Source organism: Phocoena sinus, chromosome 3 (genome assembly GCF_008692025.1).
Source record: "Phocoena sinus isolate mPhoSin1 chromosome 3, mPhoSin1.pri, whole genome shotgun sequence".
Classification (NCBI taxonomy): Eukaryota; Metazoa; Chordata; class Mammalia; order Artiodactyla; family Phocoenidae; genus Phocoena; species Phocoena sinus.
The window spans coordinates 165339583-165483761 of NC_045765.1; the positions used below are offsets into that span (position 1 = coordinate 165339583).

The 144179-nt window shown below is 42.5% G+C and overlaps 3 protein-coding genes and 1 pseudogene across 6 annotated transcripts in view; 2 read left to right on the forward strand and 2 right to left on the reverse strand.

Annotated features, from left to right (window-relative positions):
* Positions 1-1513: 1513 nt before the first annotated feature.
* ROPN1L (rhophilin associated tail protein 1 like) lies at positions 1514-22587 on the reverse strand. The gene is given in 7 exon segments (XM_032628933.1): positions 1514-1659; positions 1661-1697; positions 5532-5707; positions 16146-16307; positions 17492-17615; positions 21683-21857; positions 22167-22587. Coding segments are annotated over 6 exon segments (657 nt in total). The 5' UTR covers positions 21814-21857; positions 22167-22587; the 3' UTR covers positions 1514-1632.
* Positions 22588-26872: 4285 nt separating this feature from the next.
* Positions 26873-103155, reverse strand: MARCHF6 (membrane associated ring-CH-type finger 6). 3 transcript variants are annotated; one of them, XM_032625688.1, is made up of 27 exons: positions 102897-103133; positions 102041-102158; positions 84270-84366; positions 83374-83447; positions 80238-80381; positions 75823-75895; positions 71679-71847; positions 69980-70169; positions 68313-68374; positions 67661-67693; positions 64702-64753; positions 60210-60268; positions 58843-58923; positions 58319-58387; positions 58166-58240; positions 56738-56872; positions 54644-54763; positions 53781-53881; positions 51213-51350; positions 49677-49881; positions 47451-47520; positions 43938-44119; positions 42306-42440; positions 36672-36761; positions 34597-34729; positions 33479-33614; positions 29734-30697 (listed from the first exon to the last, which is right to left on the reverse strand). In XM_032625688.1, the coding sequence occupies exons 5-27, from the start codon at positions 80365-80367 to the stop codon at positions 30607-30609; spliced, it is 2529 nt and encodes an 842-aa protein (XP_032481579.1). In that variant the 5' UTR covers positions 80368-80381; positions 83374-83447; positions 84270-84366; positions 102041-102158; positions 102897-103133; the 3' UTR covers positions 29734-30606. The 3 variants fall into 3 exon arrangements, with proteins under 3 accessions (XP_032481577.1, XP_032481578.1, XP_032481579.1); XM_032625686.1 differs by lacking the exons at positions 102041-102158; positions 102897-103133 and adding an exon at positions 94263-94398 and having other exon boundaries at positions 26873-30697; XM_032625687.1 differs by lacking the exon at positions 102041-102158 and having other exon boundaries at positions 29016-30697; positions 102897-103155.
* LOC116750712 lies at positions 92856-93220 on the forward strand (annotated as a pseudogene).
* A 39028-nt stretch (positions 103156-142183) lies between the features above and the next one.
* Positions 142184-144179, forward strand: part of CMBL (carboxymethylenebutenolidase homolog) — a 23067-nt gene continuing 21071 nt past the window's right edge. The window contains exon 1 of one of the 2 annotated variants that reach the window (XM_032628562.1): positions 142184-142402. The gene's annotated coding sequence lies outside the window, so the exon portion shown is untranslated. Of the gene's footprint in view, positions 142403-142422; positions 142505-144179 lie in introns of those variants that run through there. The other variant, XM_032628564.1, reaches the window with a different exon arrangement.

Here is a 144179-nt window from a genome sequence, read left to right on the forward strand (position 1 = left end):
CAGAAAGGGTTCATTGGAACAATATTCCCTGAGGATGCTACTTTGTGGCCTTTATACCTCAATGTTCCTTGTCAGTTCCACACCCAACTTGGACGGCAGTCTAGCAGTTTGTTCACCCAGGTACCCTGCCGACCTCCAGTGGGTCCAGTGACACTCCAGGCAGCTCAGTCCCTGCAAACCCCGCAGGCAGGTCACTCTCCAGAGCTGACCCCCGCCCCCAGTTCGGGTGGGGAGCCTCTCCCAAGTCCTCCATCCGTTCGTGGTGCCCTCTGAAGAGCGGTTATGAATCCATCATATTAAGTTGTCCCTTTTCTGTCCCGATAGCAGGCCAACATCTCTTCTCTTTGTCACATGCAAGCGTCCTGTGCTCTCTGCCTCACGTGTGCCTCCTGAGGTGGCTGATCGTCTGGCTAAAAAAAACACAAAACCCTCTGCGCCTTTGTCAGGTCTGTGTCAGGTGCACGGGATGTCCAAGCACCATTTCTGTGTCTTCCTTTGCACACCCCTTCCTTTGCATGCCCCTTCCTGCTGCAGTGCTTCCCCTGCACACATCTGGTCACTCCACACGACTTACCACTGCACTCATACAAAAGCTAAGGTGTCTTTCCACTTATCCCCGTGCATGGAGGCTTTATGATTAGAAGGAGAAAAATACTTAAATTCTTTGGGGAAATCAAACTTTGAGAAGGTTTAAAGCAACTCAAAAATTGCAAAAGCTCTTAAAACTCCAACTCTGAAAAGTTTCTTGTAATTTTATGAATAGTCTCTCTATATCGTCTGTTCACTGCAAGGGTGACTGTAAGTCCAGGAAAACGATCATCTCATATACAGTAGCTTAGTGTCCAGATGAAAAATATACTTCACACCTTTCAGTGCAAAAAATGACACACTTCTTTAGATAACAACTGCATCTCCTAACTTTGGGTTTTCACAAGTCTTTGAACACCGATAAAATTTACTAGCATGGTAACAAATCTGCGGAGAGACAACAAGCCAAACCATTCCCAAGTTCTCAGAAAAATAACCTGAGATGTATTCATTGACACTGTCATTTTGAGGACTTTATATCAAGAGAGCAAATAAAGGATCTCAATGCTTATCTCTGTCCAGTGGACCAAGTGCTGGTCCAAGTTGATGGTCCAGTTTGCTTCCCAGCCATGGATGCTCTTCCAGCCAGTGAGCCCTTCAGGCCCTCCTGTCACAGAGAAGACCCAGCTTCAGCGGAAGGCTCTTCTCCCAGGGAGCCTTAGGTGTGGCTGCCGGGGAGCAGAGGGCATCTGCCTTCCTGATGCTCAGGAGTTTTGAAAGAAGAAGAGATACAGCTGATTTTAAACTGCCCATTCCCCTTCCTACTCTGCAGCATCCAGACATGGTTTTACTCAGATCATTTCACTGCTGTGAATGTTTTGCATTTAAGGTTCTTAGGAGAACACAGTGAAGAATAATCATTAAATAGGGCCCCATCATGCACTGGCCGCATTCCATTAAAAGGAAAACTCACACTACATATGCGTGTGGTTAATGACAAGTTGTATTTGATGCCAAGATTTTAAAAAGCACTGTTTTGACATTAAAATGTGTTCTTCTCTGTATTAACGGCCTATGTCTTCTATGTTTTCTTTTCCAGGTTTTCTAAATTTTCCTCTTTAGAATGAAGAAAATCTGAAAGTCCTATCATGCCATTCTTTCTAGAGTCTCTAAATTGGAGACAGATAAAGACGCTTATTAGTAATTTCTTACTGCACACAATACAATTTTTATGGAATACAGTATAATTTATAAGTTTTACCTTAAAAAATGGATCATTTATGGTCTCAAACCAGTAATTCTTACCTCTAAAAATAAAGCACTCTATTCTCTTTTACAAAAAAACGCACATATCTTTCTAGGTGAAAAACTCAGTACTGTGTTTGCAGTTTTTTCTTTATTGACAACTCAAATTTTAGTCACTGGTATAACAAAAGTATCTTTCTATTTTAAGCGTTGGTCCAGTAAAACTCAAAGGACTGTCTTAAGTCTATGAAACTTTGGCACTGATAAGAGTATATCTTTTGATTTTTTTATCTATAGATAAAAGATGGTGAACATTGGTAAATTTCTACCAGCAACTTAGTAGATGTAAAAACACTGAACCGTAACAATGCTGATTTCCCACATCAGTGGGAAGATTAGAGCTGTCTTGAGGGCTCATATTTTAAAGTAAAAGGAACACAAGTTAGCGGTTCTAAAATATATTTTACCGTAAAAAGGAACCACCTCTTACGGGCCCAGGGGAACCACACCTGTGGGAGAGCCTCCCACTGTGGCCGCTTGGCAACGGGCCCGGGAGGATGCGGATTGGACCATCCTCTGCTCCGGAGCAGGGGAATCCCGTTACTGTCTGTATTTTCAAACACCAGGTTATAGACCCCGACCTCCCAGCCGGCAGTTAAATGCCCTTCTTTTTACCTTCAGCCCCTCCCTGTGGAGGTCAAGCCTACCTCCCCGTTCCTGGGAGTGTGAGCTGTACCCACATGGGTAGCTGGAGGCCACACTTCAGCTCCTCTGTCCCCATCACTCCTCGGAAATCACCGGTGCCAGGGGCACAGTGACCTCTTTTGCCAGCGTAAGGGACAGCTTTGGGGTCTGCCGCTCTGGACAAGGCCCCTCACTGCCCGCCCCCTCCCCCAAGCCTTTCCTGGCGTCACTTCCCCCGCTTCACTCTTCCTGCTTCAGATCCTCCTTACTCACTGACCCCGCCTCAAAAAGGCTGGACTCCCGCTGCCGCACCCTTGGTGCTCTCCTCATACTGGGACGCCCGGCGTCCCCCTGGGAGGATCCCAGCCCGGGTCTGAGCTCCCTGACACGCCCTGCAGCACCCCCCGCCCCGACCCCGCCACAGGCCCATCAACTCACAAGTCCTGCCGCCCCCAGGTCCTTCCTGGGAGAGACACAAACATCCACCCGGGCGGGAGCCACTTGGGCATCCTGGAAGGCTCTCTCCCCTCACTCCTCACCTCCAGTCAGCCACCCAAATCCAAGCAGCACTAAAAAGCCTCTCCCTTCTTTGTCAGCTCTTTTCCAGACCTTCGCAGAAACCTCCTAGCTAGTCCCCTTACATCTGCTGCTCAAGGGGTCTTCTAACCAAAATTCACCACCACGCTCCCTAAGACCTTCTATGGCTCCCTAGTGCCACCAGACATAACCCGAACTCCTTAGAGGCTCCCGTGTCCCGCCATCTCCACCACCCGTGGGGTGCATTCACCGATGTCCACCCAGCACCGCTCCGCGTGCAGACGCCACCCCAGACTGCTGAACCCGCCGCATGGCTGTGCTCCACGCACAGCACGGAGGACGGCTTCACGGTGGGACCCAGGGCGGAAGGTGCTGCCTCATGGGCAGAGCCCCTTAGGGGAGGCCTTGCTGAGCTGAGGACCCTCGGCAGCCGTGCAGATGGGCGGGGTGTCTGAGGCCAGGGCAGAGGCCTGGAGTCGGGGCAAGCTTTGTCTTCTCCAAACCCAGGGCGGCGTGTGGCTGAAGTGCCGCGGGCGGGAGAGACGCACTGGCAGCGCTCACCAGGCAAACGGTGGCGGGTAGGAATCAGCCCCTGGGCGCGAGAGGCAGGGAAGGCGTGGCGGGGACGTGACTCGAGTCATCATTCCCGGGGACGGTGGCCGCCGTGTGGGGAACGGCCGAGCTGGGGAGGTGCAGGCGGGAGAGCCGGTGGGGCCAGAACCAGGGGCAGCAGCGGGTCCCGGGGGGAGGGGGAGGGGGGAAGGGGCTTCCGTCGAGAGTCACCCACGTCTTGTCCTGACCTAGTGGGGCGGACGGGGACGCGGTCCACAAGCGGGGGAGCAGAACTGCGGAGGGGAAGGTCCGGGGGATATGGAGTTCTGTTGGGACGTGTTAATAAGCCTGACGTGTGCAGCGGACCCACCTACACGGCCGAGGAGAGGGTGAGGGGGCGCTGTGACATCCGAGTGTGGAGGTCAGCGGCCAGACAGGGGCCGCGTGCCAGGAGGGGCTGGGGTCCCCGCGGGAGGGGACAGGAGAGGGGAACGGAGGGCCGGGCTCGGAGGCTGGCCACAGGGAGGGGGACAGGAGGGCTCTGGTCAGTGCGTGAGTGTGAGCCGCTCTGGGGCCTGGTCGGGGACGGCAGCAGGGGCAGGGGTCGGTCCCCAGGTCAGACGGCTTTAGGAGGACGCCAGGCCCCCCCCTCGGGCTCGTCCTCGGTGAGCGGGCGGCACGAGCGGGCGGCACGGGGCGGCGGGGCTCAGGAAAGAGGAGGATCAGGGAGGGGCGACCGCTGGCAGCGGGCAGATTCCCCTGCGACGGGCGAGGAGAGGGCCAGGGAGTCGTGGTGTCTGGGGAGACGGGGAGGCCCAGGAGGATGAAGGAACCGCGGCCGCCAGACGGAGGTCCGAGAGGTCAGAGTGCGGGGCCGGCCGCAGGTGTGTGGAGAGGCAGAGAGAGACCGAGGCGCGCAGCTTCGAGGGGGAGGGGAGAGGTTGCCACGTCGGTGGATGACGAACCAGAGGGAAGAAAAATGGGAGGACGGGGTCTGGAGGCCCAGTCCGGTGGCGGGTCCTCAAGGGGGTGCGCTTCTGAAGGGAGGAGGGGAGGAAGGGACAGGGAGGGCTGAGAGGTCGGCTCCGGGGCACCCCAGACGTGGGCGGTTGGGGACGGTGGAGAGGACCGAGCCTGGGAGGTTGTGATGGGCCTGGCGGGCGTGGGCTCTCAGGGGCCAGGCGGCAGAGCTGTCACCGTCACCGTCACCAGCTCCCAGCGCTGGCTCTCTCGTGATCTGAACCCCCGACTACATCCCGGCACAGAGGCGGCACTGGGAGGCCTGGCGGCACTGGGAGGCCTGGCAGCCTGGGGCGCTGCCCTTTCATCACAGGGCCTCCTCCTCCCGCTTGGCTTGCCTGAAGCAGCACCGTCACCACCCTTAGAGGGGCGGCCCTCCCCCCGCGTCCCCCCCTCCTTAGAGGGGCGGCTCTTCCCCCGCGTCCCCCCGCCCAGAGGGGCGGCCCTCCCCCCGCGTCTCCCCCATTAGAGGGGCGGCCCTTTCCCCTGCGTCGCCCCCCTTAGAGGGGAGGCCCTCCCCCCGCGTCCCCCCCCACACACAGGCAGCACAGCACGAGGGCGGGGGAGGGCAGGGGGCACGGGGTCTCTCCTCACTCACGCCCTCCACCTGCAGGGACCCATTCGGTGTTTCATTGTTGAGAAATGAATTCTTACTTTTGAACATGACCCGGTTTTAAACCATGTGACATCCCGTGTTTAAGAATCAAGATGCGTTTTGGATACATGTTTCTTAAGGACGGGATAAGTTGTCTCCCTCTGAAGTCTGCAGAGACCGGCACAGCCTCCCGAGGCCCGGGTATCCTCAGCATCACTAAGTGACACATCGGGGCACAGCGTGTGCCGCCTTCCCTTCTACAAAAGGCCGGATTCGCGGGTACCACGTTATCTGAGAGCAGAGAAGAATGGGAAGAAGGAAGTCGTCCTGCCACCGAGACACCTGCGTTCCTGGGCCCTCGAGCACTTACACGCTGTCCTTCAGAGAGGAGAGGTAGGACTCCGTGTCTGATGCAGGTATATCCCAGTCGAGTCCCGACAGGTAACGGTAGACGTAGGAGAAAGTCTCAAAGGGAATGCGCGCAGGCCCCCCCTCGGGGTCAGCAGTCAGGATCTCACACAGGTGCTTCATCGCAGTGTTCAATGACTAGAAACACCACAAACCAGGTGGAGAAACGGTTACTACCGGGATTCACTAAACTGAAAGGAAAGACAGCAGCAGAATAAACACCTGAGTACATTTTACAGAAGTTCTCTCAAAAGTACATTCTCGGTGTGAATTAAGAACTAGGGGAATTTATAATTGCCTTAAGAAAGAAAATGAGAAGGGTTGATCGAGATGTATTGTAATTGGCCTGAAAAAAATTTGATTCCCAGATTTTATTTTATTTATTTATTTTTTAAATAGAGTTAATTATTTTATTTATTTATTTTTGGCTGCGTTGGGTCTTCGTTGCTGCACGCAGGCCTTCTCTAGTTGCGGCGAGCGGGGGCTACTCTTCATTGCAGTGTGCGGGCTTCTCATTGCAGTGGTTTCTCTCACTGCGGAGCATGGGCTCTTGGCATGTGGGCTTCAGTAGTTGTGGCACATGGGCTCAGTAGTTGTGGCTCACGGGCTCTAGAGCGCAGGCTCAGTACTTGTGGTGCACGGGCTTAGTTGCTCCGCGGCATGTGGGATCTTCTTGGACCAAGGATTGAACCCGTGTCTCCTGCATTGGCAGGCGGATTCTCAACCACTGTGCCACCAGGGAAGCCCCCAGACTTTATCTTATGTTAAATGGGAATGACTCTTACAGCAGAAATTAACACAACACTGTAAATCAACTATACCTTAATAGAAAAAAATCTAATGGGGAAAAAAATAAAAGAATTAAAAAAAAATTTTTTTTAAATGGGAATGACTTGGGACATCCCTGGTGGCACGAATATCGAGCAGCTGCCACTGTAGGGAGGACAGAGCTCAGACAGCAAGCCTAGGAGACAGACTAGAACCCTCCAGAGAAGCTCCCGTGGGAATGAATCTGGGCTGCACTCACAAGGAGAAACAGCAAGAAAAAACCAGTGGGATGGCTACAGAGGACAGTCCCCAGGGGAAAGGTGCAGGTTTAGGGAAAGTCACACGCAGACCTGCTTGACCAGAACAGTGACTGTGGGGGAGATACATCCCATGGACTCAGGGACACGCAAAGGGCTGGAGCCAGCTCTGTGTAAATTTTAAACAACACATTCATTCTCTCTCAGTTTCTGCGGGTCAGGAGCCTCGGCACTGCTTTGCCGGGCCCTCTGTGAGGCTCCAATCAGGTGGCAGCAAGGATTTGGTTCTCATCCAGAGGCTCGACTGGTGAGGGATCCACTTGCAGCCGCCCTTAGGGAAGGGCAGAACTCACTCCCTGGGGCTGTAGGACTGGAAGGGGGCTGGACCCTTGCTGGCTGTTGGCCGGAGACCCCCCTGAGCTCTGAAAGGCTGCCTGCAGTTCCCGACACGGGGGTCTCCCTGAGGTCCTCTTACAACACGGCAGCTTGCTTCTTCGAGTGCCAGGAGCTGGACCAGGTTCTCATGGTCAGTATCAGAGAAAAACCACCTGTGCTTCCGGCAGAAGGAGAGGAAAGGCAGGGGGACTGAAACGAGGTTCTTGCACAGAAGTTGCGAATGGCTGGCACCCTCCACGTCCCAGGGACCCTCTGAGAGCCTGACTTGGCATCTCATTTACTCGTTACGGTAACCTCATGAGATGAGGCCAAGGGGGCCCAGAGAGGCTGAGTAACTTGTCCCAGGTAAGCCAGCTGGGACGGGACGCAGGCAGCCAACCTCCTGAGCTTGGCCGTGACCACCACATTCCACCACAGCCAACAGTCCCTGGGCTGGCTCGGGGAGCGAGTGACAGGGCTTACACATGCCTGGGTTCCAGGCATTCGGCTGGACCATAGGAGCACATCTCCCCCATCGCCATCAGCTAGGACTCGGGGCGTCTGCAAAGCTACCAGCCATGCCCCACCCCGACCGACAGCCCTGCTGAGACAGAATGCACTGGAGCAGGGTTGGGGCAATGGCACAGTCCTGACAGTAGCCCAACTTTGCGGGCAGAACGATGCTCTAGTTAGAAAAATGACGGCATTCATTTCTCCAAGGAAAACTGCCCACGCCGGGCCCCCGACAGGCTGTCCTGAGGGAGGACTTGGTGAAAACAAAATTGTGTATTTTACTGGCTCCTTGCTTGAAACGTCTCAGGGACGCACTGCTACGTTAGATGCTGCTGTTTTAGCCCACACAGCGGAGGGCAGTCGTCGCGAGGGCGGGGCCTGGGGCGGTGCGGGGAGGTAGCCGGTGAGGAGCCTGCACAGGAGCGCTGGGTGACTGACGTTCCAGCGCTTCCGAGGAAGAGCTATTTAAGGAAAAAACACATCAAAGTGTTCTGGCATCACTTCCCTCTGCAAGGGCGAGATGACATTACCAGTGTTGACGTTTCTGACAAAAAGATTTGCAGCAATTTCTACACCCAAAAGGATTCATGAGGCACCTTGCCTGGTTTGGAGACTTTGTTTCCTACAACAGATTTCTCACTTCCAAGGGTTGTGGGCTGTCAGGCTACTTGCTCACCAGCCACAGGGACGGACCCCTCCCTGGCCAGCGCCCCCTTCTCCAACCGCCTGCCCATTATTCCCTGGTTGGAAATTCGTCCAGGAGGAGGTGGCTGCACTTGTCAGCAGCCCGGCGTGCACGCCTGAGCCGGATCCCAAATCCAAGCGGAGACACGCGAGAAACACGGGCGCTGCGGCCTCCTGAGCATCTCCAGCGCCAGTTCCGTGGGTTTTTCCAGTTTCAGAATTACAGCTGCTCTCGTGACGACACCATGAGCCACCTCACAGCTCCCATCACGTCCCTTTTAGCTGCAGGAAAATAGCAATGTGGACAATATCCTGACTGACCCTTTGAACAGAGTCAGGACCATGGGGGGTCTCTCTCCTGCCCTGTGGCCTGAGCTCAGGGTCACACAGCAGCACTGATTCCAAATCTCAGTTTTTAAAAGCCTACAACACAGAATTAAAATGAAAAAGGGGAAGTAACAACTGACGCTGCAGAAATACAAAGGATCATGAGAGGTTACCACAAGCAACTCTATGCCAATAAAATGGACAACCTGGAAGAAATGGACAAATTCTTAGAAAAGCACAACCTTCCGAGACTGAACCAGGAAGAAATAGAAAATATAAACAAACTAATCACAAGCATTGAAATTGAAACTGTGATTAAAAATCTTCCAACAAACAAAAGCCCAGGACCAGATGGCTTCACAGGAGAATTCTATCAAACATTTAGAGAAGAGCTAACACCTATCCTTCTCAAAATCTTCCAAAATATAGCAGAGGGAGAGACACTCCCAAACTCATTCTACGAGGCCACCATCACCCTGATACCAAAACCAGACAAAGATGTTACAAAAAAAGAAAACTACAGGCCAATATCACTGATGAACATAGATGCAAAAATCCTCAATAAAATACTAGCAAACAGAATCCAGCAGCACATTAAAAGGATCGTACACCATGATCAAGTGGGGTTTATCCCAGCAATGCAAGCGTTCTTCAGTATATGCAAATCAATCAACGTGATACACCATATTAACAAATTGAAGGAGAAAAACCATATGATCATCTCAATAGATGCAAAAAAGCTTTCAACACCCATTTATGATAAAAACTCTCCAAAAAGGAGACATAGAGGCAACTTACCTCAACATAATAAAGGCCTTTTATGACAAACCCAGGGCCAACATCGTTCTCAATGGTGAAAAACTGAAACCATTTCCACTAAGATCGGGAACAAGACAAGGTTGCCCACTCTCACCACCCTTATTCAACATAGTTTTGGAAGTTTTAGCCACGGCAATCAGAGAAGAAAAAGAAATAAAAGGAATCCAAATTGGAAAAGAAGAAGTAAAGCTGTCACTGTTTGCAGATGACATGATACTATACATAGAGAACCCTAAAGATACTACCAGAAAACGACTAGAGCTAATCAGTGAATTTGGTAAAGTTGCAGGATACAAGATTAATGGACAGAAATCTCCTGCATTCCTATACACTAATGATGAAAAATCTGAAAGCGAAATTAAGGAAACACTCCCATTTACCACTGCAACAGAAAGAATAAAATACCTAGGAAGACAAAAGACCTGATGCAGAAAACTATAAGTCACTGATGAAAGAAATTAAAGATGATACAAACAGATGGAGAGATATACCACGTTCTTGGATTGGAAGAATCAACATTGTGAAAATGACTCTACTACCAAAAGCAATCTACAGATTCAATGCAATCCCTATCAAACTACCACTGGCATTTTTCACAGAACTAGAACAAAAAATTTCACAACTTGTATGGAAACGCAAAAGACCCCAAATAGCCAAAGCAATCGTGAGAAAGAAAAACAGAGCTGGAGGAATCAGGCTCCCTGACTTCAAACTATGCTACAAAGCTACAGTAATCAAGACAGTATGGTACTGGCACAGAAACAGAAATATAGATGGATGGAACAGGATAGAAAGCCCAGAGGTAAACCCACACACATATGGTCACCTTACCTTTGATAAAGGAGGCAAGAATATACAATGGAGAAAAGACAGCCTCTTCAATAAGTGGTGCTGGGAAAACTGGACAGCTACATGTAAAAGAATGAAATTAGAACACTCCCTAACACCATACACAAAAATAAACTCAAAATGGATTAAACACCTAAATGTAAGGCCAGACACTATAAAGCTCTCAGAGGAAAACATAGGCAGAACAATATGACATAAATCACAGCAAGATCCTTTTTGACCCACCTCCTAGAGAAATGGAAATAAAAACAAAAATAAACAAATGGGACCTAATGAAACTTAAAAGCTTTTGCACAGCAAAGGAAACCATAAACAAGATGAAAAGACAGCCCTCAGAATGGGAGAAAATATTTGCAAATGAAGCAACTGACAAAGGATTAATCTCCAAAATATACAAGCAGCTCATGAGCTCAATATCAAAAAAAAAAAAAAAAAACCCAATCCAAAAATGGGTAGAAGACCTAAATAGACATTTTTCTAAAGAAGATATACAGATTGCCAAGAAACACATGAAAGGACACTCAACATCACTAATCATTAGAGAAATGCAAACCAAGACTACCTCACACCAATCAGAAAGGCCATCATCAAAAAATCTACAAACAATAAATGCTGGAGAGGGTGTGGAGAAAAGGGAACCCTCTTGCACTGTCGGTGGGAATGTGAATTGGTACAGCCACTATGGAGAACAGTATGGAGGTTCCTTAAAAACACAAAAATAGAACTACCATATGACCCAGCAATCCCACTATTGGGCATATACCCTGAGAAAACCATAATTCAAAAAGAGTCATGTACCAAAATGTTCACTGCTGCTCTATTTACAATAGCCAGGACATGGAAGCAGCCTAAGTGTCCATCATCAGATGAATGGATAAAGAAGATGTGGCACATATATACAATGGAATACTACTCAGCCATAAAAGAAACGAAATTGAGTTATTTGTAGCGAGGTGGATGGACCTAGAGTCTGTCATACAGAGTGAAGTAAGTCAGAAAGAGAAAACAAATACCATATGCTAACACATATATATGGAATCTAAAAAACAAACAAACAAAAAGGTTCTGAAGAACCCAGGGGCAAAATGGGAAAAAAGATGTAGACTTACTAGAGAATGGACTTGAGGGTATGGGGAGGGGGAAGGTAAACTGGGACGAAGTGAGAGAGTGGCATGGACATATACACGCTACCAAATGTAAAATAGATAGCTAGTGGGAAGCAGCCCCATAGCACAGGGAGATCACCTCGGTGCTTTGTGACCACCTAGAGGGGTGGGATAGGGAGGGTGGGAGGGAGACGTAAGATGAAGGATATATGGTGATACATGTATACGTATAGCTGATTCACTTTGTTATACAGCAGAAACTAACACAAAAATGTAAAGCAATTATACTCCAATCAAGATGTTAAAAACAAAAACTAAAAAGCCTGCGACCCTTTGTTTCCTTATCCTCACAGCTTTCCTAATTTACAACGTGGTCCTGGGGCTTATGGCCGGTGCCGCAGGGAGACACACATTCTCCAGTTGGCCGGACATGGTGCTGGAGTGAAGCCAGGCCATCAGGCTGAAGGGACGGAGGGGCTACCAGGCCCAGCATCCGCCAACCCCACCCCCCTTCCCCACAGAGGAGACGCTCAGCCTGTGGGGCAGTGAGCCCGGGGGCCCACGATCAGCTGCTTGGCCAGCAGAGGCAGTTCCTAAACGTGCCTGCGGCTGGACGCCTGCACTCACGTCAGGGCCACATCTCTGCACTGGCCGCAGGGGTGGGCGTCTCAGAATGGACTCGAGAGGCCCAGCGGGACCCTGAACGGGGGGCCCCGGGGAGAGCGGCCGGGAGCGAGCCAGGCGCTGCCTGCAGCGCACAGGGCATCTCGACGAGTCACAGACAGCGGACCCAACAGGCGGAGTGGACGCCGTGGAGTGGATGGGGCAGCAGGAGTCTCTGTGGCGCGTGCGGGCAGAGCGACCAGACTGCAGCTGGTCCAGAGCCAGAGCTGTTGGGAGGCTGACACAAAGATTTCTGGGGTGCGGATCACGTGAGGATATAAAACGGTATCAGTGGGAAGGCCTAGGAGATGTTACTCTCTGACACGGTGTCCCAACCTGAGGGCGGCGCACTCCCTGGGCTACAGGGGTATCCTCAGGGGCCCCTCCACCCCCCGCGTCTACCGGTGGCGGCATCTCCAGAGCCCGTGGTCTGAGTCCGAATCCTGCCCGACCACCTCCACCTGCGGCGCCGAGCCTCTGCCCACAGCTCGCCACCCTGCGATTCGGAGAACAGGACTCTCCTCCAAGGGCTGCTGGGAGGACTAAAGAGAAAACAGACAAAGGGCTCCGAACATTCCCGCACCTGGTAAGAACCCTAGAAATGCTGGCCGTTCGTAAGCAGTACGTTCTGATGGGAAATTACGTGACACACGCATATGTTGGCAGCTGTACACACGGAGGGATGCTCTCGTGAATGACGTGCAAAGGCTTTTCAAACCCGAACCAGAGGCAGGTGGGTAGTTTGTCATTACGGGGTTTGTCAGTCGTGTGTGGGTGCAATGGGGACTTGGGCCACAAGTTTTTACATTACAAAAAAGATGTCCATACTTAAAAAAACAGATGACAAATGTTGATCCACCTCTTAAATGCTTAGGATCCCTGATGGGGCTGCAGAAACCTAAGGTGAAGATCACAACACAGACTTGTTTTCGCTTCGCCCGGCAAGGGAGAGGTGCCCACAGACACGGCCAGCCCCCGACGCTCCCCCACCCCGTCTGAAGCTTCGATGTGAAAACCAGAGCAGCGCTCAGGGCTTCGATGACGTACCAGACATCCCTCCACGGGCAGGGGGTGTCGGGATGCTCGGCACTCGGTGAGGCCCACAAAAAGCCACACTGACAGACATCCGTGGGAGGAACAAAGGGTGAACGACGCATGTGGTTCAGACATCTGAGGTTCCAATCTTTGCAGAGAACTTGGTTCATCTGACTAGAGTGGCTCCGAAGAGCAACTGAAGAGCCACAAGCCGTGAGACGCCGTGGAGTGGGCGGGGCAGCAGGAGTCGCTACGACACGTCCAGGCAGAGCGACCAGCGTCCAATTTCACAGCAGTCCTGTGTGTGACGAGGTGGACAGCAGTGACCCACGAAAGATTCCTCCTCACCTCCCTTCTTCATCTGCTCCTTTTTGAAGGTTTTCTTTTTGAAGCATAAAGACAAATGCTAAGATGCCAAACTAGATGAAGCAGCGTCTCCCAGAGGTCACAGCACCGTGCTCCGGAGGCATCTCCAAGCTACCCCGCCAATGCGGGCACTCGGTGCATCAACAAAACAAGTGTCGCCTTGGGCCTGGCTCCTCCTGGCCCCCGGGGACCCAGAGCATGGCTGTTAGCCCTGCACTTGGGGTACGGGGGGTGGGCAGGCCAGGGCAGAGCTGGCACCTCAGGCTGCGAACTTCACCTGGATATGAAAGTATGAAAGGTTCCCCGCTTTCCACAGTGAGAAGGGGGCCACTGGCACCAGGAGAGAGTCAAAGGCCAACAGCAAAGACTCCTGGCAGAGGTGGCTTCCTCAGGGGACAGGGCAGGGTCCCACGCTGGCTGACGGGGATAAGTGACACGTTATAGGAAGAATAGAGGAGCCTGTGTGTGCTGTTTCCCTGTCCCTTCCTCAGTAGTCACTTCAGAAAGGAAGCTCCATCCTTAACAAATGTCTCCATCTAGTGTCACACCTCACACACAGTAAGAGGTCTTATCTTACAAAACAGGCTTGGTTTGGTTTGAAATCTAATGGCTGATTCTCCTGATTAGGGAGGTAGAAATTACAAAGATGGATCCCCAAATATGAAATAGTGTAATTTCTCATCATTATAAAAATCTAAATTTCGGGGCTTCCCTGGTGGCGCAGTGGTTGGGAGTCCGCCTGCCGATGCAGGGGACGTGGGTTCACGCCCCGGTCCGGGAAGATCCCGCATGCCGCGGAGCGGCTGGGCCCGTGAGCCATGGCCACTGGACCTGCGCGTCCGGAGCCTGTGCTCCGCAATGGGAGAGGCCCAGGTACAGAAAAAAAAAAATCTAAATTTCACAACTAAGTTTAGAGGAGCAAACCATAAAATCAAATATTAGTTATTAATTTTATATTATTAAAATCTTGCTTCCAGAGTTCCAGATGAACAAAGCAACAAAAAATTTCCTCCAATAGGGCTTCCCTGGTGGCACAGTGGTTGAGAATCTGCCTGCCAGTGCAGGGGACACGGGTTCAAGCCCTGGTCCGGGAACGTCCCACATGCTGCAGAGCAACTAAGCCCGTGCGTCACAACTACTGAGCCCGTGAGCCATAACTACTGAGTCTGCGTGCCACAACTACTGAAGCCCGCGCACCTAGAGCCCATGCTCTGCAACAAGAGGAGCCACCGCCATGAGAAGCCCGTGCACCACAACGAAGAGTAGCCCCCGATCGCTGCAACTAGAGAAAGCCCGCGCGCAGCAACGAAGACCCAATGCAGCCAAAAATAAATAAATATATTTATTTTTTTAAAAAATTTCCTCCAATGAAACCCCGCTGGGATTCTCCCTGGTGGCCTCTGAGCCTAGAGGAGGGAACTTGGTCTGAGGTGTCCAGCCCAGGGCTGACCGCTCTCTCTATGGCTGACCGGAAACACCGCCTGTGGGCAGGTACACAGCAAAAGGGAGCGACCAGCCTAACACCCGGCTTCACTGGGGTTTCAGAGGTTCTCACTGGGACCACTAACAGAACCAGTAAATTTCACTATATTTACAGAGTGCAGAGGAGATGAATGAACCACGGCGTCTGTAATGATACAGATGAATAAAGAGAAATCTACTTGGGAATGAAAAAAAGTTCCAGAAGATTAGTAACAACATAAAGTTAAAACCAACTAAAATTAAATGATGTATTTCTTGGGGTCCATATGGGATCAATGGGAAGCGTGAGATCAGGGGAGCTGATGCTTCAGGTGTGGGCGGCAGGGGGATGGGGTGGAGGTTAGTTGCAGGCAGTTAGTTGTGTTAGTGGTCACGCGAGGTAGTGTTACATAAAGTAATTCTTAAAAGTTAAAACAGAATTAAGGAGGCTGATGCGTGGACCCGAGATGAGGGCACCCCATGAAGTGAGGACTAAGAGTTAGCCAGTTACGTGCTCTGGGGTCCAAAGACTGAAGGGAGAGGGTAGCAAACTTTGCTCGTCTCTGCAGTAAAGGGAGCTAGCTCTCTTTTCTCAACCCCTTTCTTCACAAACTTAAAGTGGTAACTTTCCCTGCACTTGACCCCTGTGTCTCACAGGGTGACTCAAATACTAAGGCTAAAGAGAGATTCTAGACTTCCACCCCCTCCCTACCACACCCACCTCCCTTAAGGAACATCTGTGTCTTCATTCCTTTTTCTTCTTCGTCGTCTTTTTTTTTTTTTTTTGGCCGAGCCACCTGGCTTGTGGGATGATCATAGCTCCCCAACCAGGGATCAAACCCATGCACCCTGCAGTGGAAGCACGGAGTCTTAACCACTGGACCACCAGGGAATTCCCTGTGTCTTCATTCCTAAGTTGTATGAGTTATACTTTTTAACATCAGCAAGGTATCTACAGTATTAGTTACTAATAACAGATTTTAACTAAAATAGAAAATAATTTTATGCCTCTTTGCACAGATGAGGGCAACATATTATCATTTACCAAGTGACATGTAGTTTAATAAAAGTCACTGATGCATTCTCTTCTAAAAACTAAACACATTTTAACAGTATCTATATGGTTTGTCTACTGTTAACATGTTTTAAATTGAGGCATTCATAAGTACTTAACTTCTGTAAACTAAAGTAACTATAAGCCTAAAATTCAATAAACATCTGAAAAAAAATGGCTAAGACAAGAGATTACTAAAGTAATGAAAGTGTTCCTTCAGTTACTGAAACACCTAAATTATTTTTAAGCCAGGCCTATGATCACACAGAATTATTAATATGCTATTTATAGGTACGTACCCCACCAAGCATGCTGCATCCAAGTGCTAAAAATTTTATCTCCTCGATTTTGTTTTCGCAAGGATCCAACTGCAAAAGAGCTCTGAATTTTTCTACTGGCAGGCACAGATTTTTCCATTTCTGCTCAAGATCTGCTAATTCCACATATTCCTTGTGGCTACACTGTTTAGAAAACACAGCATGACACAATCTACGTTAAGTTTAAAAGCCCCAAGAAGTAATACAACTCTCTTGAGGACTTAAACAGAGCACCCATCCCCTTTCAAAGATGAACTCTGAATTCACTGCACCATTAGCCCTGGGGAGGGGAGGGGGGGATGTGTGTGTCTGGGGACAGGGGATGCACAGGCAGAGAAGGGGGCTGGGAACTAGAGACTGGCAACAAGTTACTTCTCAAGAGAAAAAAGGACTGGGAAACAAACATGGCATAAAGTTATGACTTAATAAAATGGGCACACAGACATGGCGTACATGATTCTCTACTGTCTGCCTGAAATACTTCACAATACAAATAAAACTCCAATAAATCAAATAAAATCCAACCCTGAAACATGCTAACAGTTAAATGGGATAAATCTCAACACTGAAAATAAATTTATTCCTTCTACTCTTTTAGACAACTTCATGAAAATTGGTAACTCCTGTGATCTGCTAGCAATATTCTGTATGAAAGAGGTTTGAGCAACTTTAGCATGTCTTTTCCCAAACTACCCCTTGCAGTGGTTATTCGTTTTCCCTTAAACTAGACATGGGAAAATCTAGAAAAACTAGAAATGGGAAAATCTCGTTTCCAGAGGTCACTGCACCCCGAAAAGGAACACAGGACTTCGAGATGTATAATGGGGACGAGTCGCTTTAAAACTCAGGGTTATACCACTGATGTTGTTTTTAGAACACAGCCCAATCATTCAGATAAAATACACTTTCTATGAACTTTCCAAGTGAGATGGTGGGTCTCGAGGGCTCTCAGGAGGGCTGGAAGCCAGATGCCCGAGGGCAATCTGTCTTTCAGATGAAGAAGGTGGCGTATTATCATGTTAGCATAGTTTTTATAAACACGTATTTCAAGAAGGATCTTGCAACTCCCATGTCTAAAATTTCATATTTTCAGATATTTTTCTTAGTCTAGCAGCCTCTTGCATCTTAATTCGGTATTTGAAAGAATTTATATTTCTATATAATCATGAATAGCTATCTTGGGTTCTTTAAACCAGAGAAAGGCCCTGAATCCAAGATTCCTTCTTTGAATAAACCTTGAAGGTTTACGGCAGGGAAGGCAGGGCTTGCATGGAGCTTTCTGCGGCGTTTTATCTCAAGTTCAGCTGACTGATAGCAAACTCTTATACCTGCTTGTGCAAAACTTTAAGGAGTCCTTGAGTCAGGCCTGTGTCTGTTTTCTGAGTGGCCATGGGCATTTCGATTCTGTCTTTTACAGGAAGTGGATCTCCTCTTGACAAAGCTGAAAAATATCTATAACAACGACAGACATCTCTGAAGGCTCACCAGCACACAACCAGCCCCTGAATTCATGTACTTCTGTCAATGAACCCAGAGGGCGACAGTGACGAGGGAGGACAGTGCTGGGTGCCCTGGCCCAGCTCCTGTCCCGGCTCCTCCACTCAGCTCTCCGACTTCACCTCCACCCGTGCCTCAGTTTCTCTGTCTGCACCGCATGGACAATGGCAGCCCCGATCTCAGGACCCCGGTAACAGGTGCTACACTTATCCAGCGAACGCCATCAGAGTCCTGAGACTGCCAGGGGATGTGGAGGTCGGGGCCCCGCATGACCCGAGTGCAAGGTCATGGTCCGTCATGCCACTTTGACAGTTGGGGGGCTTGGCCTTGCTTTTTGAGGGGCTTGATTTCAAGCACCTCTGCACCTATTCAGCTCTAAGGCACCCGGAGCAGGGAAATCACTGTTTGGCTAAGTCAGGTGCGGACCTCCCCCTACCCTTCACTTTTCCTGCCTGGTTTTTTTTGGGTTTTTTTAGTATTTTTTTTCCTTAATTGTTCCCTTCTGGGACACAAATATTACTGCTTAAATTGGGAATACGCTGGGGCACAGAGACAGTTTGGGGCAACAAGTCAGGAGAGGGTGTACACCTGGGCTCTGGCTGGAGGGGGGCAGGGTGCCAGGCAGGGTCCTTCTGTGAAACTTACTCCCCTTGGGCACGTGTCAGCCGGGGCTGGCGGCTGAAGCCACATCATCTGCTGCCCCCATGACTTTACCTCCATCAAAGAAATGACATATCCAGGAAAACAAAACACTAAATCATCCAGGGCCACAGGTAATAACTTAAAAGATATGAGTAGGGCTTCCCTGGTGGCGCAGTGGTTGAGAGTCCGCCTGCCGATGCAGGGGACACGGGTTCATGCCCCGGTCCGGGAAGATCCCACATGCCGCGGAGCCGCTGAACCTGCGCGTCTGGAGCCTGTGCTCCGCAACGGGAGAGGCCACAACAGTGAGAGGCCCGCGTACCGAAAAGAAAATAAAAATAAAAATAAAAGATATGAGTAATGATGGTTACCAAAGGGGAAATGGCGGGTGGGGAGATAAACTAGGAGCTTGGGATTAACATACACACTGCTCTATGTAAAACAGATAACCAACAAGGACCTACTGTAGAGCACAGGGAACTCGGCTCAATATTCTGTAATAACCTATATGGGTAAAGAATCTGAAAAAGAATGGATAGAATCACTTTGCTGTACAGCCGAAACTAACGCAACACTGTAAATCAGTTCTACTCCAATAAAATTTTTAAAAAAGATATGAGTAAATAGAGACATCTCTGATGTAACAAAATGTAGATAAATAGGTATTTGTTAGGCTAACAGAAATGTTATATCTCATCCCCTTCTTCTCTCTCCACCCCTCAAATTCGACTTTGTTTTCACGCTTTTAGGACAAGTCCAGTCATATTTTGTGAATTTAATAGTCTGAGAGAAAGCTAAAAGGCAGGCAGTTAGACAAACGTGGACCTCAAGACCTACAGGGCCAGGTTGAGGGGGTGCTTCACTATGCCATGTTCCAAATTAGGGTTTTCAACGATTTCGCGGACTTTACTCCTCACCACGCGTCAAACCAGTCACCAGGCTCGGCCCAGCCTCTAGCGCAGCGCCCCTTCCCCCAGGAAGGCACTGGCAGCGTCTGGAGACACTTCTGGTTGCCACAACTTGGGGTGGATGGTGCTTCTGGCACCTGGTGGGGGCAGGTCAGCAGGCCGCCAAGGACCCTCTAATCCACAGGACAGCCCCACGCCCCCCAAAGAGATGTCACTCCAAAGCAGCCATAGAGCCGAGGTGGAGGAAGCCTGCCTGAGTGGCCAGGCCAACTTGTGTCACATGCCCTCCAGTATAAGGCGCACGTGAGCACAAGCCTTCAGGACTCAATGACAGCATCATGTACAGCCAATTAGCCGCTGCGTCGTGGCAGAGGCTGGGGGTGAGGCTCGTCTGAGAAGAACCCTCCCCTGAATGCGTGCTGGAACCTTCCACAGCAGTCTCTTCCAGACGCACCCTGGCTTTCTGCTTTGCTTTCCGCTGCTTTTCCCTTCCTGTCGTGGCCCTCGTGTTATACGCTGTTTCCTCTTCTGCCTTGTCTTAACCCCAATCGCTACAAAATCTTTCAAAGACCAATTCACCCTCTTCTGGATGACATCTCTCCCTAACAGATTCTGTTCTGAGAGAGTTGGGATACATGACTAATGCTTGCTTTTTCTCCTAAACTCCAAAACTGCTCTTAAGAGTAATTAGCTGCATGGAACATTCAGAAACTTCTCGATTAAGCCTTTTAAATTAAAATGAAGCTTAAAATAGTTGTCTCTAAAGTGTTACCAAATATAATGTTCCAAGAAAAAAAAAAGATTAAATCTTGGAATGTTTGGTAGAGAACAAATAAACTCTTATGAATCAGTTGTATCTCTTATTTAGGCTTGAATAATGGTTAATACTAGAGGCCACAATTTTGGGCAAGAACCTTGAGAGAGTCTTTCAGAAGCAATAGACAGAAGCATTTGTCAGAAGGCAAAGTGCTGGATTAACCAGTAGCCTCTGGTGGCAGGTGCAGTAAGGGCCCCAAAGATATCCTCATCCTAATCCTGGAAGCTGTGGATCTTCTTTTACAAGGTAACAGGGAGTTTGCAGATATTGAGTGAGGAATTTTTTTTTTTTTTTTTTTTGCGGTACGCGGGCCTCTCACTGTTGTGGCCTCTCCCGTTGCGGAGCACAGGCTCCGGACACGCAGGCTCAGCGGCCATGGCTCACGGGCCCAGCCGCTCCCTGGCATGTGGGATCTTCCCGGACCGGGACACGAACCCATGTCCCCTGCATCGGCAGGCGGACTCTCAACCACTGCGCCACCAGGGAAGCCCGAGTGAGGATTTTGAGATGGGAAAATCATCCTGGATTATCAGGATGGTTCCTAAATGCAATTACAAGTGTCCCTAGAAGAGGGAGGCAGAGGTAGGTGTGAGGATGCCACAGTATTGACGATGGAGGTATGCCAGGAGCCAAACAAGGCAAGGAATGCAGCTCTAGAAGCTGGAAAAGGCAAGGGGAGGGATCAGACTCTCCCTAGAACCTCCAGAGAGAGCAAAGTCCCACCAATATCTTGACTGTAGCCTGGGGAAACTGATTTTGGACTTTTGGCTTCCAGAACTGTAAGAGAATAAACGTTTCTTGTTTTAAGCCAACATGTTTGGTGGTTATCTGTTAACAGCAGTCATAGGAAACTAATTCACTTTGGTCACACGGTTTAGGGAAGGTCAGCAAAATTTGACAGGCTAGTTACTAAAAAATATTAAGTTAAATTTATACTGATTCTTGGGACCACAAAATTGAGTTTCCGAGTCTGAATTTGTTTACTGAAAAAGGACAAAGAGCCTTCCTATAAAATCAACAGGGTTTATTTTAATGGTTGTAATGTCGGTTGAGTTGTGACTTTTAAAGTATTAACGTCTGTTCCTGGAAATGGTTAGAATGTTTGCTGCAAGAAACTGCAAAGATTCATGTGTTGTGAACTAAGCTGGGCAGTTTGACCTTATAGCAGCCTTGGGATGGTTACCCCAACGTGAACCAGCCCTTCTGGTTCCAATAAACTCAACAGGTACCTAATCCTGAAGGGTTCTCTGAAGACAAGGAACATCATCATAAGATTCCTCCTTGTAAAAATCATTTCACAAATAAAGAAACTGTGATAGTTTGACTTTGTAACACAATGCAGAAACTTTTTACTCAGTGTAACTGCTTTATAAATTTTAGTCTACCTGCATAAATACCACTCTCCAACAATGGAGCTGTCATTGCTTTGTAGATAAATGAGCATTTTGCAGTAATTTCTGGTCTCGTGGTCAATAAACCAGGATGTTTCCTAGATGATACTTCGGTGTAGATACCACCAATGCTAAAGTGAAAGTTTTGCCGGTACCCTAAGTGTCCCGAGCGTTGGACCACTGGTCCAGGAAGGAGGATTCACTAGGCACGACTGGGCACGGGGACGGGCCAGCTCTCCCAGGCGCTGGCCCTGGGGCGCTTACCCCGCGGACCACTGCAGCACGTCGGCGGGCTGGGTGCGGATCGCAGCCTTGGTGAACTGCTTCAGGATGTCCGGCAGTTCCGGGGGAATGTGGATCTGCTGCGCGCAGAACATGGTGTCGGGAAGAGGCATCGCTCTCCGCAGACCAGGACCAAGCTGGGAAGAATCAAGGTGTGCTGCGGAGCGAGAAAGGGAGGGTTGGTCAGCCTGGGGCGCGGGGGAGACACGACGGCCACGGGGCTCAGGGGCCGGGGTCCCGGGTCCGGAGTTTGGAGCCTGGGGGAGGACGGGAGTTTGGGGCGGGACCGAGGTCCGGGATTTTGAACCAGGTCGGGGTTCCGGGTTTAAACCGGGCCAGGCCTGGCCTCCCGCCTTTCCCCGGGTTTGGGGTGGGGCCGGGGCCAGGGCCCGGCCGGAATCCTAGGTTTGGGGGCGGGCCGAGAGGCCGGCTTCGTGAGGCGCGGACGGCCGACGAGGGCTCTTACCCGTTCCTCCTCGGGCTCCTTGTAAAATGAGGACCGACCGCCAGTTCTAGCAACAAACGCGACGCGGCAACTAGAGCGCAAGCTGCAGCTACTGCTTCGCAGCGGTATCCAGGCAACCGAGACACGCGCGGGCCCTGCCCCTCTGGCGTCGCGCACGCGCACAGGCCCCGAGCCGAAGCCGGCCTCAGGCCGGTGCTGGAGGCGGGGGCGGAACGCGCCTGACCAGTGTGGCTTCGGCGCCCCCTCTGCTTTAACAGATAGCTCACAGCTGCACGAGCGGAACATTTCTCTTAGGAAAGGGCCTTTTGATAGGTTTCCCACTGCCAAATGTGAGCGGCGAATTCACAAAGGACCCCCCCCCTTTCCTTGGCAAGGCCTCCGTGAAGCTCTGGAGCGAGATACCTCGTAGACTGCAAGGTAGGAAGCCATTAAAGTCCTGGAGGCTGGTGTGTGCGCGCAGCACGGGCCTCCCAGAAGGAATCTGGCCCCTGCCTTCCCAGACTGACGTGTCTGTCCTAGACGTGTCTGACCTCGACACCTTCGCAAGTGCTGTTCCCGTGGCCCAATCGGCACCACTTAGTGAACTCATTGGCAGTTCAAAAGCCACTTAAGAGTTTAGACAGTGGGCAGTTTCCAGCTAAAAGAAGATTCTATTTAACTTGTTTTCCTAAGTAAGATAGGACGGTTGAGCCAATCTAATCGGGTCTAGGAGAAAATAAGCTACCTTTTCCGATACAATAGTTTTGGGTCCAGGGGTAGGAGAAACTGTTCCCTTCTGGTGGATGCTGACCAGGGCAGCGTACAAGGTGTGAATCCTACCTAGTTTAGGGGTCTCCTGGCTGGCTGCTGCAGCTGCCCTTAACACCCACACTGAATGAAACAGGCCCTGAGACCCACCTCCCCTTGCTCACCTCTCGACACGAAGGTGAAGAACTAGAATGAGCTGTCTTCAGGAGGGGCCAGTGACAAGCCCTCCTTCCTTCCCTAGAGGTATCAATCCCCAAACACAACAACTCTACTGGGCAACTTACCTACCAAATGAAGACACACACGTTTCCAAGTTAACAGCATTAGCAAAACTGAAAATAGGCACTATTTAATGTTGATGACGATATGGGAAAACGAGGAATCTCATACACTGATGAGAGGAGTGTTAATTATTACATTTGGGGGCAATTTGGCACTTTAAATATGTTTGATGATTTAGCAGTCTTACTTCTAGGAATTTATCCTACAGAAATACTAGTAAAGTAATATGGACAAAAATGTTTACTATAGCATGTAATAAAATGGGTTAACCAATTGCCTTTCAGAAAACTTAAATCATAATCTTATCCACACAATGGAATACAATACAGCTAAAAGTTTAAAATGGGATAGCTACTTATGTACTGACATAAAAAGATGCTCAGAAATATAAAGTGAAAGAAGCCACCTGCAGAGCAGCCCAGGGCACGTACCACCCGTGTTGATAAGAGCATCAGTGAACGAATGCTTATGCAGAGCACAGTCTGGAAGCAAACACCAAGCTACTGACAGTGCTAACCTCTGGAGGATGGCTTTCAGGTTTTATTTTAACCATATATACATTATTCTGATTCATTCATTTATTTACTTACCCAACAATATTCATAGAACACCCAATATGTCCCAGGACTGTCCTGGAATACAGTAGTAATCCCCAAATAGTTTTTTTTTTTTTTTCAATCTCTGGAGCTTACATTCAAGTGAGGGAAAAACATGCAAATACAAACAAGATAGGTAAACTGTACAGTACGTTAATATGAAAGAGAAAAATATAGCAGGAGACAGGAATGCCCAAGTAGCTACAATCTCAGATAAGCCTCCCTAAGGAAGACATTTTAGTATAGAAACAAGGAGGTTGGGGAGAGCTTGGAGGAAGAATATTAAGGCATGGCAAACAGCAAATGCAAAGGCCCTGAGGTTTGACCTGTTGTGGAAAAGGGGAGGCTGCCTGGAGCACAATAAACACAGGGGGTGATGGGGCAGAGGGTGTGAACTTGTGAAAAGTTCTGTTCTGATTGCTTCTATCTTCTAAGTGAAATAGGAATAAAAATCATCAGCCAAAAGTCAGGAAGGTAGAGAAGGTGGCACTTTGAGGAAGAGGAAGGTGTGAAATGGTCAAAGACAATGTATGAACATAATACTTTTTAAAATTGAGGTGTAATTAACATTCAGTAAATTGCACCAATTTAAACTGCAGTTTGGCACACCCTGACATGTCAAACCAGAACTCCATCAAGATAGTGAACACATCTGTCACACACATGCGTCCTCTCCACCCCGTCTCTTCACATGCCTGTGAAATCCCCCCACGTCCCTACCCGCAATGATCTGCTTTCTAGATTGCTGTAGGTTACTCGGTATTTTCTAGAATTCTATATAAATGAAAAGTACACAGTACACTTTTTGTCTACTTCCACTCAGCATCATTTTGAGATCTGCCCAAGCTGTATATACGGATAGTGAATTGCTTTCTGTTGCTGAGCAGTATCTCATTATATAGATAATCATTTATCCATTCATCAGTTGATGGGCACGAGGATTGCTTCCAGCTTTGGGTTAGTACAAATAAAGCTACTATGAACACGCACGTGTTTAAGTCTTCATACGGACTTACATGTTTTCTTTTGGTGAAGACCTAGGAGTGGTAAGTAAACAGATTTTAACCTTTTAAGAACTGCCCAGCTATTTCCCAAAGCAGCTGTACCATTTTACATTCCCTCCAGCGGGGCGAGTTCCTGGTTCCTCCACATCCTCCCCACCACGTGGTATGGTATTTTTAGTGTTAGCCATTCTCATGGGTATGAACGGGCATCTCATTGTGGTTTTAATTTGCATTTTACTTATGGCTAATTCTGTTGAACATCTTCGCATGTAATTTGCCATATATATATATATATATCCATATCCTCTTCAGTGAAGTGTGTTAAATATTTTGCCCATTTTTAAAATGGGCAAATAGGTTTTCTTACTACTGAGTTTAGAGACTTCTTTATTCCGAATGCATTTTATCAGAAATGTTCTGTAAATATTTTCTGCCACTCCATGTCTTGTCTTTTTTGTTTCTCTAAACATTGTATTTCAAAGAGCAGACGGTCTCAATTTTGATAAAGCCCAATTCATCAAATTTTTCTTCTATGGATTGTGCTTTTGGGGTTACAACCCAAGGTTGAATATTTTCCCCTTGGTCTTCTTCTAGAAGTTATATAGTTTGGGGTTTTAACATTTAGCACTGTAATCCATGAGTTATTTTTTACAACTGTTGAGATACGGATCAGGTTTTAATCTTGTATCTGGACGTCCAATTACTCCAGCACTATTTGTTTGACTTCTGCACCTCTGTCAAAAAGCAGCTATCTGTATACGTGTAGGTCTATTTCTGGACTCTTTCTGCTCCATCACACCTTTGGATTTGTGCAGCTAGCAGAAGGGATTGCTCCATTTAAGCAAAGAAAGGAGTGAATGAGTGGGGTTCTCGGGTATGAAGCTTCTTGTCCTAAAGAAAAGTTACTGAACAAACATGGAGAAGCAGAAAGACATGGCACTGTTACATATGTAAAGGAAGAAATTTCAAAATGACCATTAGACAACGTAAAGTGGGTTACTGCTGTTGACATACAGACAGTTGTAGTGCCATGTGGGACTGAGCAGAAGTAGACTGCAAGAGGGTGAAAGAGGAACTGTGGTGTGGGTGTGTGGGAGGGGTGCCTGTATACACAGAACAGGACCTGAGCGCCACCAGGTCATCACAGCCTCGCCCAAGGTGAGTCCTTTCTGTGTTCCTTGTGGCATTTGACTCATACCTACAATGGAAACTTTTGCTCATTTTTTTGTTCTTTTCCATTCTAACTGGGCTCCTTGAAGGCAGACCCCATACCTCATTCTACTACAGTACTAAGTACAGTGCTGGAAACAAAAGAGACACCAAAAAAAATGAGAGTGGGGCTGGGGAGAATTCACCTCCTCAGACCCTCATTTCACTCGTGATGTTGGCTCTGTTCGCAACAAGAGTGGCTGCAAACTGCACAGTGGGAGGAGGGAATTCATGGCCACTTTCTGAGATTTCACTATACAATTTCCTTTGCAATAAAGTTCAACTTCACAGATTACACATGCCCTATGGATCAAATAGCATTTCACCTACCACCACTGCATTTGAAATAAATAAAAATGCATAAATGATTTTTCAAAATCATAGAAAAAGTTTTGAACCTAGAAACAAAAAATAGAAACAAAAGGATCTCTTCACAAAGAGCACTTTAAAAACCTCAAGCAACCCTTTCCTTTTTCTCTGATACATATGATCAGTACGTGAAGTGGACTTTTACTCTATCCAAATCTCCACCTAAAAGACAACCTGGTGAAACTTTACACTCAGATCTTGTAGTGGAGGCGCAGAGCTGGGTGGCATCCTGCCTGTGGCACAAGAAGGGCTTCGCTCTTCCCAGTGAGGATGGGCTGTAACCACAGTGGAGGGAGAGAGGGGGAAGGTGTGTCTTCTGCAACTATACTTTCAAGTTCCTACTTAGAACGGAGTAGCTATAATCATATGTAACTTGAGTTTTTTCTTCCATAATTATTATACTTTTAACAATCTGGATTATCTGCCTGTGCCAACTAATAAGGCACATTTCATAATTCTGAAGCAATCTTGCAACAAAGCAAAAATAAACCAAAAAAACTAGGCTACAACTAACGTTTTTATTCAATTTTTCTCTCAACTCAGAAGGCAACAAACAACCACATAAAAAAGGGAGCACTTTAGAATATATACACATAAAGTTGGTCTGGGTATCTAAGGTATTTAATAGAAAACTAACATCCCAACTAAGTAAATGTTCTATTCATTGAGCTTCTACAACAGTCATTTCTAGGCCTTATGGTCATTACATTTTCATTTAAGGTACTATATTAATTTCATGACTACAAAATGAGGCACTCATACAAAATAGATGGGAATGAAAACAGATGTATCCTGTCTTATCTTTATGTTGTATTAAATGCCAAAGATATTGTTGGGGATTACCTGAAAGAAGCCCTTACTCGTGATGGCTGTTTTATTGATTAAAAAAATGACACAGGGCAGTAATGGACTGAAAGGAAAACATCTGATTGAGGGGCACGTTAATTAAGTAGATACAAGGAAGTTAGAGAATCTCCACAAGTGAGGCTTCAGTAATACCTTTATAGTAAGACAGTCGTTTTCTTCTTGATGGCAACTGAATAGGTAACATTCTAAAGGAGTATTTTAAACATAATCATTTAATTTTACAATATAAAAAACTTACCACAGTAAGTAGAGAGCTTTAAAATACTCAATCCTGAAAATGAGAGTAAGTAGCTCACTTGCAACGTTTAAAAAAGTGCCAGTGTTCTTATACTGGTGCAACATGCTTCAGAGTGAGTGAGTGGGTGAGTGTATGAGTGTGTGTGTGTGTGTGTTTGCAAATGCAATCCAATGTAGCAATGTCCAGTGCTTCACTGTTTTGTTTTAAAAAGTCATCAATTCAACCTAAATTCAAGAATTACACTTTAATAGTAGCATTTTGCCAATACAGAAAGGACATATCATCTAAGATCAAATCATTTGAGAAAAAGTTCTTCTCTATTACTTGAATAAGGGAAAGAAAAAACACAAGACAAGAATCCACAGTAATAACAGTTATATTAAATGTTGAAATAAAAATTACTTTTCATTTACATCTGGAATTGAGATGTCCAATCTCCACTGTTTCTCCAGAGAACAGGAAAAAAAATCACCGAAAAACATGGAGCTTTTTTAAGGCTAGCTATACACAAACTTCACATTGGCATTTTTCTTCAGTGTTCATCTCAACTATTAGTACTTAATAGTTTAAAAATCAAACAGAATTTGCTAATAATGAACAACTGCATACTTCGTACTATGACCATTTGATAACTGGTCATGTAAAACTAACCCCAAATGTTGATTTGTCTTCAATTTATAAGTAGTAAAAATAAAGCAAAAAGGTCTTCTTTCCTAATTAAATTCCTTGAAGACAGTCTTAGCCCAATGTAAAATGAAGCAAAACTACACTTATTTTTTTTTAATTCTACATGAAGAAGGGCAGCAATACTAGCACTTTCTGAACTAGAAGTTTTAAATATTTATAAGACTATTGGTTAATAATAAAATCTTGATGCTACCCAAGTAAATAGTATGCCAGCAAATGCTTTCCTTATGAAAGTATTCACCTTATTGAAAAAAACAGGACAAAGCACAACTGAAAAACCAGGGGAAATCCTTAAGTAAGACAAGATAAAGTTATCTGCCAGTGAAATGGAGGGCAACTTTTTGGCCATTCATATATATATATATATATATATATATATATATATACACATATATATATATACACACACATACACACACACACACATATGTATATATGTTTTTTGGTGTTTTTTTTTTTTTTACAAAATATCTGATAAGATTCACTTAAAATTTTGTAGAATAACAATTTTTAATCTTTTGTAATATCTGCCTAGATCTCTTTCTGGTAAAACAGATAAGTGTGTTCCAATAACTTTATATCAAGATCTACAAATTCTCTGAAAAATTAAAAAAGAAACTTAAATTAACACGATCAAGTTATATGCCCAATTTGATAATATTTTTCTCCCAAAGAGAACAACTGATATAGACATACACCATGACAGGTGGCATTATGTTTAAAATGCTCCTAATTTTTACAGTAGGACTAAATTTCTAAGTAAAGGTAGGGCTAGCAAAGACCTTATTTCAAATATGAGAAAGGGCTACTACAAAGTGCCAAAAACTGTAACACTGAATCCTATGTCGAGTTTTTTTTTTTTTTTTTTTTTTTTTTGATACTGATGTTTTAAAGTAATCACTTACCACTTCAGGAAAAATTGTTGAAATATAAAACAACCAGAACGTGTTGCTTTTGATTTTGGTAACTTATGTTTGGCTGACTCTCATATTTTAAAAATTCTCAGATTTAAGCCTATGGGTTTTAATACTATATGGAAATTCTTTTATGGTTTCTTAAGATCTATGCTGTCCATTTTCTCTGAGAACTAAGTTATCATTCAAAAACAAACACTACCCTTACAATATACCATCACCATTAAAAACCTGGATCACATGCCCAACCATTCTATTTCTCTAAACTTCTAACTTGAAGCTTTGGTTATAAAGGAAAACCAAGTTTCTAAGTGTTCTGCTTTCTGAGATTTTTACAGCATGTTTCCAATGAAATACATTCTGTACTCCTATGTTAAAAGGCCAGCTCAGTCAGCTTCCTTCTGGTCAAATAAAATCAAGTTGGTTTTATTTATAGTTTTATTCTGTAAACAAAAAGCTCTGGAAACTTTGGAGAAATGCACTGCCCCTAATCCTCACCCAATGATGCACTAACCAGCAGGACCAGGGGTTCTAACCCGTCTTCTCTAACGCTGTCAATCTAAGACCACAAACCCCATCTACGTTTGACAAAACATTTCAGTATGTCCTTATTCCAGGAAGATGCAGTATCACTGGTGATGTTATCCTATGAGATTTATGATCTTCCATGACTTTGGCCACTGCTGACGAAAAGACAGCTGTGTGTGGGAAAAGGGGGCTGGAGGATCTAAGGAAAAACCTTCTTTTGGACTTCTTCTTTTCTCTAAGTATAGACACGCCCCTAACAAACACAAAACCCAACTCCTGATGCTGATCACTAGGAATATTAAATTATCAAAATTAAAAATAATTTCCTCACCTAGCACAAGATACTATACAATATTACAAACACAGACACATGAAAAAAAATCAGGCAGTAGAAAATGTACAACAGCTTTGGTGTTATACAAAATAACTTCCAAAAACGATTGACAGTGAAGCACAAGTTCATGTTTTCTTACCACAGACACTCCACTGTTGATTTCTACTTGCTTCCTTTTACGTTCTTGGTAAGGTCTGAACAGCCAAGACAGAATGTACAGTTCACTTAATAAGAACTGCTAGGAACACCAGGACACTGCATTCCAAAAGACGTCATTAAGAAGTCTTGCCTCTGCACTATGGCTCTGTGGCACATTTCCTGTCAAGATCACAGCAGGTCCAAAATAAAGTGACAACTAGATTTAATAAATTAATATACATTTTGTTTAAAGATGTACAATGCACATTCTGTTTAATCCAATGTTTTAGGGTATCCAGGAACTTCTATTTACACATATACAGACCTCAGACAGCAATGATGTCAGAAGATGCAGGAAGGGCAGCAGAGCCTCGCACTGCTGCTTGCTGAATGCTGAAAACCCAAGTCAAATACCCTTAACTTAAAAACAATGCTGAGAGATCACTGGGGAAAATCTCCAAAGAGAGAAGTCCACAAAAAAGGACACGTAAAGGCGGGGGAAGGTCAACGTAGTTGAGACAACCACTTTATTCTTGGGACGACTGTGGAGGCGGCGGAGATGTGCCTTGTTTGCCAGATTTCCGTTCATAGTTCACGAGGCGTTGGCCCACAAGGTACCTAGGTTTTTAAAAACAGGGTGGTTACTCTCTTATGTGATCTTACTTACTAAAACATTCTTCCTTAGAGCAGCCAGTGATACATTTTTTAAAATGTAAATCAGATCACTTCACTCCCACTTAAAACCCTTCAATAGTTAGGTAGGTAGAAGGGGAGTCTAGAATGAATACCGGCAAACAGCACAAAAGCAGGCATCTCATAGCAAAGGTATGGATTTATGGGAGATATGAGAGCAGCACATGTCAGAAGGCCTCAGATGCTGTGCAGTGGAGTACAGGCTCTGGTCCATAGGTGAGGGGCCCTCATAAACTGACTCTTGGAGGCCAGAGGTAGGTAAGGTAGAATAAACTTATTCAGGGGATTTATCTGTTATGGATCATATTTTACAAAACAGGTAAGTGGACAGATCTGAAGAAATGGACTGGAAATATGATAATCAGAAAGCTGGGTAGGGAGGAGAGTAAAACCTGAAAAGCTCTAGTTCTAAAGAAAAGGAGAAATCAAAGGACAAAGATTTCAAGGAGGTCAAAGGAAGAGGGCACAGAAATGACTGTATGCAAGTGACTGACAGAAGGTAGGAGGTTATGGTCCAAGAAAGAGTATTAAGTGCTCCTAACCTATGAGAGGTGATGGCAAAGGGAGCAGGACTGCAGAAACGGAGACAGAAGTGCCTATGGATGGGATGACAGGGCTGGAGGTCCTCCACCAGGACACAGCGTCCCCATGATGCCAGCAGGAGCTGGGGGGAGCAGTAGTGGTGGGCTGCAGTGACCATGGGCGAAGGGCCTGGAGGCTGACCCGGGAGAACAGTGGGTGACAACGCTGACAGCAACAAGCTGCGGGGGTGGGGGCGGTGTGGGTGATGGTTTCAAGCGGGCACGGGGACCCACTTGGAGGCAACAGTGCAGACCAAGACGTGCCCGGTAGGACTTTACACATCTGTGTAAGAGGAGGAGAGTGAGGCCAGCACGTGACAGGGCTGCCAGGGAGCTGGGGTCTCTGAGGCTCAGTTTGCTCTTCAATAAAATGAGAACAATAGTCCTATGGTTGCTGTAAGAAACAGAAAGCAGGCAAAAGCCTCAGTAACAGGCCTGGCATGTGTGGAGGGCTCCGTGTGGCACCTTTTATTTTCCCCGTGACTTCCTTCACCCTGACTTTCATCTATCCCTTTTCTGTTGGCAAACAGGTCTCATGAGGTACTCTGGCAATTTACGCCAAGAAGCCTAACATTTCACTTTTTAAAACGTTCCACTAACCCTACTTCTTCTTCATCACGAGTTCACTGTTTCACCCCTTTTCTTTTTGTCTTCTTGATTCTCTTCCTGAAGTTAATCATTCCTTATCCCACTGTCCCCCAACCAACCGGTGTTTTTTCAACTTGTGAGGAATTTGTAAACGCTTTGAACAGTGACAACTGAGCAATATCTGACATGATAATACACATGGCACTACCTGACACACATGTAATCACAAACCACATCAAGATAGCAAGCACAGAGAGAAAAGCAAGGTAAACTTGCCCCAGACCGAAAAGTAACTCAGGGGCAGAAAAACGAGACTCTGAACCCATAGCCAGTTCTATTACCCCAGCAGCCTCTCGTGCCCCTAGCGCACACGCACACACGCACACTTGGCACCTCCTCGGGATCAAGCCCTGTGGCAGATACACTGTGGATGTATGATGGTGAACAAGACACGCCCTCTGTCGAGTCCGAGTTCAACGGTTTTCTGCACGAAGCAACGGTGGGGAAAGATAATAGAGTGCACTGGGCTGCAGGCAGCTCCCGAGGGTGTGTCTCTTTTGCACTGGTGCCGGACTGACTGTGCCGCCAAAATAAGTGAAGTGAGGAAAAAGGGCTTTCATCGCTGAAAGCTCCTCCCCATTCTTTCGTGGTTGACAGAACTTAATACTCAGCCTGCCTAAGTGTTCTAGTGTTTATTACCATCAGTAAGTGCTTTGGAGAAGCCCTGAACACTCTCTAAATTTCATTAAACATATTACTCTTAAAGAGCCCTCAGAGTAAACGAGGTGACCATATAATCTGTCGCCCAAAGCCGGCACTCACGAGTAAAAGGGGGCGCTGTTAGTAATGACACGCAGGCAGCCTGTGTAAACTGGGACTCTCCCGGGCAAACCAGGATGGGTAGTTACAAACTTACTTCCTCTGTGAGGCGCCATTAAAGCAGAAGAGGACTCAGCCTTCCATTAGGACATGGAGGGTCAAATGGCTGCTACCCCAGAAGGTGTTTTCCTTGGCTGTTCTCAATTTCTCAGAGGTCAGGTCGCAGAGTTTCCTCAAAACAGAGGGCACCACAACGCTTCTGCAGTAACCTCACAGCTTCTCTCAGCAATGGTCAGAGTAACCCAATGGCCCTTGGCTGCAAGAAGGGCTTAGGCAGGCACTGCTAATTCCTAAAGCAGGCTTCTTATTTTTATCTAAAACTATTTAATATATTGTCAGACCAAAACATTTGAAAACAGACTGAAAATTATTTCAAATGGACATTAAGAACTCTTCCTCCCCAAACCGGTTTCTCCCAGTCTTTTTCATCTCCGTAGATGACAACTCCGTATTTCCAGTTGCTTGACCCAACCAAGTCCTGATAGCCCCCTTTTTCACATTCTACATCCAATCTGTTAGCAAATCCTGTCAATTCTACCTCAAAATACGTCCAGAATCTGAGCACTTTTCCCTCCTGTGATTTATCACAATAGACACAATAATTAAGAAATGAGACATCTTAACAAAAAGCAGCTAGACAAATGAAGTCTAGACTTACTTGTCATTTTTAATATGTTCATAAAGGCGCTTAAACTGGCGGACCTGGAAGGACAAGATTCCCATCAACACCACGACCATCAGTAAAAATGGATAAATCCGCCGGTGGACCAAATTTTGCATTTCCGCAGTAACACCTGGAAAACCAAAAAAGAAAAACTCTAAGTGTATAAAGGCTGACAGTGAAATGAAAGTATGTCCTTTTCCTAAGAAGAGGGGAGGGACGCTTAACTGAAACTCATCCTGTATGAAATGGAGTGAGGCAAGGAGTGCCGTCAAGCTGGAGCCAGCCCCAGCTAGAGGAGGAGCCTCGTGAACTACCCCGAGGAGCTGGACTGTGTTCTAAAGGCACAGAGGAACCAACAAAAGGATGTTCACCAAAAAGGTATGAACGAGATTTATTCTTCTGAAAGGTCATCGTGGCCGCAGTGTGGAGAATGAATTAGCAATGGAGAGTTCAAAACAAGGCAACCAGATGAGAGGCTGCTGAGAGGTTGAGGTTAAGGTGAGAGCTGATGTTCATCTCAACGTGAGCTGCAGGTAAGGGCTCCAAAGATGAGAGAATGGGTTCCAGAGGTCAGATCAGAGGCACTTGGACACCAGCTGAGTATGAAGAGCAGAGAGCCTCAGGTGACACGGATGACCTTCAAGGTTTCTGACTTATACACCTTGTTGGATGATAATGCTAGTAACTGACAGAGGGAATTCAACAGAAGCAAAAGTTCTGGAGGGGAAAACTTGGTGCTTATAATTCTGAACATATTGCTGGCTTTAAGGTCGTGTGAGGATTCTTCAGTACATAGCTGATAATATCTAGATGTTAAAGTGTCACAAATTAGCATCTCCTCTTTGGTTTTTCTTTTACGCTAAAGGACATTTTTAAAATGTCAATACTTTCTCACCTGCCTAGAGAATAAACTGTACCAAAGCGTTTTATGATCCTCATCTTGCCCTAACCAGTGAAATCTAAGAAAAACAGTCTTTTAAAATCATTGTTTTAGCTGGATTTATATTTACAATAAAGCATTTGGAGCCAGGCAACCTTTGATACCATAAGTGACAAGAATGTAATGATGTGAATAAAGGTGCTCTCTGAAGCTCTCAGCCAGCATTACCCACCAAGTAAAGGAACGACGCCGGACGCGATGACATAAGGTACACACAGGGAAAGCAAGAGCACAGAGATCACTGGCGCTGCCAGTTTCCGAATGATATACTGAAGGTCAATGTTCCGGATGCCATTTGCGTAAACCTGAAACATAGGGGTAAAAAATGAGAATAAGGATACAAGACAAATTCCTCCAGGTTAACAGAGCAATCTCTGCTGAATTCAAGCACAGGGAGCTGGATCTACCAGCCCAAAAGATTCAAACTTGTTATTTTTTCAGAAGTCAAGGCAAATTCTGGAACACAAACATAAGTATGGTGTCCATAAGTTTTTAAAGAAATGCATTTACTTCCTTACACTTTGCAGTTAACTCTGCTAAGAGATAAAATAATAAGATGCTAATCTAGAATAATAATTACACTAGCCTTGTACTATACGATACCAGATGGCATCCAATAACATTAGTTGAAGACTACACAACTTGAAGTAACTTCATACATAATTTGTGTAAGAGTGACCTGTGTTACTACTCAAGATTTCATTCATTTTATCTGAGTATAAGAAAACATTATAAACAGGAAGCATGTTTCTAAAAAGCCTGTATACATCAAATTTCAACAAATCGCAAGGTATTTTATGGAACAATTTAGTATGAAAGAATTCTACAGTGAATTTTTTTTTAATTCAAGAATTTCTAAAATATTTCATCTCATCTAGAAAGTTCTACAGGATAGTACTGCAGAGGAAAGAATGGATGGCAGTGGGGAAATCTTGGGAATAATGGAAAATAAAGATGGTATACAGAAGGGGAAAAAAGAGCAGAGCGTTGTTTGTGTTCTTCCCCCAGCACTTCAACCTCTCCTGGCCCACAGTCACACAGTGTGGTGCAACTCCAATCCCCAGGTCCCTCGGAAGTGGGCCAGAGCATTTCAAGGTGAATGACAACAGGCTTACTGCTCCACAGGTCCCCTCTGGCCCACCAAAATCCTTTTAACCCAAATGCATTTAAATTAATGCAGCAAGGCATCCCGGTGTTTCTCAATCATTTTACTTAAACTTAGACACGTGTATGAGAAAGAATGCATCAGAGAGCAAAATATTATAGAGATCAACAGTGTTTCACAGCCCCCAGGTGTAACTTCATGCTTATTCTCCACAAGGGTCAGAGTCTCATCTGGAAACTCTAGAGTAGACTGGTCTGTACTCCTATCGTGAATGGACATGTTGCCACACAGCCCGCAATCCATCTCACTTCAGAATCAGCCCGCACTTGAGAGATGCATGCAAACACACACCAACTCCCTGGCTCTCCCCACCCTCACAAATCTCCAGGTACAGAAATTGTTGGGTGAGTTTCTTGTGCATACTGGGCTGAGAACTACTGTATTTCCTATACATCAAAAGGAGGTATACCTTCAGTGCTACAAAACCGTAACACCTTATTAATTTGATGCTGCCCTAAGGACAAAAGGGTTGTCCGTAAGTCCATTCTTTAGGTAACTAAAACTTAAAAGAAATAAGTACCAAAATCTACTATGTTGGTTACTTTGGAAGAAATCTTCCTAAAATGAATTATCCTACTTCCTAGCCTTATTATCAAAGTACAGAAGTACGATCTATTTTTTTCAAGGTGATCACCTCAATGACCAAATTATATGATAGCTCCATAACACAAAACTGTCTTAGGTGTTACGTAGCTAAAATATTCTCAAAGAGCTCTGCTTTTTTAAATCTATTTTTTTCCTGCCATTTTCTTTATTTATTGCCTTGAACCATAACCTCTTTTCCTTACTACAGGCTTACAAAACTGACTACCAAGCCTTCATCAGAACTCCTGCTCTAAAAAAAAGCACATATGCTAAATTTTGCCTTTACTTTAGTCAGGGTTCTAGGCACTTTACGCTACTGGTTAACTTTCAGATAAGGGAAGTGTTAAGAGTAGTTGATAAAAATTCATGGTGTAAGAGTAAACTGCCTTTCTCCTTAAAAAAAAAAAAAAGTTACATATGCTCATTAAAGAAAATGTATAAAACTTAGAAAAGTGGGAACGTGGAAAATAAGAGTCCCATAAGCCGAACTTGCTTACCTGCTCAATTACAGTTTTCAGCCACCACTGAGGACCCATCAATGTTATAGCTGCAATGATTTTGGCATGCAGGACTCCAAGTGCCCAATCCTAGGATAATAAAAATCATTTAACAGATTTTTGTTTGTTTTTAGCAATAAACCCAGCACAGAGGCTATTTCTTGCATTATTAACTTCAAAACAAAAATTCTGTTGGATTAGTAACAATTTCACAGAAGAATAAATACGCTGGAAAATCCAGGGAATTTTTCCCCCAACAGCTCAAGTTCAATGTTTCTATCAAAACTCATTCTTGTGTCTTAAAAAAAAAAAAAAAAAAAAAAAAACTACATTATTTTCCCAAGAGAACTAAGAAAAGTGTTTAATGGAGATCTGAACAAGCAAATAAATAAAACAGTGTCCTGATTTTATTTCAGCAAACCATCCTTGGGCTGTTTTTCCAGTTGGGCTCCTGAAGGCTCAGAGCACTTCCAGCCGGGTGCGCTCGCAGTTCTGCTGAGCTGTTACTAGGACCTCCCCAGTCACGCCAAGCTCCCTGCTGTGCCTCTGGCCTGCCCACCTCACTATCCACCAGGCAGCCAAAGGGATCACCACTCCCACTGCCCAAGTGATCTCTTAAAGTGCAAGTCAGATCATTTAAGAAGACCTCCGTGCTTACAACCCTGAACACAGCACACAACGTCCTTCATAACCTGTTCTGTTTATCTTAAAAATATATATATACATGTATGTTTTAAAAGTATCAAGTAACATTTAAATCTATTCTTACATTAAACTGAAACCTTTCCAGAGAAGGCTGGAGTCCTCTGTGACCACCAGCCCAAATCCTGATCCCTCCCCAGCAATAACCACTGCTAACATTTGGTATGTACCTTCCACGTTTGTTTCCTTATGCACCGATCTATGTCTATACATGTATGTCCCACAGGAAATGTGTGTATCAGTTTCCTATGGATTTTGCTCATACTGTTCTGTTCCGATTTTCTGGTTTGGTTGGTTGGTCTTCCAAAACATCTTCAAATAGGGTGGGAGGCTGATACATGCACTGAATTCTCGCATAACCTCAAATATCACTCTTCATCCTGACAGACGAATGGGGGAATGACATTTTTTCTAGGTATAGGAAGGTTGGGTTTTGTCCCTTTTATCTCAATGGTCTCCAAATGCCCTTCTACCTTATGGTTTCAGTGCTGCAAAGTCCACTGCCAGTATGCTTTTTTTTTGAAGCTTGTGATTTAATTCAGAAATTTTACCAAGATGTGCCCAAATATGTGTTTTTCTCATCAATTTTCTTTTCACCAAACCTGATGAGGTCCTTCAACCTACAGATCAGTTCTTTCTTCAATTCAGTTAAAAATGTCTATTTTTGTTTCAATGCTGTCTCCTATTTTTGTTTCAATGCTGTCTCCTATTTTTGTTTCAATGTTGCGTCACATTTTTGCATTGTAGAACCCTTATTATGGCTATATTAAGTCTCCTGGGTGTATCCTCCAAGACTCTTCCTCTCCCCTCAATTTCCTATTCTTCAGTTTTGCTCTGCATCAGTCTTCCAGGCCTCCAATCTGACTAGCCACATCTTTAATTCATTTACTGAATTTGTTTGAAATCCATGCTATGTAACATCATGACGATTTCACTCTGTTTTATGGCTGCTATTGTGTGTGCATGCCCAAATACCCCTGTGTTTTTTTTATTCTATTTGGATGCTCATGGCTCTGCAAGCAGTTCTCCATCACCGGGCATATGTTCTGATGGCTCTGCCTGGCCTTCCTTTCTGTGGCTGCTGGGCCCCCCTTACATAAAACATGTGTTATTTTTCTCTGTTGACTCAATGTAGTTCAGAGGCTCGGATTGAGAATATCCTTAAGGGCTGCAAAAGGATCTTTAGCCTGTTAGACCTCTGGGATAGCAAGCCAACAATTCCCAAATAAGAACATGGAGAAGTCCTCCTTGCTTTTTCTCTATCCTTCCAGGCTCACAAGCAGGGAAGATTCAACCACCAACTCAGCTTTCTTTTGGCCTTTGGGAGTCCAGAAGGCACCCAAGTGAGGTTAATGTTCACCTGAGGAGGTCCACAGATCACTGAGGTTCCAGCTCTTTCAAGATCCACTGCTTTCCAGTCCTTTCCCACAAAAAAAGACATACCACACTAGCTCCTCTGCTAGAATTAAGAGTCCAGCCTCCCATAGGTCTGTAGTCACTTGACGCAGGAAAGGCAAGCAGCTTAGAGTCAGGGATGGACAAAAAGCAAGCTGTTCTCTCAAACTTTGGGATTTTATCCAGAATATTAAGGATACCATGCTGCACACTCTGTTTGCAACTTGTGTTTTTCCCCTACTCAAAAACACGTGAGGGCTCCCCTGGTGGCGCAGTGGTTGAGAGTCTGCCTGCTGATGCAGGGGACACGGGTTCGTGCCCCGGTCCGGGAAGATCCCACATGCCACAGAGCAGCTGGGCCCGTGAGCCATGGCCGCTGAGCCTGTGCGTCCGGAGCCTGTGCTCTGCAACGGGAGAGGCCACAGCAGTGAGAGGCCCGCGTACCGCAAAAAAAAAAAAAAACACGTCTGAGAGCTATCTATATCAAAACATATAGCAAAACAAAAATACAAACAAGCAAAGAAACACACAGCTCTACTTCCTTCTTTTTAACTGCGGCACTGGATTCAAAAGCAAAGATATATCACATTTTATTTAGTCATTCTCTATTGATGGACATCTGGGTTGCTTCTAATTTTTTTGACATGGTAAAAAATTATATAATAGCAGAACAATCCTGTTCATGTCTCCTGCACACATGTAAATGTTTCTTTGCAGGATATTCTGAAAAGTGATGAGTCATAACATATAAGCATTCTTAAAATTGAATAATTTCAAATAATTCTCCAAGGTCACAATGTCGGGCACTGTCAAGACCACCAGGAACACAGGCATAAGTGAACAAGCTGCATCACTACTCAACGCAGTGAGGGAGAACACACAGTATGGGGAAGTTGGAGCCCTTAGTAAGAGTGTTAGAAAAGGCTTATTACAGTTTCCTGGCTTGTGTGAGGTGATTTGGGGAGGATTTCAGGAAGCAGGGCTTTGCTCTATTCCAGATGCTAAGTAGAAAGTACAGGTAATCTATAATTGGGTATCTTAATAAATCTTATCCAGAAGAAGGGACAGGCTGAAGCTAATCAAACTGTAGTAGCAAACAAAGGAGCAGCCAATCATGTCAGCCAGGGTACTGGCATGTTGGGGCATTTTTGTGGTTTGAACAGTACTCATGTCTTGCCTGCGTTCAGACACGATTATGGAGGGGTCCTGAGTCTGTCTTGATCCATCACGGTCACGGAGTGGCCTTGTGTGATGCTGCTGTTCTGTCAATTGTTCACATTCAGCAGGAGGCCTAACTCCTGGCCCCCAGGGGCTGTTTTGCTCGTTTTCAGTGCCGTGTACTGCACAACCTCAGGAGGCGTATACCATCTGTTTGCCACATGTGCAGTGATCTCTTGGGTTACGGTAGCATCTGCCTGACCCCTCCCCTATAAAGTTGTGTTTCCCTCTGAGGTAGCAAGTAATCTGTAAGGTGACACTTTGTCACCATGCAAACAACCACTTCTGCACTGTAGTGGCATCAAAACATGACTGCAAATCCTTCTCCCGTGGCGTGGTAGGGGTATATATCCCCTTCCCTTAAATCCAGGCCAGCCTGTGACTTGCTCATACCCAGCAGAATGTAGTGAAGAGCAACGCTGCAGGACTTCTGAGAAGAGGTCATAAAACGTGATGCAGGTCTGCCTTGTTTGTAGAAGCCCAAGTGCCTTGAGGCTACCAAGCTGTAAAAAAGCTCAAGTACATCCAGGGGCTCCAGCCAATAGCCCAGATACGGTGCAACCAATAACCAGCACCAACTCTCACACATGAGTGATGACGTCTCCAAATGATGCCAGCTAATAAGGCTGTCAGATCACACTCAGCCACTGAGCCTTCCCAGATGAGACTCCAGATACCATGAAACAGACACAAGCCAGTATACCCTGTCTTAATATCTGATCCACAGATTCTGTGGACAAAATAAATGGTTGTTTTATGCCAGGAAGCTGGAGCTGCAAGGTAACTTGCTATTGCAGCACAGTAGCTAAAGAACATCGACTTTCACCTGATAGGTTCAGAATCCATTGACAATCCTCAGAATCAATTATTTTGTTAATTATTGCAAAACAGTAACTTTCCTAATTAATTGTTAATTCTTCTAACTTTATTGCTGGCATTATTCTGTGAAAAACAGCCTTACTTCAATCACTGATGCTATCAGACTACACTGCAATGCAGCTCCTACAGAACGGTGTCATATATGCTTAACGATTCCCCCTTCTTGCTCCCTTTCACTCTGATTCTAATCTATGAGCACACCGGATGAGAGGAGGTCCCCTATGTCGTATGCTCTGTCTCACTTCAAGGTCTGCCCACTCGCTCCCTCCTGGAATACACTTCTTCCTTTCTCACCCACTCCTCCGCACTCTATCGTGCTGTCCTAGACATTATCTACTGCAGAAGACTGCACCTGAAGCCCCCAAGTTGGGTAGATGCCTCTCCCACACGATGCTGCGCTTCTTGTGCTTGCCCCAATCACAGCACAGTAACCATCTTTCCCACCAACCTTTAAGGTCCCCGAGAAGTTCCTGCATTAGCCTCATTTCCATCTCAGTTATACAGTACAGGGTTTGGGTGTACATTAAAGCATTCAAGTAAATATTTGCTGTTAGATGAAGTTTATGGGGGTTCTTCATCTGGAAAGTAGAGGACAATTTTCATTTCTGAAAAATTCACCATAATCTACTAAAAGGAGATTTTTAAAACAAGGCTGAAAAGCCTTTGAATGACTGAAGTCAATACCTAGCTCTTTCCCCTAACATCTCTTAAAAACTTGAGGTCTATGACGTTAACTTCAGGCTCTAAGTATGACAGAAAAGTTAAATTTCTTTTTCCGTGAGCATTTTAAGGCCTTTGCTGTGACCTGCATAGGTTCCCTCAGAATGCTCTTTTCTTTTTTTTTTTTTTTTTTTCGGTACGTGGGCCTCTCACTGCTGTGGCCTCTCCCGTTGCGGAGCACAGGCTCCGGACGCACAGGCCCAGCAGCCATGGCTCACGGGCCCAGCCGCTCCGCGGCATGTGGGATCCTCCCGGACCAGGGCACGAACCCGTGTCCCCTGCATTGGCAGGCGGACTCTCAACCACTGCGCCACCAGGGAAGCCCAGAATGCTCTTTTTAATAAGCCTGTGACTTTGTGGGAAAAAATGCTGCAATTTTTCCAAAGGGTAAGTTATTACTTCGAGTCTCAAAGCCAAAAGGAGCAAGATATCTCACCCTAACTAAAAGTGAAAAGTTCAACACATTAGCTTGTATCTTTAAACACTGGTGAAGCCTATCGTGACATTTTAAACCTATAAAGTAAGGTATTTTAAAGGTGTTGCATGACCTGCATATTTCAAAAGCTAAAATGCATTATCTAATCGATTTTATGAGTTCCTACAATAGAAAAAATTAAGGAATCTTCCTAAACAAACTGCTTAAAATCACTTTAAACAATTAAGAATTTTTCTGATTCCAAATACATAAAGAAATATCATGAGCAAAAGACACACATTTACCTGCCATGGGTAAAAAAGAGGAGTCTGATCCAAAGGAACCCTCAGGGGGGCAACAATAACCAGCTCAAACAGAAGCCCCAGAAGAAGCGGGACGACTCCAGCCAGCAGCACTGCAACTATCACGGTCTTCATTATCTATCAGGGAATGAAAAGCCTTGTTATTAGAGACTCTATGACTTTTAAGCCAAGCTCTTTATCTCATGTGGATATTTACTCTTCTTTGACCTGATGCCTAACAGAACGAATATATACCTTAAACAACTTACATTTTATGTTATATGTTTAAATGAAATCTGAATGTGTAACTATAAAAACTCAAGCTATAACAAAAACATGAAATTACTATGCATTATTGCTATAAAATTATAGGAAATTCATTTTATTACATATATTAATCAGGTGGCTTTGCTGCTTTTCTCAATCTCAGTCTCAGAAGTAGGCTTTTGTTTGCCCATGAAAAGCTACTGGTTGTCCCAGGCCCCTGATCCAGTGGTGGTCCACCCACAGGCTGACCTGTGACCCCTGAGATGGACTGGTATAGTTGAAGGGCTCTGCATAACCCCAGTTAAGGTAATTACCAAGTTGATCAAATTAGCTCCCCTGAGAACAGTACAGTCCAACAGAACTTACTATGATGACAGAAATGTCCTGTATCTGTGTTGTGCAATATGGTAGCCATTAGCCACAGGGCTATTCTATTAACACAGCTCTAGAATTTGGACAAAGTGGCAAAATGAAAATAAAGTAGACACAAAGAGAAGAGATAACATGCAAGAGCCACTATGAAATCCTGACAAAGAAATCAATTTTTAAAGTGGCCTTGATGTCCCTTTTTCTTCAGGTAGCCTCAGTAAGTACATCCATTTCAACAGCAAGAGATTAAAAATGGTGTGCATTGAGGCAGTACCTACTTCTTCACATGGCAACATGATATGGAAGAATATCAAATGAAAAGTGGTACTAGCTAGTTTCTGTATTTTAAATATAGGTAAGTGTCTCATCTTATGGATTACACAGCAATCAACTCCCTCCATTCTTAATATACAATGAATCTCCTATGTTTTTCTTTCAACACTAGCATTAAACAGCTATTAAACTTTCAGTGAAATCAAGATATAAATTCAGATACAAAACCAGAGTTGATTATACAAATGAAAAGGCATAAAGCAGTGACCTAAACATATTTACCAGTCATAGCCAACATTATGATCAATCAGTAAATTACCACACAATTTCCCATTTATGTGAAAAACACTGACTTAATCCTGAAGTCAAGATTTTATGTATTAAAAAATCTTTTTTCAATCAGATTTTAGAAAAAATATCATTAAAGGAAATTTCTACTTAAACAAATTGATTTTAAATTCTACAGAATATCTTATTACTCAAGGGCCTTACCAGATCATTTAATAGCATGATTTTCTTTTAACCCTCAAATACATCTGACTATATTTCTCAGAATGAACCAGAAAACTACTGTCTTAAAGGAACACTCTTTCTAATTCAAAAAAATCAACTCTCTTGACTCTATCAACACAGTGAAGAAACAAAAGTGAAAAGATTAAAAGAAATTACTGGAAAAATATTCACTACTCCTGTCAGACAAGATCAGTCTGTATTAGGAAAACCTACCATAAGGGACCACTCCTTAACCTTCTGGAAGATCACTCTGCGTCCCTGTGGCATCCATGCCACCAGCACTGTCACCGCCCTGATGGTTAGCCAACAAACATAGAGACCACAAGCAGCTGTGTAGAGCTCATGGATTTTGGCAGTCCCCGTCCAAAATGACATTAACCAACGGCCAGCAAATACTGAAAATAGAAAAGCTGATATATTAGACATGTAGTCATGTAAAGAGAACTCTAATCTTGATGTCAATGTTGTACTACTAGTATTTTCAAAAGTTTCAGTCATTTTAAGTCATTATTAAAAAGACATCACATTTTGATATATCAGTGTCTTTGTTAAAAGCAAACAAACAAAATAAAAACAAAACCCCCCAAATTCAAAAGAATGTAATTATTTGACTAAGATACAACCAGACCACAGTAAGTCACTGGGGATGAGCTCTCCTGTGACATGCATTCTGACTTGCCAGGCCAATTACTTGTTCTTTGGGGACTGAAACGACTTGAGGGGGGTGTTATTTTTATTGTCTGTATTATCAAATGAAATCATTATGCACATAACAGGCCAAAAATGGAAAATTTACTTTCTATTATTTGTGTTGTCAATACTTTTAACATTTAGGAACATTACAAATAATTTAGAGTAACTTTCTTTCAATTGGGTCATTCATTAAGATAGAAAACTAAGCTTATTTTAATCAGAAGTGGGCACATTAACAAAGAATACCACACTAGCTTTTCTTAGGAAAAAAATTAAGATCTAAATATTAGGAAACATGTGAAAGTTGTCTAAGGGACTGCCTCACACAAAGAGTTATTACAAATAAACTCCACAATGTACCCACAAAAATCTAACTATCAGTCAAGATCATTTATATAGTAACTTTCTTTACATGGTTACTTATCTTAATAAGGCTGGAGAAAAAAGGAAGACCCCATTTCCAGTGTCTTTTTCTCCTTAATACAGTACTTACCTGTTACCTTTCAATGTCTAAAAGGAGCTTGTGGCTGTGCTGAACATGTTCCATACATTTTCTCATTAATCCTCCCAACAACCCTGCAAGCAGCAATGGCCTCCACTCTGAAGACTAAGAAACCGAGGCTCAGCAACAGAACCTTGCCCAAGCAAGGTCACACAAGGGCGGAGACTGAATGTGAACTCCTGTCTACAGGACAGAGCTCATGCTCTTGACCGCAGACCCACACTGCCTCCAGTCAAGCTAAACCACCCCAACAGTCAGGTTTACAAGCCACAGTGCCAATAACGTTACACACTTCTTTGCAATCTCACAGACAGCTTGGATATGAAGATAACTCATTTTTTGAAGACAAATACATGTTAAGTATTTATCTACATGAAACAAACACACGTGCACGTTAAAGATATAAAAATACCACTGATAATTCGGTAAAAATGTCTAGCATTCTATATATACATATTTCTACTCCAAGATTCTTTGTTGTTCTTTTTCGGTTGGTTTTTTAAAATTTAAGGCTTCCCTGGTGGCGCAGTGGTTGGGAATCCGCCTGCCAATGCAGGGGACACAGGTTCGAGCCCTGGTCCGGGAAGATCCCACATGCCACGGAGCAACGAAGCCCATGCACCACAACTACTGAGCCTGTGCTCTAGAGCCCATGTGCCACAACTACTGGAACCCGTGCTCTGCAACAAGAGAGGCCACCACAATGAGAAGCCTGCGCACTGCAACGAAGAGTAGCTCCCCCTCGCCACAACCAGAGAAAAGCCTGTGCGTAACAATGAAGACGCAACGCAGCCAAAAATAAAATAGAAAAAAAAAATTTAAAGGCTGCTTTTCATTCCATACTTCACATAGTTCTAAAGTGTTTTTGAGAGGTCAGGGCTAGTTTCTAGTTTGCAGTAACTTGACATTAGCTAAAATGCAGCTACAAGAAAACAACCTATGGGGAAAACAGCATCCTCACCACCTTAAACGTGTACTATGACAAAAGCATTTCTATGATTAAACATAACTGCATTCCTTCCACTAGATGGTGGGACTGGATTAACAGGGAAATATTTACTTAACAATCTTTAATGAAATTAATGTACCTGTATTGCCAAATTCAAGCACTAAAACTAGGTTTCCTTCTTTTGTTAACTTTTTAATATTTCTGATAAAAACATGAAAATGGAACATAAAAATCACAAATGTAAAGCTGTCCAAAGTTCAGAAACTGAGTTTTCTCAACAATGTTTACTACACTGCACCCAATAGTTAACTAGACTTTGTCTTTTTAACAGCTGAGGTCTGAGTAGTGAACTTAAGAGCAAAGTTCTCACGGTCAAAAATCATTGTGCAGAAACAGTGAAAAACAAAACAACTTTATTTTTACCAGTTTAAGGTGAATCACAACTCTTACCAATTAGAAACTATTCTTTTTTTTTTTAAGAAACCTCACTTGAAATTAACTAGCTGCTCTTCCCCAGCCTTAGCCCTCATGGGAAAACTCAAGTATTTAATACAAATTTGATTTATAAAGTTATACTGAGTTAGTGCTATAATCAAGACACTAACTCAATAACATGTACAGGCTTGATAAGACCTGAAAATTATCTTCACTTGATTATTTAAGTGGCTAACACATATCAGTATGATTCAGAATCTTCTGGCTTGCTATAACACTAACTAGGAGGCGGGGGGGGGCGGGCAGCAAGTTGTTTCTGACACTTTGTCACTGGCTTTGGACTCCCCCCCCCATCTACCCCTGACCTCTGCAGAAGATGACAGACTACTATATTCATCGACAGCTTCTTACTTGTTAGATGAAGAAACCCTGTTTAGCTGAAATTTAGCGATTAGTATTTATGATTACCAGGTGATAAAGGGAAATAGCCTGGCTTCATAAAGGTCTCTAGCAATAGCATGCAGTGGACTGGAAAGATAATTACATAATGAAGGCAAACATAATTAACATCAAAACACTGGCTTGAAAAAAATGACTTAAGCCACACAGATGACTTTTTTTTAATGCATACATTTTTATTTTAAAATGCTAAAAAAATTTTTATAAAAAAAAGTTCATGAAAAATTTCAACATATACCCAAGCAGAGAAAATCCTATAATAAAATCCTTTGTACTCAATCACCCAGTTTCAAAAATTATCAATTCACAGCCAATCTTAACATCTTCTATAGTTTTGCCTACTTCCCCACCCCCAGAACGCTTTGAAGCAAATCCCAGACAACAGATGACTTTTTGAGAACCCATACTGCAATAAGAAAATGTCTATATAAAATGAGTGACCACAAGTACTTTACTTCCAAAAATTAATCATAAATTGTATACTGACTCTGTCCCCCTCTGCTCCGATACAAATGAGTCCAATGAAACGTAGAGCCCTATAGAGAACAGTATCCCATATTCAATAAAAATGGGGATAACTACTTCAAGTTTATATGTGATAAAAGATCACATGTCAGCAAGACATACCCTTTTAAAACAAAGCATCTTTTCATGATGTCATTAGCGGAGAGCTAGGATAACCTCATACCTGGTAGAGTAAGGCAGATGAGGCTGGCGATCAGTAAGGTTATACACATGAAGACAATCAACAAAAATATCTGCAAGGCAAAACACAGCAGTGCATAAACAGAATTCATCTGTGCTCAATGCATTTTATGACACTCCTCAAAGAATCAACACAATTCTCCCAGTAAAAACGATCTGCCTATATTTGTATCTCCAGGATTCCTTCCATTTCACATAAAAAGGAAATTTTCATTTTAGGTAATATTAACTATAATTTTGGCCGAAAGGAAACTGTGCCCACTTTCATATAATCAGATACATCAGCAAGTACCAATATATTTTGAATCAGAGAGCACAAAAATAAAACATAATCAGCTTAGGGCTTCCCTGGTGGCACAGTGGTTGAGAGTCCGCCTGCTAATGCAGGGGACACGGGTTCGTGCCCCGGTCCGGGAAGATCCCACATGCCACAGAGCGGCTGGGCCCGTGAGCCATGGCCGCTGAGCCTGCGCGTCCGGAGCCTGTGCTCCGCAATGGGAGAGGCCACAACAGTGAGAGGCCCGCGTACCGCAAAAAAAAAACAAAACAAACAAAAAAACATAATCAGCTTAAATTTTCCCTCACTATTAATTAAAACTAACAATATTTGCTTATTTTTATCAAATTCTCAAAAACAACTTCTCATGAAAGGAAAGCTTATTCCCTAACAGTGCTATCCAATTAGAACTTTCTGTGATAATGGACATGTCTACTCCTGCACTGCCCGACACAGGAACCACTGGCACAGGTGGCCATTAAGCACTTGACATGGGGTCACAATGAATGAGTAAAGGAATTTAAAATTCTATTTACTTTGAGTGTGTGTGTTGTCTACAAGAAGTGTACCTTCTTTTGTTTTTTCAGTTTCATTGAGGTATAAATGACAAATAAAACTGTAATATATTTAAAGTGTTCAATGTGATTTGATATATGTATACACCGTGAAGGGATTCCCACCATCAAGGTAATTAACACATCCATCACACCACATATTTACAAACTGTATTTATTTTTAATTAAGTTTAAAAGTAAACAGCCGTTGTAGCTATAGCTGGTGGCTCTCAGCTACTGAGAAGTGCAGATAAAAAGGAAATACACTGAGACAAGAGGGAAGTGGCTACCCTGGACAGAGAGGGTGCTGCTTGCCTTGACCTGACTAAGCCCAAAGGGCAGAGCTCCAGCAGGAAGACTGGAAAGCACTGATGATGATAACACTCCGAGAGGGGGCTGGAGCCTTGGTCAGCTTTCGCTGCCAGAGAAATCCCTTAGTGATTCTCTCTCTAATCTAGGCCAGAAGTACCTTCTGCTTAGAAAATACCTTTTGTCAATCCGAAAGCCTCAAGTCTCACAGCTCCACCCCCATCTCTGAGAGCTCCCTCCCTAGCTCTTGCAGCTCGCCTGCACCTCCCACCCCCTACTCCACACATTCACCTCCCTGCAGGTTCCATACCTACCATGGCTAACCTGCCTCTTGTCCTGACACAGGGCTGGAATGCCCTTCCCACTTCCCATTTTTTAATCTGCCTGACCCCAAACTTTAAAGACTTAAAGGTATCAACTCCTCCACGAAGCTTCCTGAACAACTTTCAAAAAAGTGTTTTGCGGAGCAAGTGAGCAATCATATGACACGCTACTAATATAGCAGGTGACGTGAGGACTAACACCTGGCCATTGAATCTAACCCCCATGAAGGTCACTAGGGACCCTTGACAGGAAGAGTTTTGGTGGAGTTTGGGGCTAAGTCTTGCTGAGCCAAGTACTTCCTTAACCAATCTGGTCTTCAGTTTTATCAGATGTAAACAAGAGATTACTACTCATACCTTGCAGCATTGGGATTAATACTACAAGGATTAAAGAGAGGAAAACACTAAAATACCCCCTCCAGTTCCTGACACACAGGTGAAATGAATCAGGAATGGCAACTTCTTATTTGATCTAGGGTCTTCTATCTTGTTCCTTTCCAACAGCAGGGACCAACAGCACATGGACTCCCAACTCCACGGCTTACATCTAAAATTCCATCAGCTTATCCGACATTTACATATATTATGTGTTGCAGAATGAGAGGCCTGAAATGTGGGTTCTTGTCAGGAAGACTGCAAGCTGCGTCTACACAGAGGACCATATACTAACAGCACCGATAACAGCAGAAAAACTCCTCAACAGAAGCTGGAAAGCTCAATCCCTGCTAAGTCGGGGCAGCACCTACCCTGAGTGGGAAATGCGGGGGCCGGCGGTAAGGCTGGAAGCCAACAGGCCCGCCCTGCTGGAGGATGGCTTGGTGGGCTGCATGCAGGCCCTCCCCCACCACGGGGAGGGCGTTGTTATTTCGAGCGTGCTGGTTATTGTTAGCTTGTTGGTTTGCACTGTTCTCATTTTCTTCCTGGTCTCCCAACAAATAGGAATGAAGATCCCTGTGTAAAAATTGCATCAGTGAAAATGCTCACCTCAGATCAGAATAAACAGAAGACACGAGACGCGAGACTTACTTTCTTGATAATTATTACTTAGGGGAGAAAATGTATGAGTAGAATCTATGCACAGCACTGCTATTATCTCAATCAGCTCTAAATGTTGCTGCGTGCTTTAAATTAGACCTTCCCAAACATAAAGTTAATTAACATACAAAATACCCATTCAATCTATTTTATGTTTTCTCCAGCCAGTATCTGAGAAGAATCAGTAACTGAAAAAAAAAAAAAAAAAAAAAAATGTTCAATGCCCAAGATACTCTATGTGAAGAATTTTAGGGAAAAAAACTATCAACTTCTTTTTTTCTCTGTAGATGACTACTGTGTCTGCTGTGACACGCAGCTCAACTAAAACATCAAGCCACAAATCAGTTAAGGCACAAATGAGATGGGGGGAAGGAGGGGGCTCACGGTAGGGCACTGAGCTGTTAGACAAGGATAAATGTTCAAATACAACCAAATGCATATAGGCATCCGTTGGAGATACTGTGGGTCTAGTTGCAGACCACTGCAATAAAGCAAGTATTGCGTTGCAATCAAGTTTTGTGGTTTCCGAGCGCATACAAAAGTTATGTTTATACTACACTGTCATCTGTTAAGTGTGCAGTAGCATTATGTCTTTAAAAACAATGTATATGCCTTAATTTAAAAATACTTTATTGCTAAAAAAATGCTAACAATTATCTGACAATACAAGGTTGCCACAAACCTTCAATTTGTAAAAAATACAGTATCTGTGAAGCACAATAAAAGCAAGTATGCCTATATTTCACATTAAGGTATCTACAGGATGCCACATATTTTCTGAAAAAATGTTTAAACTACCGAGATTAAACTTCTAAATAAGTATATAATATATGAAGCTTGAAAAAACATAAATGCATCATGCTGACTAAATGACTAAGAAACCAAATCTGAGAAGAGCTAGCTCACTTATCAGGTTAGGACTTCTAAAATAAGGGTAACTTGGTTTGTTTTTAATGCACTGAAAAGTATTTTATTTTTACCCTGTGTAATGAAATGAAAGAACCTGGGCCAGCAGCAACCCTCTGTGAGAGGGTAAAAACATGTACACATTTCTCCATAAAAGGATACACAATGATTAGAAAAATAAGAAAAATTTAAAACTTTAATAAGCTTTAAACAATACACCTGCAGAATACACTAAATTGTCTCTTATTAAAACTAACTTTTCCAGAGTGGGGCATACTTTTTCAGAAAGGTTATTAAACTGACACAAATGACACACGTACGAGTCACCTGCCTATACTTACAGCAAGTATCCAGCAGTAACAGTCCACGCTCGCACCAGTCCCTTCAGCCACTGCCGCGTGTGTCCCTGTTCAAGTAACGCTGGTAAGACAACTTGAAGCAGAAGCAACTCAAGGGACAGTTCACTCACTGGAGCATCACTGAGAGTTACGAAAAGCCATATTTTACCATGTGAATTCGATTTTCCCTTATAACTGTATCATATTAGACGTTTAATGGAAGACAGCAAAACTCCTTGAAGAGTCAAATGAACTCACTGTCTTTATCACCTCATATCCATTCTTCCTTGAAGAACAAGGAACATCCCTCAACCAAAAACTGCTCCCGACAAGGGTTGCAGTGACCTTCGTGTTGTTAAAGTGGCGGTCAGGTCTTGGTCCTCACCTCATGTGCCGGCTTAGTAGCGTATTACACAACTGGTCGCTCACTGCTCCTTAGAACACTTTCTCCATGAACACCTTTCCAAGACACGCTGAATGCGACCTCCTGTGGCTTCGAATAGCACCTTTCTGTAAATTTCTACATACTGCTCAGACATCTTCCCTAATTCCTAACTTATACATCCAAAGTGCCAACTCAACGTTTCACAGTACACACGAGACATCTTAAGTTGATCATGTTCAATATCAAATTCCCACTCTTCCCCTTAAATCCTGCTCTTCCGCAATCTTCCTCATCCTAGTAAATGGCAACTCCATCCTTCCAGGTGCTCAGGACAGATACTTAGATCCCTGACTGCCTTTCTTCACCCGACATTCAAACAAGCCAGAGAATCCTACTGACTGTACCCTGATACCCTGAATCTAACCACTTCTCATGACTCCACTGCCACTTCCTCCCTCTCAGCCACCGTCGCCTCCCACGGGGATCACGGCATTACCCCTAGCTGCCCTCCTGCTCCGGCCCTGGCCATCCCAACCCTGGCTCTTGTCACAGCCTCCAGAGTGATTCCTGTGAAACCTCTGTCAGACCACTCTTCTGCTCAACCTTTCCAAGAACCCCCTAAATCACTCAAGTTAAAGCCAAAATGCTTACTTACAATGGCTTACAGGCTCTCTAGGACCTGGCTTTCCATGACCTCTCTGACCTCACAGCCAACTACTTTTCTCCTCCTTTTACTGCAGCCAAACTGGTCTCCCTGCTGCTCCTCAAACAGACCTCAGGCCACTGCATGTGCCCGCCTCCCCTGCAAGGACATTCTGCCTTCAGGGGTTCACATGGCTCCCTCCCTCATCCCCTCCTCCTTCAGGGCCTTCCTCACCTGTCACCTCCTCAGGTCCTCACTAGTCACTTCCTTGCTTCGTTTTTTCCCATAGCACTTACGACCCTTTGACATATTATGTATTTTATCTATTTTATTGGCTGTCTCCCCAAGTGAAATATAAGCTCCACAAGGGCACAGATTTTTCTTGATTCTGTTTTGTTCACTGTTACACCCCTTGTACATAGAAAAGAACCTGTTATATAATGGGCCCTCAATTTTGCTGAATGGAAGAACAGACTAAACACTGTTACAAAAACTTAGCTAAAATTCTAGGTATAAAGAACTACCAAAAAATGGGTCTACGCCAACAATATATAAAGCCAGAAACCGTGCTTCCTGGTTCTCACTGTGACGACCCAAATACATAAGGAGGGAGAACCGACTTTCTCTAGGTAGGGAAAAACTCAGAATAAAACCTCGATTTGGATTTTGACGAAAAGACAGCAGAAGCATGCCAGGCAAACATGGGGAAGAAGGTCATTCCAAACAGAGAGGGAAAGACCAGGAGCAGCTAGGCATTTATGGGGAGACTCAATGGAGGCTGAGCGTGGCTGGAGAGGAGAATTCAAGTCAGACAATGCTGGACAAGATGCTCGAAAGGCAGTGTGAGATGCTGAGCCTTGGATGTCATTCTAAATGACCCAGATATTATCGTGTATGTTATGGAGGAAGAGGCAGGTGTGTTAAGGATGGATTATAAATGGGAAAAAAACAGGAAGGACTAAACTAAGGTATTAAGTGGTAAATCACATTGAATTAGATAAGAGACTGTAAAAAGAATTAGAACTGACAAGATTTAAAGACTAATTACAAGTAAATTTGAGGAAGAAATCCAATTTGCCTGGCATATTTAGGTGACGGAAGGGATGAGGCAAATCACTGAAAAAGGGATTGTAGGAGGAATGGTGGAGACTAGGTTTCCAGGTTACTTAAGTCTTTAAGTCAAAAAAAGATTTTCCATTTATAAGCCATACAGCCTATTTTAATCTACAATTAAATGTATATCTATGGCTACATTACTTATGATGTGCTTTTCATACAAAGATGATGCTACTAGGTATCTCTCATTAGGAATGTTAAACATTTGAATGCTAATCAAAGGCACACTTCATTTGCAGAAAAGTCAGTCCTTCTTTGGAACATGTAACTGCTAAACTAACAATTATGTGATTTAGAACATGGCAAAATTTAGTTATCAGATGATTTCTAATATCTGTAAGAAATGAATGTTTTAAATAAATGTACTCTGAATATCAAATCCCTACCAGAGTTAAATTAGTAAAGCTTCCGAATTTCAACAACTTACCTATAGAGCATGACATTGTACGGAAGAAAATTAGGCAGCAGACTCTTAATTATCCGTATAGGTAGCCAAAGCATCAGGAGTACAATGGAGCCAAAGACAATCTGCAGCAAGAAAAAGGGCAGGGGACCACTGTAATCACTGTAAATCTGAGAGACAAGGCAGACTTCTGAACGTACACATCCAACACACCATCCAAGTCTATACGCGCCCAGGCCACTGAGTGTTCTCATTCAGCACACTATACTTGGCTCACTCTATGTGGAGACTGCATACCTGGGACAGCTGCTCCTCTCTCTCTCTAGGACACGAAGGCTCAAACAGGAGCCACAAAGGATAATCACTGCATGGTATGTGAAAAGAGAGCTAGAAACTCATAATGAAGGATCAAAATTGCCTGCATCTTAATAAACCATCTGTAACAATAAGACATGACCCATACTAATGGCTACAGAAGTTTCCAAAAAACACACATCATTGCTTTTAGAATTTTATCTTGGAAAAACTTAGATTTAACTAGGTAATTTCTTCTTCGAGGCAGGGAAGAAACTTTGAGTTGCTTCTGTTAAGAGTTTAATTTAGAAGCTATTAACAAGTCTCCATTGCTTCAATGCAAATTAAATGTAATTCAGAGACCCATAATTTGGCAATCAATTATACTACTAAAGAACCAAAAGGCATTTTTGTTTACTTACATTTTATTTTTATCAAAGTAACCAATAAAACAGCTATTTGATAACCAACTTCCACAGGCTTAGATAAACTTAATTCAATCTACTCTACCAGTCCTCCTGACCAAAAAAAAAAAAAAAAAAAATCTAAAGGGTAGCCCATTTTACTTCAAAAACAAAAAAAAGTATGCTTACCACTGACAAAATAAATCTTCGGAGATGCCTATAAATAGGCAAGTGAATCATTTCTTGTACTGGATTAAAATCTGGATCATTCAAATTCCTTAGAAACCATAAGACACCAGGTCGAAGTACCTGCAAATATATTTTAAATGCTATAAATACTTACCAATGTCTTTAGGCTCTGTATATGAGCTAAAACATTAATAGAGAAATAAGCTCTTAAAATTATTTTGGCATCTTATAAAATGGGCCCTAGAAAACCCATATAGTTTTCCTGAGAAAAGAAGTTCCTAAATCAGAATCTTTATTAAAACTATCCTGTGTTTGATGTCCTTTGATGCTTTTAATCATTCAGTGGAAAAATTTAAGTACAATTTGTCAAGAAATCTAGATCTCCAAGATGAAAAATAAGTTTTGTTTGTTTGGTTTTTTGGCCTCGCCACGTGGCAAGAGGGATCTTAGTTCCCTCATCAGGGATAGAATCTATGCCTCCTGCAGTGGCGGCACAGAGTCTTAACCACTGGACCACCAGGGAAGTCTCGAAAAATAAGTATTTTTATAAAAATTATCACTATATTGTATAATCTGGAAAGGATTAGGTTACAATTTATAAGTGTCCTAAACGGAAGATGTGATTTCAGTCTCACACTTCCCAAAAAGAGTTACATTAATTAAAAAACCTTCAGTTTCTCAGTATCTTCATTTTACCATCTACATCTTTTCCCCTTGCTCAGTAGGAATCATCAACCCTAAAGGCTATGGGCGATGGGCAATGAATGGGTCTAGGGATTAGTTCTGGGTGGCTCACACTCACTGAGCTACCCTGTATAAAAAGCATCTTATCTGCTCAAATTCTATTTCTCCACCTTCCAAACAAAGGGGTTATGATATGTGAGCTTTAAGGTTCAATCTAACTCTAAAATACTAGGATTCTGTATCAACAAAAAACCACCACATTGATAAAATGAAAAAATTCAGTATAAAATACTTAATCACTGAACGCAATTTAAAAGTCAGGTATAATAACAATTTAAAAAACACATTATTAATGTAGTCTCAATCACTAGTTTCAAAACAAGGATACAAGCTTTGCTTGCAAACAGAATTTACTGAACTTATACTATATGATTCAGGAGAATATTTTGGCCCCCAGGTTCATCCCCAACTCCTCAAATCTCTCAAAGAGCAAAGTAACCAAGAACTGCATTAAGCCTTTGTGCTTCTGTGTTCCATTCACACTGGATTAGTCGTCAGCCTGCTCCTTTGGGCCCTGCATATCTCCATCAGCACTCTCAATGGAGTAAGCTGACTTGTTCCATGGCTGTATCCCTTCCCAGGATGCAAAAATCAAGGAGAGTGGAGACTGTGTCTCTGTTTCTCACTATTACCCCAGCATACATCACAGTGTCTGGCACAGAGTGAGCATGCAGTACTATTTGGGGAAAGAATGCACAGAGGAAAGTACACTTATCAGAATTACTCAAGTTTTATACTTCATTTTGTAGCAGATGACTAAGCATGAGATGTATACTAGTCAAATACTGACCCTATTTTCACTGCCCCCAAATCAGTAAGGACTGTATTCTGAAAACAGGATTAGTAAAAGTACCCATCTGGTGAGTGAACCAGAATCATAAAGGACCCTCACTACAATTCTATACTTTAGGTGTCTGCTTCAAGACCACTTTACATATTTGATCCTGCAAAACCATACCTTTTGGGTATTTCCAGCATTAAATGTCCCTGGATGAAGTCCAAGACAGGCTCACATCACATAAAGTTCCAAGAATATGTATTTGAGGATGGTTAAAATACCAAGTAAAACAAGTGTTTTAATTTAATTTTTATCCCTCAGTCTATTCATCTTTCAAACTCAAAATTAATTAGACAGAAATAATAAAACTTGTCAATTTTTGAGACAAGTTACTAAAAAACAGTTCAAAGCAACTGAGCCAAACTAGGCTATTAGCTGTTCCCTCTTAGAATAAAATAACAGAGCAAATGATTTAGCTAGGAAACCATCATAGCCTTTAAGGCATGACTTATGGTTAAGGCAAAAGTCCTTTTCGTAAATGTACAGTGTTGGAACTTCCCTGTAGAACTTACCTCTCTCAGTAACAGAATGAAGGAGGCAAAGTAGAACACATATACCATTCCCACCAGCCAATGCAGAAACATGGTAGTACCTGGAGCCGACTGAAAGCTCAGTTCTCGATCTTTCAGAGTAGCATCAAACATTTCCTAAATCAAAACAGTACACGTGAGAGAGATTTGTACTGCTTACATCTGCTGAATTAATATCTTCATATTCTAGGAAGTGAATGAATCACTATGCATGTAGGTTCTGATGTTTCTAGAATTACAGTTCTCTTAAAGCTATTTCATCGTATCACAGAAATACAAATGATATAGGTTGGATACCATTTCAAAGACGTATATGACACTTCAGAAATTTTACAGAGGCAATACTGATAAACCAGTTGGTGAATAAGAACTTTACCAATATTGCTATTATGAAAGAACCATTTTTGGTTAACATAATACTTTCCTTTCTTGGTTACACGTATGAATTCATGACAAGTTTTAATAGTAAGGTATGGGAGAAAGTGTTATTTCAGAACCAAAGGCAGCTTTTCTACATTTAATTTTTTTTGAAAAGTGGACTTCCCTGGTGGCACAGTGGTTAAGAATCCGCCTGCCAATGCAGGGGACATGGGTTCGATCCCTGGCCCGGGAAGATCCCACATGCCACAGAGTAACTAAACCCGTGCGCCACAACTATGGACGGAGACTGCGCTCTGCAACTACTGAGCCCACGTGCCACAACTACTGAAGCCCACCCTCTTGTGCTGCGCAACAAGAGAAGCCACCGCAATGAGAACCCCACACACCACAACCAAGAGTAGCACTGCTCTCTGCAACTAGAGAAAGCCCACGTGCAGCAACGAAGACCCAATGCAGCCAAAAATAAATTAATTAATTAAAAAAGAAAAGAAAAAACTGATGATCACTGACAGTCATTAAAGATTTTAATCAAGACTAAACACTTTAGTTAAAACAAATGGTATGGTTGATTACTACAGAGGCAGTCTTCTTTTCAGATTACTCTTTTTCGGTTTTTTTTTTTTTTGCACCGCATGGTGCTGCCTGCGGGAGTTCCCCAACCAAGGACTGAACTCAGGCCACAGCAGTGAAAGCACCCAGTCCTAACCAATAGACCACCAGGACCTCCCTCGAATTACTCTTTTTATACACAACGTCTTGGCATCTTCATAGAGTTAAACGAGGAAGAGAACTCTCCACTGGTTATCAGGAAGGTTCCAGTCAAAATACTCTAACATCAGAAACGTGCACAGAGCCTCACAAAAATCAGGTAGGAAAAATTAGCAACATTAAGACTCTACAATGATACATTCTCAGAAAAAACAAACTATTATCAAATACTGACTTTACATTAAAGGAACACACCCTAAAGACCACTTTTTAAAAAGCCTTTAAATTATTAGATTGTATGACAATGAATAATAAACTCACCAGGGAACAAATATCCAGCCACCAGCCACAAATGAGAGGGAACACTCCAATTTCTACCACCACTAGCAAAGAGACCTTAAGTAAAAACAAAGGTCATCAACATCACTCAAATGGGAGAAATCATTTCCAGTCTTAAGTTATAACAGGAATTACCTTCACAACAATATAGCAGACTCCCAGCAAGCGACGAGACCTATGAAATTTAACAAGAGTTGCCAAGCCCTACAGCATGTAGTCAAGGAAAACCTGAACATTTAAAGAAAGATACAGAAAAACAACAAGGTCCTACTGTATATAGCACAGAGAAACATATTCAATATCCTATGATAAATTATAATGGAAAAGAATATTTAAAAAAAGAATGTATACATATGTATAACTGAATCACTCTGCTGTACAGCAGAAATGAACACACTGTAAATCAACTATACTTCAATAAAGAATTTTTTTTAATTAAAAAAAGGATACAGTGAAACAGGTAACTATTTAGGTAACAGTTAATATTATTTGACAGACAGAATTTATTCCATATTTTTTCTGCTCTCATCCTCACTACAAATACCTACAACTTCTACTAAAAGGACAAGTAGAGAGAAATAGTTTTGTCATTAATAAGAACAACCCTTGGGTAAGCACAATAACATTACTGAACACTAAGCTGGTTCATTAAAGGATACATGACAAATTATCAGTGTTATTGCTAGAAGTATATACCCAACTATGGTCGTGATTAGGCCTTCAAAATGGGATGCTTGGACCTAGAAATAAGAAAATAAATAAACAAAATGTAATTTCACCACATGGCCTACACCCCAGTTTAACAATGTTTATTAAACAATCCAAGTAGACTAAATGTGAACTATCTCAGGAATTTGTAACTAAAAAACAACTACAAAATCCCCTCTGGATGACACCTCTGCAAACCAGATTCTCCCATGGACTGCTATTTATTACGAAAAGATGAGGTAAAATGAAAGAATAACACTTTACTCAAGCACACAAAATAATAAGAGTAGAGTGAATTAAATTTTACAAAAATAAGAAAGAAGTTGTAACCATCTGCACTTCAGTCCATTCTGAAGCGGACCTGCTAAAGGCTGAGCACTGAAAAGAGCAGCACAGAGTCCAAGCCGTCCTCTGGCCAAGGTACATCTTAGCCACCCTATCTCCTAACCACAATGTTTCAATTTCCCTTGCTCGCCAAATCTGTTTCATTATCAACTTACAAAGAGTTAAGAGTTTGGATAGTGACATATACTGCCCAAGATACCATCACCTTTTGGTTCCTGAATTTCAGGTAGCAAGTGATGATAGTTTATAAAGTCAAAATTTATCAAAGCATTTATCTGAACTTTCCAAGTTCTTGCATTTAACTAGTGAGAATTTGGAGATCTCTATTAAATATCAGAACATGTCTCTTTGCCACTTCAGAAACTTCAGAATGTGATCTCTCAGGATTCACATATACAAATTGACCAGAATATTCCAGCTATGTCAGCTTTTCTTAAAAGACTAAATATTTCTGGGGACCCCCCAAAATAGTAGTAGTTGTCCATCCAAATATTTATCTAATTCTGAAAACCCACAATAAAATGTCAAAATTAAAGCAAATTTCTTTAGAAAACACCACAGTTCATCATTCCAACACAGATCAACATTTTAAAAAATTAATATATCATTACCTTTCTGAATTCACTATGGGGCAACTAGGGAAAAGAGAGAAAGGAGCACATAGGCTAACAGAGCAGGTCAAAAATCAGCCTGTAAGAAAACTTTCCCACAGTATGTCTCTGGCCTGCCCAACGGGAAGGAAGACAGTGCATCATGGGGCTTAGAGAACATCTTCCACAGCTGGCACCATGTCCTACTACGTCTTAGACCACTTCTGGCTTAGAAGAGGTGAACGAGATGGTGCTGGATAACTATTCCTTTGTATAAGGCAGACTGAGAAATGAAGTAACTCTTTACAATATTATTACTTAGTCAACATATATCAAATTTGGGGTAATTAATAAAATTAAGTTTGCAAAAGTATCATACTCACGTGTTCTTCAAATCCCAAACCAACAAGGGAGAAGTGGCCAATGTGGTACGGGCAAAATGCTAAAAGGGGGGGAAAACTCAATGAAAACTTCAAAATCAAAACAACGAACACTCCCAGTACCAACCCCACTAAAAGGAACAAAGGCTTCTTGGAGAAATGGAAGATCTCAGAACCAAAAATGTACTGTCGGGCTTCCCTGGTGGCGCAGTGGTTGGGAGTCCGCCTGACAATGCAGGGGACGCGGGTTCGTGCCCCGGTCTGGGAGGATACCACATGCCACGGAGCGGCTGGGCCCGTGAGCCATGGCCGCTGAGCCTGCACGTCCGGAGCCTGTGCTCCGCAACGGGAGAGGCCGCAGCAGTGAGAGGCCCGCGTACCGCTAAAAAAAAAAAAAAAAAAAAAAAAAATGTACTGTCTGTGACATCCTCTACAACCAGAGAACAAAAAAGTTACCAAGCTCCTAATAAACTCATGGTGAAAGGACACAAGAACTATTGTGAAAACAGTCTCACAGGCCTGTGGGAAGAGATGATGATATGAGCATCCAAAAAAAAAACCCCAAAACTGATGTAAACACACTGAGTACATACAGTGAAGAAGATATGAGCATCCAAAAAACAAACAAAAAAACTGATGAAAACACACTGAATACATACAAATTCATGAGTTCATAATACTCAAAAAAGGGAAAGCCAAAAACAAAAACCACAAAAGGAAAAAAGCAACATAACAGAAAACACTTTTATCACTAAGGAAAGTTGTTAGAACATCAATTCCTTATCCTGAAAACTAATAATTTAAGGAAAAAAACTGCACATCTGTCCTGCTTCTTCCAAACAAACAAATTCAGGTTAACTAAATAGTTCTAGCTGATAAGATCAAGCTCTTCTTTACAGAAAAGCTAGCCAATAAATGCATAAAAATGACAGAATTTGAAAATCACCATTTTGTAATGCCTAATAAAAATAAATTAATTCAGGCAAGTATCAATGGATAATAAACATATTCAGTAAAATGTTGATGGAACACTAGATATTTGCATGATACTAAAACACCACCTCCCACAGATTACTTTCTGATGTTTAAAGGGAAAAATGAAACCTAACAATAGAGGCTTCAAGATACTATCACCTGAACCACAGACAAAGGTGGATAACCAGACATCATGTACCTCCTGATATGTCATAATAATAGGCAAAGCATGACCAGTGAAAATTCTGTCCCAGAAGTACTGAACCTGAATCTAATCAGGCCTCAGATTTAACTTCCAGTTTAAAAGAAATATGGAGACAAAGGAACAAGGTAACAGAATCAACAGGAAGTCATCGGAAGAAAGTAGAAAGTGAGACACGTAGAAGACAGCTGACCTAGTGTCACCAACAAATCAATGGCAAAATAGGGTAGGAGTAGATGAGGGGAGCAAATAAAAAATATTCTAGATCAGAAAAACTTAAGATTTAACAACCAAAAGTAACAGTAAACTACCAGGTGTAAGATAGGCTCAAGGATGTACTACTGTACAACAAGGGGAATACAGCCAATATTTTATAGTAACTGTAAATGGAAAGTAACCTTTAAAAATTGTAAAACAATAAAAAAAAATTTTTTTAATTACTGTAGGTTTAAAACAATTTCAATATCTGGGTAAGGTAAACCTCCCTCAATATACTTCTTTCAAAATGTCCTTGACGATTCTCAGCTCTGTTTTAAAAACAGATGAACTTTAGTGCAATTTAATGAATTTTTTTGGTCCAAAACTGAAATAAAAAGGTAACAGGTAGACCTTATTTGAATTCTCATTCAAACAAAGCAACTATAAAATGATATTTAAGGAGACAATCTAGAATTTTTAATATGATCTATTATTAGGTAGTATTAAATTCTGGTAATTTTGTAAAGTGTCATGATATTCTGGTTAAATAAGAAAATAGCCTTAAGACAGGAATAAAGACACAGATGTAGAGAATAGACTTGAGGACACGGGGAGGGAGAAGGGTAAGCTGGGATGAAGTGAGAGAGTGGCATGGATATATACACTACCAAATGTAAAATAGCTAGTTGGGAAGCAGCCACATAGCACAGGGAGATCAGCTCACTGCTTTGTGTCCACCTAGAGGGGTGGGATAGGGAGGGTGGGAGGGAGATGCAAGAGGGAGGAGATATGGGGATATATGTATATGTATAGCTGATTCACTTTGTTATAAAGCAGAAACTAACACAACAATGTAAACCAATTACATTCCAATAAAGATGTTTAAAAGAAAATAGCCTTAAAATTTTCATATTAAGAATTTTGATAGTCTCTTTTCCTCAAGTCTTTCTTTCCATGTTAATATAACTGTAATTCATTCTCAGTTAATAAAATTTAATTACCTTTTTTATGGCAAAAATAACAGAACAGTATAGATTATTAGGAAAGGGGAGAGGGAGACTCAATCATAAAGACAAAAGTCAGAGTGAATCTACAGGGATCTGGCTGCCAAACCTTTTTAACCAAGTAGACATTTTTTTTAACAGGTATTCCCAATACACTTGAATTTCTTTATAAATTATACACATATACTATTTTATTAATATATTATGTGTATTATGAAGCACAGGCAAATTTTAAAGCGTGCGAAATAACAAATGCAGAATTTTTCCTATTTTATTCTCACACCCAACTCTGAGGACGACTCAAGCAGGCCCTTGGGAAAGGCAAACTTTCAAATTTCAACTCTATATATACAAATATTAACCTAAAGCACAAATTTTAACAATCAGTTTCTATCCCATTACACAGAAACTACTAGACAGGTACCCTGAAATTAAGATCAGTTTCTTAGGACTGTTCCCTTCCACTGAGACAGCAGCACGCTAAGGTTTTATTTCTGCAAAGCATAATACACGACCACAAAGGTCCAAGAATGCCAGTGGAAACTGCAGGACAGCAACCCAAGCAGGAAAGAAACATGAGTGTTGCTTAATCCCAATGACTATGTTCATCTAAAAGGAAAAGTATATTCCTAAAAAAAAGAGGAAGTTTTCCTAAAAAGAGGAAAACTTCTTGTTTCATTTCAAAAGATCCTAAGTATAATGTGCATACTAAGACAAGAAACATTGTTTTCATAGTATAAGCTTAGGAAGTTGGATTAGAAAAATTTACTTAGTTGAGATTTGCTTTACATAAACAAGAGTTCTTATTTCTATAATTCATGCTTTAAAGGTGACTTATTCCTTTAAACATTAATTTAGCACTAAGCTTTTCTTGCAAGAACAAAGACTAAAGTCTACTTAGATCATTTTTTCCTCTCAAAGAAAATTTGGTCAAGATCAAAAGAGTTTCACACTCTATACAGCAATTATTTTACATAATGAGAAACAAATGCAGAATAATCTGCAGACACATTTTCACCCCCATATGCAAGGGAAAACAACAAAGAATGGGCTTCCTGTTAATTTGCACCATCTTAAATATCTACTAAAAATTAAGAATGAATGGAACTTTTAAAAGACATTGTGTTTCAACAAGATACAGATAAATTTCTTTTGCTCTTTTATAGATAATATTCAGAAAACAATTTTTTTGTCTCATCCTTGATCTATTTATTCAGTGTCTTCTTTGACCATATGGCTTCCTATTGAAGACAACTGTTTCCTGATGAAAACACTGCTTTCTAGTCCCTAACACAGAGCAAATAACTTGGAATTTAATGGAAGAAACTTGGAAAATATTCCTCCTTCTTAGGAGTAATTCATATGCACTAAGGAAGGAATTTCTCAAAGATATTCCCTATACAGAGATCTGCAGCCTGAGATCTCTCTATGAGACACCAATAGTACAGTCTAACAATAACCCAATTCTGTCAGACTACACCTTGAGGAAATGAATTCTAAAACCTTGGTTTACTCAACTGTTTCCCTTACCTTTCCCCAAAGCAGGAAAACCTGTCAGCTACATCTCAACCCTGCCTTCCTTACTCTCATGACTCTCAATGGGAGGGACTCTTAGTGTTGTCACTGAATCCGCATAGCTACAGTTGTTGAAGTGTTTGGAAGTAAACTTTGCTGGAATCTGGTTCTGAGGGGAATTACACTTTCCTCAAGCCTATATCCATCTCTGCGACAGATCTCAAGCCAAGGTCTCCGGTAGGCCTTGGTCAGGATTTTAACAGATGAAAACAAGATCTCCTGCCATAGGGAAGAACACACAGATAATCAGCACGAAATTAATTCCAGATGTAGAATATTATATATTCTCAAGTCAGTCTAAAATTGGCTTCTACAAAGAGAGACAGAAGTGCGCAACAGAAGCAAAGTTGGTAAATAACCGCAGTCAATGTTGCTTAGGAAAGAAAGTAACTGTATACCTGGGGTCTTCCTATACCAGATGACTGTCTAAAACTGTTTCATATATTCCTAAGTTTAAAAACAAAACAAAACCTGTAACAAGACTCCTAGAAAACTAAACTCCTACTGTAATACCATAAATAAAAGCATAAACGCCACTTACCAAAAACAAGAATGAACAGTGTGTTTAAAGACACCACCCAGAAGACATGTTCCTAAAGGAAAAGAGCATTAATAAAACATATTCATCTCCTATTTGATTTATGTTTAATCCATTTATTTAGTTATAAGACTGATATTTTTACTATAATTTTGAGATTTTGCTCAGAAATTATGTGTAACTTCATTTTTCATTAGACAGCTCATAAAACTAAACCTAATGAAACTTAAAGTTCATAATGTCCACAAGAAAAAAAAATCAAAGAAATCAATCCATAAACATTTCCTCTTCAGAAATTAATAATCTACCACAAACTACACAGATTCTCATAAATAATCGCCAGGTTTAAGTCATATGACACTAAAAAATTCTAAGTAAAGAAAAATTTGAAAACCACATTATTTCTGAACAACAGATCAATGTAAACTGCACAGCACTTCTTTCAGTGTCCAGTGTGTTCTCATGCCTTCTTTAAGGTCACCTGATCTTCTCTGGTCCCTTCTGTCCCCATGGCTTTCTTTGTTCAAGTCTCAGAATATGCGCTTTCACCTGGCCACTGACACACTCCACGCTTATGTACTACCGCCTCCAACATGAGGCCCACCCATCTATTCCTCCGCGTGTGCTCAGTCATGCTCCACGCTGACTATCGGGACACCCAAGCCTGTTTGCCCAGGCCCACTACCTCCCCCCACAATCAAGTTAAATGATCCTTCCAAGGGGGCCATGGAGAAATATTTCCATGAATCTTAACATGGTAAGATTTTCTTTTTAGAAAGATTATTCTAATCAGGTTCCCAATTTGCCATAAATCCAAGTGGCAAGAGGATGATAAGTCTGTTTAAGAGAGGACTACTACTATACATTCCTACTTAGCATGTGGGCTCATAACACTTGAATTTTTCAGCTTCTCTGCCTTAAGGGCTCCCAAACTGTCCTTATCCTCAATATCTTTTGTGCCTCAACCTCTAGTTATCTTCTATAAAAATTCCCTGCTGACAACTCCCCTCTGCTAAGAAAGGCCTGACTAAGCCCTCTTCTATGCCTCTCGTGTCCTATACACACTGTTTGTCAGAGTCTTTACCTAAAGTTCCTTGTTTACATGTTCATTTCTCTCTACTAAACTATAAAGAGTCTTTGAGAACAGGTACCCTATTTCATTCATTTCTGAATCATCCAGTAACTATCACAGCTGGCACATGGTACATATTAAATAATTTGTAACAAATGCATGAAGTCATCCTGTGGTTTTTTTCTAAAAATTAGAATGGATTTGAATTAACACCACTGCCTCAATGACTTCTATCACTCATCTATGAGGGACTGATAAAGTACAGAAATGAGTATACAGCCAAATAATACCTTCTATACTGACCATACTCAAGCCTTGAATAGGAGCTCACTAATATCACATTCTTACTAATCTGTGAATTATCATCAGATACATTCCTCAAAATCCTCACACTACTAACCTCAACTTCCTATTCTGGCCTGAGGAGCCAGCCTGAAGAGGAAGCCAACACTGTGGAAAGCAGAGGAGACAGATGGAAATTATCTGACTCTTCAATGACATTGCTGAGCCCCTGGATCAAGCACACCTGAAGCCCATCCTTCCTCTGGACTTCCTCCTGTATTACTGGTTTGGTCAGCTGGGGTTTGGCTACCTGCAGCCAAAGTCATCTTGATACTTAAAGCTATTTAAAAATCCCAAATGGCAAGTGATTTTGTATTACAGAACCTGAAAAGAGCATCATTTCTCCTTAAAGAACAAGTTAATTAAAGAACTGTTCTTCACCTTACAGTTGTACTCTTTACTATTAAGGTAAAGATAAGAGAGGCGCAACAAACAGGGGGTTCTCTCTGTGAATAGTGTAAAACTGCGCTGTTTTCACCAATTCTGGCATTAAACATTGCAAGGTGGGACTTTTTTTTTTTAATCATTAAAAAAATTTTATTATTATTATTATTTTTTTTAATTTATTTTATTTATTTATTTTTGGCTGCACTGGGTCTTCGTTGCTGTGTGAGGGCTTTCTCTAGTTGTGGTGAGCGGGGGCTACTCTTCATTGTGGTGCGCGGGCTTCTCTTGTTGCAGAGCATGGGCTCTAGGCGTGCAGGCTTCAGTAGTTGTGGCACACGGGCTCCGTAGTTGTGGCTCATGGACTCTAGAGCACAGGCTCAGTAGTTGTGGCGCACGGGCTTAGTTGCTCCACGGCACATGGGATCTTCCCGGACCAGGGATTGAACCTGTGTCCCCTGCAATGGCAGGTGGATTCTTAACCACGGCGCCACCAGGGAAGTCCCACAAGGTGGAACTTTAAAAGAAAGCCAAGTATTCTTAACTACCATCAACTCTGAATTTCATTTTCTAAAAATCAAATATGTTTGATAATTTCCTTTGTAAATAATATTACCTTTATGCTTTGCCAGTTATTTTCAATGCACAAAACAGACTTTCTTCAACATATTAAGTAATCAAAAATCACAGGGCATTTTGACCTTTAATATAAAAAGCCAGAACATACTGTAAATCTGAAATCACTGAATCACTAAGACAAATAATTAAGTCGCAATTCTGTTATTAAAAAAGATTAGCCTGGACTTCCCTGGTGGCGCAGTGGTTAAGAATCTGCCTGCCAATGCAGGGGACACAGGTTCGAGCCCTGGTCCGGGAAGATCCCACATGCCGCAGAGCAACTAAACCCGTGCGCCACAACTACTGAGCCTGCGCTCTAGAGCCCATGAGCCACAACTACTGAGCCCGTGTGCCACAACTACAGAAGCCCTCATGCCTAGAGCCCATGCTCCGCAACCAGAGAAGCCACCACAGTGAGAAGTCCACGCACCGCAATGAAGAGCAGCCCCTGCCGCCGCAACTAGAAAAAGCCCACGCGCAGCAATGAAGATCCAACGCAGCAAAAAATAAATTAATTTAAAAAAAAAAAAGATTAGCTTTACTTACCAGAAAAACGAGTGATCCATCAAGTCCTAGCATCTAAAATAAATAATATGCATTAATTTAAGATGCAACAGGATTTTTTATTCTATTTTTGAAAAAAGCTCATTTTCCTTTTAATATTTTTAAACATAATATTTACACACTACTTTCCAATACAGCCTATCACTTTCAGAGAGTGAAAAACTTCTGTTCATGGGAGTTTTATATTTTGTATCTTCTTTTAATCCAAATTATATGATTATAAAGTTAAAATTTTCTATCTTGGGTTTCAACTCATTAGATATGGAGCCAGTCAAGATTTCATGATACAACAGTATTACTTTGTCAACTGAAGCATCAGAATAATACTTAAATTTAAATTGTTACTTCATTTTCAAAAGTCCACAATTTCAAGTTAAAGATTTTGTAAGTGGAGCAAGGTTTGTATTAAAGGCCAGAAGATAGAAAAAGGTATCAATAGACCTTTATCATAATATTTTTAATATTTTCATCACAAATAATACATTACTTAATTTTCCCTAGAAATTAAAGTTCTGGTAATTGTTTTCATTAAATGTAACTGGAAAATTAGTGTATACATCTAAATATGGTCAACTTTAAGATATACGTTAGGATTAAAACACTAGGATACTTGATAGAAAGAAGTCTTACGCACTCTTTCCCATGTAAGCTCTTCTGCAGCTCGGTCCCACTCTAAAGCATTCCAGTTCATGTCGTCTGGAAATATAATTGTAGTTTAGAGATTACTGATAGAACTTGAATTATAAATAAATATACTCTTTTAATTTGGTGTTTTATAACTGTTGTTGAGAAGGTAAACCACACTTAAAATATTTCCAAACTGAGTATTTGCTTGTTAGGCAATTTTTTAAAAACATAAATAAATACAACATATAAATTAAGATGATTCTAGATTGTGATAAGTGCAAGAAAGAAAATAAGCAGGGTTATGTGAAACAGAGGAATTCAACAGCTCTAAATCAAGAATGAATATGGTGGATTTGAGAAAAGTGAAGAAGCCAGGGGACTAGAATTCTCTGGGTGAGGAGGAGAGGGTGGCAGAAGATGCAGTATGACAGACAGACAGGGATCAGATCATATAAGAGGAATGTGAAGGCTGAATTCTGTTTCGTTCTTTAACATAATGGGGAGATCACTGACAGATTTTAAGGGCAGGGAGCAGTACAAACACTATGTGGAGCGAGAATGGAAGAAGGAAGACCAGGCAGGACCTACTGCATCAGACAAACAGAAGGAAACAAAGGCCAGCACTAGGGTACAGGAGCCGCAGTCTCAGAGCCTTTGAACATATACCCACCTCTCCCTGCAAAGGCCCCCTGCTCCCATTACACAACTGCCTTCTTCTCATCCTTCACGTCTCAGCTCCAATATCACTTACTCTGAGCTACCTGGGGAACCTTATTTAAAATAGGTCTCTCCTCAGTAGCATCCTCAGAGCAACGTGCACATTTACCACAATGTGTAATAACAAACTTGTTCACTTGGATATTTCTACTTGGTCACTAGACCAGAAACTCCATGAAGGCAGGGACCTGGTGTTTGAGTGCCTGGCACACAAGAAACACTCAGGTATCGGCAGTGATAAGTGGACCCAGAGACAGTGCAGCGCTTGACAGGAAAACTCTGGGGCCAGAGGAAAGAAAAGAAGGTGGTGACCTGCTGACAGCTGACTGGCAGGCTGGTCCCGGAAGTTCTTTACCACTCTGGAGTTATACTGCCAGAAAATGAGAAACTGGTTTCTTTGGGTGCTATCTGGCCTGCAGAGTACACTTCAAGAATTCTTCTTTGATAATAAAAGTTGTTCTGACTCAATAAAAATGGCAAAGGAATAAGATAAAACTGTAACAAGTTCCATTTTAAAAAAACAGGACCTATTCCAACTTACAAATAATTTCTTCCTATCCATCCTATAAAAAGTCCTGTGTAAAGTAGAATTTTATTTTATCTCATCTAATCTTATTTTATTTTATGGCCGCACCATGCGGCACTGTGGGATCTTAGTTCCCCAAAGAGGGACTGAACCCATGCCCCCTGCAGTGGAAGCTCGCAGTCTTAACCACTGGACCACTAGGGGAGTCCCTAAAGTACAACTGTAAAACTCAAAATGTGCCCTGCTTCATAGAAAAAAAAAAGTATGCATATGTATATCCATAAATGCAAGTCTGCCAAAATAAAGTAAAAGCAGGTTAGAAACAGAACTTCAAACCCATTAAATTTTGAAAACTCCAATGCTCCCCAAGGTGAGGTGGGAATGGACTCATGGTCGCGAAGGAAGGCTGAGCACAGGCCGGCGGCCATTACCCTGTGCCCCATTGTTGGCATCAGCTGCATCTTCCCCGCCCGCATCGTCCTCCTCCTCATTCTCCTCCTCCTCCTCTTCTGCCTGGTCATCCTGGGCTGCAGGGTTTTCCCCCACCACTGCGTTCTCAGCTGGTGGGTTAGCAGGCTGGTCGGGGGCAACATTTTCAGCACCATTTCCTCCTGCTGGAGCCTAAAATGACAGAGGAGACCAGAAATTTGGCTAACTTGCCTCAGTTTTGCTCTATTTTCAAATAGCACCCTCCCTTCTAAAAAAAAAAACAAAACTAGCAAACAGACACAAACTCTATTAAAATTCCAAAAAAACCCCACCTCTCAAGGGCATTTCTTCTAAATGTATCTGAATTTGGATCAACTTGGTATATAAGAACATAAACTCATTTAACAGTGTACATATTCATTCAATATAATTTAGAGATGAACATTTCACAAAGCATTACAGGAAACAGGTTAACAAATCTGGCTATCTTGAATACATCATTCCGTAATCCTTTATAAGGCATCTCTTGTCTTTACTGACCACTTCAGGGATGAAAATATATTTATGTATCTGTTTACACACATACTGATATATAACTTAATTCTCAGTTCACACTTGAGGAAAGGTTTCTCATTTCTGCTCAGGAGGGTAAGCCTGTCCATATGAACTTTATCAGTTTCCACAAGCACCCTTCTCTGGCTCTTCCTGAATTCTGCTACCTACCAAATGCAAAGACCTAGTTGTAGTTAATTAAAACACTGAACTCCTATGGAGTTAATTAAGATTCTAAAAGAACTGTATTAAAATGCTTCAAAATATGAGGTACAATGATGAAAGTATTAACGCTAGGTAAAAACTTGCTTAATAGTTCCATTTTTCATATGTGTGGTTTTCAAAGGCGAAGTTGTACTCTTAATTCTGTAGAAAAAAGGGTATGGCAGAATTTCATGAAATCAATCTTCACACTAAAAAAAGCCAAAGGTCCTTAATTGAAAAATTAAGTCGTTAAGTATCGTTAAGTTTTATTTTGAATTAATTTTATAGTCAATTTTTTCATAATAAAATTTTACAAAGGGCAAATTGTTTTTGTATTGTGAGTAGCCAGTTTGGGTTTTTTTTTACATTTTCAGCCCTATAATTTCTCAGTAAACAAGATAATAAAAATCATTTATCATAACTTCCTCTTCTTAATGTCTCTAGCAGACACTCTTGTATCTAAGCATGTCATCTCATAAATAAAAAGTAAAACTGTACAAGACTGTTATCAACAGTACTCCAATTTTTCTACTTTTGGTAATGTTTCTACTGAAAGCAACAAAGGTGAGGCATTTTACACATGAAGAAACTAATGAACAAAGAGGGTAAGGGGGCTTCCTTAATGTTATGCAGCACGTCAGAAGCCCATGCAGGAGGTTTGTATATTAATTGCCAGGCCGGCAGTAAGCTGTTAACCCAGGCAAAGGGAATGAAAGAGCATGTAGTATACCCCCAGTACTGTTCCCAGTCTCACTAGAAAACTAAGAGGCAAAGTAACAACAGCACTCTTTTGATTTTTCACATCTCCTTTTATCTTCTCCCAAACGTTGCCACTGTCCTGCTTTGCAATGAGGGACACGGGAGTCAAGGGTTTGGGTCTTACAGGGTGACAATAATTCTTATGTCCTACCCAAATAAAATGAATTTGGGGATAGAGGGAGCTACCTCATTTTGGTGATGCCCAGCAGCGTTGAAGGGCGGAGCAGCATGCTCCAGCCAGATCGGGGCTCCCCCGTGGACTATCTGCTCTCGCAGCCACACCAGGCTGATGAACGCACACAATGTGCACGTCACCACAAAACAACCCTGCAAACAATCCGCCAACAAATTGTCCCTATTTAAAAAAAAAAAAAAGTACACAGAATTACTCCAAAGAACACTTAAAATTAAGAAACCAAAGGTAACGACATTCACTTTACATAAAAATCTCAGAAAGAACAAGAAAAGTAAGTCGTAACTTTCTGGTGAAAAATCAGTCTCTCAAAAAGAATTATTTCTGAGGATGGTGGCAATTTATCTATCTTATAAGCTGGCCAAACATGTTTATTTATATATTTGTATTATATGTGTTCATATTATAGAAAGCAAAGAATAACATCAGAACCACATAAATTGGCTATCCAGCCTCTCTTTGAACATAGCTGAGAAAAAGGAAGGCAGCAAGCAAAAAACTGAAAGTAGCCAAATACTTGACAAAGGTCAAGTATTAAATACATGTAATTTCCTAAAGATACATGACTCTGTACAACCCTTACCAAGAATATCCTTATCCTTATTTTATACACAAGTTGAACCAACTTAGTTAGCTGATACTTAAACCCATGTAAATGAACAGAATCAGCAAATCAGAAAGGTGGAGAAGGGCCCCTAGAAAGGCCTAAAGACAACATAAAGGAAGGCTGAGAAATACACAGTACACAATGCGTGAGGCAAAGGAGCCTGTGGTACATTTTACAAATGTCTCATTTAGAACGCAGATTAAATTTTGATGCCAACTGCAAATACACCAAAAGTATATTAGTTTCTCAACAAATCCAGACAGATCAAGTATGGTTCACATGAAAATACACGCAGTATAATAATACTGAAGACCTCTTTGTTCTTTTCCTCTCTGAAGGAGCATATCCTTCCCTGGTCTATGCCTGATTTCAGAGTAATTCAAAGGTAACTCAAGAATCTTGGTAGCCTTTGGAAAATTCACTACCATAATAGACATCTTTCCCTCCATGGAGAACTTAAGGAAGGGTCAATTTGGGAGACCTCGGCCTGGTAGCTCCAAACTGAACTAATGTGGCCCTCAGATGTTATCTGGAATATACCTTAATCAAAAGAGGAATACTAATCACCCCCTTACTAAGGACCCCTCCAGACCATTAAAATTTTGATAGGCTGGAACTAAAATACCCCTTCTCTATTCCTTCCTTGTCATCAGCAATAAGAACAGCAACTGCTTATTGTAGTTATTGTAGATTTTTAAGTGGTGACAAACTCTTTGTAGAATCCTTTCCTTTTCCCTCACACCTTGAATCTGGGCTGATTTGTGAACTGTCTGGACCAGAAGCGAATTTCCTGAGTTCTAAAGCCTAGAAGAGAGCTTTCAGGTAAGCTTCACTCTCACCCCTTTAGAATGCTGCCCTGAGGCCACCATGTAAAGAAGCCCCACTAGCCTTCTGAAGATGAGAAGCCATATGGAAGAGCCAAGGTACCCCATCTTAGACTACCCAACCCCAGTGACACATACGCATAATGGAGGCGAGCCCAACAGATAAATGGATCAGCTGAGCCCAGCCCAAACTGCTAACTCCCAGAATTATGAGCAAATGTTTGTTGTTTTAAGCCACTAAGTTTTAGGGACAGCATGTTTTGCAGCAACAGTTAACTGATAGACTGTGCCTAGAGATGCTGAGGAACTGAGCTACAGAATATGTAGCAGCTGCTAAGATATTAAGAAATTTTAAGTAAAATTTCAGAAAATGGATTCTATAGAGAAAAATGAAACATTACTCAGAAAAAATAAGTGATTTACTTATAAGTGCTTTCAGAAAAACTGGCTCAATTCTTCAAATTCTAAAAGGCAGCATGAGATTATAAAAGCAACCCACGCTTACAATTTCTTTCCACTATTCCCACCAAGCTTTCAGCATTCTTCCCATGTCAATGAGGAAGCTCAAGGCAGCTCAGGTGTGGCCCACTAACCAATCAGGTCACAGAGAAAAGGAGAGCCTGCCAACATAAGGCAAGCAACAGCTCTGAGTTTTGGTGATAATTTTGCTATGTATTAACATAGTGCTCAAAATTCACATATAGTTTTTACATGTATTTGTGAATTTAATCTTTGAACAGCCCACCCAAATCCCTGAGGCATGATCTTCCTCATTTTACAGATGAGGAAACAGGGGTTCAGAACTGTCCAGTGATTTGCCCAAGGTCACCAAAAAGTTGCAGCACTTTTAAATTCCAATGTCAGGGTTCCTTCTGTTACAACCAGCTACATCTTTGCATCACCTAAGTGATCACACTTGCCAAACAACCAGATGTTTAATGGTTCCGCCAACAAGAAGTAAAGGTGGTAGGCAAGTAAAATACTGCCTTACTTGAGACTAAAATACTAAATTTTCACTGACATGGCTTCCATAAACACCTGTTTTTCACAAAGCCAAAGCCTACCAATTTAAGCTTTGGTAAACATTAACATATTTAGCCACTTAAAACAGAAACCATTAAAGAAGTAACACACCCCCACTTTACTGAACAGCACAGATGGGACCTCAAGTCACCTCTTCTAAACAACTGAGATACTGACTGGCTGCTACACTGCTCTCTCAAAAATTACAATGATAAATACAACTCTAGCCTCAAACTAAATGGAACAAGACTGCCCTGTTTAGAACGGTTCTTCTATTCGTTCATAGATATTAAAATATAACTTCCTTCACTCTTAGCAGTCACCCCTTGCTTTTTTCTGACCTCCCTCGCTACTTCTAATATGTGCCTTTATTTTGTATACGATTCCTAAATGAAAGCCGGAGGTGAGCTACATCATATACGTGGAGACATATGAATGACACTTCAGCCAAGACTGATTTTTCTTGCCTCTATACTAAGACTGTGTTCTGGATGGCTGATATAAAAATCTGATGTCCAAAAATAGTAGCACTGTCCTATTTGTTTCACTGAATCACTTCATAGAAAGTCAGTATTTTCATACAAAGGGCTACCTTATTACACTGTTTCTAAATTCTCAAGTGTGTCAAATTACTGCTTCTCCTTTTTATGAGGGCCACAGCCATTAGTGCCCTATTTTCAAGATCCTTGTCTACTTATAAACATTACTTCGAAAGCTGTTGTAATGTAAATAAAGTTCAAGTTCAAAACCTTTTATCTTATCTATTCCCTATACTGCCAAAGAAACACATAAATTAAATAACTTGCCGGTTCTATCCAAAAAAGGTAAAACTAGCAAGGAGGAAAAACAAGTTGCAAACACATCTAATATTTCTAAGTATTTTCAGCCATGATTCAAAATAATGATGCAGACAAAAGAGACTTAAAAGACCTCCTCCTTGATTTCTTTTCTATCAGAAATGTAACATGCTCTCCTGCTCTCTTCTATTGCCATTTAGCTTATTTTTATAATATATTCCGCATGCTTCTGTTCTAAAAGACAGTCTTATATTGTTCTTTGCCCTTACTGACATAGGGATCAGAAACCTAAGGTCAATTGGGTACAAAAGATTTTAGCAAACAGAGGTGCAATCTTTTGCAAGCTTAATATTCTAATGATCTTGATACAGTTAATCATTTACAGCATTTCTAACATCAATAATTTTGAAAACACATATGTCTTTCCCAAGAAACTGCAATTACAAAGCTTTATGTCAAATTAAAATACAGTAAAACCACCACAGTGAACAAGTTTTTACAGTCCATCTCCTAACAATCACAAAAAACATTTTAAAAAGAAATTTGACTTCAAATGTCTGTGCTGTTAAAAACACATGTTTAAATGAACGCCCAGCATATCACTATATGGAACAGTACATTTCTTGCACTACACGACAGCTTATTTAACTAGCTGTCCCACCGTTACCAAACTGTCCTTTAAGATGGGTATGTTTTAAAACATCATTTATATATGTCAGCTACTTCCACTGTAGCTGTAACTTTAGAATAGGTAACAAACATAAGGTATTATTTGTCCTTGGAATAGAAGGACTTTTCAAATTACAACAAACACAAGTATGCAGAAGAAAAAATGAGCACCATTCACAATGTGCAGCCTTCCACCACCACGAGGTTCAATACTTACGTGGACAGCATGTCTAGTGGCAGTGTCAGCAGGGAGCTCACAGAGCCAGTAAACAAGCACTTGTAGATGCGACCTACCAAGAAAGGGCATGAAGGCATACAGTCACAACTCTCATCGTAACTCATACAGTCGCTCAACTAAACAGATAAAGTGGAACACTGCGAATGCCACTGAAATAAACATTTAGTCTTTGCAAGGTTGAGCCTCATAATACTAAAGTTAAAAAAAAAAAAGTCAAGCATTAAAACTAGTGACAGTAAAGAATAAATGTTACACAATGTTTAAAGTTTTGATTCTCTCTAGATTTACTTACTTGTTTTTATTAAATGAGCTTAGATGTTTGAAGGGGGCGGGGGGACCAATCTCAAGAAAAGATCTCCAAAATTATAATAAAGTATTTTCTTTAACCTAGAATTCTAAAATTCATTGAGTCTGCTCATGAAAATAAAGTTTTGGGGGTACACATTTTTGACATTAAGAGAACTTTTCAGTAGAGTACATGCTTCAATGCTATGAACAGCAAACTAACAACCAATTTTTGACAAACAGATTCAAGTGTCCTCAAAAGGACAAAATCTTAAATCTGGCCATGAAGGGAAAAGATGAAGTAAGGGCAAATACACAGCCATCCCCTCATCCTCTTAGTCAGAAAAGGCAGAAACAGATTTGGAAATGAGGCCCAAAAGCTGAGGTTTTCTTTCAAACCAGTACTTGTGTATTAGTTTAAGCATTTCCTACATAGCCTTGTACCAAAAATTTAGTGACTTCAATGGCTGTTCTCAAATGCCAAGTCAAAATGGAAAGACAGGAAAAGATTTTCTGTGACAGAAATTACTTACATATATGTATAAAACATTCAAAGCAAGTATGCTTGTAACAAGTAAAAGTGACAAACAGCCAATTGTAGATAAGAAAACAGACTCATAAATTAAAGTCCTCCTTACTAGCGTGCTTAAAAATAAGGTAGCTCAACACACTGCTACAGGAAAAGACAGCCACGGGTACATTGCTAACTTAAAGAAAGAAGTTACAGAATGTGTAGTGGGTGACATAATTTAGATTTTAATTGTGTGTGTGTGTAAACAAGTCAGAACAGAAATCAAGCTTGTTACCTGTTACTTAAATCCTCAAAGTCCTTACTTAATTTTTGACTACTTGATATACTGATTTCAGAGAAGTGTTAGTCTTCCACTATAACTATGAATGTTTTACATACTTCTAAGTCCTGTTTGCTGGTGCATAGAAATTCTTAAGTTTTCTTAGTGGACTATGCCTTTTATTAATATGAAATAAAATGCTGTTCCTCATTTAAAGTGTTTCATCTTGAATAATATCTGGCTGGTGAATACTGTTCCTGCGTTTTGTCAGCCTTTGTTAACAAATCCCTCTAGCATTAACCTGGGCTGTTTCGTACTTATCTCTTGTAGCGGAACACTTTTATACATACACAATTATAAGGCTCTATCTACACCCTATGATCACAGATATTGCAATCTTATCTTTTCTTCTCTTTTACTCCCCTTCCTCAGCCCTCCCTTCTTGTCCTTCCTGTCTATCTTTTCTTCTCTTTTGCTCCCCTTCCTCAGCCCTCCCTTCTTGTCTTTCCTGTCTTTTGTCAGACTTTACAAATTTTACTCACTGCTTCCTATTCCCGCTCCCTAGGATGAAAACTCATCATCTTATTTCTATTCTCCTAACAGTTACTTAAATTTAAGTTTTGTTACTTTTTTATTAAGATAAAATGTACATAAATATTAAGTGTGTCTGGGTGAATTTTTATATTCGTATATATCCGAGTAACTGTCAGCCAGATAAGATTCTCAACATTTCTAGCTCCCCAGAAGGCTCCTTCAAGACCCTTTTCAGTCAGTATCTCCAGCAAAAGGTAACCACTATTCTGATCTCTATCATCATAGATCAATTTGGCCTATTTTAAAATTTCACATAAATGCAACCCCACAATCCATACTCTTTTGTGCCTGGCTTCTTTTTCTCAAAGAAGTGAAGTTTATCCATGTTATTCTATGTTGCGTCAGCCAGCTCCTTTTTCACCACTATGTAGTATTCCATTATAGGGATAAGCCACACTGTATCCATTCTACTGCTGATAGTTGTGTGGTTGGTTCCAGTTTTAAACTACTATTATCAAAGCTGCAGTGATGACACTGTTACACACATGTCTTTTAGTGGACACAAGGTCCTTATTCCTGTTAGCAACATCCCCAGAAACAGAACTACTGGACCATAAGGTATTTATAATATTTACCACTGATAGATAACATCAAACAGCTTTCCAAAGTGGCTATACTATAATACTCTTATTATCAATGTATGCATGTTGCAGATGCTCCACATCCTAAGAAGGATTTGGCACTGTCTTTTCTTTTAATTTCAGCCATTCTTCTGAGTACGTAGCAGCATCTTCTTGTGCATTTCCCTGGTGACTAATGATACTGAGCACCTTTTCACGTGTGTACTGGCTATTTAATCTTCTTTCCAGAAACACCTGTTCAAATCTGCTGTTCCACTTTTTAATTGGCCTGTCTTCCTTTTACTTACTGATTTATATAGTTCTTTATATATTCTGGATACAAGTCCTTTGCTGGATATGTGTATTGCAAATACCGTCTCTCACTCTGTAGCTTGCGTTTCTCTCTCAAAGCTATCTGAGCATGAATTAAGTTCTTAATTTTAATTAAGTCAAATTTCTCAGTATTTTCTTTTATGGTTGTTCGCCTATACTTTCTTTTAGCAGTTTTTTGGTTTTAATGTTCACATTCAGGTTTACGACCATCTAAAGTTAACTTGTGTCAGGTGGGCGGTAATGGTACGGGTCACTTGCTCCACATGCCCATCCAGTTGATGCTGTACCATTTATTGAAAAGACCATCTTTCCTCCCCTGAACAGCAGCAGTGGCACCTTTGCTGTTTATCACCTTTGCCAGTTCTGGACTCTACCTGGTTACTCCTGTATTTTTAATGCATAATTACACTGTATTTTCCTGTTTTATCTAAAGCATCTATAATTTCACCACAAATAAGACAACCTAAAAAGCTCTCAATTCTATCCTCCCCTCACAATTTCTCTCGTTAAGATCATCTAGAATTTTAGTTTCCAATTGATACCTAAAAAATTATTAATTATTGTAGACTAACAACAATTATGATTTAGCTATAAGAAGCACTTGTTTCTTTTTCTCTGGAGCTCACACCTTTCCCTGTCTTTGATTTCTTGCTCGTTTTAGTAAAATATATTCTCAAACACTTTTTTCATAAATGATTTGAGGTAGTAAGCTTTCCAAGTCCTTGCATCTATTGAAATGTCTGTATTTTGTCCTTCTATCTGAGAATAAGATTTTGGGTTCAAAAATTTTGCCATGTGTTGACTATTCTGCTGTCTTCTAACATTCAATGTTGCTGACTTGAAGTCTGATGCCAGTCTGATTTTCATGATTTTGTAGGATAATCTGAAAGCATAACATCTATATACCACCCTATTCAGCACTGGAAAACTTCACAATGTGTCTAGGATTGTCTTTTTCCTTTATCACAGTCAGCTCTCTCTCTTTCAATCTCTTTTACCCTCTGGAACTACTTACTAGACAGATACTGAAACAATCGGATGTAGCCTCCATCTCTCAAATTTTTTCCCTCATACTTGCAACTTCCTGTCTCTGAGTTACATCCTGGAGAACTCCTTGCTCAATCTTCTAGCTCACTAATTCACTCTTCAAGTGAACAGTACCTATTCTGCTACTTTCATTTTTATAACTGATCGAGTTTATTTTACTTTATTTTAAGGAGACATGAGGATATTATTATACTTACTTAAAAATATTGTTTGTGGTTAACTTTAAAGAATCCTATCTATATACTCTGGCACCATATACTATCGACCCCTTTCCATGTCTTTAAGAACACAAAGAACCTAAAAAGAATCAACTAAGAATTAGTATACCAATCTCCCAAAGAGCCTCCTATATTTGAAAGACACGCTTCCCAATTATTCAGCACCATTAGACATGTGTTTTTTAAAAGGGGATTAAAAAAAAAAATCTCAAAAGAACCCATCTTTTGTCATCCTTGAAAGCTCTAATAAACTTCAAGGAATAAAATTCAATTTCCTTCTAATTATGGTTTGATTTTGCTTTTTCAATTCTTTCATGAACTTTCATTATTAGCCTCTGTATGCTGTGTTTTTCTTTCCCACATTCATTCAAGAAACTGACCTGTTAAAAAATGGTTTTTAATTCACTCGAATAATGTTTCTTAAATGAGGTTTTCCTAATACATGACATTATAATATCAAATAATTAAATATCATTCAAACAAAACTATGATGCCATATTACTTTATAATATTAAATAGTTGTGCAATGTTTAAATAACTCCAGCCACAGAAGAATGAATACTCACATGCTGTAAGAGGAACAACTCCCAACCATGCAAAGGCCACAAGTGTATAATGAAACCAATATCGTATTGCAGTGCCAATACTTGTAACCAGTCCAGCAAATATGTCTTGGATTGGAAGCCGCGAAGGCATATCTGGGGAATAAACTATAAGGGGAAAACGTTCACATAATTTCATGAAGATTCAAATAGGTTATATTCTAGGCAGGTAGCACTGTCTTAACTTTCAACATTTGCAACTGCGCCTAAATATTTTTTCCTATAAGAAAAATGAATCAAATAATTGCAATAAAATACTACATTTACCCAGAAGTCATTTATGAGAGCAAATCACATAAGAAATGTAGAAGCCAATGAAACAGGCCTCTGAGCAGGAAAAAAGATTCAAGAGAAGTACACATCCCTCACTCATAGCCAGGAACTTTATGTAATGCTAATTTACATATATTTCAGCATTCAAACACTATAATTATCTGGTTTCTCAAATTATAAAAGATCACATAAAGCAAAATGGAGCAAAAGGTGAAGCTGACAGATGTCATCAAGAAAGAACCCTCCCCCCATGCCAGCCTCAGAAATAGCACTCAAAATGCACAACCATCTGCAGCAGAGCCACTTCTGTAAGAGCCAACAGCCACTGACGTCTGTTAGCCACTCCCCACACCATTTCAGCACAATAATCAACATTCCAAATGGTAAATTAAGGTCTTCCCACTTCTCTGCAAAGTGTGGTTCAATACTCAGAAAAAGAGGTTCTGCCACAGGTAATATTGTGATTTATAAGAAATACATATCTGGTCGTTCAGATGACCAAAATATATTTCTCATATACGTTTGGTCTTCGTCCACAGTTCCTGGCTCACAGCTCCTGAAACTCTAGGAATTTTCTAAGCAACTTAAGCCATAAAGGTATCTTTTGTTATGTTAATGAGATGACTTTTGAACCTGTCTGGGGCAGGAGTGGGGAGAAAGAGTATGGCACGGGTTTTCCAAGGGAGCCAACCAAGTAATTAGAGGGTTGGAATTTTCAGCTCCACCCTTCAGACCTCTGGGGAGGAGCGAGGGACTGAAGGTAGAACCAATTGCCAACAGTCAACGATTTAATCAATCAAGCCTATGTAATGAGGCCTTCATAAAAACCCGAAAGGCCTCAGGTTCAGAGAGCTTCCCAGCTGGTGAAAACAAGTAGATCTGGGGAAAATGGTGCAGTTTCCCTTCCCACATACCCTACCTTATGCATCTCTTCAATCTGGCTGTTCCTGATAATAAACTGACGATCTAATAAGTAAAATGTTTCTCTGAGTTCTATGAGCCACTCTAGCAAATTAATCAAATCAAGGAAGGGGTCACTGGGAACCCCTGATTTAAAGTCAGTTGGTCAGAAAGTCAAAAGCAAAAGTAACAGCCTGGGTTTGCGACTAGCATCTGCAGGGGGTTGAGGGACACCAGTCCTTTAAGGACGGAGCCCTCAACCTGTGGAATGGAATGCTATCTTGGAGCAGACAGTATGAGAAGTGGGTTAAACTGTAGGACGCCCAGCCGGTGTCCTGCAGAACTGCTCACTAGTGTAGGGAAAACCACCCCACACACATGTTGGAATTGGTACCAGAACCTATGTACACACATTTTAGAAAGATTTATTTTGTAAACGGTTCCAGTGAAAACCACTGCTCTACCACAGGTTCCTCCGAAAAAACATACAGAAGGAACAAAGGCCTCTTTCTCCAGTAAGGCCAAAACAAAGAGCTATGATAAATAAAGTTTTAAAATCAGTGATGTGAAATTTATGAGAGCACTATTACAAAACTGTTCACAGCTATAGACACAAAGGAGTGAACAAGTAACAAACAGCAATTTTTTACAACATACCCACAAAGATCAGTACTTTAGAGGATTTTTGATACACAGGAGCAAGTCATTTAAACCAGTAAATAGAGTTTTTGAAAAAGATAAACAGAGCACATGACTGTCAAATGAAAACTAAAAGGTACAAACACAAGCTTTTATTGGCCTCAGAATGAAGAAGCTCACATGAGTATTTCTTATCAATCAAACTTCATGAAGATATTCAATTATTTAGTCTTGCAGTTTGCAATAAACCTTAAGCTGTACAGTTTTTATGCCCTACAGAAAATTAAAGACTACAAAATAACAGAATTGACATTTTTTGAGCACTATGAATACAAAGCTTCAAAAGTGAAACTGTAATGATTTTATATACACTCATCACATAAAGACAAAGTAAAACTAACACTGATTTACAGAATTTACACTCAGCAGCTCAAGATGCTTAAAACAAACAAAAACTAAAGCATAAAAAAATCTCGGGGAGGGGGGAGAGCAATATACTAGGATCAGAGAATGAAGATGTGCTTCAAATTATTGATAACCTGCCAGTATAAACCTCTACTTATTTAAGATGAACAATATTAAGTATCAATCAATAGGTAAAGGAGTTATAAATACAATTACAATTTTAAAGATCTGCAAAATATTTACCAAAGCCTACAAAATACTGAGCTTAAAAAGTCTTATTTTAAAAAGTGAGTTAAGTATTTGTCTTTATTATTATTCCAACCAACATAATTTAAACTCAAAAGATGTCCCAAATTTGAACACGAATGGGATATTTGACAAATTCAAGGCATCAATAATTTTTCTGGGTAAATAATGGTATTATAGCAGCATTTTTTTTTAAAAAAACCATTACTCTTTAGAGATACATGCTAAAATATGTACAGATGAAATCATAAATGATGGGATTTGCTTTAATAAGGATGGAGAGGTGAGAACAAGAGCACAGGGAATGACATGTAAAGGCTATGAGTTGAAAATGGATGAAACTGAGTGATGGATACATACAGCTTCATTATACCTTTGTACACGTTTGAACTTGTCTAAAAAAAAAAGAAATATCCCACAAATTAAATCACGTGCGTGTGGTGTGTTAAAAGCTGACGTGTGGTGTATTAGAAGCTGACGTGTAGTTTTTAAAAATATTTTCCAAAATGTTATAGCAATACTTTCTATTACCATAAAAGACAAATTAAGCTGAACACAGTTGCTTTAAAACTGTTTAAACACCTTTATGTGGCCAGTTATAACCTAGAAATGCAGTGAAAACTTCAAAAGAACTTACTTGGTGTGAAAGCAAATCTGTGCTTGCATAATTCACAGTATTCTTTTCGACTGTGTTTCAGCCACTGAACTAAACTGCAATTACAAATACATTCATAAGTATAGTGTTTATAACAAAGAAACTTTTAAGGTTTCATTGAAAACTAATATTGCTTTACTAAAATTTTACATATCACAGAACTTTTACAATTTTAAATTTAGAAAGTCCTAAACTTTTTATCATTAATGCCCTCTAAGAGTACAGAATTATAACAGATAAAGATAAAAATGACATGTATTTCCTCTTTTAAAAAGCAGTTTCAATTAACTGAACAATTAACTTATCAAAGTAAATTGTAACGTCCTCAAAGATAACTGAATATAGAAGAACCTCCAAGCATCAACATCAGTTCTAATATTGGTCTAAGGATACTGCTACCTGGTGGCTACGTCTATCACTAATTGGCTGGCTGTGTGACATAGAACAAGTTACTGAACCTTTCAATGCTTCAGTTCCCTCATCTGAATAATCATAAAATCATAATCATACTCCACCTTGCAGTTTTGTTGTAAGGATTAAATGAGTTAAAATGTATACAAACACTGAGTTATTACCTTACACAAAGCATTTCCTAAATGTAAACTATAATCATGTCAAGCAAAACTAGAACACCGTAACACTTCCCATGAACATAAGCTCTCCATGGTAGAAATAAACAAATGGATACTCACGTGCATCTGAAAGACAATATACCAAAATGACATGGCATGGTAATAAGAAATACGGGTAATTTCCAAATTTTCACAAAAAAAATTTTAAAGAAATAACTACTTACAGAGAAAGTTCATTGAAACAGTATCCCTTACATAGATGACAGTAAAGCTCAGACATAAAAATTTTCTAAAAGGATGACTCACCATTCTTGATGGATAAACTTAATACTGCCAGTACACACACAAGGATGATAAAGAGGTTTCTCAGGTGTTCCTTCTGACCGACACACTCTACATATGTCTATTAATGAAAAAGAAAAATTGAATTATCTTTGGTTATAACTTTTAAAAAAATAATAGGCCACCAAAAACTAAAATACTGCATGTTAAAGCAAGACTCTATCACTAGGTAAAACATTAATCAACATCATGGAAAACTAAAAAGTGTGAACAGGATGATAATCTAGTATATCTGAAACTTAAAAATTTTCTATTATATAAAAAGGTCAACTGTCCCTTTGTATGAGAGCTCTGTAAATAAATCAAAATTGAAAATAACGGAAACTTTACTTGAAACTGTACTTTCTCATAACTAACAGATTATAGATAGAAATATGCAAAATCACTTCACCATTCCTGTCCTAACAGTTTAAATTCTAAAGTCCTAAGTCTGGTCCTTTTTGTGAAGTTTAAACTTCACAAAAACATATCGAAACAGCAGAGCGGCCCTAGAGGGAGAGACAGACAGGAACAGACACACACACAATAGAGTGTGGAGGGGCACCCCAAGACCACGAAGGCCAGAGAGAGGCGAGGCAGAGGCCACCTTAAGCAGAAACTACGGAAGCTCAGGGCTACGGGTCGGCCACCAAAGGGCAGCAGCTCTTCCTTCACTCCCTCCACCCCCGCCCCAAGTGATTCTCATGGCACTAGAGTCAGTCTTGCCTGGGGTGGCGGGTGATATACAGATAGCCGAAAGCTATCCCTCAAGCTCGCTCGCTCGGTCCTTAACGCGGTCTTTCTGCAGGACCACCTACCGAAACCTGGTTGCGATTTTCATTTAGACCATCTTCTCGGCAATCCACCAAGACCAAATGCCAACCCCAAGTGGGCAATCTGAGGGGCGATGGGCAGTATGAACAACGGGCAGGGACTTAATGCAAGCTTCTGATCTACTCTCTTACAGGGAATTCCTCATTAATGAGGAATAATTGCAACCCAGAGCCCAGCACTAATGGATTTAATAATGAATCCCCAGCACCTGTCAGACTGGGATACGCACATGCTGAGAAGCGTGGTGCAGTTACAGCCCCTTAAGAGCGTCACAGACTTGTGATTGCTCAATCCTGGGTGGCTAAGAAATATTTGTCGAAGTTAGGGATATCAAGCACTGGGGGTAACCTAAGTGGTGAGCACACTAGTCTCCCCGGTTATCAAGGAGCCAGACAAATCGCTCCAGCAACACAGAAAGGCCATGCACCACCACCCACGTAAGAGCTATCAAAGTGCCAATCCTGTCTGTGATAGAGTCGCGTAGGGTTGTCCAGCTTGAGTCAAATTAAGCGCAGACCACACCGCTGTGCCTTCAAATTTCAGCTCTGGAACCAGACACTCCAGCCACCACCATCCGAAGGACTTTGGTTTCCCATAAGCTGCCAGCAATAAACTGCCGGCACATTAGCGGAAATAACGAGGGCAGTCGGCATTGTTCATGGTCAGACAACATGGGATGAGAATCTCTTCAAACCTCCCATTTTCACCTTCATCCTTAAGTAATGAAAACATCCATGGCAAAAGCTTTCACTCTGGTCAGTCTTGCATCAATCTAAGACCTTGAGCTCTAGCGGTGCAGTACGAGCATCCCAGCCATCCCGTCTAATCGGCCGCCACAATCAAATTCCAACACAAACAAAACAGAACCACGCTCCCATTCCAGGATTTCCAGCAGCAGTGTGCAGGCAGCTCGCGCCTGCTTGGAGTACTTTAATTTCTTCAAGTGCACACTTCAGCCCACGGACACTTGGCTAGAAGCCAGAAGGGCACTGAGAAGTAGGGGGTAGGGATAGGAACGGAGGCTCCCCACCCGTAGACCCGCACGGCAGATCACACAGCATTTTAACTGCACCAAATTCAATACCCTGCCACTGAAGCTGGGGATTACCTCAGCTGCCAGTACCAGATTTGCCACACAACAGATCTGCCTTAAAGGATTTTAAGTGGACTCATTCCAATTACCGGACCTCAAAAGTGTCCAGTGTTGTTTTTCATCACTGCCTCCCCATCCTCGGGTCGCGAGTGGCAAATCTGCTACCTTCCTAGGTTGGAGTAGTCGATTACCAGGCTTCCTGTATGGAATCGAATCCAGATTTCCCATCACCCGAATTCCCAGTCACGGTGGTTGCCATGGTACGCAAAACAGCTCCTTAATAGGGCCATAGAACATGCAATCCTGGTCATCTAGAATCATCAGAGCAGAGCTGCTGATGCCCATGGGCATGGATTAGTTCTAGAATTACCACAGTTCTGCAGGTAGGAGCCAAACAAGCGCTCAAGGTCATTCTCAACATCAGGGTGTCTAAGCCAAAAGTGCTTAGACAGCCGTGGATTAACTTCAGCGACAGGCATGTGCTACTGCAGGATCAACCACTCAGGGTGGGTTTGAGTGCGAGTGTGGGGAGGCAGCTGCAGTCATAGGGCAAAGTGGTTTCCCCCTCATCCTGTCTCCCTGGCCAGCTCTCAGGCAGCTGCGGGAGTAGAAAGTAGGGCGCAGTAGCCACAGCGCAGCTAGAGGTGTCCCGTAAGCAAGACACAGTGCAGAGGAAAGCGGCAAGAGACACCACTGGGCTTACACGAACGAGGGTCACCACGAGGGTCGCCACGTCACCCTCCACCAACATGATGACTGGTCAGCCACAAGTTATGCGGCGATGGACTGGGGTGGGGCAGGGACAGCCTTTGTGGGCACACCTGGGCTAGCAGGATGCAGGAACAAACACCGGAAACAGTATCAACACAGTGTGAACGGCTGATCGGCTGATTGCAAGCCGGGCGCCTCCTAGACAGGAACCAGCTCCACAAGGTGACCTAGCCCTGTGTGGCGCAGGGAGCCGCGGCAAGGACGTCACAGCGGGAGACTGAGGGATGTGCCCACCCGCAGGAGACACCACGTCTCCCCACACTCCCACAGCACGGCCGCGAGGGGCAGGTGGGGTTGGGTGGGACTGGAGAGACAGCACTTCCACTAGCAGGACAGAGAAACACGTGAATACCACCAGACACCGATCTTCAGTAGACTCCCCATCCTTCTGAAGGACGAACCAATAAACAGAAAACTAAGCAAACACAACAAATCTAAATCAAGGCCCAGAGCTCTGCTCGACAGTCTAATAGTTTTTGCCCTGCAAGGTCAAAACTATTTTCACCATAACACTAACAGTGCTTTACTCTCATTGTCTTGCCAGTGTACAGTGGAGTTTTCCAGAGGCTACATGAGACACCTGTTTGAATGCAGCTGCCTCCCATTAAACGAGACATTTAAGAGGTATGTAAATATAAAACAAATCCACTCTTCTCACCAATATTTTGGGTTTGGAATATACAGTTATTTTCATGAAAAAAATTTTATATTAACACATAATGGGTGTGTTAAGTGAATAAATATTTCTAAATTCTTTTATTCTCTTATACGGCAAATAAAAGTTCTTCTGAATCTTTTAGAAGAATTTACAGGGATCCTGAGACCAAAAGAGTTTGAGAACCACTGCTCTATCGTAGTGGTATGTTTAGGTATGCTGATAGATAGATTTTGCTCATAGAACATCTGAAAAAAAATCAGAGAATAACAATGGCTCTCTCAAAATATACATATGCATGCAATTATCATTATTGTATCAGGGACTTCACAAGCTCCACTGATTATAAAAGGAAAAGGAAAGGGAAGGGAACATTAGACTTCTGAATCACTTTGTTTTACATGAATATATTTTACATAATAATAAATCATATAATAATAATCATATAATAATCAAAATGCAAAATAAACCAAAAACAAATCAAATGAACCTGTGTATATCAAGCTTAATCACAGAAAATAATTACTTTAGACTTTAAAACATGATAATATATCCTCAAGTAGGCTATATCCAAAGACAGAAGGAACTATAAAGAAATCCTAAAGAGAATTCAGTAATCATCATGTTAATAGTAATAATATTGATTGTTACTTTAAAACTTGGAGGATAAAGACAGTAAGTATGATACTGGTATTGTGGTTATTCGCTTAAAAAAAATTATCTCTTAGAATACGTAAGTATTCATGGATGAAAAGATATTGTATCCGGGATTTCCTTTAAAACAATCCAGCAGAAGTGTGGGGAGGCAAGAGGGAAAGGGTTGAGATAAAAGAATTATCAACCATATGCTTGTATCTGTTGAATCCAGATGCTGGTTATATGGAAGTTTATTACATTAATCTATTTGTGAGAGTTTGAAATTTTGTATAATGAAACTTTAAAAAAAAACAATCAAAGGTTAACATGCAATTTGTAAATATCATAGCTGAACTTTCACTTTACTAACACTACCAAGTCCTATTTGTTTGTTTGTTTATTTATTTATGGCTGCGTTGGGTCTTCGTTGCTGCACACTGTCTTTCTCTAGCTGCGGCGAGTGGGGGCTACTCTCCGTTGCAGTGCACGGGCTTCTCATTGTGGTGGCTTCTCTTGCTGTGGAGCACGGGCTCTAGAGCACAGCCTCAGTAGTTGTGGCGCACAGGCTTAGTTGCTTGGCGGCATGTGGGATCTTCCCAGACCAGGGCTCGAACCCGTGTCCCCTGCACTGGCAGGCGGATTCTTAACCACTGCGCCACCAGGGAAGCCCATCAAGTCCAATTTTATCAGTGAAGTTCTTTAGCAGGAGGTCTTTGCATGTGGTTTATTTAACATACACACACAAATGTGAAAACTCATGTTAGCAATTTTCCTATTTCACTGACCATGTTTTTTAAAATGTGTTAAAACTTTCACTGGCTATATCTTCATCAGGGAAAGAAAGCAAAATAAGATCTAAATAATCTGCCTCAACATTCCTAAAAGCCTACTGCTATGCAACCCACAACCCATTTCTATTAAAACCATTTCATCTAAATGACTCTAATACAGAATCTGGTCCAAGAAACAACATCACAAATCTCTTTTGCAGTACTGACTCTTGTTTTTCCCCACGTGATGAAGTTGTGACTGAGTTTTGCTCAAGAGTACTTTATGTGTAAATATTTCCCTAAATGGAAAGGTAAAGATTGTTGCTATAAATCAACCAGAATGGTGATAAGCCTCAGCTATAAAACTCTTCAAGGCAAACACTCAGCTGTTTAGCAGGCCCTGAGCCACACCTGATTCGGTGTGGCTTATCCACCCCTTATCAGGGAAATGGAGGTCAGGAAAAGCTACCTAAGAGATAGGCTGCAACTGCCATTGCTCTATATCCTCAACTCAATTTCCTTAGCTAGTCCATGGGTATGGAGTAGAAGCAATGGAAGGTTCTTCTCTGCCAATCTATATTCCAGGAGAAAAATCTGAAACAAGGCACAGGTATATAAAGGTCATAGTTAAACATTTATTCTGGAAGAATACATAAGAAACTATTAACAGTTGCTACTTTGGGGGATCAGGGTTGGGGGAAAGAAGTTCTTTCCTTATTTTATAAGTGTATGTTACCTATAGTGCAGGTGTACCTCGGCATCCATGGATGGATTGCTTCCAAGAGCCCCCATGTACCCCAAAACTCCAGGGCACTCAAGTTCCATAGTTGGCCCTCCACATCTGCAGGTTCTGTCCACATCCACGGATTCAAGCAAATTCAGATGAAAATTCTGATCTGCAGTTGGTTGAATTTACAGATGTGACACCCACGAATGGGACAGGGGCCAACACCATATAAGTACTGGAAAAGACCCACATATAAGTGGACCCAAGTAGCTCAAACCAGTGTTGCTGAAGGATCAACTGTATATATTTGTGTAGTATTTTGCTAGTATCTTACTTAAAATTAATAGTTTCCTATATACTTATGTTCAAAGACATGTACAAGAATGTTCATAGCAGCTCTATTCATAATAATGCCTCCAAAATGGAAACCACCCGAATTGCCTAAATTTGGCAAATAAATTTGGATAAATAAATGTTGGTATATTCACATAATTTAATAGTTCATGGCAAAAACAATAAACCAACCAAAACCACAAACCACAATTTGGATTTATCTCACAAAATGATGTTGAGTGATAAAGAACCCCAGACACAAAGAGTACCTACTCCTATACAATTCCACATGTAAAAAAATTCAGAAACATGTAAAACACGTATCATTTAGAAAATAAGGATAAAGGTTCTCTCTAGAGAAAGGCAGCAATAAAGACTAGAAGACGAATGAAGATTCTAGACCAAGATGAAATAGTAGGAGTTTTCTGCCTCCTCCTCCTGCCAAGGACAGCTAAAAACCCCGGATATTATATACAAAACAAACATAAGAAGACTCTAAAAGGTGAAGAGAAGGCAGATCAGCAAAAGAAGCTGGGACGCCAAGGAACCACAAGGCAGTGAGTTCTCTGGATTTGTGTTTTGCCTCAAGTATCCTGGACTGGAGGCTGAGGTGGAGAAGCTGGCAAGGTAGAAACACCAATGAGAACAGACAAAAAAAATTCCCCCCAAAAGCTTGCTCTCTCTCTAGCCAAAGGACCAGGGAAGGGCAACTCAGTAAGACAGAAAACTTTAGCCAGTAACTACTGCTGTACCCCAGCCAAACAGTACAAGAAAAAAATTCGACCCTACCACCACCTCTGACAGTCAAGAACAAGTGGGGAGTAGACTTAAGGTTAGCAAAGTCTATTTCTAATCCTAGCCCAACTATATTATCAAGCAAGTTAATAAGGAAATGAGGATTTAAAACCTAACCCCCAATTCCAAAAGACAACTTTTTGACTTTATCATACACAACCCGGTTATGTGATCAAGTTTCCTTGAATGTTTTATTTTTTCATAATTTAATGTCAATATCTTATATATATCTACTGCTCCAAATTTATAATTTTCTTCCTTTTGAACAGATTTGCTCCCTCTAATGAAACACATTACTGAAATATAAGGGTAAAACTAACTAGTACAACAGCTAAGTAAGAAGTAGTTTTATTACTAGTGAAGCTGGATATTTCCACATTTTGCCATGTTCTCTTTGTGAACTATCTATTCAAATTCTTCGTCCAGCTTAACTAATTCGCTTCTTAACAATAAGAAAATAGTCCAAAAAAGTTCAGCAAAGGATTTGAACAGATACTTCAGCAAAGAAGGTCTACAAATGGAAACAATGCTGACTCATTAAGGAAATGCAAATTAAAAACAAAGTTAAGATGCTGATGACAGTACAACAATGTGCTTATATTTAATGCCACTGAATCAGACACTTAAAAATGGTTAGAATGGTAAATTTTGTTATGTAAATTTTACATTAACAACAAAGCTTAAACCACAGTAAGATTACCACTACATACCTATTAAAATAACAAAAATAAAAACATATATACTCTTACCATACATCCAGCAATCCTATTCCTAGGTATTAACCTAGTAAAATGAAAACTTATGTTTGCACAAAAACCTATGTGAATTTCATTCATAATTCTCCCAGACTGGAAACAACCAATCCAAGCATTCCACAACTGGGGAATGGATAACTGTGGCACATCCCTACAATAGAATACTACTCAGCAATAAAAATAAACAAACTGCTGATACAGGCAACAATGTGACTACATCTTAAATGCATTATGTTAAGCTGAAAGAAGCCAGACTCAAACAGCTACATACTGTTTAATTCCACTTATGACATTCTGGAAAAAACAAAACTATACAGACAGAAACAGATCAGTGGTTGCCAGGGTCTGGGGGTGGAGCTGACCATAAAAAGACACGAAGTTATTTTGGGGAGTGAAAGAACTATTCTATATTTTGATTGTGGTGTCTACATGACTATATGCATTTGTCAAAAACTCAGAGACATTAAATAAGGAAAACTTTAAATACACTTTAATTTTAATAAAATCAGGTTTTCTACAGTACTAGTGTCTAAACAGACATAGAAAAAAAGAACAAATGAGAAAAGGTAACGACATGAAAAAAAATTAGTTCCCTCTCTAAAATGTGTTCTAATGAAGTTGTAGATTGAAATATACCCCAATGAGCACATTTATTTCATCCGACCAGGTAGGAATTAATGTTGCTAGGGACTGTGGAAATCATCAGCACTGGTCATCAAATATTTTTGGCATTCTACTTTCTGGGTATGTGGCAGTACTGCACTTCCCTGTCACCTCTGAAATTATACCTGAACATGTGACTTGCTTTAGTCAATGAAATATGAGTTATAGTGATGTGCCATCACTTCCGGATAGAAGTCTTTGGGCACCAATAAACACAATCCATCACACTGCATTTTCTTGCCTCAACAATTGTGGAATCATGTGCTAAGCCATGATCTCCAATCTAGATCTCCAAGTGACCAGCATTATGAGCAGGAGAATCTCTCCCCAGCCACACTGGACGTGATGTCAGTGAGAAACTTAAAGCAACCTTCTGTTGCTCAGGTTTGGGGGAAGTTTGTGACTAAGACATAAATTAGCCTATCCTATTTTACAAAAGATCTTAGCTGCTTCACAAAACAAAAACTAAAACAAGCACAACCACCACCAACACAGAAAGTCAAAGAAAACTCTTTTCACCATCTTTCCGTGCTACCGCAATGGTGTGCATGAATGACCTGGCTGATGCTCTCAAGAGCATTAACAATGCTGAAAAGAGAGACAAATGCCAGGTTCTTGTCAGGCTATGCTTCAAAATCATCTGGTTTCTAATTGCAATGATGAAGCACGCTTTCATTGCCAAATTTCAAATCACTGATGATCACAGAGCTGGGAAAATTACTGTGAACCTCACAGGCAAGTTAAACAAGCATGGAGTGATCAGGCCCAGATTTGAAGTGCAACTCAAAAATCTAGGAAACTGTCAAAATAACCTACTTCCATTCTTCTAGCTTGGTTTCACTGTACTGACAACCTCAGCTAGCATGACGACCATGAAGAAACAAGACAAAAACACACAGGAGAGAAATCCCGTAATTTTTTTCCCTAGGAGTATATAACAATGTGCAAATAAAATGCCTCAATGGAGAAAAGGGGGAGGGGAGTCAAAGAAAAAATAATCTATTTTGTTTACCAGGATCAATCCCACCACCCAAAATCTCAAGAGAATAACAAGGCCAAGGGTACAAAAGGAGAGTGCAGTCTACAAAAGGTGCAGCCTGAGGCCCTTCACTAAAAATGAAATAATGTTCTGTGGTGGAGTAAGGCTCCACCAAATTTACATGCAGTAAAATTACAAATCTTGCTCAGGCCAAAGTAAAATCAATGCACTCTGCTGGTTATGAATGCAAACTTACCTAGAACAATAAAGCAAAGCTCTTCCTGGTTTTCAAGGGTAAATTTCTTCTGTTAACGCCTATGGCAACTTTTGTTGCTTTATTTGAATACTTAATATCTTCACAAAGCATACCTTTTAGAAGTTCCTAGCACAGTACCTAGCTCAGTAAAGTTTTTTTTGAATGAACCCTTCAAGTCCTTAGTGACTGAATATGGAGGCAGCCCATGAGATGAAAGGGAGGGGGAACACCCAATAGTGTGAGAGGTTATCAAGTTGGTGCCAGCTGTGGAAGTCAACACCCACTCAAGGCTAGCCCATCCCGTTAGTTTTCTTAGCCAAAAATCCAGTTCACCAAATATATTCTAAGAATCTACTATGAGAAAAAATGCAAAACAACTCTTAAAGCTTTGGGTACATCTTAACTCTTAAGCCATTGTCTATCCTGAAAATTGTTTCACATAAGGTTTCAAAATGTTTCCACTTTCCTTCTGGTGATAAACTAGTGATAATTTAATAAACAAAGGGTTTAATACACTTTATTTTTTAGAACAGATTACACTTACAGAAAATGTGAGGAGACAGTACAATGCTCCCCTGTACACAGTACCCGGTATCCCCTCTTATTAACATCCTACATTAGGATGGTAGTTCCACTACACTTAATGAACCCATAATGACACACTATCATTAACTAAAATCAACGGTTTATTCAGATTTCCTTGATCTTTACCTAATGTCATTTTCTGTTCCAGAATCCACATTACATTTAGTTGTCACGTCTCCTTAGTCGTCTCTTGGCTCTGGCAGTGTCTCACACTTTCCTTGTTTTTGATGACTTTGATTTTTTTTAATTAATTAATTTATTTTTTGTGTGCATTGCATCTTCGTTGCTGCACGAGGGCTTTCTCTAGTTGCGGTGAGCGGGGGTTACTCTTTGTTGCGGTGTGCAGGCTTCTCATTGCGGTGGTTTATCTTTGTTGCGGAGCACGGGCTCTAGGCACGCAGGCTTCAGTAGTTATGGCTCGTGGGCTCAGGAGTTGTGGCTCGCGGGCTCTAGAGCACAGGCTCAGTAGTTGTGGCACACGGGCATAGTTGCTCCGTGGCATATGGGATCCTTCCAGACCAGGGCTCGAACCCCTGTCCCCTGCATTGGCAGGCAGATTCTTAACCACTGCACCACCAGGGAAGTCCCCAGAATTGGTTTGATGTTTTTGCTCATGATTAGAGTGGGGCTATGGGTTCTGGGGAGGAAAATCACATAGGTAAAGTGCCATTTCATCACAGAATATGAACGGTACATTATCAACATGATTTTTATGACTGTTAATGTTGACCTTGATTCATCTGGTTGCAGTAACAGAGGATTTTTAATAGCTGATTATCAACAAATATTTTATAATTAGTAGCTACGATTACAGTAAACAAATATTAAAAATACATTATTAAAAAGTATTATTCAAAATATCTGTGGATAACCTATATAGCTAAAACCAGAAGTGTGACTACATAAATTGTGGTACATTCACTACACAAATGTCTATAGTCCCTTAAAAATAGCAAATATTAACAGTTATATGACAATATGGAAATCTGCATAATGTTAAGTAAACAAAGCAGGAAGAAAAAAATGAATACACACTGTTCTTACAACTAGGGAAAAAACCCAAAACAGCCTAAAAGAGAAAATACAAAAAATGATAGCCATTATATTGGTTAGATGAGAACATGGGTGATTTCCTTCCCGTTTTCCCAAAGTTTCTACTGTTTCATTGCTACTTTTACAATTACAAGAAAAAGAAAATTTTAACTGCTAAAATTCTGTGAAAAACACTTCCTTTTTGACTGTGAAAGTATACCTATTTTTTTTTAACATGGATTTGGTAATTAGGCCTTGAAAGCATACATTTAAATTCCAATTCTCCATATATCCCAAAGCTTAGTTATTTCTTATCTCTCCAGATTACTGATCATTACAAAACTAACATTCACCTATACTATTGCTCCTGGAAGCCTGAAAACTACATCTGCCTTGCTGACTAGGCTTGAGTTACATGCTTTCAATGAGAAGCTCTTCTGTGGGATCATAAGATGGTGGGAAGGTGTAAAGCCATTTCCTACTTCTGGCTCTAAAAACAGCAGTGGCAGCTAACTGCAGGTACTGTGAACTCCTGCAGTAGTTAGAGTTCGTGGTGAGGATTTTGCCAGCAGTGGGCAAATGCAAATTCAGCAGCACAGGCAATAACTCCCAAGTTTTCGCAGGAGTGTGCCAAGTATCAATGTACTGAGTATTTCCTCTCAGCTCTAAATTTACCCTTCAGTACCACCTGTTCAGTGATAAGAGACTGGACTCTTTTAAACAGTTTTTAAAAATAAATTTGTCGGTAGAGGGTGCTGAAGGGACCACACAGGAGGACTGGAGCACTCCTTGCTCCCACTGCCCTGTCAGTAGGTTTGCTTTAGTAACCAACTTCTCACAGCCCTACTGATAACAGCTCAACACACTCCAGGCCTTGAGCCCACAGTGGTACCCTAACTCTGTCTGCATGCCTACCCATCAACCTTGAGTCTCCTGCATCCACCCTGGAGGGCTGTTTCCTGCTCACCCAGAAACTGTGGACTAGCTCTGGCTTGGACAACTCCATACTTCTCCAATGAGGTCTGAACCACAGCTGTGAGGAGGGGCCCTCACCCCTCGCCAGTCTGTCCTTACTTGGACATTTTCCCTCAGGCCCACAGTACACTTTACAGTAGTCCTTACATCTTTATAATTATTCTCTAATCATAGGTTAACAATTCTTTCAACTTCCTCTAGTTAAGTTACTGTGTTTTCTGTCTCCTCACTAGATCCAAAGTGCCAAGGAAAAAGAAGATTTAAAGAAGAACCAAGTGGAAATTTTAGGTGAAAAATACAGAGTGTGGACTCACTCCTGGACTCAGGCTCAACAGCAGTGTTTGTCTCAAGAAAAAGCACTTGTATTATTCTTTGGAGTTACCAGCTGAACTAACTGCTTCCCCACCCCCACCCCCCACGAAACACCATTTTTACTATGGAAAAAAACAAAACAATAACAAAATGACAAACAACAGTTATTCAGACAGATTTGGGTATTCGGCAGGCATTCTGTCATAAAAGAATGAAGTGAGCCTAAGAACCAAGGAAAACACTGACAATATTTGCTGCCACTGACAAAAATAAAACTTTCAAGCAAATATTAGGATTTTAGAAAACCTACATCCACCACAATAAGAACGACAGCTTCTCCAATACCTAAAGCCTTTTTGAGATACGTGGTAACGTTAATGAATGTGACTTTTATGTTACACAGGAAAATGTGTCAAGATTTGGAAGATTTGCATAACTTGATCCAACAGCTACCAAATCATCAATACATGAGGTTAAAAAGCCATGCATGAGTAAAAGACAATGCATTTTTAAAAACAGTTTTACTGAGGAATAACGGACATCCAATAAAATACGCTTACTTAGAGGATATCACTTGATACGCTTGACACTGGTAAAACTGTCACCACAATCAAGATAATGAACATATCCATCACCACCAAAATTAACTCATGCCCCTTTGTAATCCACCTTCATCTCATCCTTCTCTCGCCCATCTTGTTCCCTCCCAACTAACTGTTCTCCACAGCACGTATAACCATCTCATCATGCCATATAATTTACTACATGTTTATTTTCTGTCCTCCCCTCCTCCTCTACCAAGCCAAAAACAAGAACGTAGGCTCTATGAAAGAAGGGATTTTGTCTATTTTGTTACCAGCCTAGCCCAAGTGCATAAAATAGTGCCTAGCTAGTTAACAGGTGCTCAATAAACACTTGTCAAATAAGTGCACGTATGCTTGCCCGTAAGCATGCCAAAGCAGTGAAAGTTGATCTGTGGCAAGAAGAATGAAGCAGGCATTATGGGAAACAGAGATGAAAGACCATGTGGTTCTAGAAAGACAGTAACTAGCTGTCTGGTTCTGACAACTTCCTATCCTTTTAACTCATTACTTCCAAATCTAAGTCACCTCAAGGTTTTACCATAATAGATATAGAACATGATCAACTATGATAAAGTTCAGCTTCATCCCTTCCCAATGAATATGACTCATAAAGCATAAAGAACAATTGTTTTGGCAGTCCATAAAAATAGGCTGCTAAGATTTTATATTACATTCTACTAGTGTGAGCAGTAATTTAGAAAAATGAAAAACATCAGCTCTATATATCACTGGGCTGAAATGAGAGCACACTACTATGGCAAAACGTTTAATATCTTAATGAGAGTTTCATACATCAATACTTGCAACATTTACTCCAATGTTGCAGTGCTTTTACTTTTAAAAAATGTATATCCTTGAGCAAAGAACAGATTTTTTTTTTAAACTGAAAAATATCAGTGCTTTGCAGGATCAGATTCCTAGTCGATAAAATGAGGAAGATCTAAGATCTCCTCAAGCTCTGAAGTTCAAATATTTGATGATAGAGAGCAGTTTACCTAACAGAACTTCTTTCAAAATCGAAGTCAATCCTCTTACACCCTGCCGCTGCCTTACCAACTAAGTTTACATCATATTCTAAATGCTTTGTTGTCATTTCAACAACTTTTCATTTCATCTTCACTAGGAGTAGATTCTGTCTCAAGAAACCACTTTCTTTGCTCATCCATAAAAAGCAACTCCTCATCTGTTAAAATTTTATCATGAGATTACAGAATTCAGTCACGTCTCCAGGCTCCACTTCTAATTCTATTTTTCTTGCTATTTGTACCACATCTGCAGTTACTTCCTCCACTGAAGTCCTGAACCCCTCAAAATCATCCATGACAGCTGGAATCAACTTCCAAACCCCTATTAATGTTGACATTTTTGCCTCTTCCCATGAATTACAAATGTTCTTTTTTTTAATTTTTTTTTATTAAAGTATAGTTGATTTACAATGTTGTGTTAGAATCACTAATGGCATCTATAATGGTGAATCCTTTCCAGAATGTTTTCAATTTACTTTGTCCAGATCCATCAGAGGAATCATTATCTATGGCAGCTATAGCCTTATGAAATGCATTTCCTAAATAATAAGACTTGAAAGTTGAAATTACTTCTTGATCCATGGGCTACAGGATGGGTGTTGTGTTTGCAGGCATGAAAACAACACTCATCTTGTTGTACATCTCCATCACAGCTCTTGGGTGACCAGGTATATTGTCAATAAGCAATAACATTTTGAAAGGAACCGTAGGTAGGTTCCTTTCAGTAGGTCTCAACAGTGGGTTTAAGATATTCAGTAAACCATGTTGTAAACAGATGTGCTGTCATCTAGGCTTTGTTGTTCCATCTACCGAACACAGGCAGAGTAGATTAAAAATAATTCTTAAGCGCCCTAGGATTTTTGGAATGGTAAATGAGCAATGGCTTCAGCTTCAAGTCACTAGCTACATGAGCCCCAGTAAGAATCAGCCTGTCCTTTGAAGGTCTGAAGCCAGGCATTGACGTCTCCTCTCTAGCTATGAAAGTCCTAGGTGGCATCTGCTTCAAATATAAGGCTGTTTCCTCTACACCGAAAATCTGTTTTTCAGTGTGACCACCAAGAATTATCTCAGCTGGATCTTCTGGATAACTTGCTGCAGCTTCTACGTCAGTATTTGCTGCTTCACTTTGCACTTTGGTGTTATGGAGACAACTTCTTTCCTTAAACCTCATGAACCAAGCTCTGCTAGCTTTAAACTTTTCTTGTGCAGCTTCCTCAACTTTCTCAGCCTTCTCAGAACTGAAGAGAGTTAGAGCCTTGCTCTGGATTAGGTTTTGGCTTTAGGGACTGTTGTAGCTGGTTTGATCTTCTCTCCAGACAACTAAAACTTTCTCTATATAAGCAATATGGCTGTTTCTTATCATCCATGTGTTCACTGCAGGAACACTTTTAACTTTCAAGAACTTTTCCCTTACATTCACAACTTGGCTAACTGGTGCAAGAGGCCTAGCTTTCAGCCTATCTCGGATTTCAACATGCTTTCCTCACTAATCTTACTTATCTCTAACTTTTGACTTAAAGTGAGAGACATGAGACTCTTCCTTTCACTTGAACACTTAGAGATCATTACAGTTATTAAATGGCCTAATTTAAATATTGTTGGGCCTCAGGGAATAGGGAGGCCCCAAGGAGAAAAAAAGAGATGGGAACAGAAGTTGGTGGGGCAGTGAGAATACACACATTTATCTATTAAGTTCACAGTCTTTGTGGGCACAGTTCATGGTGTCCCAAAACAATTACAACAGTAAATCACAGATCACCATAACAAATATAATAATAATGAAAAAATCTGAAATATTTAAAAGAATTACTAAGATGCGACACAGAGACATGAAGTGGGCAACTGCTTCAGGAAAAATGGCACCTATAGACTTACTCGATGCAGGGTTGCCACAAACTCTCAATTTGTAAAAAAAAATTAATATCTGCAAAGCTCAATAAAATGAACACAATAAAACAAGGCATGGCTATATTATGAGAATAGATTATAAAACTGTTGATTTTACAAAAATAAAACAATACACTGAACACTTTAGAGATCTTTAATACCTAGCAAACACAAAATATGAAGGGTCAAAGTCCATCTGGCAAACAACCAATTTTCTAATAGAATTCAGTCTTGTTTACTACAAATATGAAACATTCTGAACATTGTAACATCATATATGGTACCAATAGAGGAAAGCAACATGCAATTTTTAAGAGATGGAAGCGCTTAACAATCTCTTTGCAGGTTGGTATTTCAGATTCGTTTGCTCAGATTAACATATTAAAAAATAGATAAGTAAACAACATCATCAGTGTTTTTAACGAGTGATAAAATTTAAAGATTTTTAAAATTTTTATTTTATGTTTAGCCATATTTTCCAAGTCTCCTACCAAAAAAAGTTTCTTTTATAATCAAAAACCCAATTGCATTTTTTAATTTAAGAAATAAACTGTAATAACTCATTTAGCAAACAGAAGTTTCCAAGCTTTTTGGTGTCTTCACTTTGTCATTTTTATCCTGAAATCTTCTGTAATCCTCCCTTTTCTTCCAGCATTTTTTCAAGTTAAATTTACATTAGCTTTGAAAATTTCAGAAGACTTCCAATTTGGAATTTTGCAAAATCAGGCATTAGCAGTATTAAAATTCACTTTCATTTCATGACTAACAGTGTCATAAAACAAATGCAAAGTAAAGCTTTGTCAAATTATGTAGATGATTCATCTTATAAAGGGAGTGACAAAAATACTGTCATCTCAACACTGGACACTGGGTATCCACTTATAAATTTAACCACGGACTCTGACAGACCTGAGTTGGAATCTTGCCTCTGCCATGTTACCTGTATGACCTTGGGCAAGTTGTTTAATCATACTAACCCTCAGTTTCCTCATCTGTAAAAAGGGAATGGTGCCTACCTAACAGTCTTAGGAGAGTTAAATGAGATGTGTATAAAATGTTTAGTGAAGTACATACCATCCATCAAGTCCTCGGTAAATGTCAGTTATTTCAATAGAGAACAGTGTTCAAGTCAGTAAATAAATATCATTTGTACCTCACCCTGACTGAGGGGGGTGGCAGTGCACTAGAAACACTCAGAAAATATTTCTTTCATGATTCCAGCTTTGTGATTCTGCAATTCCTGAATCACCACTATCATACCATAAGTGTATGCAATTACTAAGTGCCTAAGCTCAAAGAATGGGAATTTAATAAAACATGCCAGTATATATCAATTGATAAATCAATAAACACATGCATTACTAGACTGAGTCATTAAAATTTGAATCCAAAAGGATGTATGGATGTAGATGGAAATGTACACACTAGGACCACCTGTCAAAAGAAAGTAATTCCTAACCTCCTCAGCAGTTTCACTTTACTGTTTTTTCCAAAGGAGTCGCCTGTGGTGATTACCTTTCACTCACGGCACATAATAAAAACAACTGAGCCATAATGAAAGGAAAACTGTGTAATCAGGATACCTAGGTTCAAATCTTTCTCTTACTAGGGTGTGAAACTTGGACAAACTATTAAAACAACTAAACTAACTTCCACACCTATAAAAGATAATAATACCTTCCTACTCCATAGGGATCTTAGATCAAATGTGAAGGCATGTAACTATGCTTTGTAAACTGTCAAGTATAACATGCAAATATCATTACAGTTGAGGTTCTTCCTATCGAAGGAAAGACGTCTTTAAAAAAATGATAAATTGATCCCCTCCACGCATCACATATACAGACATCAAACTTTTCATCACCCATTATTGCACATCACGATAGTCCCCAACGACCTTCATCTAAAATCATCAAAATCGCAACCTGTAAGGTTGCAAGATGCTTATCATATCCCCACATAATAAACCCAAAGCATAAATGTATCTTCACCGATAACCGCAACAACAGGAAAGCGATTAGGAATTTCCTCTATAGACTCACGCAATTATTCGATAAACTCCAAAAAGATAAAACTGCTTAAAAACTACCTTCGCGGGATCAGCAAATGCGTTTCAATAGTCACAGATGTTCAGTCATGTCTTCACTTCAGTATTCAGTTCACAAGAGTCAGCTTGTTCCAGAACAGCCACATCCAAAACACACGCACTCACAAAGCAAAACAGACACACAAAACTCTGCTTATTGGTGCCAGAAACTAAGCACAAAATAAACTACACCGAAACAAAGAGCCTTCCTGCTTCGAATAACCCCGGTGGCCCTGCCTCTGCCTCGCTTAGTAAACAAACAACTAGGGGCCACGCAAGCAGAGGGCAAGGTTTATTTTAAATACGGAGTCACTCCACCAGGCCGTCACCTGGCGGGGTATTTTTCGCGAAGTTTCAGTCAACAAAGAAGTTTTATCGTGAAAGGGTCGGGCCCGGAGAGCGAGGGGCAAAGCGACATAAAGAAAAACAAAACCGAGTGGGGAAGGGCGTGGAAAACGCCCCCAGACTTCGTGCAGCGACCACGGCGCCGTCCCCCCCACCACCCGGGACTGGCGGGACAGAGGGGGCGGGGAGCCACGCCGGCCGCGGCCACCTCAGTCCGACGCCCCCGGCCCGGGTAGGGGTCCTGAGCTCCGCGCGCGCGCGCCGGCGAGAAACGGCCGGGGGCGCCAAGGGGTCACCTCCTGCTCCCTGCCGCCCCTCGAGCCCGCCGCTCGGCGGGCAAACGGCCCGGGCGCCTCATCCCGCCCGCCGGGTCGCGCCGCCGTCCCCACGCGCCCGCCCCAAGCCGAGGCGCCCCCGCCGCTCCGCCCGCCGCCTGCCTCGAGCGCCGCGGACCGGGCGCGGGCCCGGCCCGAATCCGGTCGCCAGAGCAAGGGCGCGGGCGCCGCCGACTTACCTTCCTCGGCGGTGTCCATCTTGTCTGGGGCGGCGAGGGGGGGCGGCGGTGACGCAGCCGCCAAGCTCCCGCGGCGGAGGCCGAAGCCTTCCAGCCGGGGCGGGGGTAAGGGAGGAGGGAGGAGGGAGCGGAGCCGGGCCCAGGCAGGTGCGTTGCTCAGGTGCGAAAGAGGAAGCTAGAGGAAGGAGAGAGGGGGACAGGGAGAGGGAGAAAGGCTGACAGAAAGCGGGTGAGGGAGGGGAGGGGGAGGGGCGGGGAGGGCGGAGGGGAGAGGCCTGGGCGGGGCGCGGAGGCGGAAAGGGCGGGGCGCGTCAACGACAGGTGCCGTCACTTCCGGCGGCGGCCGCGGCTCGTTGGCTCGGTGGGTGGCGGCTGTGGGGGCGTTGCGGCGCCCCTCGCAGACAGCGGGTGGCAGCTCTCGTGGGTGGCGGGCCGCACGGGCTTTGTCCCGCGGGCTGCGCGGGGCAATGGGGCTGAAACCTTAGAAGGAGCTGAGTTCTAATGACCCCGAGGGAGGCAACAAAGAAGGCGCAGAGCTGAGGGAGGAGAGCAGCGGGAGCGAGCGCCTGACGGCGAGGTGGCGAGCCCAGCGCCGGGCGGGCACGGTGCAGACAAAAGCGGGTCTCAGAGCTGAAGAATTAGTTACCCGGGCGCCTGTGAAAATACGAGTTCGGCGTCCCCCTCCCTCCTGCCCCAAGATTCTGGTGCCGCGTGTTTGGAGTCGGCCCAGGGATACGCATTTTTGTTCCCCACGCGGGCACTTCTGATGCACGTTTTGAGGAAGTACTGAAATATCACTGAAATTAAAAAGGCAAGCTCTAACTGTGCCACACAAATGAAGAAGGGAAACTTCTTCATTTGACTGGAAGGACTGCTTCAATAACCTGCTTAGGCTGGAGGCTGCAGCACTCTCCTCTAAGGGAAATCGGTTCAGATACAGACAGGGCTTGATAACACTGCGTGTCGGACGCTTCTCTGGCCGGAGCTAAATTGCTTCGGACTGAGCTCTGCTTCCATCAGTACAGCACCTTTCCTCACTGTAATCCCTGGCTTTTTGTCTAAATGAAGAACTATGTAGAAAATAACAAGTTAGAATCGCCTGAGTAGAACTAATGGTGTCTCTAATCCCAAGGAAATCTATTTTAAAGAATATGCAGATGACTTGCATATAGATTAGATACATGATACATTCAGGAATGCTAGCGGTCTCTTTTCCATCTGTGTGAGTGAAGGAGTTGGGAAGACGCCCTCCCCCAAGCCTCATCAATCAGAATGAGACTTAGAATAAAAATAACGAAGTGGAATCCTCTGTAGAGAGAGCAGCCCTTGAAGACTGATGTCACTGATTTGACCAGTGTCACTCATGTTACCTGAGGTAGGAGAGAATTCAAAGTCTTGACACGATAATGGAGGCCCGGGCTTCCCTGGTGGCGCAGTGGTTGGGAATCTGCCTGCCAATGCAGGGGACACGGGTTCGAGCCCTGGTCTGGGAAGATCTCACATGCCGCGGAGCAACTAGGCCCCGTGAGCCACAACTGCTGAGCCTGCACGTCTGGACCCTGTGCTCTGCAACAAGAGGCGATAGTGAGAGGCCCGCGCACCGCGATGAAGAGTGGCCCCTGCTTGCCGCAACTGGAGAAAGCCCTCGCACAGAAATGAAGACCCAACACAGCCAAAATTTAAAAATAATAATAAAAAAAATAAAAAATAACCTGGTAAAAAAAAATAAAAATGGAGGCCCGCTGATTTCAAGGGCTGACCTTGAGAACTGAGCATATTTAAGCCTTTTCTTAAATATGTTTAGACTATATTATCTCCCAAGGAATGGAATCTGAAGGAGGCTCATACCCCAGTCCCCACCCCTCCCGCCCAACAGGACAGAGCACTCACATACCCTGTAAGGCCTGTGGCAGACCACTCACAGTGGGTCACAGTTCAGGACCACCAGACCCAGCCTCAGGGGTTGTACAGCAAAAGCAGGAAGGATTCTGAGAGGTAGACTTCGAGATTTACTGAAGGAAGTGCTGATGGTCTTTCCGGGCAGGTATGTGAACCTCCAGGCAGTAGACTTGGGTTAGGATTGGAGGGATGTGGGTGTATGCGGTGTGGGTGGAGGGCTCCCTCCTTTTGTCTTTCTGTGTCTTCCTTTGTGATGCTCAAAGGAAGGTTACTTCTACAGTTGAGAATTGCCCCAACCTTTTTCATTTTTCATTTGGAGGTTAACCCTAAGAGTAATCAACCAATATTTGTTGAGTCCCTACTATGCGCCAGGCATTGGTCCTCACAACAAACCCTTTGAGATACATAAGGCAGTCAGACCTCTCTTGGTTACCAACTAAGCTAGTAGACAAAAGGGAGGAATGGACTGTGGACATGAACAAACTGTGACAAGGGTAGTGGTCCAGTGGGCCCCAGGAATTGCTGGAACCAGAGTCCCCTCTCTGCCCCCATCCCTCTGCTCTGCTTCTCTCTGCACATCAGCTTCTTGTTGTCCCACCAGCTTCCTCCACATGGCTGGAGACAAGGCCCCTGTTAGCTCTCAAGGTCATATCTTCAGCCTCACCATCAGACAGGCTGAAGGCGATGATCTCTGGTCTCAACAATTCCTGGGGAAGGACAGTTCATTGGTCCAGCTAAGTGCCCATCCCTGAACCAAATGATGAGGGTCTGTAAGAACATAACGTGTACACCGCCATTGAACTACATTACTGAAGTGCAGAAAGAACATTTCCCACAAGAAAAGGGAAGACAAAACAATAGATACGCATTATAATTAGAATTCTCGTTGTTTTCAAACAAGGGCACCAAGATGATATAGAAATATTTTTATTTGCCACACTTTTATCCAAGGAAACCAGTTAGAATTCATACAGAATTTCAACCTGAGAAAAAGTCATTTTGATCAAAAGAGACACTTAAAGGTGTAGCATACGTGTGGTTCCAGCCTCTGTGTGTGTGTGTGTGTGTGTGTGTGTGTGTGTGCACTGTGCCATGAGGATACTATAGCTTAGTAATTCTGGATCTCCATATAACAATCAAAGGAGCAACAGGGGATGTGTGGGAAGACAACAGTATAATTTTTTGAGCACTAACTCAAACTAACAACAGTAATTAACCTAACTCCCTATTATGTCCAATGAACGTTAATAGCAATCTTGCAAAGCAAATATTGTAGCCATTTCACAGATGAAGAATCTGAGACAGCTGATAAGTAACTTGCTTTTGGCCATATGTAGAAGAGGAACCAAAATTAAAGCACAGGTCTGTCTTTATCTTCAGACCTCTAATTATTAAACCTCACCTGTTTGCCATTTGCAGCCACACTCTTAACACTGCCACTAAACTCTCAACTTTTTACCATGAGCCCATGTCTAGATAGAAGCCCAAGACTTTGCAACAGTTGCACAGAATCGCTGCTGACCAAGTATACGTATGATAATTAAGTGCCTTACTATAAGCTTAACATTAACGTCTGTAAATAATTGAAGGCAGTTTATGGCATTATCTTAACATTAAACTCTTTCCTTCCTTCCTATCTTCCTTTCCCTCTCATCTCATCTTCCCTTCCCTTCCATTTTTCTATTCCATTTCTCCTCCCTTCCTGCTATGAGACACGACACTAATGTGGGCAAGAACATGGATGCTGAAGGGAGAGGCATGCGGGTGGCAGAGAGAGAAGACTGGTGTGGTTGGACAATTGATTATGTTGAATAATGATGACCAGATTTCCCACTGTTGGAGAAAATACTAATATGGAAAAGGGGAAGGCTAGAAAGAACCCTGAGGTGTTGGATTGGAAATATAGGTATCATTAGGAACTCATTTTTAAAAATGTAAACAAATATAGAAATATATATAGTTGACCCTTGAAAAATGTGAGGATTAGAGGCACTGACCCACTGCTCAGTTGAAAAGCTGAGTATAACTTTATAGTCAGCCCTCATATCTGTGGTTCCACATCCTTGGATTCAACCAACCTCAGATGGTGTAGTACTGTAGTACATATTTATTGAAAAACTATCTGAGTATAAGTGGACCCATGCAGTTCAAACCAGTGTTATTCAAGGCTCAACTATATATGTATGTCTATAAATATCATATATAATATATATCAGACATTAAATATATATGCTAGGAAATATATAATATTTAATATTATGTGTACGTTATATACATTTCCTAGTTCTGTCCTCTGAGACGACAGACATGCAGTGATACCTCAGTAGCTATGGGCACACTGAGTATACAGATTTTGGTTTCTAATACCATGCTCCACTAAAAGGAACCAAGACTGTATGATCCATAATAATAGACCAAGAGTGAACTGTAATGCAAACTATGGACTTTGGGTGATTATGATGTGTCTATCAATCATAGCAAATATACCATGGGGAATGTTAATAATGGGGAGCCTATGTAGGGGTATATGGAAATCTCTGTACCTCCCTCTCACTTTTGCTGTGAACCTTAAACTGCTCTAAAAAATAATAAAGTTCAAAAGTTTCAAAAAATATTTATATGGGAAAAAAAAGAGGAACCAAGACTCTGAAGAAATGTCAGATTTTAGGGCTGAAGCAGGAAAACTACAAGATAAGCCTAGAACATCTTGTGCAGAAATTAAGGAAAGGCTCAAAAAGTGATAGGGTCATGCTAAAAGGATAAAGAAACTGGCTCAAAGAGGCTCCCGTTGGCCATGCTGAGGACAATTTGAGCATGAAAATAAATATTACAGTAACAGATTATAACCTATTAAGTAAAATAGGAATCCATGAGCTCATCATGATATAAATCAGTAGGGAGAGAAAAAAGCTCTTCCTTTGCAGTATAATGCCAACCAATAAATGTAAAAGGAATGATATAAACAGAAAATCACTTACCAACCTGTTAGTGGTTCAGACTGGAGTTGTCAATGGAGGCTAAGAATGGGTGAAGTTTCAATGAGGAACAGGATTTTAGCATATTATTGGAACATTTTCCAACAGTTAAAAAGAAAAGTAGTAGTTTTACAGTGAAGACATCAACATGAGTAGATGATCAAGGTCAACATCACCAGTGATGGGACAGATTGACATAATGAGAAAATTGAAGTTTGTCAGGAATGCATGCCTGAGTCTGGGCATGAGGCAGCATCCAGTGGAATCAAGTTGAGTGTCAGCCTACGGAATATAAGGGCTGTATTCTCGTAAACTCTCAAGGACGTGATAGACAGAAGACTGAGGAACTATTCCAGATTGGAGGAGGCCAAAGAGACATGACAACTAAATGCAATGTATGAAGGAATCCTAGACATGAAAACTAAGAAAGACATTTGCGGGACAGTTGGCAAAACTAAAATTTGAATAGTTTCTTTGAATGGTAGTGTTGTATCGGTGTTGATTTTCTGACTTCTTGGGAGGTCCTTGTTTAGGGAAATGCACATTAGAGTATTTAGGGGTGGTGTAGAATCAGGTCTGAAGCTTGTAGTGAAATGGTTTAGAAAAAGACTGTGTGTGTGTGTGTGTGTGTGTGAGAGAGAGAGAGAGAGAGAGAGAGAGAGAGAGAGAGAGAAAGAAGTTAAAAGTTGGTGAATCTGGGTAAAGGCAATATCGGAGTTTTTTTGGACTGTACTTGCAACTCTTCTGTGAGTCTGAAATTATTCTGAAATCATTTTTTTAAATTAAAATTGCTACGTGCTAATGGAACTATAAAGCAGTGGTTCTCAGATCTGGGGAGTCTCAGTCATTCGCACCTTTGACTATCTGACAAAATCTGTGGGCTTTTTTCCCAGAAAAACTGCATAAACACAAAATGTTGCACACAGTTTCCAGGAGTTCATGGTTGCCTTCAAGTCCAGGCAGAAACCTCAGGTTAGAAGAGCTTCTCATTTAAAGTATTGAGAAAAATGATGATGTTTACTTCCCTTTCCAAGAATATAGCAGGCTAGGTTATTTAGACCAACAGTTGAAAATACTTGATAAAATATTAACATATTTGTAAAACCACTGAAGAGTTGACAAAAATGGTAAAGCAACTAGCAGGCCGGAATCTAAGGATGGGATAAATGGAACAAGGCAGTTGCTTTTGCTCTGCTGATTACAGGCAAACTTTGAACCTGAATTTTGACAGCTTCCAGGAGCAAGAATAACAACTGTCAAAGCCCAGAGCCTGCTCATGGTGAAACATCTGTTAAGAGACCTACCAGGATTCTCCCCCAGGGCCTCCAGAACTGCGATCTCAGGAGGAATAGTGAACCAAAAGTTAGACCCCCTCTCTGAAACTTTTAGGAAAATTTGGTTTTGCTGAACCTTATTAAATTATACCCACGAACCAACCCTGGCATGGATTGCACCTCAAACTCATGACACGCCAGTAACCAAATAATCTCAAGCAATAAATTTAGTTCAAAATGATCCTGAACTACTGGGACCCCTAAGTACCTGGAAGATACAATATAGTAATCCCATATCTGGGATATATATATATATGTATACAAACAAGAACGTACAGATAACAGAAACCATCCTACAAAGACTTCAGATATGGGATTACCAGACAAAGATTGTAAAGAAAGTATACTTACTAGGACCTTTTTTGAAAAAAAGTGATGAAACAATTTTAAAATATCAATTTTATGCCAGAATTACATCTTTGCTGCCATTTAAACATACAATGAAAAATTTTTATCAACAAATGAAGGTAATAATTTTTTAGGGCGTACACAAGCAAAATCTTTAGAGAATTCTGCATTAGCATGAATGAGGCTACATCTGTCCTTGTGCACTTGGAAGTCAATGGCTGTGGATCTTCAACAGCCGTGGCCCCCTTTCATTTACTGATGTTTCCCTTAGGCCAACACAGGTCTGGACATGTAGTAGTAAGTCAATAAATATTGGCTGAATAAGCAAAGCATAATTTTCCAGTAGATACTTTTTGTTGCTGAAATAGCAACATGTATATGAATGCCTTTCTTAGCAAGAGACACATTCATAAGGTAGCTGAAATATCAGTTGAACAACAGTGATATATAAGGTTTGGTGTGTCTTTACTTCTACATCTGCACTTCTCAGTTATGAATTCAGTTTCAATGCTTCAGGCAGATAGTCTCAACAAGGAGCTACATGGAGTCAAATCCAATCATCACAACAAGGTACCAAGTGTTTCTTATCCCTAACATATTCAGATACAATATTCAAATAAAAATTACTTGCAATTTAAGCCAAAATGTTACTGAGATGAAGGCCTTCAAGACCAGTTTTTTTCTGCACATTTTATTATGAACATTTTCAAATATACAGAAAAGTTGAAGGAATAATACAATGAACACCTATATGCCCTCAACCTAGATTCAACAATTATTAAGATTTATCCATATGTATTTTAACTATAGTTTTTTTTCTGTGTCATTGGAAAGTATGTGTATGAACAACTTTCCCCCTAAGCACTTTAGCATGTATCTCCTACAGTTAGAATAATGTCCTTTAAACCCATTGCCACACCATAACAACATCTAGAATCTAAAGTTTCTATAATTGTCCCAAGAATGTCTTTTATAGTTTTGTTTTGAATTTTTTTTTTGAACAAGCATTCAATTGACCTTCATGCATTGCCACTGGTTTAAGCCTACATAGTCTCCCTTAATCTAAAACAGTCCTTGTACCTTTCATTTTTCGATGACAATCCCTGTTGGAAAATCACAGGACAGTTGTTTTATACAATGTCCTTCATTCTAGATTTGTCTGATTGATTTGTCCTGGTGTCATTTAACTGTTCCTTTAGCCCCTGTATTTCCTATAAACTGGAAGTTAGCCTAGAGGCTTGATATGACTAAAGTTAAACATTTTTTAGCAAGAATATTTTATAGATGATGTGTTTTTCACATGGTAGCAAATCGGGAGGCCAAAATGTCAGGTTGGACCATGATTACTGATGCCGAGTTTGATCACTTGGTTAAAGTGTTGGCTACTGAGTCTCACCATTCATTAATCACACATGAGTAGAGACTTTCCTGGTGGTCCAGTGGTTAAGGCTCCATGCTTCCAATGCATGGGGCCTGGGTTTGATCCCTGGTCAGGGAACTAAGATCACACATCCCTGTGGCATGGCCAAAAGAAAATATTTTTTTAAGTAAAACAAAAGAATCTGTGGAGTAAAACATGAAAGCCACAGTCCTTCATATTCTTTCATTTATATCTTTTTCACGAAGTAGGACAGCCAAAATTTTAAATTATTCTTAAATTTGGAAGTGCATGCTATCATTAAAAACATTCTTGTTGATATTTGTAATGACAAGTGTATCTTACAAAACCTTCTAAGCTCTTTATTAAAAATTTCTCCTGTAATTTTTGCACTTCCCTGGCAGTCCAGTGGTTAAGACTCCACGCTTCCAATGCAGCGGGTGCAGGTTTGATCGCTGGTTGGGGAACTAAGATCCCACAAGCCGTATGGTATGGCCATTAAGGAAAAAGTCTCCTGTAATTTTTCCAATGAAATAAAACCTTGTTCTGTTTGTGTCAATCTCCTAATTCTTGGAAAGAAAGAAAGAGAAAGAAAGAGAGAGAGAGAGAGAGAGAGGGAGGGAGGGAGGGAGGGAAGGAAGGAAGGAAGAAAGGAAGAAAGGGAGGGAAGCAAAGAAGAGGGACGGAGGGAAGAAAGGAAAGAAAGAAAAGAGAGAGAAGGAAAGAAGAGAGAGGAAGGAAGAAAGGGAGGGAAGGAATGAAAAAAGGAAGAGGGAAGGAGGGAGGGAGAGAGGGAGGAAGGAAGGTAAGAAGGAGAAAGAAAATGAAAAGAAAGAAAGAAAGGAAGGAGGGAAAGAAGGAGAGGGAGGGAGGAAAGAGAGGGAAGGAGGGAGGGAGAGAGGGAAGAAGGAAGGAAGGAAAGGAGAAAGAGAAAGGCAAATCACGGTTGACACCTGCAGTTCTTCCCAAGTGACAGCGTCCTGACTGTCCATGTGATGTAACAGGGCCTTGAGAGTTCCTTCCGAAGAGACCAAAGGAAGAAAAAGAGAAGTTGGGCTTAAGCCACACAAATTTAGATTGAGTTGCCACATCTAAACTTATTACTCAATGAAGCAGATAAAGAAGATGCTTTATTTGGTGCCGTTTACACAAAGCTCACCCACATGTCCCTCAACTATGGTAAAGGAGCAGAATGTGAGGAGGGCCTCAGAGGACTTGGCATAACAGAGAGTTCTGTGCTCTCTGCTGTAACATCAAGCAAGTCAGTAAGTCCTGGGCAAACACAGCTGAATCCTGGGATGAAGCAACGTGTCAGCAGGGGAGCTGGTGCGGAGCAGAGACCAGAGCCCATTAGAGTCAGAGATTAAAACAAGCTCTGAGATTGCAAATAAGGTCAGAAAGGAGGCATAATCTGACATTCCCTCATTCTGCCAACACAGAAGACACAGTGCAAACACATGCTCATACATTTCCTTTCCAATAGATTTCCCTTCCAAAGCCAAGTATGATTTATGAGTTGTAAAGAGTTGCAGGCAAGTTGGGAAATACTGGGCTTCTCTACCATAGGATTTCTGGGTGCCTTTAATCGATTAAAATGTGTTGAGCATCCTCAAGAGGGAATATGGTCCCCAGTGTTGTTCGCATGTCCTTGGTCACTGAACTCTTTTCTCAGAGGCCATGTCACACAGCTGGAGTGCCTGGGCATGCACTCTGATAAATGCTAAACTATACAAGCCCCAAGGACCCCGAGGATAAATGGACCAAGTGGTCCACCTTTGCGAGTAGAAAAGTATCTACGTTGGCCATGAAGACTTCCACATGCAGAGGATCCTTTAGCCCAGGAATTTCTTGAAGCTCTGTTGGATATCCCAGCTATACCAGATTGCTGCAAGCTGGCAGTAAATGCCACCTCCAAGGGTGGCTGGATGATGGGCTGTTCCACGTGAGCTCATTGGCTCAGCTCCAGAACGTCTTGGGAGCTCCATGGCAGTCAACAAGCATTTTCAGGAGTGAACTATGAACTTTTTAATGTTCTTGCCTTGGGAGATGAGTGTCATGGGCCAAATGGTGGCCCTCCAAAACACATCCACGCCCTAATCCCTGGAACCTGTGAATGTTACCTTATTTAGAAAAACAGTCCTTACAGATGTAATTAAATTAAGGATTTTGTGATGAGGTCATCTTGGATTATCCAGGTGGACCATAAATCCAATGACAGGTGTCCTTATAAGAGTGAGGCAGAGGGAGATTTGAGACACACAGAGGAGAAGGCCATGTGAAGATGAAAGCAAAGATTGGGGTGATGCAGTCACAGGTCAAGGAAGACCAGCAGCCACTAGAAGCTGAAAGAAGCAAGGAATGGATTTTCCTCAGAGCCTCTGTAGGAAATGTTGTCCTGCTAACACCTTGATTTCAGACTTCTCGACTCCAGAACTGTGAGAGAGAAATTTCTGTTGTTTTAAGCCACCTAGTCTGTGGCAACTTGTTACAGCAGTCAAACTAATACTCATGCTTCCCCACCAATCTGAACCTCAATATTGATTTGCTGGCTCCAGAGGCTGTAGAGCCAGCAAGTGTCAACCCCCTCTGCCACACATGGTTACATGCAGTGTCCAGAGGCAGCTCCCGGGGCCCCAAGGGAGGATCTCTTTAACCAATGAGTCTGTTGAAATAAACATTTTCATCTGATATTTCAGATTCTAATCTGAAATTGTGTAGTTGCCCTAAAGCAAAGTTATTCCTAGAAATTTTATCTTGTGGAACCCAAAGGAACCTTTAGGGATTATCTGGCACCCCTCACTCCTGTACCTATGGAAACCATTAAGCTCTGAAGCTGAATTTCTTTTGTTACCTTCTTGTATGCCTTCATTATCTTTAAACAGTTACTGAGCACTTATTTTGTGGAATATGCTGTTAGGCCCCAAAGATAAGCAGGTCAGGTATGTCTAAGACCTGATTCCTATCTTCAAAGGTTACCACTGAATTAGGGATGACTATCTAGTTTTATTGGGAAAGAATCTTTTTTACAACCTCACTTGGAGAACCCATGTAATGATTAGCATTCTGACTAATGTAACTAGTCAAATTAAATGTAATTACATTTAGATGTAACTCTGGAGCTTAACTAGAATTTCTAGATTTCTTAGGTTGAAGTCTTCTTTTTGCACAAACTTTAAGCATATGACTACACGTACATGTTATTTCTGTTTGTAAATCTCTCCATCCCCCCTTCTCCTGGCAACAAGATCTGCCTCTCTTTCAGAGAATGGATCCTTCCTCCAAACACAGAATGTTAGGGGACCTGCCAGGCTTTCCACTGGCCTATGCTTCTCTTGCTCCTCCGTCCCTGGGAAGGGCATGCAGTCTAGGCTGGACCAAATGGTGCCCACGAATGATGTGTTTCTACTACTGGCCCCTTCAATCCACTCACCACCCTTCTCTACCCTACTCTGAGGCCAGGTTTCCGACACTTCAGCTGACAGTTACATTCACACAATTTGACATCAATCCTAACAATATATTTAATTTCAGTTTTTGACCAATTATTCCAAAGCAAAACAATATCTAACATTGACCAAGCACTTGCCAAGTGGTGGGCACAGTCCAGTGAACTTGACTCACATTAACTCAATAATTCTAAGCAGTTTGATGAGGCAGGAGCTGAAGCGAGCACTCAGGTTCAGTGAGTTACCCATGTCCCCACACCTCCGAAGGGGCCTCACTCCGCATCTAGGGCGTGTGCCAGGAACACAGCCCCGACTCACAAGGGGCTCTGAGAGTCCCCATCAGAGGTGCCCCTGCACCCTGTATTTCTGAGATCAGATGGGTGTTTAACATCACCCACCTCCCTCACTTTCCTCCCTGTGATGCTCCACGGCCCACCTCTCCTGGGGTGTTCCTCACAGCTGCCTCTCTACACCGCTCAGTGCCTCACTTCCTTGCTAATAGGACCATGAGGACTACTCTCTTGACTGTCTAACTTCTGGGTGTTCATTGAGAGACTGAATATACGAACGGACAACAGCCAGGCCATATATGACAATAGAACTCTGACCCACAGTCTCCTGCAACCAGTCCAGGAAGCCAAACCACTACCACTACAGCAAGCAACCCGGAACTGTCAGCACTTAAACTGTCAGCTTCCCGAGTTTTTGGCCCTGCTTCCAATCCAGGACCAATCAGAGAAAGCCAAATAAGCCACCCTCGCCAATCGCACAGGACGACCCCGCCCCCCGCCCGCCTCCAGCTTCCCCAGGACAACAGCCTCGGATCAGTGCACACCTGCAGCCTTCCCCTTTTCTGCTAGGAGCTTCCCCACGCCTCCCTCGTCTTTGAGTCTCTGCCAAACGCAGGAGGGCGGCTGACTGAACAGCAAGCTCTGCGTGAACAGCAAGCTCTGCGTAAACAGCTTTTGTTTTTCTCATTTGGGTGATCTTTGCTTATTTCCACCTTTCTTTAGTTTTAACTGGCCCTTACCTCTTTCTCTTGATGCCCTGACCACCTCTGCCCTGTAGATAACCTTCACCCCTTCCTCTCTCTGAGGCCTGTCCCCCAGCCTCGAATCTGCCCCATTTCTGAACAAATGAACCAGTCTAACAAGCGTCAGGCTTTTCCTGCAGTGACTCATCAATTTCCTCATCGGGCCACACAATTCCATGGCAGGTGAGACCTCAAGCACGGATTGACACCCACAGAGCCTCATTTTAGCCCCAGACCTGAGGAAGCAGTTGCCATAGCGATAGATGCAGTGGGCGGGCTGGAGAGTGGCTGGCTCACTGCAGCCAGCCCACGCCGGGAGGGGCCGGACCTTCCGCGGCGTCTGAGCTGCCTAACTCCCATTCTCACCTCCTCCCCGCCCCCACCCCTGAACACAAAAGGGCTGGGAGTGGGGACTGTCCGTGTGGATCCCTCTTGGAGCCTTGGCTTAGCACATCCCCTGGGTTGGCTGTTAAAGGTTGGCGTCCCTTGGTTGAGCAGCTTAGCCTGTGTTGCTTAGCAACGAAAGAACAAACAACGTAAATCGAGTCCCCCTTTGAGTCTCAGTGAATGCCTCGTTTGCATGGACGCAATCTCTGCGCAGCGTCAACCTGGGGGTGGAGACGGTCTAACCCCTTTCAAGTGGAGGATTAACACATACAGCAAAAAGGGCACAGAGCTTAAGTGCACGTCCTGGAAACTTGTAACTAGCACGCAGATCAAGACATAGAATATTTTCAGGACCGCACAGAATTCCCTTCTGCCCTCCCAATAATCAAGACCCACTGCCCCGTACCTGGGTGTGATTACCATCACCATCGATTTGTTCTGCCTGTTGTCTTCTCCTCCTCCTCCTCCTCCTCCTCCTCCTTCTTCTTCTTCTTCTCCTTCTCCTTCTCCTCCTTTCTTCTCCTCCTCCTCCTTCTTCTTCTTTCTTCGTCTTCTTCATGTTTCAGGTGCACAGCATTTCAATTCGACATTTTATAACTTGTATACACTACGAGGTGGTCACCACTACGAGTCTAGTTACCATCCATCACCATACAGTTGACTCCCGTCACCCATTTCTCCCACCCCCCACCCACTTCCGCTCTGGTTACCACTAATCTGATTCTGTATCTTTGGGCTTGTTTTTGTTTAGTTTGTTTGGTTGTGTTTTTTTTAAGATTCCACATATGAATGAAATCATACAGTATTTGTCTTTCTCCATCTGCCTTATTTCTTCCCCACCAGTCAGTGCCACCAAAACCCTGCATCCCTTGATCCTAAGCCTGAGAGTTAGGGCATCCCAGAGCCGGGAGGCCCAGACAGTCACTGCATCTCAGCCTCAGGCATTAGAATTGTTTCCCCCAGACAGTATTTCACTTCTTTCCAATTAGTTTCCTCTTGTAATTTTAAAAACTGCTTATTCTGAAATAATTTTAGACTTACAGAAAAGTTACAATAATAGTACAAATTCTCATACACATTACACCCACATTCCCCAAATGTTAACATTTGCTTTGCCATTCTCTCTATCCAGACATGGGTAATTTGTATATGTTAATGTTTCTAAACCGTTAGAGAGTAGATTGTAAACATGTTGCCTCTTTGCCCCTAAATACTTCACCATATATTTCTTTTTTTTTGGAAAAAGGGACACTTTCTTACATAACCGCAGAACATTTATCAAAATGAGAACATTAGCATTGGCACACCATTGTTATATAATGTACAGAACTTACACACATTTTGCCAATCATTTACGAATGTTCTTTAAGTTGCCGTTTTGTAAAATTATTTTTATTGTGGTAAAATATATATAACATTAAATTTGCGGCATTAAGTACATTCACAACGTTATTAGTCTTAGTCAGTTTGGGATGCTACAATAAAAATACTGTAGGCTGGTTGGGTGGCTAGAAACAGAAATTACTTCTCACAGATCTAGAGGCTGGAAGTCCATGATCAGGGAGCTGGCAGATTGGGTGTCTGGTGAGAACCTGCTTCCTGTTTCACAGACTGCCATCTTCTCACTGTGTCCTCACAGGACAGAAGAAGCAAGGGAGCTCTCTGGGGTCCCTTTTTTTTTTTTTTTTTTTTTGTGTGTGTGTGTGTGTGTGGTACGCGGGCCTCTCACTGCTGTGGCCTCTCCCACTGCAGAGCAGAGGCTCCGGAAGCGCAGGCTCAGCAGCCATGGCTCACGGGCCCAGCCGCTCCGCGCCACATGGGATCCTCCTGGATCGGAGCACGAACCCGTGTCCCCTGCATCGGCAGGCGGACTCTCAACCACTGCGCCACCAGGGAAGCCCTGGGGTCCCTTTTATAAGAACACTAATCCCTCTCATAACCTAATCACTTCTCAAAGGTCCCATCTCCCAATACCATCAAATTGGGGATTAGGCTTTAATGTGTGAATCTGGGGGGACACAACAGTCTATAGCAACCACTATCCATTTCTAGTACTTGCTCATCATCCCAAACTGACACTCTGTACTCATTGAACAATAACTCCCCATCCGCCCTGCCACCCAGGGCGGTAACCACCATCTATTCTGTCTCTATGAATTTGACTATTCTAAGTACTTCATAAAAGTGGAATCACACAATATTTGTCTTTTTTTGACTGGATTTTTTCACTAAGCATAATGTCCTCAAGGTTAATCCATGCTGTAGCATGACTAATGTCCTTTATGAGGAAAAAGGGAAAAAATGTTTCTTCCTGGGCAGGATCCAATCCAGAATCCATATTGCATTCAGTTGTCATGCCTCTTTAGTCCCCTTTAATAAGGAACAATGCCTTAGTCTTTCTTTGTTGTTCACGATGTGGACATTTTTGTAGGGTGCAGGCCAGTTGTTTTGTAAAACGTCTCTCGATTTGATTTGTTTGGTATTTCCTCACAATGAAATTCAGGTTATGCATTTTGGGCATGTTGTGCCCTTGTGTTGCATCATATCAGAGCCACCTGTTGTCAATGTGTCCCATTAGCGGTCACATTAACTTTGATCACTCGGTTAAGATGGTGGCCAGGTTTCTCCACTGTGAAGTTAGTGTTTTCCCTTTCGTAGTATCCTGTGGGGAAAGAGCTTGAGACCATATACAAATCCTGTGTCTCATTAAACTTTCACCCACTGTTTTAGCATCCATTGATGAATCTCCCTGACAGGATTATTACTATGGTGGCTCCAAATGGTATTTTCTAATTCCATTATCCCTTCTACATTCATTAGTCAATATCATATCATAAGGAAGAGCTTTCCCTTCTCCCTATGTACTTATTTTTTTATTTACATGATTATATCCATATGCACTTGTGGATTCTTACTTTAGGCTATGATTATAATAGAATAAAGTAAGAATAGTTATAATTCAGTAATATCATCCTCTTAGATTTGTCCAGTGGGAGCCTGCTCAAGCTAAGTATCTTTTGTCCTTTTTTTTTTGCCGTATGCGGGCCTCTCACTGTTGTGGCCTCTCCCGTTGCGGAGCACAGGCTCCGGACGCGCAGGCTCAGCGGCCATGGCTCAGGGGCCATGGCTCAGGGGCCCAGCCGCTCTCAGGGGCCCAGCCGCTCTCAGGCATGTGGGATATTCCCGGACCGGGGCCCGAACCCGCGTCCCCTGCATCGGCAGGTGGACTCTCAACCACTGCGCCACCAGGGAAGCCCTCTTTTGTCTTTTTGATATGTTCCTATGATTCTTTGAGCACTTCCTCACTGTCTGGCAGAAATATGTTTTGGGCACATCTTGTATCTTGAACTGTGAAACTGGCCATTTCTCTGTGGAGCTCTGGTTCCTTTTAGTGGAGAATGGCATTTGGAATGCCCAGATCTGGGCGCTGGGTGAGCGTCAAGACTCTCTTAGCGGATAGAATGGGGCACGCCAGCATTAGCTATGGGGCCCTTCAGCCTTTACACCAGTGCGCTCTCACACCAGTTCTGGTTCTCAGTTGACTGCTAAGCTACAGATATGAAAAATCATGTGTTTGTTCTGGGAGGTGGATTACAAATGACTGATTTTCTTCTTCTTTTTTTTTTTGGCCATGTCACGTGGCTTGCAGAATCTTACTTCACAGACCAGGGATCAAACCCACGCCCCCTGCATTGGGAGCACAGAGTCTTAACCACTGGGCCGCCAGGGAAGTCCCTTCATTTTAAAGATGTATGTATTCATGTCTCCTTGCTACTGTAACAAACTACCACAAACTTAGTGGCTTAAAACAACACACATTTATGATCTTATAGTTGTGGAGGTCAGAAGTCTGAATGGGTTTCACTGGCCTGCAATCAAGGTGTCTGCAGGCCTAGGTTCCTTCTGGAGGCTCTAGGGGAAACTCCTGTTCCCTTGCCTTTTCCACCTTCTAGAAGCCGTCTGCATTCCAGGCTAGCGTCCCCTTCCTCCATCCTGAAAGCCAGCAATTGCATCGCTCTGACCTGTGCTTCTGTCCTCACATTTCCTGTGACCCTGACTCTCCTGCTTCCCTATTCTGAGGACCTCTGGTTGCACTGTTCCCCGCTGGGTGATGCAGGATAATCACCTTCTCATGATCCTTAACTTAATCACACCTGCAAAGTCTCTTCGTTTTTTTGTTTTTTATGGGGGGGAGGCTTTAACATGTGTACAGGTTGTGGGTGGACATCTTCGGAGGCCCATTATTCTATTCAGTGTGTTTTATCTATTGTTAAGTAATGAACACAAATTACTGTGGTAATAAAAACGTTGTAAGAAAGAAGGGCCAAAGGGACAGCTGCCCTCAGTGCTCACCCCTGCAACTCTTGATGGCATCTGCCTCCAGCTCCTGAAGCATCCCTCCACTTTGGCCAGAGGGCAGCAGAGACAGGAACTGGTGACAAGGTGGCCCAAGCTGGCCATATGTACTTTGCAAAGGCAAAGCTCCAGGGTCACCGCCTAGGTGAATGGCTCCGGCCTCGGTAGGGGCTCTCCTTCCAATCCCCAGCTCCCCGGGAGAGACGTCCCCTCTTTTCGGGTCTCTGAGATTCCTCAGGCTGGCGTGCATTTTAGAGGCAAACTCAGAGGACACTGTGGGGCGCCTGGGACTCGGTTTCCATTTGAGTGGCTGGATTGCAATCGCGCGATGGAGTTTAGCTTATCTCCGTGCATCTCCTGCAGGAAGCGTCCGCACGGCCGTCTTCCTTCGCAGCCCCTCGGCTTGCTAGCCCCGGCCCAGCCTGCCCTGCGAACTGTGCCCAACCCACCGGGCAGGGTCCCCACTTGATCCCGGATCCCCCCCCCCGCCCCGTCCCCCGCCCCGCCTCCGATCTAGCTCCTGGCCGCCTCTCTTCTGCTTTCTCCGCGACCCCCAATCCCTACTTCTCTGGACCCTCCTATTTGCTTTTCTCCGTAATACAAATATTGCCCTTTTACGAACCTCCCGCCCCCTGCAGGCCCTTCGATTCTGAGCCAGGTCTCGCTGGGAGAGTCAAGACGGATTCCGCTGACTCAGCGCCCCTTTCCCTGCGGGCCCTCCGCTTCCTCCTCGAGTCCCCGGCGGCCCTTGCGGGACCTCGCGCCCACCCAAGGACACCGCCCCTCTCGGGCCCGGCGGCGACCCCGGAGGGACAGGATCCAGGGGTGCCGCCGCAACCCGCGCCCCTTGAGAAGCCCTTTCTGGGCTGGGGGTGCGGTTTTGGTTGGTTTCGGGGTCTCCTGGGATGGCTGGGATTGCGCCTGGGGTCGAACAACTTTGTTAGTGTCGCGTGCCACCCTTTCCCTCGGACCGCAGCCCCTGGAGCTCGGCAGGGGTGGAGGGCCCCCCTGGGGCCCCGCCTGGCAACACGTGCGCGCGCCCCCTGGGGGTGCAGCTAGAGACTCCTCACCCACCCTCTGCCGCCCCTAACCCCATCCCACAGCATCTGAGCGGGAAGAGGGAAAAGGGAAAAGGGAGCCTTGCAGAAAAGGTGGCAGGGGCCAAAAGCAGGAGGCTGTTTCCCAGGCGATCTCCTTGCACTTAGGACAGAAATGGCATACCATATCCATCCCTCTAAGGACTAGAATACCCATCCTCAGTGCTCAAAGAACAATTATTTTTAACCTCTTTATTGAGATATAACTCACATTACCATGCCATTCATCCAAAGTGTACGCTTCCACGGTTTATACATTCACAGGGTTGTGCCATCGCCACCACAATAAGTTTTACAGCATTCTCCTTTCTGTAAAAAGAAAACTATTCCCACGAGCAGTGGCTCCCCATTCCTCCTCTCCCCCCAGCCCCTGGCAACCTCTAATCCGATTTCTGTGCCTATAGATTTGACTATTCTGGACCTTTCATGTAAAGGAAATCATTATACTATGTGATCTTTTGTGGCTGCCTTCTGTCACTTAGCATAACGTTATCAAGGTCCATCGATGCTGTAGCATGGAAGAGTACTTCCTTCCTTTTTATCACCAAATAATATTCCACTGTGTGGATACAGAGCATTTTATTTCTCCATTCATTAGTTGGTAGACATTTGGATCATTTCCACTTTGGGGCTGTTATGAATAATGCTGCTGGGAACATTTATGAGTACGTTTTTGTGTGGACATATGTTTTCAGTTCTCTTGGTTATATTCCTGGGAGTGGAATGGCGGGGCTATATGGTGACTCTGACATTTCAAGGGACCGTCCAAGACCTGATTTTAGCTATTTGGGAAAGAGGGAGGTGGGGCTATAGGTCAGAAAGCGACCAAACAGGCCTGCAGCAGTATAGGATGACTACCTCCCAGCTGATGACAGAGAGCCTACCCTGTGGAGACCTACGAGAGGAACTGCTCACTATGCTGAGAGGAATAAGACCCAGCTCAGAGAGGGCTCGGTCCAGTGAGGACACCCTCCTCCCGGTGATGGAGACGGAGACAGACATCCCAGCTCCCAGCGGTCACCCTTTCACAGGGAGAGGGCAGAAAGCCAGGGGAATGCCCAGCAGTGGCTGTTTGGGGTGGGGAGGGTGTGGGGAGAGGGTGGCTTTACAGCTGAGATGACATCTGCATCCACCTCCAAGAGACTTTGCAGCAGAGAGGGGGAGCAGCATGGGTTAAAGCCCAGCCGTGTGAACGTGCGTGAACGTGCTTGCTGCATTTGGCTATGAGAAAAGGACAGGAGTGGGGCAGACAGGCCCAGGAGGGCAAACTGAAGCCTGACTTCGATGCCACGCTAGGGAGTTTGGACTTGAACCTTTAGGCCCTGGGAGCCACCCAGGACTTGGGGCTGGGAAGGGTGGTCAGCCCACGACCCGGAGCCAAGCTTTTGGAGGAGGGGAGGGGAAGGAGGCCTGAAGCGGGGGGTCTGGGTGGAGGCTGCCGTAGGAGAGAGATCAGGAAAATGTCGGGGCAAAGACCGGACGTGAGGGTGGGGAAAGGGGGGAGGAGGTGTATGGAAACCCTCACGGGACTGCGGGAAGGTGGGAGGTGGTGAGGGAGAGGGAGAGCCGCCGCAGTCATAAGGTTTAGTCCTTTCTTCCAGGGAGAAAGAATGGCTACGACCTGGACCGCGCCCAGGGCATGTACAGTTGCTAAACGCTTTTACTGTGTGCTTCTTCCCACTGAGCTCCAATAAGGAAACAGCTTCAGATGAAAACGCAGCTTCTTTGGGTTCAGGAGAAAGCCTTCACTAGCCGTCCCCGCGGAGGGGGGTGGAGCTGCCCATTACACGCCTCCTGCCCCTGGCACACACAGCGCCCCAATCCCCCACCCAGCCCCACTTCTGCAAACCCCTCCGGGCTCCTCCTAGATGGCTATTTAAGGGCCACCCTAGGGTCATCAGAAGTGTGAAATGGAAATACTTGTCTCCAGAAGCCATTTTTTTTCTTCCTTCTTTCCTTGTTTCTCTGTTTCTGTGCCTCTTCTCTCTACTCCCCTGTTCTTCTGTAAGAACTCAGAACTCCAGCTGCCAGTGTCTCTGCAGGGCCCGTTCCCAGGGTAGTGTGGCTTCCCCGCCAGCCCTAAGGCTCAGGTACAGGCTGAGGGTTGCAGAAAGGGTCCCTGACTCAAGGGATCAGAGGAATAAAACGTTCCCTAAGGATGCATGCGGGCAGAAAATCTGGGCTGGGGGCAACAGAGGAGCAAGCCAAAGCCCTTCCAGGATGCTGAATTTCCTGGTAAGAGTCATAGCACGCTTCATTACTTACCCTTGGGGGGTCAAGTTTGAGGTCAGGGAGAACTGCTAGTGCAAAGGCTTTGAAGTGGAAGAAAGCATGATGAACTTGGTGAGGTTGAATAACAGGGGCAGGTGTGGAAGCAGTTCCCAACTTTGATATTCTTGCATGCCACTTTCTTCCCAGGGAATTTCTGGAATCAGCCCAGACCGCAGAGGTGGTCAGATGTCGGTGTAGCCCTGGTCCTCATGCAACTGCCGCTCCTTACTGCCAGAGTGTGACAGGTTTGGCAGCCTGCAGTGACAAGAGGGCCAGGTCTGAGCTGCAGGCACAAGGGTTATCCTGGCCTTCTCTGTGCCTTCTGCTGTAGGGACCTACCAGCATTACAGCCCTGGTTCATGAGCATGTTCAGCTTTGCCCGCATCCTCTTGGCAATTGGGTCTTTTCATAATTCTACAACACTGTGAAATGTTTAGACATCAGGAAACCTAAGGGAGTTGACATACAATTAGATAATAATAGTACATTTAAAAATAGCCAATGGATTCGCATTACTTTTCTCTTAGTTGATGGTTAAAATCCCCATAAAAGCTGCAGGGTCAGATTTCTCTGGCTCATCTATAAGTGGTTTCTGATAGTTTTAAGTAAGGATTAACTGCATCAAAGCTGGAATGAATACAAGCTTCTGATCCAAAATAGATCTTTAGTCTAATTTCATCCAGGTTACAGTCTCAGAGCCAAGAGCTAATTTAATTAATGTTTATATGAGCTTTAAATGTTATTAACAATAGTGTGGTGCATTGTGACAGTCATGGCCCCCACAAATGGTGTCCTGTGTCCTCATTCCCTTGCAGTGTGACTTTGCTGCTCTTCCCTAAGTCAAGAGGTGACACCTCTCTCTCCACCCCTTGACTCTGGGCTGGCCTCCTGACTTGCTTTGGCCGATAGAATGCAGCAGAAGTGACTCTGTGCAACCTCAGAGACTAGGTCTTCAGAGGTATTGAAGATTTCATTTGCAACGTCTTGGAGCAGATAGAGACCATGTGGAGAGAGAAGCCCCACCAGCAGCCCAAACAAGGTCCCAGGATGTGAATGAGGCCACCTTTGACTCCAGCCTCAGTATCCCCACCAGCGGTCTGACCTGGGGAGACCAGCAGAAACTTGAGAAACAATACCTTGTTGTTTTAAGCCACTAAAGTTTAGGGACATTTGTTACGCACAAAAGATAACAAATATAACTCGTATCCTAAATGGTGGCAGAATGGAGTCCTTTCCTATAAAAACAGACCTCATTCCTAAAAACAAATGAGACATTTCCTCACTTTCTGGAATGGTACTGTAGAGTTTTCACCTTTGAAAGCAAGCAAGCAAGCAAGCAAGCAAGCAGGGTTGTTCAGGAAAGTCTTTGTGTTTAGGTTTGAAAGCCAAAATATAATAATGTGTATCCATTTTTTTAAAAATTAAGTTTTATTATTCAGACTAAGAGCTCGTTAGGGAGAAAGAAAAAGAAATTGATAAATGCATCCAATGATTGCCTCTCATTTGTCCTGGTCAGTGCTTTGTTGGCTTCCAACTCGGAGGAGTTGGACCTGCCCTCCTAGCACCTGACGCTGAATTAGCAAAATTGTGCTCCCCCTTTCTGTCCTATTTCCTTGCTGATGCCTCCTTCACAGCAGCTCTCACCGCACTAGATACACGGTATCTCTCCCCCTGACATCATGACCTTTCTCACTTGCAGGCATTTGAATTAAGATGTATCTTCCTATACCAGGTTCATGTGCCAGATGTACAAATGCTGAGATGCAGAGGCTTGCAGCACAGAAACTGTTTATTCACGAGACAGCCTCGCGAGGAGATGGGAGAACAAGTCTCAAATCTGCCTCCCCAAAGGCGAAGGGCTTGAGATTTTTATGGGATAAAGAATCAGAGTGGCCTGAGGTGTGGGGAAAGAGGATCAAGGCCAAGAAAAAGGTGAAGGAATAGGTGTTCTATGAAGGTGTATCTGAGTTACATGCTTCTATGGGATGCATGTTCAGAAAATGGCTATGTTATCCTGATCGAATTTGGAGAACCGTCCAATTTCTGAAAAACAACTTAAGCAACCATTACCATAGCGACCCCATAGGTCAGAGGTGTCATCTACTTGTGATATATTGTCTAAGCTACATGAAGCTTGAGGGGAATGCGGTTTGCAAGGACAATTAAATCAAGCTAAGTCGGTGAAGACAGGTTACAGAATATTACTCATTAAGCAAGTTATAGTAAAAGGGATATAAGTGAAGACTCCTGCCCTCAGTTTCAGGATTTCAGGAAGGACCTCTTTGCTCTTTCACTGAAAAAGAAACACATGATGACAATACTCCTTTCATGGGGTTCTCTTGAAATTAAGGAATTTGATAACAGGATTTATTCCCTTTTCCACCAGAATACTGGGCAACAAATACCTAGAGAAAAAGATCCAGGTACAGAATTACTGTTTATCCTTTTTTATATTTGTCTCTTTACATATTTTAAATTATTTTAAATGTACATACTGTAAAATACACATTTGATTTTGGTACACAGCTCTGTGCATTTTAACATACGTGTAGATATGTGTATCCACTACAATCAGGATAAAGAACAATTCCAACACCCCAGAAAATTCTCTTGCATGCTTTTTTGTTGTCAACCCCTCTCCCAATCCCCAGCCCCTGGCAACCACTGGCCTGTTCTCCCTTCCTACAGTTTTGCCTTTCCAGAATGTTGTCTAATGGAATCATGTACTATGTAACTTTTTGAAACTGGCTTCTTTCACTCACCCGTTCATGTTTTTGAGTGTACAAAACAAATATAAATTTCTCATGTATATATTTGGACTTCCTCCATAGTTCCTGGCTTACAGCTCCCAAAATCCTTAGAATCTCCTGAGTCATAAGAGCAAGGGGGAAAAAAAAAGAGTAAGGGAATAATAATTGGTCTCTTATCCTCCTGAAATTTCAGGAATTTCAGTTCCTGAAATTCTTCAGGGAAGGTGACTTTTGAGTCCCACCCAAGATTGGGGCCCTGATACCAGGAGAATCAATTAAGGGATCAGAAGGTTGGAACTTTCATCACCACCATCCCCCAACCTCCAGGGAGGGGAGAAGGGGCTGGAGGGTCAACCATTAGCCAACAGCCAATGGTTTAATCAATCGTGCCTACGTAATGAAGCCTCCATAAAAACCCAAAAGGACAGGATTCAGAGAGCTTTTGGGTTGGTGAACACGTGGAGGTTGGGGAGAGGGCCTGGAGCATGGAAGCTCCATGCCTTTCCCCATGCTTTGCCCTATGTATCTCTCCATCTGACTGTTGATTCCTAACAAGCCAGTAATCTTGTGAGTAAATGGGTTTTCCTGAGTTTTGTGAGCTGCTCTAGCAAATTAATGGAACCCAGGGAGGGGGTCATGGGAACCCCTGATTTATAGCCAGTTGTTCAGAAGTACAGGATGCAACCTGGACTTGGGGTTGGCATCCTGAATTGGAGGGGGTCGTTGGAACCTCCAATTTGTAGCCAGTTGGTCAGAAGCACAGGCTTCCACTGGCGTCTGAAGTGGAGAGTGGTCTTGTGAGATTGAGCCCTTTACCTGTGGAATCTGGTTCCATCTCCAGGTAGATTTAGTTGAATTCTTGGACACCCTACGGGCACCCAAGAATTGCTCGTTGATATGGGGAAGCATCCATACACAGACGCACACCACACACACATTGGAATTGGGTCCAGGAACCCTTTACAAGGTATATAAATAATTTGTTCCTTTTTCTATGTGAGTAGTATTCCATTGTATAAACGTACCATTGTTTGTTTATCTGTTCACTCACTGAAAGATATTTGGGGGACTTCCCTGGTGGTCTAGTGGTTAAGAATTTGCCTTCCAACGCAGGGGATGTGGGTTCGATCCCTGGTCAGGGAGCTAAGATCCCACATGCCGCGGGGCAACTAAGCCTGCGTGCCGCATCTACTGAGCCTGCATGCCACAACTAGAGAGAAGCCTGCGCACTGCAACGAAAGATCCCACGTGCCGCAACTAAGATCCAATGCAGACAAAAAATAAAAATAAATAAAATAAAATAAAAAGATATTTGGGTTGTTACCAGGGGATAATTATGAGTAGAGCTGCTATAAATGACTCTTTATTTAAATTCATTAACTGTAATGTTATTTATTTCAAAACTACTTTATCAGCAGAAATATTAAACTGTAGTTTATGACACTTATTTTATTTGAAGTGTTTATTCTAGTAATTTGGGGGTAAATTAACATTTCTCTTGCATTCACTTTTATTACATAAATATAGATTATTAAATAACTACCATGACTTGTCCCCACAAATCATGACAAGGCAAAGATCAAGTCCATATAATGGATACAAATAAAGTAAAATGGTGGTTTGGAGCAGGGCAGTTTTACACATGATCTGAAGATGGAGAGATAGAGGTTAAAATTTTTAGAAATTTGATGCACTTCGGTTGGACCTTAGAAAGTATTCAATATATTGGCAGCCAGAAATGGATAAGCGAAGGCATGGATTTGTGGATAAGTTTTTGGCATCCTTGAGGGTAGTTTTGGGTACAGAAAGAACTGTGTGGATGTTTATTTTAGCTTTACATTTTAATTTCCCATATATGAAAGTCACAAATCCTAAATCCTTATTCTCTTATTAGTTATTAAAGTTCAGTTTACAGATCTCATTCTTATTATTATACATCTAGTAAACCTGAGGCATCAGTTGAAAGAGGTTTTTGGATTTACTAAGTTAATGAACCATCTTCAGCTCTTTTAAACTACATTTATACATGTAATGTAACTGATTTTCCTTTAAAGTATTTTTGTTGCCCAAATTAACAACAAAAAAGATTCCTGAATACTATATAATTATAGGAAATCTAATAAATGAATTTACAAAAGAAGCAAAGCTTAAGTTCTCTTAATCCTTTCAGTATGATGAATCAACCTAGTAAGACTCCAGCCTTGAATCACAAATCTAAATTAACCATTTAGTTACACATTTTAAATTGGTGATAAATGGCTGACCTTCTAATTGGTCAAATTCTATTAAATATTCCAAGAACATAAAATACCAAATATGCACAAATCCTACCTGAGAAATTTCATGTTAATACTACGGCTTTGACTTTCATAAAGTTTTGATATTTAATTCTAAATCTTCCCCTATTAAAAGGTATTTACCCAGAGGAAAGGATGGTTACCATTCCAGTTAACTGAGGCTACTCAGGCCGGGGGCTTCAGACAAACGTGAGTCCTGATGCTGCAGACATTTAGAATGGAATAGAAATCTCTGCCTGACAGTCATGCACAGCCCTTTCCACAACTGTTTTGTGATAATTCAATACAATTGACCCTTGAACAACATGGGGGTTGGGGGTGCCAGCCCTACTCCCACCCCACCCCTCTGTCAAAAGTCTGCAAATTGATAAATGACTCAACCATGGGCAGGAAGCTGAAACAGTTTGGGTAGGATCAGGACTCAAGCCCTAGTTCTTTTGAGACATACTGTGATCTCTAATCAAACACAAACTTCCCCATACTTCATTGTACCACGTGGAACAAGATTTTTAGTAAAGGAGCCAAGTGATCAAACTTAACATGACTCACAGTGGGACACCTAACGTTATGTTCCTCCTGATGTCCTAGAACATGAAGTTCTTCAGACTCTTGCCAAAAATGTTTGACCTGAACTACATCAACCCTTTAAACTTACCTTCCAGTTCACAGGAAATACAGGGGAGGGTAGTTAAATGGACACTGTATTAGTTAGCTATTGCTGAGTAACTAATTACCCCAGACCTAAGCTACTTAAACAACAATGAACAGTATCTCACACAGTGGTCCAAGAGAAGGCAAGGAGAAAGCCCCAATGCCTCATATGAACTAGACTCAGAAGGCACAAGCTGTCACTTCTGCCATATTCCATTTATTAAAAGTGAGTCAATAAGGACAGCCCACACTCAAGGGGAAGTTCCATCTTTTGAATCGGGAGAATCAAAGAATTTGTGAACATATTTTAAAATCACCACAGGGGTTATTTTAGTTTAAAAAAAGATAAAGAAAGCAGAAGAAATGTGTGAATCCTGATTGGATCCTGGATTTTCTAAAAAGTCATTTTGAGGACAATCATGCTTAGTGAAACAAGTCAGACAGAAAAAGACAAATACTGCATGCTATCACTTATATGTGGAATCTAAAATAATAAAACAAACTAGTGAATATAACAAAAAAGAGGGCTTCCCTGGTGGTGCAGTGGTTGAGTCCACCTGCCAATGCAGGGGACGTGAGTTCGTGCCCTGGTCCAGGAAGATCCCACATGCAGCGGAGCGGCTGGGCCTGTGAGCCATGCCGCTGAGCCTGTGCATCCAGAGCCTGTGCTCTGCAATGGGAGAGGCCACAGCAGTGAGAGGCCCACGTACCGCAAAAAAAAAAAAAGAAAGAAACAGACTTGCAGATATACAAAACAAACTAGTGGTTACCAGTGGGGAGAGAGAAGAGGGAGGCGCAAGATAGAGGAAGGGGATTAAGAGGTAAAAACTACTATGTATAAAATAAATAAGCTACAAGGATACACTGTACAGCACAGGGAATATAACCAGTATTTTATAATAAGTATAAATGGAGTATAATCTTTAAAAATTGTCAGTCAGTATGTTGTACACCTGAAACTTAAGTAATATTGTAAATCAACTTTACCTCAATTAAAAAAACGTAAGACACAATGATATGTTGTCTACAAAAGACTCACTTTAGATATAAAAACACGAAGATGGTTGAAAGTAATGGGAAGGAATATATGCACCTTGCTCACATAAGCTTAAAAAACTGGTATTACTATATTAATATTACTCAAGTAGACTTCAAGACAAAGAGTTTTGTCTGAGATAAAGAGAACTATTTTATTATGATCAAAAGATTGTCAATAGAAAAACATAAAAATCCTAAGTGTGTGTGCATCTAATAAAAAGAGCTTCAAATACACGAAGTAAACATTGACAGTATTGAAAAGAGAAATAAACAAATCCACAGTGAGACTGAGACAAACATCCCTCTCTCAAGATGCTTATCTGCTGAAAAAAAAAGTAAACAAAAATTAGTAAATGTATAGAAGATTTCAATAGCATTATTGACCAGTTTGATCTAACAAATATTTATAGATTGCAAAAAGAAAAAGAAAAAAGACATAAAAGTCATTTTGAGAACAACTGGAAAACTTGACTATGAAACAAATATTAGATGAATTAAGGAATTATTAATAATTTTCATAGATATGACAGTGGCATTGTGGTGATGTGGAAGAAGATTTTTATTCTTAGAGAAGCACACAGAAGTATTTAGCAATGAAATGTCATGAAGTCTGCAACCTGTTTTTAAACAGATCAGAAAAAAAAGAGATAAAACCAATGAGACAAAGTGTTAACACTTGAATCTCAGTAGAGAGTACAAATTATTAACTGTACTGATTTTTGACCTTTTCATACTTTCAAAATTTTTCAAAATAGACATAGGTAAATATATTAGGATAGTTTGGTGTCAAATTAGGGGTGAGTTTCTCAAATTCAAGACTGAGGAATTAGGTTGTCATCCTTGGTTTTCCAGAAGGAAAAGGAGACCCTCTGCTTTTAATAAATGCTCTTCTTTTGTCTAATATTCCTGGCAAGTGGGTACCACATTAGCTTCAAAGAACTCTCTTCCTGTAAGAGACACAGGAAGAAATCCCTGGTGTATATGTGGGGCTCCGTCTGCAAAACCAGGCAACAAAACCACTTTGAAGACATTAAAGACACTCTGGAGAAGCAGAGCCAAGCAGAAATTGATGTCAAGGAGAAAAGCCGGTGTACTTTACAAAAAGCAGAAGTTCCAGGGCCTTCTGTGAAAGTCTGAGAAGGAAGAGTGGAGGAGGTAAGGAGGTGGGGAAGGAGAGCCCCCTCAAACTTCCAGCCCAGGATTTCAAAGAAAACCACCAAGAAGCCTCTGTTAGACACTGAGAGACTCTGGAAGAAAAGGAGGGGAGAATTGTGTTTGAGGTCAACAAACGAAGGTCTCAGGTTTATGCCTCTGTAGGCAGATAGAATGGGTGTCCCGGAAGAAAAGAACCAGACATACTGTCTAACACAGGGGTCCCCAACCCCTGGGCTACAGACGGGTACCAGTCTGTACAGCAGGAGGTGAGCGGCGGGTGAGTGAGCAAAGCTTCATCTGTATTTACAGCCGCTCCCCACTGCTCGCATTACCGCCTGAGCTCCGCCTCCTGTCAGATCAGTGGTGGCATTAGATTCTCAAAGGAGCATGAATGCTACTGTGAACTGTGCATGTGAGGGATCTAGGCTGTGCACTTCTTAGGAGAATCTAATGCCTGATGATCTTTGAGGTGGAGCTGAGGCGGTGATGCTAGCGCTGGGGAGTGGCTGCAAATACAGATTCTCATTAGCAGAGTGGTTTGACTGCACAGAGACCATAATATATAAATTGCTTGCAGACTCATATCAAAACCCTATCAGCGAGTGCCAAGTGAAAACAAGCTCAGGGCTCCCACTGATTCTGCATTATGGTGAGTTGTCTAATTATTTCACTATATATTACAATGTAATAATAATAGAAATAAAGTGCACAATAGATGTAATGCGCTCGAATCATCCCGAAACCATCCCCCCCATCCCCAGCCCGTGGAAAAATTGTCTTCCACGAAACCAGTCCCTGGTGCCAAAAAGGTTGAGGAGGCCATTTTGGCCTAAGCCATTTTGTGATCTAAGCCTGTCTACAATGCCTGCCTTTGACCAGGCCAGGGAAATAACTTAATCATATCAGAGACAATAAATCAGTTATAAGGACTCCCAGTTCTGTTTGAAGGTTAGGATTAGCCTGAAGCTCACTCTTGTGCCATCTTGCAGGATCCAAACCCCCTTGAGCACTCAACCACCAGACTAACTGGAATCTAGGGAATGATGATGCTGACCTCTGCTGACCCTTGAGACTTCAATCAACTAGAACCTGGACTCTGTCAATCTTTTCCCCAATTCTAGACTGAATTCTCCTCTGCCTAAGCCCCCTTGTGAATATGCATATACCCTTGGCTTAAAACTTTCCCAGTTTTGCTCTTGGGGAGACACTGCATTGGGAAATATCCCTGGTGTTTTCCTTACTTGATGCAAGTTATAAATCCTATGTTTCTCTGTTCTTTGGCTTGGTTGTGTTTTGTGGCTTGGCATTCTCCAAGAGGCGAACTGAGTTTTTGGGTAACATCTTCAAAAGAAGACTACATCCCCTACTTCAGAATACTCAAAGGGAATCCTACATATAGAATTTGAGGTTAATAGTAGAATAAGTTAATAAAACATTATTTCAACATGCCATAATGATTTAATAACTCTTATTGACACCAAAACATTTCATCCATTTAATAACATGTGGTATTATTTTTAGCAACTAGATATTGATCTAAAAATCACATTTTATTGAAGTACATTAGAAGCAAGTAGATAAAGTCAGAATGTGGGAACTTCTACAGCAGCAGTCCCCAACTTTTTTGGCACCAGGGACCGGTTTTGTGGAAGACAATTTTTCCACGGATCGGGGAGATGGGGGATAGTTCAGGCAGTAATACAAGCGATGGGGGGATGGTTCAGGCTGTAATGTGAGCAATGGGGAGCGATGGGGAGCAGCAGACGAAGTTTCACTGGCTCACCGCCACTCGTCTCCTGCTATGTGGCCTGGTTCCTAACAGGCCATGGACCAGTGCCGGTCTGCGGCCCAGGGGTTGGGGACCCCTGTTCTACAGGATAACAACCCAATGGGGAGACTATTCTAGATAAAAGAATGTTAAGAAAAAAGATAATCTCAAAACTTGGAAATAGAAAAGTGATGATTTAGTGTCCTGTTTTTTCAATGTCACGCTGGGGCATTGCCTAACATGCTAGGGGCGTGTACCTTCATTTCAGGCTATTTAAGATTAATGAAGGTATTTCCCAGTTCTGTGAATAAAGATGATAACATGTATAAAACAGACTGATGCAGAGGATTCTTATCTGATAGCAACTGGGATTAATTTTGTCTGGTAGAGATGTAAATGATTTCTATTTGGTAGCAAAGATCATCAAAAAGATTTTGATTTTAATTTTTATTTTCTTGGGGATTGTTAACCAGTTTTACAAAAAGTCTAACTTAGCAATCATTTTCTGATGCCTCAGTTTCTCAAAGTTTCTTTTAACCAACTTAATCATCTTGCTGCTTCCCTTATTACTGAGTTAATTAAATATTTAATACCTAGTTCCTTTATGTTTATAGGAGACTCGGGTTTTGCCTTTTAAAAAATTCTATGTTGAAAAGAGACTTGAAAAACAGAACACCAAATGCAATAGGGGGACCTTGTTTAGATCCTGTTCTCTAACAAACCGGTTGCAAAGACATTTTTAGGGAGATGGAGGACATTTACAAGATGGTCTAAGCATTAGAAGATATTAAGGAGTAAGTGATAATTTTCTTAGGTGTAAAGATGGCATTGTGGTATGAAGGAAAAGATTATATCTCTCTCTATATATATTTAAGTGTATGAGTTATCTAGTGCTGTGTAACAAATTACCCCAAATTATGCTATTTTAAAATGTAGGTTTTATTATTATTTACGTATGGCAAGGCCAATAGATCAGAATAAGAGTGCCATTGAAAATATAGTTTTCTATACTCCTACATCCCAAGAGAAGGGAGCACACTACACCACAACACAGGTGAGCTACATGGGGAAGCACCTGGGTCAGTCTGGAGGCAGAGGGACTGAGGGGAACATGTGGGCATGAGACTTTGTTGTGGTTTCTATGGGAAGGGACAGGCAAGGCAGGGAAAGCGGGCTTAGGATTGTCTAGTCTGAAAAATTTCAGTGGACTCTGGGGCATGGGGGCTATCTCTAGTTGTCTGGTCCCTGGCTATGCGGTCACTGGTGCAGGTAGATAGTGGCCCAGAGTGTGAGAGCCTGATGGAGGAGGTGGTTGGGTGTGGGCTCTGGATTAACGGGTTTGCTTATGAAAGCTAAGTTCTCTTTTTAAATTTTTAATGTTTTATACAATTTTTAAAGGTTAAACTCCATTTACAGTTATTACAAAATACTGACTATATTCCCTATGTTGCACAATACATCCTTGTAGCCTGTTTTACACCCAATAGTTTGCATCTCCCACTCCTCCATTCCTATATTGCCCCTCCTCCCCTCCCTACTGGTAACCACTAGTTTGTTCTCTATATCTGTGAGTCTGCTTCCTTTTGTTATATTCACTCCTTTGTTGTATTTTTTAGATTCCATGTATAAATAATATCATATAGTATTTGTCTTCCTCTGTCTGACTTATTTGATTTAGCACAATGCCCTCCAAATCCATCCATGTTGCTGCAAATGGCAAAATTTTATGGCTGAGTAGTATTCCATTGTATGTATACCACATCTTCTTTATCCATTTATCTGTTGATGGATACTTAGGTTGCTTCCATATCTTGGCAATTGTAAATAATGCTGCTATGAACACTGGAGTGCATGTATCTTTTTGAATTAGTGTTTTTGCTTTTTTTGGATGTATATCCAGGAGTGGAATTGCTGGGTCATATGGGTCATATGGTAACTCTATTTTTAGCTGTTTCAGAAACTCCATGCTGTTTTCCACAGTGGCTGCACCAATTTACATTCCCATCAACAGTGCACAAGGGTTCCCTTTTCTCCCTGTCTTTGCTGGTATTTGTTATTTGTGGTCTTTTTGATGATAGCTGTTCTGACAGGTATCAGGTGATATCTCATTGTGGTTTTGATTTGCATTCCCCTGATGATTAGCAATGTTGAGCATCTTTTCATGTGTGCCTGTGAAAGGCATGTTCTATCCCTGGGAATTGGCTAGCTCTGGGAGGGACAGTCTTTCCAGGCCCCAGAGATAAAAACATCAGAAACCCATGGTTAATACACATAGTGACTTTAAAAAATTTAGTATTTCATACAGTTTCTGAGAGTCAGGAATCTGGGAGTGGCTTTGCTGGGTGGCTCTGGCTCAGGGTCTCTCAGGAAGTTACCATCCAGTTGCTGGCCAGACCGCGGTCATCTGAAACTTGACTGGGGCCAGAGGCTCTGCGTCCAAGATGGCCCAGGCATCTTGTTTTCTCTCTGTTGGAAGAGAGTTCCTTGCTGACTTTGGCCAGCAGCCTCAGCTCCTCAGCAAGTGGGCCTCTCCAGAGGGCGGCTGGCTCCTCCCAGAGCAAGTGATCTGACAGTGAGTGAGAGAGTTAAGCCACACTTATAAAAATAAATAAGTATCAGAAATGACATACCATCACTTCTGCCGTATGCTATCGGTCAGACAGATTAACAGTGGTCCATTGTGGGGGAAAGGGCTGCACAGAGTATGAATACCAGGAAGCGGGGTTCACTGTGGGCCAATTTGCAGACCACCATGGTCCACCAAAAGTTCATATCCTTCCCACGTGCAGAATATAGTCAACCCCTTCCAGAGTCCCCAGAAATCTCATCCTACTATAGCATCTGCTCAATGTCCAGAATCTCATAATGTAAATCAGGTCTATAAATTTATTATAGTTCCTTAAATCCAGTTTCTCCAGTACAGTTCTTCTTGACAAGCTATCACTCCACCCCACCCCCTCTGTATTAGTCAGCTCAGGCTGCTGTAACAAAATACCACAGACTGGGGGGCTTAATCAACAGACATTTATTCCTCCCATTTCTGGAGGCTGGAAGTCCAAGATCAGGGTACCTGCATGGTTGAGTTCTGGTGAGGACTGTCTTCCTGGCTTGGAGCTGGCTGACTTCTTTTTCTTTTTGGCTGACTTCTTATTGTATCCTCACATGGAAGAGAGAGAGACAGAACTAGCTCTCTGGTCTCTTTACAAGGGTACTAATCCCATCATGAGGACCCCACCCCCATGGCCTCATCTAAACCTAACTACCTCCAAAATCTCCACCTCCAAATACCATCACATTGGGGGTTAGGGCTTCAACATGAACTTTAAGGGGACACGAATATTCAGTTCATAAACCCTCTCCTACTGAACATACAAGGGGACAGACAGAATAACCACTCTAGAAACTCTAGCTGAAAAAGGGAGAAGACGAGAGTGTGAAGAAGTTGCTGGTCCATATAGATTCCAAGCCAAGCAAACGTCCTAAGTTCCTTAATTAAGTCTCAAGTCTTGGGAACCATACTCCAAGGCTTTGGACTGCCCTCTGGGCTCTTGGTTTTTCCCTGTGAGTCATCCTTCCTTTTTCATGAAAGGAAAGATATCATGCTGTAACAGGAAACGTATCATGTGTTAGCAGCTGAGTAATATTCTCAGCCTGCTTCCTGCCAGTAGAACTTTGAGGGTCCAAAGACCTCTTTTTATTTTGTACTGGCTCTGTCCCTTTCAGTCCAAGTTGGTAATGATTCTGTACATATAATTCTCATAAAAACTTTATGGATTTCCTGCGAATCTCCACGGGATCTACTCCATTAGGCAAAGTCAACACCCCTAAATCTCTTTGAGATGAGCCCTTCTCCACATAGATAGGGCTTCTGCAGACAGCAGAGGGGCAATGATCCGAAGCTTCTAGGAGCACTGTTTTTTTTTTTTGGCCACACCGCTGGCATGAGGATCTTAGTTCCCTGACCAGGGATCGAACCCATGGCCCCTGCAGTGGAAGCGTGGAGTACTAACCACTGGACCGCCAGGGAAGTCCTGAGGAGCATTATCCTCTGATTGAGAGGGTCTGTGAGTGTCTTGGTCCACTGGGACTGCTGTAACAAAACACCACAGGCTGGGTAATTTATAAACAACAGAGATCTATTTCTCACAGTTCTGGAGGCTGGAATTCTGAGACCAGGGTGCCAGCATGGCTGGGTTCTGGTGAGGGCCCTCCTCCAGGCTGCCGACTTCTTGTGACCTCACATGTGAGGTACACCTTTAATCTCACAAGCATTCGGGCCACAGCAGTGAGGCGCACCTTTACTCTCCTTAGAGGGCCTTTTGTCTGACAAAAGGACTATGGGGTATGGCTTTATATCTTTCTGAAATCTTTTAAAAATTATTTACAGGCACAGCCTAGGGTCTATCTCTGGACCACAGGTTTTCCGGCAGGGCCCTGAATTTGGACTTTTGCTTGGAAGCCATTCCTTGATTCTAGCATAATTTGTCATCTGGCCCGGCTGAAAACCTTCCAGTCCCAGCTCCTTTCTGCTTAACGACCCTTCCGTTCAATTCTCTCTCTCCTCTGGCATCTTACTATAAGCAACTAGCAGAAAGCAGGCAGCACTGAAAACGCTTTGGCTCCAAATCTCCTTGACTAGATCACGAGTTCATTGGGTGCATTTTCCTCTGTCCACATGACTGCAGGCAACAGCATCACCAGGATCCCTTCCTCCAGTTTCCTCCACTTTCCTGCAAGCTCTGACCTGGATCTGTAACGACCTGGACTCTTATTCACAGCTTCTTCAAGGTGCTCCAGGCATTTACCAATGCTCTCAACAAAGCCCACCGCCTGGTGCCAAAGCCACTCCCACATTTTGGGATTCTGTCACAGTACCCCGCCTGCAAATGTATCCAAATGTGTTCTATCTGTACTACCAATTTAGCCCCAAATTTAGCAGGTTAAAGCGGTAGAAATTATTATCTTGCATAGTTTCTGAGGGTCAGGAATCTGGGACTGGCTTAGCCAGTGGTTCTGACGCAGGGTCTCTCAGGAGGCTCCCATCTAGATGTAGTGGGGTTTGCAGTCATCTGACACTTGACTGGGGCTTGGGGATCTGTGTCCATGAGGCTTTCTTTGCCACATGGGCCTCTCCCTGGGGCTACTAGCGACATGGCAGCTGACTTCCCCCAGAGCAAGTGATGAGAGGGAGAGGGAGAGAGAGAAGGCAAGATGCAGCCACGTGTCTTTTGTAACTTAATTCCAGACTGAGACAGGCCATCACTACTTCTGTATTCTACTGGACCAACCCTGTACAGTGTGGAGGGTGTGAAGTCCCAGAGGCGAAATGTCATGTTGTCTATAACCTATATACTTCAGCAAAAAAAAAAAAAAAAAAAAAGAAATGAAGTAAACTGCAAAAATATTCACAATAATTATATCTAAATCAGGGGAATGTGGGACTTTATTGAGCTTTTCTTTCTACTTTTCTGCATATTTGTACAGTTTCATAGTAAAAAGTGGGAAAAAAGCTAATTTAGGCTTTCTGTCTAGGGGTGACAAGATGGCTTAATGGCTCAAGAATCATCTAGAAACCAGCTTTCTTTTCTACCCAGCCTTCCGACCTGCCTTCAGCAGCAATGCCTGCCCTGCGCGCAGGACTCAGTGCTTTCCCAGCTGGCTACCTGCAGCTGCGTTCAAGGGGTGGGGCTGAGTCAGCAACACCACCCCAGAAATGGGAACAGATGACCTGCAATACACTCTCCCCCAGGTATTCCTGGGAGATGTTCTCAAACACACCAGCACTTCTGATTTTGTTCCAAAATTTCTTTAGAGGAGCAGTCCCATGGAATACTTTTCCTGACCTTGCCTTCAAGGTCAGTGTTCATACGGGGCTTTAGCAGAGTCTGCGGTCTTGTTTAACTTTGCCCGGTTTGTTAATTCAGCTTGGGTTCACTCAGTTCCTGGAATTTAGTTCGTTATTTCATAATAATAAATAAAATAACTTTGGAGGGACAACCAGCTGTGACTGCTGAGTCACAGCTCTTTATTAAGGAACTCTGTGAAACCCCAGTGTTCACTTATGCTAAGAGTTTCTTTAAGAATAGAGCTTTAAAAAAATTTTTTTTTAGAGTTAAATATTAACTTGTGATGAATTTTCCAGAGGAGTTTGGAACTAAAACTGGTGAAGGTGAAAAAAATGCCATTTGGGGTGTTGCAAGCAGTTTGTACGTTTTAAGATAGAAGCAAGAATTTATGTTTAGGGCCCACCCTCCGTTGGTTCTGGGTGGTAACACTTCGGTGACTTCTTTGACTTATTCAGGTATTTAAAAATTACCTACACATTATTTTGGAGAAATCCCAAGGCAGTGAAGTAATTCAGTTGCAGATGTTTCAAACTGGCACGTGAAAGGTTCTGTTTAATGCGAAACCAGTGTATCTCTAGCAGGATAACACCTTTGCCTTGGGGAGGACTGGAAGGGTACCCAGCCACGGTGCGATGGTTTGTCGATGTGCCCACTGGGCTAAACTGATCTATGTTTCCCAGGATTCCCTTTTCTTGTATGTTTCTAGTTTGATGGACCTATAAGATTTATTTTATCCTGAGAGTTGCACCTGCCTTCCTCCAGCCAGGCTTTCCTTGCTGAACCTGTAACATAAACTCATGGAAGGTTGACACTGACATGGCCTATACAGATTATCTAGTTCAATTGGGTCCTAAAGTTGGTCCATCGTAAGAGTCATCTGGGGAGTTTTTTTTTTTTTTGCGGTACGCACTGCTGTGGCCTCTCCCATTGCAGAGCACAGGCTCCGGACGCGCAGGCTCAGCAGCCATGGCTCACGGGCCCAGCCGCTCTGCGGCATGTGGGATCTTCCTGGACCGGGGCACGAACCCGTGTCCCCTGAATCGGCAGGCGGACTCTCAACCACTGCGTCACCAGGGAAGCCCCTGGGGATTATTTTGAAATAAGGTTTCCCCAGTGCCACCCTGTAAGATTCTGGTTCAGTAGGTCTGAGCCCAGGACATCTGAAATTTACAAGTTCCCTAGATGGTTTTGATGGTCAGCCAAGTGGGTTTGCTAGTCACTGTGATTCTCAAAGTATGGTCCTTGGACCAGGGACACCAGCATCATCACCCAGAATCTTGTTGGACCCACAGATTCCTGAGGTTCCCCCTGGACCTCCTGAATCAGAGGCTCTGTTTGTGGCCCAGCACTCTGTGGTTTAATAAACCCTCCAGGGGATTCTGATGCGTGCTAAAGTTTGAGAACCAAATCTAGTCTAATCCCTCATTTCATAGTTAAGGAAAACGAGTCTAAGGAGAAGGGACACGTCTTTGGTTTAATGCAAGAAGATGGACATAGGAGGCATCCTCTCCTTGCACTCAGGTGTTTCGAGCAGAGAACACTCACAGCCTGCCTTGAGAAACCTCAGGTTACTACACTTGTGAAAGCAAGGTTTTCATCAACTAGAAGATGTTACATGATCCAGTGACCCAGTTTGCAGTACAAAATGCCAAAGGAATCATTTTTTTTTTTAGGAGTGCAGGTTAAGGAAAATCAAGAGCTGTAGCACTTAAGCAAGCTTCATGAAGAAGAATTCTGAAAGCTGGAAAGGATTTGCATAAATGGAAAGAGAGAGGGCGTCCCTCTCCCCAAAGTAGGGAGACCACAGGGAGGAAGAGGCAGGACAACAGAGATTCCAGCCAGGTTCAGGGGGAAGGTGCACGTTAAGACAAAGAGGAGACTGTGAGAGGGGTCTGGGAGATAGTTTTAGGAAAATAGGTGGGAAAACAGTAGATATAAATTGTTTTTGAATGTTGTAAAAGAGGTGTACTTTTAATATAGCGCTGCCTCGTAATATTGGAATCCACTGCACAACTGTGCCAACTGAGACTGATTTGGAGGCAACTTTTTTAAAAATTACTTTTAAGTATGTGCATAAGTTTAACGCTGAGTTGGCAAATTTTGGCAAGGCATAGAGTTGCGAATTTGAAATCCCTCATGTTAATAAGCGTTAATTAATGTCAGGAATGATGCTTGGAGAGCTAAATTTACCAAATAGAGAAAAATGATGTGTAAGCAGTCACACCTAGTCTTTCCATGTAACTGGTACTTCCAAGATGCTGGAAGATGCTTAGAAACAGTGTAATAGAAATAATTTCGTGTTTCGATGGAAACCTATGCTTGCCTAGAGGTCACCATCCAGGCTATCTGATTCTTGTCTTCCAATGTCTGGTAGCTGTTTCACAATTCTGTAAGTTGTAGGTAGATGACAGACAAGCAAATTGACCTCGTTCCGCATGCTGTGGAAAAAAAGCCAGTTTGCCTCTGTCTGCATTTCCCTTTCACCATTCCTTTACTCCATATGTGTGCACTTTTTAAAAACTTTCTTCTGAACTAGTTTTAACATCTGCCTCGTTTTCTTATTAATTAATGAGTACTGTAAAGTTTTCAACACAGGTCATTTTTATATCTGTGTGAGCGTCATGATCTTACCTTTTTCTGAAAACTGCCCTTTAACAATCAGATTAAGTCTCACAAACCTTACCCCTCGAGGCTTTTTATATTACTGATTTGCCATCCCTCTGCAGAAAAGATCCCTTAAGAAAAAGTCACCCTCAATCAGAATTCACACCTTTTCCAACCGGAAGCGTCTTAACTAGTAAGGCTCTATCTCACGTGTCATGAGATTTTTGGTGAAATTCTTGTGGCGTCAAGAAGCTGCTGCTACTTTTCCCTGTCACTCATTTTCCTAATCAACATTTCTTCCGGTTTTCTTTCTTAACCCTTCTCTGTAGCCAATTGAATTGGTTACCACAATGTTAGGTGACCAGACAAAATATGGAGTGGCGGCGGAGGGAAGGAGGTCAAGTATGAATACGTAGTCATCTACTGTTTAAAACAGCCTAATTTTAATTTACAGTAAAGAAGTCACAGGTCTCAGGAGACAGGCGCACATGTAAATTTCATAGGCGACTGTCTTCCTCCTCCCGGTCTCCCTCCCCCCCTCGTTGTCTACCTTCCCCTCTCCTCCCCCCTCCCTCTCTCCCTCCCCTCCCTCCGTCTCCCTCCTCCCCTCCTTCACTCTTCCTCCCAACCTCCCCTCCCTGCCCCTCCCTCCGGCTCCAGCCTTCCCCGGAGGCCGGGAATCCAGGACAGCCACTGGTCCACCGGGATCCCACCGCCCTCCGTCACCGCGTCCACTTCCGTCCCCGAAGGAGGCGCCTCCCCCTCGGCTTGCCCCTGACCGTCTCCCCTGTGTCCCGCGGGGCTGCGGCGTTGCCCGCTTCGGTCCAGCGTCCTCCGCGCGTAAGGACAGCGTCCTTCAGGCAGTTGGACGAGGTACGTGCGCTTCGCTAGCCCAGGATCGCGCTGCAGGTCCGCTCTGCTCTAACTTGCGCATGCGTTTGCTTGAGGCAAAGGAGGTCTTTGCCACGTGCACAGGTAATGAACCTATTAAAGTCCATTTTCAACACCAGCTTTTATCAAAGCAGTACATTGTCACTGCAGAAAAGCAACCCCGCCATCCTACTTTGGCATATTTTCCTGTATTGTTTAGCCATACATTTTGAATAGACAGTTGAAATCATACTGTATATAAACTTGTATTCCTTTTTTTCCATTTAACACTATGTCTTGATCCTTTCCTCCGTGCCATTAAATACTCTTTGTAACCGTTTTCCTACAGTTGAACATTTTGGTCGTATAGTTCTTACTACTGACATAAAAGTATGGAGGAAAAATGAGCGTATCTGCGTCCAGCTCATTCTCCACATTTTGCAGCCTTTGTTAAGGATGGGTGTTAAGAGAGGAGGGTCTTGGGCTTCCCTGGTGGCGCAGTGGTTGAGAGTCCGCCTGCCGATACAGGGGACGCGTGTTCGTGCCCCGGTCCGGGAAGATCCCACATGCCACGGAGCGGCTGGGCGCGTGAGCCATGGCCGCTGAGCCTGCGCGTCTGGAGCCTGTGCTCCGTAACGGGAGAGGCCGCAACGTACCGCAAAAAAAAAAAAAAAAAAAAAAAGAGAGGAGGGTTTGGTCTAGGCGTGTTAGCGTCCTGTATGCTGGGTCCGTGTTGCCAGGAGAGACTGTACCGTTCCCACTCGGCCATGTGGGTCAGGAGGTGAAGCGGTGGCCTGTCCCAGGCCTTGCTGACGCTGGGCACTGCGATTTAGGGCTACTTGCTGATGGACATGCCACCTGTTGTTTTCAAAGCCCATTTAAAGTAAGGTGGTCAGAAGTGAGCCCTGTGGGTATCTGGGGGAATGCCATCCAGGCCTCACAACAGTCCAAGAAAAGGCCAGAGGCACCCACATGATTGGCAGTTCACAGGCCAATCTAGCTTCATCCCATCTAGTTTTCTAATTAATGCTGTCAAGACCGTGTACCCTTTGGAAAACACAACCATGATTACTGAAAAATAAAAATAATTGGAGGAGTCGATGTTCACAGAACCATCTAAGGATAAGGAGGGCCCTGCCTTCCCTGCTGCAAGATGGAAGATCAATTGCCATGCAAGTTACAGTGTTTACCCAGTAAAGGAAACCCCCAGCCCTCCCCTGCAGCCACCTTAGGGGTCCTGTAGTTGTTTTCGATGCCCTTTCAGGTGTTTCCGTTTCTAAATCTCTGAGGCCACCAGCATTTTATTCCTAGACTTCTTTGCTTGTTGCATTCCCATCAACACCAATCCCCTTCACTTATCAAAATCTGCTTCCCTATTTCTTTTGGAGATCTTCATTGCTTTGGGAAGTGTGACTTCTGAGTTATTTAAATCCTGGGGGGTATGAAAGCAGGAAACCACACTAGCTCAACCATACTTGACCACCCATTTCTCGCCTTCTGCCCTCCAGTGAGAAAAGGGGAATGTTCAATTATACAGTTAAAAGATAATTTTCAGCAAAAGGCAAAATCATGACTAATACAGATAGAGAAACGAACGTGTGTTAAAGATTCTATTTTATTCATTAAAGAGGGGACGAGGCAGATCTTATAACTGGTTCAGAAAAAGAAGTCAAGAAGCACAAATTTGTTTGGAGTAAAAGAATGCCTCCGGATGGTACATTTTAGGAAAGGGGGGAGGACACAGCAGCCCCTTGGAATTTGCAGGTCAAACATGCACCAG

Excerpts from the sequence above, each read along its gene's own strand:
- MARCHF6 (XM_032625686.1), bottom strand. The coding sequence starts at position 94,293 with ATGTGGATTCTGGAACAGAAAATGACATTAG. Across the intron at positions 75,896-80,237 it reads AGTTGTTCCTCTTACAGCAT|GTCGCATCTACAAGTGCTTG; the intron begins GTGAGTATTCAT and ends CTTTCTTGGTAG. Across the intron at positions 44,120-47,450 it reads CATCTGCCTTACTCTACCAG|TATTTGCTGGCCGTTGGTTA; the intron begins GTATGAGGTTAT and ends TTCTATTTTCAG.